Here is a 140,741-nt window from a genome sequence, read left to right on the forward strand (position 1 = left end):
TGATGTAGAGTGTTGTAGTGTGTTTTGGTGAGGTTAGAAGCCCAGGCAGTGCTTGCATAATTCATCACTGAACGTATGTATTGTTTGTATACTGTGGTGGTGGTTTCTTTGTTGTGTCCGAATGTTGTATGGGCAAGTGACCGCAAAGCATTGAGTCTTGGTGTTATTTTATTTTTAATGTTTGTGATGTGTTGTTTAAGTGACATTGAAGTACTGTAGGTTACACCAAGGATTTTGTGTGTGTGTATGTGTGTGTGGTAGGGGGGTGTTGTTTATGGTGAGGTGTGGGATGTGACTGTGTTCTGCTGTCCAGTTTGTGAGAAGAGTCACGGTAGATTTGGCTGGGGCTATTTTGAGCCTGTTTGTGGTGAGCCATTCGTGTAGTGTGTTGAGGTAAGGTTGAATGATGTGTGCAGCTGTGTTTGCATTTTGGTGCGTACATGTATGTGTTATATCATCTGCATAGGAAGCTATGTGTATTTGTGGTGTGTGGGGTGTGGGTACGTCGTGCATGTATAGGTTAAAGAGTGTAGGGGACAAAACAGATCCTTGGGGGACGCCGTTTGTGAACTTTCTGATGTTAGAAGACTGACCGGCAAATGTTACGTGTGCACATCTGCCTGCTAAGTAGTTTGCCAGCCATCTTTTTGTGTTATTGTGCATGCTTGTGTTGAGTATTTTGTTTGTGAGGTTGTGGCGGGGGATGGCATCAAAAACTTTGCTAATGTCTAGTGTGACTAGGAGCGTTCTGTGTGGTGGCCTAGCTGAATTCATGCCAGCAAAAACTCTCTGTGTAAGGTCTGTAAGAAGGGTGTTTGTGGAGTGTAGTGGCCTATAGCCATGTTGTGACTGGGCTAGGGGAATGTGAGGTGTGACTAGTTGTAGTACACAGAGATGTGACCAGGTAAAGGAGTAATCCGGCACTATCACTTTCCCTTATCTATCCACATGTGGCAGAGATATGGCCAGATTAGCAAGTGATTTAGCACTGACACATCCCTTCGCCCATGCCTATGTGGTAGAGATGTGGCCAGGCTAGTTGTAGCTCTGGCTGTGAAACATCTTCTCAAGCCACGCATATGTAGTTATGTAGAGATGTGGCCAGGCTAGCGTTCGCTTTGGCACTGACACATCTCCTCAACCCACGCATATGTGGTAGAGACTTGGCCAGGATAGCGTTCGCACTGGCAGTGACACATCCCCTTCACCCACGCATATGTTGTAGAGATGCGGACAAGGTAGCATTTGCTCTGACAATGACACATCCCCCCACTCACAGATGTATGGTAGGCTACGGATGAAAAATTATTGATGTGAATGTTATTTTGGGCAGACATCCTCAGCTCCTGAGCTTCAAGCTTTGGGATCTCAGATCACGACGAAGATTGCAACCTCCGAACTGAAATCTAATCTCTCCACAATTATCGGACATTGAATTTACAGTACATAGTGATGAAAAGCGTAAGCTATGAAATTCGGAAACTGAGATGATAAAGGGAGTATTTGCATTAGAATGCAAGAATGTAAGAATTCTTCTTGTACTGCATGATCATTAGGGAGGTAATAATGAAATGCTAATATGTCGTGTAAGATATTCAGATGATGCATTATCTACGACTTAATGCGCATTATGAAAGTGTTCAACATTACAGTAGATTACTTACTGCTGTCAAAGGATTTGTCGTTTGCACTATGATGCGATTATTTAATATGCAATGCAATATTATTAAGGGCAATTTCGCACACGGCAGAGCTACATTAGTTCATAAGGAAGTGAAACTAAATTCGAACTGGGGTTCACTCAGACATAGTATCTTAAAGCCCAACTGGAATCACCCGAAATTTTAAAGGTTACAGTGTTACCACACGAAGCTCTTGGGGATTGGCTAGTGATGTACACTTCTTTTACGAATGACTACACAAAAAGGAACTCATGCTTCGCAGGGCATGCTGTTTTGTTACACAGATATACTGGAGTTTACAATACAGATTTAATAGCATCCATCAAAGTATTATGTACAGAGGAACTCGCGTCTCGTAGGGCACGCTGTTTTGTTATATAGATGTATAGGAGTTTGCAATATAGGAGTTACCATCCACCAAGTGAGGATATCGCACTACAGCAATATCTAAATGATTGTATGTGAGTAGATAATGACATAAATCAGTCAGGGACTGTTTCCGAGGCAGTAGGTCCCTGACTGAGAGACACTCAAGGCAGTAATACTGAAGGTTGTTTGCGTTAGGACGTTTACTTAGTTTGCAGGAAAAGTGAGGTACAGTTGGAGAAACTTCCGCGCGGGACAATATGTAGATGGCAGCAGCAGCGACAGACAGAAATGATCTGGTAACAGTGCTGGGGATGAAGCAGGGGGTGGGAGTTCCGGGGAAGGTAGGTGATCGGGGAGAGGAGTGGTGGTGGTGGTGGGGGTAGGTGAGTGTTAGGGAGAGGTAAAGTAGCCATTAATTGTCAACAAATGCTGCGTAGATAACCATTCCAATACGATTTTTCTATTAATAATAAAAGGTAGCTGCAACAAGCTGCTAATGATGGTTCAGTATTTGATGGAATAAGTTCAGTACCTAAGCAAACAGGTATCGCCAATACGTAACCTTATCCTTCGCCTCCGTCATTCCGTCCCCTCATCGGAAAGATATCTATTGCTGACCGAGAATAAATAAATATTTAGAACTGATTTCAGCTGCTTCTCATGCAAGCTGCTTAACAAAGATACTGTATCTTTCATTGCAACTTGTATCGAATACCGAATCTAACATCCTGTAATAGTCCGTTATATATTTGTATAAGTCAACTACTGTAAAGACCGAACGCTGGCATAATAAGGAAAATAGCCTACGTCCTTTAGACTGACGGTGTAATTTGTTATCCTTTCATAGTCGTGTAGGCACTTACCCGGCTTACGGGTGGATGAACCTGGCCTTTATACCAGACTATAAATTTAAGCATTCTCCGGTCAACACTTTCTTACGGCCAATCCATCATATCTTATTGGGCCTATAGAACTTTATACTTATGTGCATACGTGCGTGATTATACGAGTATTAAACGTGCATAATCTCTCTCTCTCTCTCTCTCTCTCTAACACACGGATTGTTTACCTTACATACAGTCACACTGGGAAGCTTTCGGTTGGCAGGAATAAGGTACAATCAGTCTATTTTTCAGTTGCCATCTCAAGTGAATACGGACAAAATATCGCTATTAAAGACGCTGATATATAAAATACACACGACACTCATACAAAATTACCAGCACTATGTAAGGCTTGCATTGCTACAAACTGTGCATGCATCTAACGTTTTACGAAATTTTCGTAATGTAATATCTACAAATGTGCTAGCAGTAGCTGTCGCCCCGTCCACATATTGTTCTAACCAGCCTCCAAACACACACACACACACACAACTGGCGTAGTGGTAATGCTTTCGCCTGCCATCTAGAAAGATGGGGGTTCGCGCCGGATCGGGTGTGAAAAGTTTCATGAACTAAGTGGGAGTTTACTGTTCCTCTTCAGGGAGGGAATGGTTGTGTGCGTGTGTGAAGGTCACAGCCTTGCCCTAGATCGGATTACATGAGCTCTCAGCTCTCTTCCTGGAGGGTAATGAGCTGACGATCACGCCAGTCATGTTATCCTGACCGACCCGGTGAGTTGCACACACTCACCCAAACGCGTTTAATTTTGGCAGGCAGTTCCCCTCTCCGTCCACTCCTTCCACACACACTAAGAGATAATATCACACACTTATTGTCTCATACAACTCACAGTTGAGGAGAATATAGCTGAATAGTAATTCTTTCTGGGAATTAGGTCGAAGGAACGACTTATTTGTCCTATTACATTTAAACAAGAAGAGTTTCTCAACTCAACTATTCTATTCTACTGAGTTTCTGATAAACTTTGTGCATCAGTCTAGTACTACGCGTTCTAACATTTGTCTGGATAAACAATTATTATTTGAAATGCGTGGCTTTAACGGACACACATACGGTACCCCGGAATATTCCGGAGAATACCATAGTATGCCCGACAACGAGGCGAACCAGAAACAACGGAGTTCGCCCACGAGAATGCCGACACCCCCACTCGGACCCCACGGGGTAGCCACCACCAGCCACCACCATTCCGGGCAACAACGACGTATGTCAGCCCGGGCCGTGCGCCCCTGTGACATTCAACCACCACGCCGCCGCCACCGTAGGCGAAAGACACTACCTTCGCGTGGCGGAATCACCGAGATAGCTAGGGGTGGAGTCAGAAACAATACTCCAGGCAGCGCCCCTCAGGTAGAGACGATCTATGGTCGCTCCCACAGTGAACAGGTAGAGACGATCTATGGTCGCTCCCATAAAACCCCAGTAGAGACGATCTATGGTTGCTCCCATAAAACCCCGGTAGAGACGATCTATGGTCGCTCCCATAAAACCCCGGTAGAGACGATCTATGGTCGCTCCCATAAAACCCAGGTAGAGACGATCAATGGTCGCTCCCTTGGCCCTCCGGTAGAGACGATCAACGGTCGCTCCCACAGTGCTCGGGTAGAGACGATCAATGGTCGCTTCCCCAAAATCCGGGTAGAGACGATCAATGGTCGCTCCCCCAAAATCCAGGTAGAGACGATCAATGGTGGCTCCCCTAAAATCCAGGTAGAGACGATCAATGGTCGCTCCCCCAAAATCCAGGTAGAGACGATCAATGGTCGCTCTCCCAAAGCTCAGGTAGAGACGATCAACGGTCACTCCCTCAGCACTCCGGTAGAGACGATCAATGGTCGCTCCCCCAATGTCCAGGTGGAGACGATCGATGGTCGCTCCCAGGGTGTAGTGAGGAGAGGGACGTCTCCACAACCGGAGGTTGAACTCCAGGGGTCTCGCTCCAGAATATCTCAGAGAGACCTCCCTGTTTCCCCCGGCCTCTGTTCCCTACACGTGGCCTTCGAACAGACACACCTGTCGGGCCCCCGTGACAGCTGCTGCCGCAGTCCTCCCCTGACAGCGCCCCTGGTCATGAGAGACCGCAGTCTGTCGCCTCTTCCGGCCTGCCGTAGGACACCCGGGCGAGACCTCACCACGCCCCCGCGACGCCGGGACCTGACCCAGAGGTTCCTAGACCTCTTCGGCCCCAGTCCTACGGGCCTTACGCCGGAGCCCAGTCCGGAAACCCCCGGACGCGAGAGGACGCCCTCGCGAGTCGCCCCGTGCCCTCTCGGCTCGCCCCGCCCTGATGACGCCCTCAGTCCGACCGGATCGCCGATGACGTGCCCTTGTTTCTCTCAATGAGGAAATACGAGTGACCCTGTAACAATCGTGAAGTAGGTTAAGTGTGACTCCCTTTCTCTTAGAATAAGTATTGTGCAGTAACTTTATGTAATCTCCATTGGGGTAAATCAGAACACAATATCCAGTTGAAGGCCGAGAATGTGGGTTGAGACCTAAAGTGAAAATACGTACGAGTGTCACCCCGAATCTTTCTAAAGATATATCTCTAGAACCCGAAGAAAGACTAAAATATAATTGGAGTTCTATTGGCTAGTCCCTAAGTAATATGGTGGAATAGTATTTACGAGTATTCCGACCTTGTTAAGCGTTGTGAAGCGAGAGTGTACATATCATACCTAGGAGATGTGTAATGAATAAGTTTGTGCCTACAGAAACCTATTTCCACCAAAATATCAAGGAAGGCGAGTATTAACGATATTCCCCTCCTCCGCTTGCTATTCTTAAAAACTCTCTCCATTCCTCGCTCCTGCTCTTAAAGCCAAAGTAAGAATCAGAGTTATTTGTCAAAGAATCTTCGCTAACAGAAAACACCTAAACTCCCTTGCTAATATCGGGCATCCTTCAATATTACCATAACTGTCTCCTCGCCATTTTAAGTCACTCTCCGTGTCTCCCCTACCTCCTCCTGGTGGATCACAAACCCCCCCCTCCCTCCTCATGCGCTCCGCGCGCACCTGTATTTACTGCACTCCTAGTACTAAGATTTGTTGTATTGTCATTAGTATCTAGAAAGCTAGTATCCTGTGAGATACACAATATTTTAGATAAGGTTTTTGTATTGCTCTATATTGTGATGTAATGTCTGTTGAAGTGTCCTGTGTCTGACTGTAGTAATATACGTGTATGGTGTTGCTGAAGGTTTTTATGTCCTACCTCTCTTTATTGCACTAGCTCCGGTCTCGAAAGAGGACCCCGCTCCACGTTGGGTGAAATAGGTACGAGAAGCCGAGCCTAATTCAACCCAGCATTACACTGGTGGCCAGCGGTGGTTCTAGATCCGAGCGTAGAAGAGAGGTAAACAGGAAATATTTGGAAAAATGGCAGCTAAACCGCACGTTCAGTTACCCAAGTTTGACCCTGACCAGTATGATATACACACATATCTTGCAATAGTTAAACCCTAACTAGATATTGGCTTCGATAATGACCAACAAAAAAATTGCAGTCACACTACCACTACCGGGTAAAGCCACAGCGAATATTGCGCCAAAAATCGTCCCAGAACTCACCTGGCAGAACTTTACCAAGTTCGCGGTCCAAGCCATCACCCCATCACTAGGGAAAGTGGTGGCTCTATCCAAATTGGATAGCTTTACTTATGACGGGGATTTAGATAATACCCTGTTACAGGCAAGACGCCTTATTACTGCTGCCTACCCGGAGGCAGATGAAGAAACCCGGGATCAACACACATTTAATACTCTGCTCAGAGTACTCCCAAGTGTTGTAAGACAGCACTTCACTATCCATGATCCAACAGGAGACATGGATAGAGATATCAGTTTAATGAGGCGCCTGTTAGCCGTCCATGCCACCCCTCAACGCATCGGCGAAATAAATCAATTCCCCGTTGACCTCATCACCATCAACCCGTGGGACTTTTCTCCGTGCTACCACGGATGTCCGATCCACGACATCCGTGAGCAGCTAGAAGCTGCCCAGTGCAGCCAAATGACATGAGGGCGCTTACAAACCTCCCCACCTTACGCAAATTCTCCTAAGCCCCAGGGGAAGAAAAAACAAAAAGGGAAAAACAAAAAGCGCCCCCCTGCCCCCGCATCCCACCGTAATGGCGGGGGCCACCTCACCTCTCCCCAAGTCTATGACAGGGGAGAACGTTATCTTTCCTTTTCCCCCCCCTCTCACTATCTCTTCTGTTCTACCTTCCCCTAACCTATTTCCTAAAACCACCTCCCCCCGTCTACTGCCTTCCACCTCCCACCCCGCGCCACCCACCGCCATCACTTCACCACCGTTCGCTTTCCCCGCCCACAAAGTTAACTCATTCACCTTCCCTATCACACCCTCCTCCTCATCCCCGAGCATTCAAACAACCCCGCGAGACCGCACCTCCCCACCACCACCGTCTCTCTCTCCCCCTACACTTCACCTCACCTTTCCTCGGCTCCGACGGCACACCCCACCTGCCACATCCCACTCCACAGCCCCTGCCAGGCCACCACGGGTTCAGCACCGCACACCGTCCGCCATCGCCCCCACACCCGCACCATCCCCTAGCTTCGTACCCACCGCCCACCCCACACCACTAACACAGAGCCCTGCTACCGCCCAGACCACTCCACCATCAAACACCGGGATGGCACCACAAGATCGCACTCCCTCCTCGCCACCTACCCTCCAAGCCAACTCTTCTGCCGCCTCACCACCACTACCGACCTCACAACACCAACCCCCCCCTGCTCCCGCACCGCCTGTCACTTCCACATACGAGTGCGCTGGTTCCTCCTCGCCATTCCCCTCCACCTCCCCTACCACCTCAGCCTCCACCGCCTCCACCACCCCCTGCACCACACCTGACATCTCACCCGCCACGCCTCGCTCACCCTCACCCCTTCCCTCCGCCGCCTCACCCTTTCCACCCAAGCCCACGTGCCCCGCCCACCCCGCCACCCCCGCAGGACAACCCACTACCACCGCCCTCTCCCCTCCACACCTACGCACGCCCACTCCGACGTTCTCACCTTCTTCCGCGTCTCCAACGTGCACGACGGCCCGCGCTAACCGACCCCGCCCACCCCGCACGCCTGCTTCCCCACCCACACCCACACTCAGAACCACCACCACCACCCCCTCCGGCCGACTCTTATGCCCACCCACCCGATACACACACACACACCGTCAAGCTACATCAGGCCCAAATCCCTCATACCTGTACTCCCCAGAGACTCAACGCCGCATTACCGCGACACAAAACCCAGCCTTCACCCACTCTATCCAGCATTCAACCTCCAACCACACCGACAGCCACACCAAGCAACATGAGAATTATGCGGGCCGTATGGGCCCCTACCTTTACCAAGAACCACCGACTCCGCGGGCCATACCACCTGTTAAATATCCTCCAGCACACCACCACCCCCTCTGCCCTCTTCCTCACCTATGACCAAGCACAGGAGGAAAATTCTTACACTGTCGCCTGGCAGAACACACTCCAACACCTCCAGCCAGTTTACACCACCTCCAACACTCTGGCGTTCCACCTCCAGCCACAGGGACGTGACTTTTTTCAAGAACACAGTGGTGAAATGCGTGGCTTTAACGGACACACATACGGTACTCCGGAATATTCCGGAGAATACCATAGTATCCCCGACAATGAGGCGAACCAGAAACAACGGAGTTCGCCCACGAGAATGCCGACACCCCCACTCAGACCCCACGGGGTAGCCGCCACCAGCCACCACCATTTCGGGCAACAACGACGTATGTCAGCCCGGGCCGTGCGCCCCTGTGACATTCAACCACCACGCCGCCGCCACCGTAGGCGAAAGACACTACCTTCGTGTGGCGGAATCACCGAGTTAGCTAGGGGTGGAGTCAGAAACAATACTGCAGGCAGCGCCCCTCAGGTAGAGACGATCTATGGTCGCTCCCACAGTGAACAGGTAGAGACGATCTATGGTCGCTCCCACAGTGAACAGGTAGAGACGATCTATGGTCGCTCCCACAGTGAACAGGTAGAGACGATCTATGGTCGCTCCCATGAAACCCCGGTAGAGACGATCTATGGTCGCTCCCATAAAACCCCGGTAGAGACGATCTATGGTCGCTCCCATAAAACCCCAGTAGAGACGATCTATGGTCGCTCCCATAAAACCCCGGTAGAGACGATCAATGGTCACTCCCATAACACCCAAATAGAGACGATCAATGGTCCCTCCCTTGGCCCTCCGGTAGAGACGATCAACGGTCGCTCCCACAGTGCTCGGGTGGAGATGACCAATGGTCGCTCCCCCAAAATCCGGGTAGAGACGATCAATGGTCGCTCCCCCAAAATCCAGGTAGAGACGATCAATGGTCGCTCCCCCAAAGCTCAGGTAGAGACGATCAATGGTCGCTCCCTTAGCCCTCCGGTCGAGACGATCAATGGTCGCTCCCCCAAAACTCGGGTAGAGACGATCAACGGTCGCTCCCCCAAAGCCCAGGTAGAGACGATCAATGGTCGCTCCCTTGGCCCCCCGGTAGAGACGATCAATGGTCGCTCCCCTAAAATCCAGGTAGAGACGATCAATGGTCGCTCCCCCAAAATCCAGGTAGAGACGATCAATGGTCGCTCTCCCAAAGCTCAGGTAGAGATGATCAACGGTCGCTCCCTCAGCACTCCGGTAGAGACGATCAATGGTCGCTCCCCCAATGTCAAGGTGGAGACGATCGATGGTCGCTCCCAGGGTGTAGTGAGGAGAGGGACGTCTCCACAACCGGAGGTTGAACTCCAGGGGTCTCGCTCCAGAATATCTCGGAGAGACCTCCCTGTTTCCCCCGGCCTCTGTTCCCTACGCGTGGCCTTCGAACAGACACACCTGTCGGGCCCCCGTGACAGCCGCTGCCGCAGTCCTCCCCTGACGGCGCCCCTGGTCGTGGGAGACCGCAGTCTCTCGCCTCTTCCGGCCCGCCCTAGGACACCCGGGCGAGACCTCACCACGCCCCCGCGATGCCGGGACCTGACCCAGAGGTTCCTAGACCTCTTCGGCCCCAGTCCTACGGGCCTTACGCCGGAGCCCAGTCCGGAAACCCCCGGACGCGAGAGGACGCCCTCGCGAGTCGCCCCGTGCCCTCTCGGCTCGCCCCGCCCTGACGACGCCCTCAGTCCGACCGGATCGCCGATGACGTGTCCTTGTTTCTCTCCATGAGGAAATACGAGTGACCCTGTAACAATCGTGAAGTAGGTTAAGTGTGACTCCCTTTCTCTTAGAATAAGTATTGTGCAGTAACTTTATGTAATCTCCATTGGGTAAATCAGAACACAATATCCAGTTGAAGGCCGAGAATGTGGGTTGAGACCTAAAGTGATAATATGTGCGAGTGTCACCCCGAATCTTTCTAAAGACATATCTCTAGAACCCGAAGAAAGACTAAAATATTATTGGATTTCTATTAGCTAGTCCCTAAGTAATATAGTGGAATAGTATTTACGGGTATTCCGACCTTGTTACGCGTTGTGAAGCGAGAGTCTACATATCATACTTAGGAGATGTGTAATGAATAAGTTTGTGCCTACAGAAACCTATTTCCACCAAAATATCAAGGAAGGCGAGTATTAACGATATTCCCCTCCTCCGCACGCTATTCCTAAAAACTCTCTCCATTTCTCACTCCTGCTCTTAAAGCCAAAGTAAGAATCAGAGTTATTTGTCAAAGAATCTTCGCCAACAGAAAACACCTAAACTCCCTTGCTAATATCGGGCATCCTTCAATATTACCATAACTGTCTCCTCGCCATTTTAAGTCACTCTCCGTGTCTCCCCTACCTCCTCCTGGTGGATCACAAACCCCCCCCTCCCTCCTCACGCGCTGCGCGCGCACCTGTATTTACTGCACTCCTAGTACTAAGATTTGTTGTATTGTCATTAGTATCTAGAAAGCTAGTATCCTGTGAGATACACAATATTTTAGATAAGGTTTTTGTATTGCTCTATATTGTGATGTAATGTCTGTTGAAGTGTCCTGTGTCTGACTGTAGTAATATACGTGTATGGTGTTGCTGAAGGTTTTTATGTCCTACCTCTCTTTATTGCACTAGCTCCGGTCTCGAAAGAGGACCCCGCTCCACGTTGGGTGAAATAGGTACGAGAAGTCGAGCCTAATTCAACCCAGCATTACACTGGTGGCCAGCGGTGGTTCTAGATCCGAGCGTAGAAGAGAGGTAAACAGGAAATATTTGGAAAAATGGCAACTAAACCGCACGTTCAGTTACCCAAGTTTGACCCTGACCAGTATGATATACACACATATCTTGCAATAGTTAAACCCTAACTAGATATTGGCTTCGATAATGACCAACAAAAGATTGCAGTCACACTACCACTACCGGGTAAAGCCACAGCGAATATTGCACCAAAAATCGTCCCAGAACTCACCTGGCAGAACTTTACCAAGTTCGCGGTCCAAGCCATCACCCCATCACTAGGGAAAGTGGTGGCTCTATCCAAATTGGATAGCTTTACTTATGACGGGGATTTAGATAATACCCTGTTACAGGCAAGACGCCTTATTACTGCTGCCTACCCGGAGGCAGATGAAGAAACCCGGGATCAACACACATTTAATACTCTGCTCAGAGTACTCCCAAGTGTTGTAAGACAGCACTTCACTATCCATGATCCAACAGGAGACATGGATAGAGATATCAGTTTAATGAGGCGCCTGTTAGCCGTCCATGCCACCCCTCAACGCATCGGCGAAATAAATCAATTCCCCGTTGACCTCATCACCATCAACCCGTGGGACTTTTCTCCGTGCTACCACGGATGTCCGATCCACGACATCCGTGAGCAGCTAGAAGCTGCCCAGTGCAGCCAAATGACATGAGGGCGCTTACAAACCTCCCCACCTTACGCAAATTCTCCTAAGCCCCAGGGGAAGAAAAAACAAAAAGGGAAAAACAAAAAGCGCCCCCTGCCCCCGCATCCCACCGTAATGGCGGGGGCCACCTCACCTCTCCCCAAGTCTATGACAGGGGAGAACGTTATCTTTCCTTTTCCCCCCCCTCTCACTATCTCTTCTGTTCTACCTTCCCCTAACCTATTTCCTAAAACCACCTCCCCCCGTCTACTGCCTTCCACCACCCCCCCCGCGCCACCCACCGCCATCACCACACCACCGCTCGCGTACCCCGCCCACAAAGATACCTCCCTCACCTTCCCCACCACACCCTCCTCCTCATCCCCGAGCATTCAAACAACCCCGCGAGACCGCACCTCCCCACCACCACCGTCTCTCTCTCCCCCTACACTTCACCTCACCTTTCCTCGGCTCCGACGGCACACCCCACCTGCCACATCCCACTCCACAGCCCCTGCCAGGCCACCACGGGTTCAGCACCGCACACCGTCCGCCATCGCCCCCACACCCGCACCATCCCCTAGCTTCGTACCCACCGCCCACCCCACACCACTAACACAGAGCCCTGCTACCGCCCAGACCACTCCACCATCAAACACCGGGATGGCACCACAAGATCGCACTCCCTCCTCGCCACCTACCCTCCAAGCCAACTCTTCTGCCGCCTCACCACCACTACCGACCTCACAACACCAACCCCCCCCTGCTCCCGCACCGCCTGTCACTTCCACATACAAGTGCGCTGGTTCCTCCTCGCCATTCCCCTCCACCTCCCCTACCACCTCAGCCTCCACCGCCTCCACCACCCCCTGCACCACACCTGACATCTCACCCGCCACGCCTCGCTCACCCTCACCCCTTCCCTCCGCCGCCTCACCCTTTCCACCCAAGCCCACGTGCCCCGCCCACCCCGCCACCCCCGCAGGACAACCCACTACCACCGCCCTCTCCCCTCCACACCTACGCACGCCCACTCCGACGTTCTCACCTTCTTCCGCGTCTCCAACGTGCACGACGGCCCGCGCTAACCGACCCCGCCCACCCCGCACGCCTGCTTCCCCACCCACACCCACACTCAGAACCACCACCACCACCCCCTCCGGCCGACTCTTATGCCCACCCACCCGATACACACACACACCGTCAAGCTACATCAGGCCCAAATCCCTCATACCTGTACTCCCCAGAGACTCAACGCCGCATTACCGCGACACAAAACCCAGCCTTCACCCACTCTATCCAGCATTCAACCTCCAACCACACCGACAGCCACACCAAGCAACATGAGAATTAAGCGGGCCGTATGGGCTCCTACCCTTACCAAGAACCACCGACTCCGCGGGCCATACCACCTGTTAAATATCCTCCAGCACACCACCACCCCCTCCGCCCTCTTCCTCACCTATGACCAAGCACAGGAGGAAAATTCTTACACTGTCGCCTGGCAGAACACACTCCAACACCTCCAGCCAGTTTACACCACCTCCAACACTCTGGCGTTCCACCTCCAGCCACAGGGACGTGACTTTTTTCAAGAACACAGTGGTGAAATGCGTGGCTTTAACGGACACACATACGGTACTCCGGAATATTCCGGAGAATACCATAGTATCCCCGACAACGAGGCGAACCAGAAACAACGAAGTTCGCCCACGAGAATGCCGACACCCCCACTCAGACCCCACGGGGTAGCCGCCACCAGCCACCACCATTTCGGGCAACAACGACGTATGTCAGCCCGGGCCGTGCGCCCCTGTGACATTCAACCACCACGCCGCCGCCACCGTAGGCGAAAGACACTACCTTCGTGTGGCGGAATCACCGAGTTAGCTAGGGGTGGAGTCAGAAACAATACTGCAGGCAGCGCCCCTCAGGTAGAGACCATCTATGGTCGCTCCCACAGTGAACAGGTAGAGACGATCTATGGTCGCTCCCATGAAACCCCGGTAGAGACGATCTATGGTCGCTCCCATAAAACCCCAGTAGAGACGATCTATGATCGCTCCCATAAAACCCCGGTAGAGACGATCAATGGTCGCTCCCATAACACCCAGGTAGAGACGATCAATGGTCGCTCCCTTGGCCCTCCGGTAGAGACGATCAACGGTCGCTCCCACAGTGCTCGGGTAGAGATGATCAATGGTCGCTCCCCCAAAATCCGGGTAGAGACGATCAATGGTCGCTCCCCCAAAATCCAGGTAGAGACGATCAATGGTCGCTCCCCCAAAGCTCAGGTAGAGACGATCAATGGTCGCTCCCTTAGCCCTCCGGTCGAGACGATCAATGGTCGCTCCCCCAAAACTCGAGTAGAGATGATCAACGGTCGCTCCCCCAAAGCCCAGGTAGAGACGATCAATGGTCGCTCCCTTGGCCCCCCGGTAGAGACGATCAATGGTCGCTCCCCTAAAATCCAGGTAGAGACGATCAATGGTCGCTCCCCCAAAATCCAGGTAGAGACGATCAATGGTCGCTCTCCCAAAGCTCAGGTAGAGATGATCAACGGTCGCTCCCTCAGCACTCCGGTATAGACGATCAATGGTCGCTCCCCCAATGTCAAGGTGGAGACGATCGATGGTCGCTCCCAGGGTGTAGTGAGGAGAGGGACGTCTCCACAACCGGAGGTTGAACTCCAGGGGTCTCACTCCAGAATATCTCGGAGAGACCTCCCTGTTTCCCCCGGCCTCTGTTCCCTACGCGTGGCCTTCGAACAGACACACCTGTCGGGCCCCCGTGACAGCCGCTGCCGCAGTCCTCCCCTGACAGCGCCCCTGGTCATGGGAGACCGCAGTCTCTCGCCTCTTCCGGCCCGCCCTAGGACACCCGGGCGAGACCTCACCACGCCCCCGCGATGCCGGGACCTGACCCAGAGGTTCCTAGACCTCTTCGGCCCCAGTCCTACGGGCCTTACACCGGAGCCCAGTCCGGAAACCCCCGGACGCGAGAGGACGCCCTCGCGAGTCGCCCCGTGCCCTCTCGGCTCGCCCCGCGCTGACGACGCCCTCAGTCCGACCGGATCGCCGATGACGTGTCCTTGTTTCTCTCCATGAGGAAATACGAGTGACCCTGTAACAATCGTGAAGTAGGTTAAGTGTGACTCCCTTTCTCTTAGAATAAGTATTGTGCAGTAACTTTATGTAATCTCCATTGGGGTAAATCAGAACACAATATCCAGTTGAAGGCCGAGAATGTGGGTTGAGACCTAAAGTGATAATATGTGCGAGTGTCACCCCGAATCTTTCTAAAGACATATCTCTAGAACCCGAAGAAAGACTAAAATATTATTGGAGTTCTATTGGCTAGTCCCTAAGTAATATGGTGGAATAGTATTTACGAGTATTCCGACCTTGTTACGCGTTGTGAAGCGAGAGTCTACATATCATGCTTAGGAGATGTGTAATGAATAAGTTTGTGCCTACAGAAACCTATTTCCACCAAAATATCAAGGAAGGCGAGTATTAATGATATTCCCCTCCTCCGCACGCTATTCCTAAAAACTCTCTCCATTCCTCGCTCCCGCTCTTAAAGCCAAAGTAAGAATCAGAGTTATTTGTCATAGAATCTTCGCCAACAGAAAACACCTAAACTCCCTTGCTAATATCGGGCATCCTTCAGTATTACCATAACTGTCTCCTCGCCGTTTTAAGTCACTCTCCGTGTCTCCCCTACCTCCTCCTGGTGGATCACAAACCCCCCCCTCCCTCCTCACACGCTCCGCGCGCACCTGTATTTACTGCACTCCTAGTATTAAGATTTGTTGTATTGTCATTAGTGTCTAGAAAGCTAGTATCCTGCGAGATACACAATATTTTAGATAAGGTTTTTGTATTGCTCTATATTGTGATGTAATGTCTGTTGAAGTGTCCTGTGTCTGACTGTAGTAATATACGTGTATGGTGTTGCTGAAGGTTTTTATGTCCTACCTCTCTTTATTGCACTAGCTCCGGTCTCGAAAGAGGACCCCGCTCCACGTTGGGTGAAATAGGTACGAGAAGTCGAGCCTAATTCAACCCAGCATTACATTATTAACCGAACCAAAAGCAAAAAACGTCACTGATAGAATGTGTCAGTACCAATGACTATGTTGGGTTAGCACTCGGTTGGCAATGTTCTTGTAAACCAGTGCTTCTCAAACTGGGGAATGCGCTCCCCTTTGGGGTGTGTGAGGTAGATGGAGGAATGACCTGAAGCCATCTTCCAAAAGTTGCTATTATATTGCTGTATGGCGCAGAAGCCTGGGCGTCGAGGAAGAATGAAGAGAAACAGCTGAAGAGGACAGAGAAGAGGATACTGCAATGGCTGATGGGAGTGACACAGAGTAAGGAGGAGGAATGATGACATCAGAGCAGAGGCAGGAGTTGTGTCAATTGTGGAGAAGCCAAGAGAGGCAGGTTTTAGGTGGTATGGGGATGTGACCAGGATGGAGGAAGTTGATCCTGTGAAGGTGACACGGATTAGTCAGGTGGAAGGGAGAAGAACGAGGGGAAGACAAAGGATTAGGTGGAGAGATGGAATTGAGAAAGAAACGAGGCAGTTAGGCCTAAAGGAAGAGGACGCAGCGGACAGAAGTTACTGACGACAAGATATATTTGCGGCCGACCCCACCAGGGACTAAGGCAACGATTTTACACACACACACACACACACACACACACACACACACACATATATATATATATATATATATATATATATATATATATATATATATATATATATATATATATATATATATATATATATATATATATTTGTCACAGGCCATGCATGCGTCTCAGACTCTGGTGTGGCAAGTGGTGATACAGGAATCCATCTCATTCAGCTGCTGTCTACTGACCATCAAGTCACGGCTTTCCCAACCACACCCAATTATGCAGTATGTAATTCACTATGATCTGATGGATATTATGACTTTAAATATTACTACAGGTTGAAGTTATAATACCCAGGAAATTTCAAAGAATATGCGGTATAAATAAAAACAAATAGAAATATGTACTTGCGCTCATAAATAGCTAGAATATGCATTTGCATATGCACATATTCAAATGCATGAGTATCCTAAGCCTACTTATGAGTCTCTGTGAGATAAACTGAGAGAGTTAGGCAGCGAGAGACCCAGTATTATACACTGCCAACACTCACACACGCAGACGCTATTGATTGACCTGAAAAGGTCTAGATCTGGTTTATGTTTAAATTAGTTTGTGACAAGCAACCAGCATGTGCTTACGATTTAGGAAATATATCAAATTCACATTGACAGCTAACAAAAATGTATTTGTCTTAAAATCTGACATACTTTAATGCCTTTTGGGGTAAAAAATTACTAATGCTTGACTGAAACAACGAAGAAATGGAATAATATCTACTCTTTATTTTCCATACACTACATATCTATGTTACAATTAAGAATGTATGAGCAACTTTTCTGAGACGTATCTGAGGTAAACGTCTGATATTAGTATGGTGACATGTGGAGGCAAAGATATCTGCTTTCCCACGTGGGTCATTTGTAATGTCGCCATCTGAAGATTTTAGTGGGGGAATGGAAGATGACTTGTTAAAGTTATTATTGAAAGAATTAAGAGTTCATCAGAATATTCTATTGTCATTAGGGTTGTTAAGTAGTTTTGATGCTTTTGAAGAAAGTTTGATTTAGATAGATTTAATATAGTTTTAGCATGATTTCTAGCAATTTTAAATTGGGAGAGTGATTCAGATGTTTTTGATTTTAAGTAACAGTTATATGCTAATGAATTTTGGGCTGTTGCTCTGGCACAGTTGCCATCAAACCATTTTGGAGAGTTCGATCATTTAGTGAACTGTTGACTTGGTATGAATAAATCCATACCAGCTAGTATTAAGTCGCAAGTGTGGGACTGGGTAGAATTGGGATCACTAGAGAAGAAAGACTGCCATGGAACATCAGCAAGGTAATTTCTAAATCCATCCCAGTCTGCCCTATCAAAGTGCCATCGGGTCACCCTGACAGGTTCAGAACAGGGAGATGTGGGAGGGTTAACTAATGAGGCTTTGATGAGATTGTGGTCAGAGGATCCAAGTGGTGACAGTACCTCTATCCTGTATTGATCTGGATTATTTGTCAAGAATAAATCCAAGAGATGGGCATTATGGTCAGGATTATCAGGTATTCGGGTTGGTTGCTTTACCAACTGGGTGAGAATAAACGATTCAGCAAACAGCTCGCACTCTAGACCAGCGTCGTCAGTCCGTGCAGAATGCAATAACCATTCAACATTGTTTATGTTAAAATCAATGCAATTGATGGCCAAATATTGCCAAATTGAAGGCTGAAGACTTACTCTGTCCTCATAACTAAAGCTTCTCGAATATTTTGCAGTAAAAAAAATTTTGTTTTAGTTTTAGAAGTGACAGTTTCGTCAGATGATAACAAACTGACCAAAGGATGGTAAGACAGATCTGAGTGAGTGCGTATGAAAGTTGAAGGTGAAAAAAATGGTGTGAGTCAACAGGGTCATAATGAAGGAATGGATATATCTTTTGTGGTTAAAAAAAAAAAAAAAAAAAGTAAATTAGTAAATCTGAAGGTAGGAAGATGCATGTAAGTCAGAGAAGACAATGACGTGAAGTGGTATGATCATATGAAGGAAACTGATGCCTGGTATGTGTAGGGTTTGGTAGGCAATTTTTAAGGTGCAAGGGCTAGAAGACAAAGGAGAAGATGGTTTGAAATGATCTGGTCGCTTATGGAAAGTTAAAACCCGATAATGTCTTAGATGGTGAAGAGGATAATAAGAGTGAGTTTTAAGGCAAGAGACCCTGAAGACTAAAAAGATCGTTTGCCATGGCATGGTTATACAGAATCATGGGAATTTCTAGGGTGGTGGAAAGTGTACAGGTATATGTAAGCATAAAGGCATGGAGACATTAAAGACAAATAGATGGTATGAAATGGTAAGAGAAAACGTGAGAACATGAGACTGCAAGAAGTATTGCCAAGTTCCTTCAAACCATTATCATTGTTAGCCATTCTTTTGTTGATTTAGGTATAGTACCGTTTTTCCCTCCACGATTTGGCAGACGACCTAATGACCTAAGACATGTTTTTTTTAGCAAATGACGTCTAAAACTTGCTACTTCTGAGAGCTACAGTGTAAGGATACTAATAATGAGGTTGTTTCAATACTGTACTTGTATTCCATCATTTTGTCAGTTTACACTTGTGTCATGGTTATTATGTAGATATCCCCTTGATTCCTGTGAGTTTTTTATTCTTGCCAGTAATAAAGGCATTCATACCCTAACCCCTACACACAGGTTGACTTGTTATAACGTCATGATTTGGGACGCAGAGCACCGCCGGTTGACGGGATTAGCCACAAGCATCTTCCCATCACCCTTTGAAACTGCGACCATTTTCAGTGACAACCATAGGGTAGGTAGGTACCCAAGGTACTCCACTGATGCACGGCTCAGTCTATACATGGCACTGGTAGAGTGTTGAGTGATGTCTTCCTTATCCTCCACGTCTGATTCCGTCCCTCCATGGGCGGGGCCGATTGTATCATCAACCCCCGCGAAAGTTCTGCCCTTACTGCCGGGGAAAGGGCTCAGTGACTGAGCAGGTGTGTGGGAAATAGTAAATAATAAACAGGTATGCACAAGTGTATTTTTTTATACATAAGTGAAATGTAAGATATTATAAGTTATATCTAGTAAGTGTCATGAAATAAGTGTTGTATAATAAGTTTTACGAGTGCATTGCAATAAGTGTTACTGTTTGTGGTTATCTGTGAAACAATGATTGGAAATACCTTGAGTAACCCTATCTAGTACAATGAAAGAAAACCAAAAGTGCATGGGCAAGAAAATGACCTGGTTGGCTGTAACTAAATTTTTTCCCTCATTACTCAGTAAATAATGGTGAATATGTGAGCATTAGTGTATTTCTGATGTGAAGAAGAAAAAATGTAGGTTATGTATAACATTAATAATATTTTCACGATGCCCTTGATTAGTACAAATTATTCACAATTTCTCTATACAAGTAATTACCTCATACTCAACCAATATGCATGAAACAGCCAGAGCATTTACTTCTCAAAGGACAATTAGGCCCACCCGTAATTGTGATTTCAAGTGCAAATATAAGTGCCATAGTAGTGGGAAAGTATTATAATTGATGCAAGAAGTGAGTACAGAAAATAAAGAGTTATTCTTTTCCCACACACCTACGGGGCATAGTGGCGCTATTGAAGCAGGTGGAAAACCCTATGGGGAGCCACGTGGAGAGGGTGATGGCTATCACCCCTTGCCATTCACAGTCTGTTCGCTTACACTTTCACAAACTACCCCTATCAGATGGAACACAGGTTCTCTTCAGATTACTTTCCAATTATTATCACCATAGATATACACACTGGAGCAGAGTGATCACACATTAGTTACAAAAACCTACATGGAAGTCGACAGGACAGTAAGCATCACACACCTCACCAAGGTGTAGTCAAAGGTTTTTCGTCTCATTAACTCTCCTCCTCTTGCTCATTGGCGTATCCAGGATTTTTGCCGAGGGAGGCAAACACTTGGAATATTTCCCAAACATATCTGCCACTACACTGACGTGAGTGTCTCGAACACACACACTTTCCCACATTCGTGATACTATCGCTTTTTTTTTTTTTTTTCCTTTGCGGTTTTGTATTTCTCTCTCTCTCTCTCTCTCTCTCTCTCTCTCTCTCTCTCTCTCTCTCCACTTAGCACATATGTGTAAATTAAAATTCGCTGCCGCACCCACCCCAGCCTGGTATTCTGTTTTGCAGTACTGCTGCGGTGGTAACCAATAGATATTCTGTTTTCCACTACTTATTCTCTTAGTTTGATTCTCATTGACTGGCATCAGGGGTGGTGCATACGTCAAGACTGACCTAAGTTAATACACCTGGTGGGATTAACCTCTCCTAATCCTTGACTCAGGTGACCACTCGACCTGTAACCGCTCAGCAGGGAATGCTTGTCTTATCACCTTAACCGTACTGCACTGTATAGAAAGGATTTTATGAATGCCTTTATTACTGGCAAGAATTAAAAAAATCACAGGAGTCAAGGGGATATCTACATAATAACCATGACACAAGTGTAAACTGACAAAATGATGGAATACAAATGTAAAGCTATTCATCCTGATAATTTTCACCTAGAAAAGTGGGGGTAGGGGACAAAAGATACTTTTTCTCCCAGGCTCCAAAAAGTGGGGGGGGGGGGGACACGTCCCCTGCCCTCCACCCAAACGAGAGCCCCTGGCACACATATTTATATCTGCTTACCTTCTAAAATGTTGTCTGAGGTGATCACAATTGCGTCATGTAGTCTTCAAAAATTCTGGTTGTTTCAGTTGTTTGTGACAATAATTGTGCAGTGTCTGTTTGCAACTGGCTACAGGGTGAGAGGATATGGCTGCAGGGTGAGAGGATGTGGCTGAGGGGACAGGAAGGCCATTTTTACACATCATCAGGAGCCAAGTGCAAAACATCATTAAAGCTCTAATAATAACCACATAATCTAAAGTGATAGGGGAAATTGTTAAGTTATGACTGGTCATTTTTTCTCAAGGGTTTTATAATATTTAGTCTAGCTTTCAATTTCAAAGGAAATTATTGCTCTCAAATACTTTTGGTAATAGATAATATTGTTTAATATACAAGTAGTAAAATTAGGAAAACTGTACTGCGATACAAGAACTATGCCAAAAATCTCTTTTACCATTTCCCCAAAATTTTCTCAGGCGGGGCAAACTGCCCCCCCTGCCCCCCCCCCCAGTGGCTACGTGTATGCTCTTGCTGGCTTCCTTCAACCTCTGTCTCTGCACTGTTGCATCTTTATCTCTCTGCCATTGCTACTTCAATGGTCACTGGCCCTGCCAAACTGTCTGTTTGCACCCTCCACCACTACGGCAGGCACGTAGCACCCTTTTAGCAATAAATTCTCATCCACTTTCTGTCCAACTCTCTGATGCAAAAGATAATCAGGTACTCCCAGTCTTTCTTATATGCAACAGGTCAGCTCTGTAACCGTCGTCCTCTTGCTGTATTTCCTATTGTCTATGACCTCCAGTCTTTCAAAAGCAGTGTATACAGGCATCTCGAAAAGAACAGATTTTGAATTTTACTCGTTTTTACCTTGTTTTTGTTTTTTCTTCTTGGAGGGAACAATCTTATGGGTTACTGACATTTGGTTCCTTCTTCCATGCATTAAAAATATGTATAGTACATTAACCCGCCCCGTCCCGGCCACTTTTCGACCACTGGTACCCCCCAATCCCGGGCATTTTTCGACCCTTTTTTTTTTTGCTTAAACTTTCGCTTTTGGTGAGAAACAATGGCCGGTGGCAAAGAAAGTGGTCCCCGGGGTCCCTAATTAGCTTAACCAGGTATGCCTTGGTCCCACCTGGCCCCGTGTTCTCCCTAGGCGGTGTGAGCCTCAAACGTTTTCTATGGTATTATAAGTTTGGGAAACCAATGAAAGTAAGTAGAAATGAATTTATTACAAACATAAAAACATGTGATAAAAGAGTATATTGGATTTTATACAAAATTAGAGCAGAAATAAGCATTGTACCATCGTGCGAAACGAGCAAAATCGGCCAACTTGGTCACGATGAATCGCTAACATTCTAAAATCATGATACATATAATTTTTTTTACTTACATAATACTTCTGCAATAACATTATACCATTTTACATTTTATTGAACTGTTTTTACGTATTCACAGGCCTTTTGATAACATTTAGCGTAATGTTAGCGCTTATTTACGTAGTGAGTGAACTCGCTGTGACTGTTGTTTCAACTCGTATTGTGCTTTTTCTACTTACATAATACTTTTCTAATATTATTATACACTTTTCAACTTTATAGAACTGTTTTGAGATTATTTCAGGCCTTACGTAAATATATAGCGTAATAATAGCGCATAATAACACACACGGTGAAGTCGCTATGACAACTAATTCAACTTACAACCTATTTTTGTACTTATATAATAATTCTACACTAACATTGCACATGTAAACACTTGATATAATTGATATCACATCATTTCTGAACGTACGATGGAACTTAGCATCATATTTGCGCGTACTTACACAGGGAGTGTTATCGCGATATCATTTGTTTCATCTTACACTAGTAATCAACTTATAAAATACCTTACTACTAACATTACATCTTCCACTGTATATAATTCCTATCACATACTTACTGACCAGAATGTGGGTGTAATCGTGACATCAATTATGACAACTTACAGTAATGTTCAACTTATACATTTTATTCATGCTAACATTACACCCGTTTCCACTTTATTTCCTTGCTATCACATATTTACTGACCAGATTTACACAGTGGGTGTAGTTTTGATAACAATTCTTTCCACTTACACTAATTCTCATCTTATACATTACTTTTCTGAAAAAATAACACCCGTTTCAACTTTATATTTGACTTAGCACCTACTGACTGGCCTTACCATTATCATGAGCGTCATTTCGCCTTCCCACACAGTTTCAGTAGTGTAGGAAATTATGATATTCCTTGAAACAAGGCTGAAGGCACAACGCAACATTGCACTCGACACACTCGTATCTTGTGTCTTTTCTCTGCGTGGATGGTCTGACTGTCGAGTGCCTACATACATGGCAGCAACGCTGGGGTTTACGACGGTTTGGTTCGGAAGGGATTGCGCTGGGGTAGTGGTGGCCTGCAAGACGTAGGGGAGTCTGAGCAGCACGGGGGGCGCGGGGGCGGTGTGGGGGTCTGTCCTGGGCATGCTGGGGGATTATTTCACGTGCAAGCTCCCTCACAAACCCCTCAAAGGTCTCGGATACTCCGGTGGTCATTGCGTGCAGGTAGTGGGCGTTCAGGACCGTGATGTCAAGCAAGTGGAAAAAGAGTTTCTTGTACCACTTCATCGTGGTCCTGGCACAGTCAACACTTGAAATCATCGAGTCTGACTGATCAACTTGCCTCATGTTCAGATTATAGGCAAGTACAGACTCTGGTTTCCATACGTTGCGCCTCCTCTCGCTACGGTGATCCACGGAGTCTGTGCGGTGCATCAGGGGGTTGTGAACAGTTGATAGGAGGCAAACTTCCCTGTTGTGGTTCCACAGGGTTGCAAGGATGTTATTGGCCTGGAAGAAAACCACCTCATTCTTGTCAAGTTTCCTCCCTATCTTGACCATATGGCGACGGTTTCTCCTGACTGTACCACAGACTCCGGTGTCGTGTTGGTGGAGGAACCTAGCAAGAAGAGGGCTAGTGTACCAGTTGTCCAGGTACAACACATGACCACGATGAAGGTACTCTTCTATCATTGTCTTCACCACGGCCCCAGAGAGTCCTATACTCCGATCTTCTATTATATCTGTCTGTGCGCCCGTGTACAAGACTATGTCTTGCACATAACCAGTCTTACAGTCACACATAACAAAGATCTTGAACCCGAAACGGTGTCTCTTGCTGGGTATGTACTGCCTAAAGGAAATATTGCCTCTCCACAACACAAGACTCTCGTCTATGACGAGGTCTCTGTAGGGATAAAATGAGGAGCGGAACATTTCCCGTAAATGATCAAATACCAGCCTAATTCTCCTCATTTTATCAGTGTTATCTGCATTGGCTGGATCATCTGCATCAAAAAAGTGGAGGCGGCCGAGAATAAACTGAAATCTGTTACGACCCATCACCTTTCCAAAGAAAGGTGTGAGGATGATTGGCTCCGTTGTCCAGTAGGCAGGAATTTGATTTTTCCTCACCACACCCATCAAGATTACCAGGGCAAAAAATAGGAACATCTCTGAAATAGTCACGGGATAGTCATACTGTTCTGCATGCTTGCTTGTGGTTCCTAAGCGTTCACTTTCAAGGCGCTGGGATTGTGAAAAAATATTTGTCTGTTCTACTATGCGCCCAACAAACGCCTCACCAAAAAACAAGTTGAAAAAATCTAACCGTGACGACCCAGCATTTACACCTGGAGCCGTGCAACCTGACCGCCATTCCTCAGTGAAAGGGTGAATGATGGGAGTAAAATTACTCCCATCCTCCCAGTTCCACGTGACACCACCGTCTCCAGCCACGTCACCATCGTCCCCTTCGTCAGGGTGGGGATGTGAGGGTGGTGGGGGAGGTTGGGGAGGTGGAGAGCGGCGCCTCTCATCACTCGCACTTCTCTTCCCTCTCCCTTTTCCTTTACCCTTTCCCTTCCCTTTCTTTCCTTTCCCCACATCCTGGGGCTGTGGAGAGGAAGTTTGTGAATATTCAGGGGCAAAAGAAGTGCTGGGGAGTGACTCAACCTCCTCTCCCCTAGGCCTATGACCACCACGTGCTCGTGCTGCCTCCCTCACACCACTGGCCCCTTCACCCCGCACTACCCCCACACCACTCTCACTTTCACCCCACGCTGCTGCCACAACACTTTCCTTTTCTCCCAGCAATCCCACCACACCACTTGCCACTTCCCCAGACAAAGTACTTTGACCATACCTTAGGTGTCGTCTCGCCCCACCTTCTGATCCACGTGGTGAAATTTTCTACTTTCCCAACCACGCGGCGATATCACGTCCTAGGCCTCCGTCATCCTCATCGTCCTCATCCTCGTCCTGATCAGAATCGTGATGGAGAGATAGCTGTGCACGTGGTTGGGGAGCAGGCTGGCCTTCCCTTGCCTTACGGTATGTCACATACCGCGTTTTTCGGGGCGAAGGGACCTCCTCATCACTGCTACTTATTTCTTCCTCTGGCTGGACGTAATCGCGATCCACCACATTATCATCGAGTGGAGAATCACTGTCTCCAGTGAAGGCTTCCAGGACGGATGCAATTTCCTCCTCTGAGAGACCTTTCCGCGCCATGTCTGACCTGGGTCACTGCTGGCAGGTGAGTGACCGAGACAAGGGCGAGCGCGGGTCACGCGGGGTCTAGGATGCTGCCCGCCTGGCGGCAGGTAGGGGAGGCTTGGGTACCCGGGCGAAACGAAAATCTCCCGCGAATTTTGAAAATTGTGGAAATTATGAACCTTGCAATTGCAGGACGTTGAAGTACGTCCCCGGGATTAGCTGTGACAAAACGTGAGGACGTGGAAGTACGTCCCCTGGACGGCGCGGGTTAAAATGGAGAGTTTTGGTGATCGACCGGCGACGTTCAGTCGTCAGACGGTCCTCAGTGCCATTTATCCTTACTAAGAAGCAATCTGGATTATCAGTTTTGGCGATTTTCGGTTCAGGCATTCGAATGCTCCAATAATTCTCACTAGACTGAGTGAAAATATGGCAGAGAGTGTTGCAAACGCGTAAATTTTTAGTGTTTCTTCTGTTTAGTAACCAATTCTAAGCTATTTTTTTTAAGTAGAATATGTGTCTGTATACTTTAGAATGGGTTAAAACTGACGGAGGAACACAAAAAGGATGCAGTTAAGAATATACAGTACAGTAGGCCTATAGGGGAGCGCAGTGATAGTTCGGCCAGGAGGATGATTCGGCCACTGGCCTTCCTGAATAATGTAGGGGACCTAGATCATTGAGATTTCACATGAAGTTGCGTGATCTTGCCGACAAATGGCACATGTGTTTTTGTTTTGGTTGGCCGGGAAACAGCAACGTCAGGATAGATTTTATGATTTTTCATGACCCCTATGTACTTTTTCGGTGATCCAACGTAAGCAGTAGCTCCATTAATACTTCAGGGTTGTTATCCATATATAGTGCAAATATCATTTATTGTCTATAGGCGACGTGAGAGTAGATAACACTCGAACAGCTTATGAACTCTGGGTTTCGGGGCGCCATGTGTACATCTTTATACATGGGGGATGATTCGGCCACTTGAAGTGAGGGATGGTTCGGCAGGGTTACCAGGTGGCCGAACCATCCCTCATAATTATCTAATGATTTATTTTATTTAACGATTTTTTCTATCCATCTATCTATATACCTAGGCTGCTTCCCCCAAGGAAAGGGAGGTAACCGAGACAGGACGACACACTCCCCATTTACTCATCCATTCAAACACATTCATTTACATCTTAGCCCCAAAGGGGAGAACGGACAGATCCTCACCGCACCACACCGCACAAGGGTCAACTGCGCAATGCAATCAGTGACATCCGCAGCAGGGCCCGACAGCAGAGCTGGTTTACCCCTGCCACATCATAACAGACTCATCCCCTTACCTTTTTTCTATAAAATTACATATTCTCTCTCTCTCTCTCTCTCTCTCTCTCTCTCTCTCTCTCTCTCTACTTTCCCTCAGAAATTGATGAAGCTTCTGTTTCAAGAAACACTATAATTGGAGTATTACCTGAACCAGTTTCACAAAGCACTAAGCGAAGGCAAAGGTATTACAACTTTGGATTATTGTTTCACTGGATTTAAAATGCGTTAAGAGTAAACAGCATGTAAGAGAAGTAGCTTTCATTTGACTTCGATATTTTCTTTCACAAAATTATAGTTTAATTTTATCTGAGATAGGCAAGAGTAGAGCCATTTAATTTCATTATAAGGAGATTGTTTGTTCCTTGTTTCATTAAAAGGAGATTGTTTAGGTAAAAATAAATCTAATAAATCATGTCAGCACAGATGAAAGTTTGATTCTTAATTTTCCTACTGTATTTAATTCTTTAATTGAGCCCCAGAGGCAAGTGGCCAAATCATCCCACATGGTGGCCGAACCATCCAACGCCAGTGGCCGAATCATCCACACCAAGAGGGATGGTTCGGCCATTTTGGAGACCTTAAGAGTTTGGATTACTGCCAAGAAATGACGTAAGTTTAAGAACTGACAATAGCACACAAACGAGCCAAAAGATGTGGCTTCCTCTTGGAATAAGCAGATTTTAAGAATCTATTAAACTTTTTTTATTATGATTTTTTTTCGAAAAAGTGGCCGAATCATCACCGCTCTCCCCTACCATAGAGGCCTATTTAAGTGAAATAGTATTAGTTATTGTTGAAGATATCCTGATCGATTTTATACAAGTGATTTTATCATTCCAGACTTTTACAAATTCACACAGAATGTTTCCAGTCAGCTCACCTATTAGGAATTACACAGTAGTAGCCAGCAACCTGATTATGTGTACATCTACTTATGTAACAGTACATCCCTATGTTCTTATGTTTATGTTGCAGGATGTACGTAGAAATATATTACAAACTTGTTTTCAGCAGGTAGGCTGGTTGGATTTTATATGAAGTTTTTGGAATGGTGACACTTGCAGCACGAGCACATGAGGGATGCAGTGACATTCCTACAATATTTCCAGCGACAATTCTCCAATATTTTCAGCAATTTCTTACCACAGCTTGTTTTTAACCATGACCAGTAGACCATGGTGAAAAATCTAAGTAATCAGAAGTTTGCACTATTGCATTGTTCGTTCAGTTCATGTATATATATATCCATATATATCTGTATCCATCTTTCCATCTATCAATCTATTTGTCTGTCTATCTGTATCTGATAATAGCTTCATTCCATATACAGCTGCCACCTACACTTGCTCAGTTATTAACTGTAAATTTTCAGGTTAATAGGTTTGTTCTTCTGGTACCTACATTCCTGCTTAGTATACTCCATCAATCAGTGTGCAGTGATTCCATAAACTTCTTGGTACAGCATTGCTTTACTTCCCTGTCTTCTGAATAACTTTTGCCTCTTTCCCACAAATCATTCCATCTCCATAGCACTTTCACTCACTCATGCAATCTTCAGTCTACTTACTGTACTGCATTCTTAACCTTCTTCTTAACTGTTCGTATGGTTGCTGTTGGTCACCTTTTCTCAGTAGTACATTAAACTTTTATCTCCTTAGGATTTTTCTGTTTGTCACAGTTTCTGCTTGGCTGTTCCTTCTACATTTTTTATAACCCACCCATACCATTATTCCATTACTTTCCCTTCCTCACAGGCTCTTTCACTACAGGAACTCTAATTTCCACGTTACCATTTTTTTTTTTTTTCCTCTTGATCTGTAAATATTTATGGGTTTGAAAATTTCTTTCTTTACTGTGAAACTCATGAAAATATATACATTGTTTAGCAGACAGTTTTTAACTACACCTTTTTTTTTTATTATTATTATTATTTAAACCAGCCAATTTATGTTCTCATAAGTTCTCATAACTTTGCTTAACGCTTACCTAACCCAGCTTATTAATATATTTTGATGCCAAAATGAGCTACGTGTTTCAGTTAAGCACTTACTTTATGCGAATGCATATTATTCTCGGTATTTTTAAAAAATCGATGAGGTTACATATTTTTACCCAGTACTGAAAGTTATAGTGCGGAATCCTAAACTTTCCTTACCGTTTATTACGACATTTGTAATTCCTGCCATATAATGAAGTATTATATAAATGTACTGTTCACCTGCGTTATATAATTGCTTAGCATCACATATGGTGGGGAAACTAGTGCCATACCTAACAAAGTAGTGGCTGACTGTCAGAGGGGTTATGTTAGTAGCCAATGCAGCATGAATTGCTTATGTATACAACTGTAATTCAGGTGGTGAACTTCAAGAGGCAGATCGTTTTCAGAAATGTCAAATTTATTTCATGCTTTTCAGCGCAATCTTGTCACACTAGGGCATTTTGGATTGGAGGTAGGAACCTGTTAGTCTGCCCTCGAATAGGATAAGTACAGGACTACGTTGGCATTCACGTAAATTGTGAGCTTCTTTCTGTTCCAGAATCCGTTTCATATTACCCAATTAGTCTGAAATTAAATTAGAATTATACTTTAACATCTGTAACGCAAATACGTTGCGTCCCATTACCATCTCACCAATGCGAAAGTGTTTTGTTTACTCGTATGCTGTGGCGGAAACGTCTAGTCATGTAAAGCTTTCAAAGCAATCCTTTATTTCTCATATATTTTAGGCTGTTAAGGAAATTTTTATTTCTGAATTATTACTGCATATAAATGGAAAGCACAGCTCTCCTAACTATGAATACGAAACTCCGTTACAGGAAAGTGGAGGGATGGGGGAGCTCTGGTGGCGTTTATCCACCTGTCACATTCCGCTAGTATTTTAGACGCTCACTTGAAGATAATGGGTAACGGAAAAAATCCCTACTCTGCAAATACTCGTAGTATATCAGATCAGATATGACATTTGCCTCCTCGGCATGGTCCACCATCCTAACACCCACAACAACACCATGCAAAGCACAGAGCACATCTTTCTGCGCGTCATCACTGGCTGCACCAATATAACTTGCACCTCTCTCTTACACTTTGGAAATGAAGCACTCCCTGTCAGAGAATATCTTTATATGAGATATATAAGGTTTTACACGGCAGCCTGTGCTCTCACACAACACTGCTGTCGTCATATGACTGAAAGACGCAGTAAAAATACACACAAATGTAATCGCCAAACAAACTTATCCTAACCCTCTTCAACATTACACCTCCAGGCATTCCAACACTACCAATGAAGATTCACAAATACACTAATTTCACGCTGAAGGCAGTACAACACCTTGATCAAAACACTATAGTACCATTCCCCTTCCCGACATCCACCCATTAGAGGTACATTTATAATTTTCAGCTGTTCGAATTTACTTACTTACACTTAAATTTAGGCACCAGCCATCCCTGCTCAGCTACTAGCTTAATCTGGGTTGAGTGAAATCACAGGCGACGCGTACCCTGCATGTAGAATAGGCCCACACAACATAATGCACATGGTGGGGCACTGCACAGCATATGCCACAATAAGACGCAAATTCAACATTAACGGTGCAGGCAACGCATGGGACGAACCCATACAGGCAGGTGCATACCTGCGGTCGACAGATTTGCTGGGTCATGTATACAGGGCCTCAACAACAACAACAGTTTTGAGAAGTAATTCTTAATGTGATGGCTACTTCCAGTATTCACCCCAAGCCGAAAAATCTCCCCTAACATGAATAAAATCATCTGTGGGAGGTGTGACTTAATAAAGCTTATGATACTGAAGGACTAAACTCTTGACCCCTTCACTAAGATGACGCTCAATTTCCATTTATTCTTGTTACCCTTAGGTGATTCCACTCAGGCCAGGAGAGGTCAATGTAATGAACTAGATAATGAAAGTTGTATCGTAATTTCCATTTCACAGAAACTGGCGAATGTACAGTATTTGTTTGGATCTCTCTCTCTCTCCCTCTCTCTCTCTCTCTCTCTCTCTCCTCACTGGCCGTCATAGAGATCTTAATTAACAATTTTCCAGTCTTAATTATGCATTTATTCTGGTATAATGTGCTTGAGAGATTTCATTTGTCAAGATTTTTAAACTTTGTTAAGCAGAAAGAACTGAAGAACACATGTTCAACAAAGTTATCTCCCGCAGTAAAAGGATCTGTGTGTGTGTGTGTGTGTGTGTGTGTGTGTGTGTGTGTATCTCAGAACTCCAAAGGAGAACAAGTTAGCGCACACAGAGAGCACAAACCTCCTACAACGCCGATAACATACAACTCAGATGACCGCCAAAATTTCTATCTATCTATCTATCTATCTATTGCCAGACGCCTTAATCCCTTATACGGGGTGGCCACAAACAAATCGCCTCCACGTCACCCTGTCCCCGGCCATTTCACTCCCCTGCTCCCAATTCACACCCCTCTTTCTCATATACCTCTCCACTCCATCCCTCCATCTCATCCTTGGCCAAAATGTAATCAGCTCTTTTTCGGCGTATGACCCAAATATCCACAAAATTTCATTGAAATGTATCAGTCACTTCAGATATTTTGAGGAAAAAAAAAAAGCTGGCTCGGGACTCCAACCTAAATCTCCACCATAATTTAATCAAGTCTTTCTGGATCCATGACTCACATATCCATAAATTTTAACTGAAATCCTTCAATAATTTTTTTTACTTATCTTCTGGACAGTCAAAACAGACAAACAAGGTGAAAACGCAAGCTCCTCGAACCCCGTTGGGTAATGAGTTACAAGCCTGGCGCTTTATAATACATAGTACCATTCATGAGTTTGCTCCTTCCATAAAAATAAATGTAACAGAACAGAACAACCTACAGGCGAAACACACACACACACACACACACACACACACACACACACACACACACACGAAAAAAAAAATGCCTTAACCCAGACGGAAGAAAATGTTCGTATACTGATATCCAGGTTGTCGGCTCACTTTGTCTATCTATCCATCTATTTGTCTATGTATATGTCTGTCTATCTGTACGTCTGTCTACCTATTTATTTGTCTATATCCATCTATCTATCTGCTTGTTGCCTGACGCCGCATTCTGTAAGCGACTGCCACGACTAGTAGACCTTCAGGTGTTTCTGTCCTTATTCACTAGCAATCCATGTCGACTACAATGACATTCCTAATGGACTGAACAACGCTGTGATGACGCTTTTCTGTGTGTGTGTGTGTGTGTGTGTGTGTGTGTGTGTGTGTGTGTGTGTGTGTGTGTGTGTTGCATGACGCTGTATCATGAGACGGGCGGCCTTGACAAAAGGACGTCAAGGCATTTTGTATCTCTCTTCAACACCGACCCTTTTTCCTATTGTACACGATGCAGTTAAATCATCATTATTATAATCCTCTTTGTAATCATCATCATCATCAACATAACTTTGTGTCCTTTTTAGACTGAGGTAAGCAAATATATACCGAAGCTGCAATAAAAGTTGCCCAGACAGAAGCGTAGGCAACACTTTAAGGTGAAACCCGGACGATGGCTGGACCCTGTAAATATTCCAGTGATACTGAAGTATTGAGCAATATGTTTCAATTATTCCCAATTCCCTCCTCCCCACCCTACTCCACCCACCCACCCACCCCCCAAAAGCAAAAACATATCGTCTGCCACGCCCTAACCAGCTAGGGGTGCGTGATACTGTCTCTGCTGTGGGGAGGCCTGTGCTTGTCGATTCTATGCAAGTGTAAAACGAGAAATTTTCATTGGAAAAAGAAAGAAGCTTAAAATTTAGGCAAATGAATAGACCAATAATACATTAAGTCCCTCATGGTTGGGAAAAATCAAATCACAATACTCCAGTAAAACCAGTTTTATTCATCAAAGAGAGGGTCATGGGAGCCTAAGCATAAACACTGGCATAATTAAAGCTGGATTGTTGATTAAGAAAGAAATCTCTAATTCAGTTCTTAAGAGTGATACGAATAATATTATTCATCGATTCTGCACGGTGACGATGATTTAGCAAATTCTGGCTTCCTCCAAAATATTTTGCGGAACTCTGAGTTGCCTTCATTAAAACAAGAATATTTGCTAGTTAAAAACAGACGAGTAAATTCCGGATATAAAACGGGTATGAATTATTACTTCGCCTGGACGGAGTCCGACGAGGTACTGTTTTTGGTCGAGTTTGTTTGTTAGTTTCTTTGGTTGTTAGCAACATTACGGAAAAACGGCTCCATGAAATTGCATGAAACTTTCAGGATATGTGGGCACTGGTCCCCAACGAAATTGATTAAATTTTGGAGGTAATCGAGTGAACTTCAATGGTCAAAATCAAGGTCACTGATTTTCAGAGAGCTACAACTTGAAAACGGTAGAAAACAGAGATATTTACTATTAGGAACATACTAGAATTCGTAATATTGGCTTTCATTTGGAACCAAGACCTTTGACCTGAATGACCCTGAAAGGACAAACTCAAGGTCACGGATATTCAGGGGGCTATAACTTGAAACTGGTTGAAGACAGAGAGATATTTACTATTATCAACACATAGGAAATCCCATATGGGTTTTTAAGTGGTACCTTAACCTTTGACTGTAAGTGACCCTGAAAGATCAAACTCAAGGTCATGGGTATTCAGGGGGCTATAACTCAAAACTCACTGAAGATAGAAATTTACTAACAGCAAGATACAGGATGTCTCATTTGGGCTTTCATTTAGCAGCATGACCTTTGACCTTGAGTGGACTTGAAGGGTCAAACGAGAGATCACGGATTTTCAGAGGGCATAACTTGAAAACATTTGCACTTTGACCTTAGACTTTAATTATACACTGGCACTAAATGGTAGAAACGAGTCAGTATTTAACAGCAATAAAATAACTGCTGTCAGGCGTAGTTTGTTGTGCCTGGCACCACTTGTATTTATTTTAAAATGCTTGAAGGTGTGCTGTGCTTAGAGCTGTACCCTTTTACAAGTAAAATTTTAGAAGGCCATATAATAAAAAACAATACAGTAAAACTGACATTTGGTAGTTGAAGTTTACATTCAGTAGTAGTAGTAGTAGTATAGTAATAATAATAATAATAATAATAATAATAATAAATAATAAAAAATAATAATAATAATAATAACAACTACAACTAGAAGGCTGTAATAGTCAGACACAGTTACTGACCTCCACGTGTGAGAATACGGCTAAGAGGCACTACTTACATTATGTGCAGTAATACAAAAACCACTGGTCAAATTGCCACGAAAAAGTACACATACCTAGTCCAGGACCAGAGAAAACTTTCTGGGCCTTGAAATGTAGGTCAAGGTCACCGCAACTGGGTCAGTGTAGTACTGCTGTACATCCAAGGTAAGATGAAAATCTGAGGCGAAAAGTGATGGAATAATAATAACAAAAAAAATCGATAATCATCATCATCATCATCATCATCATCATCGTCATCATCATCATTATCATCGTCATCATCATCAACGTCATCAACATCATCAGGACCTCCTTCCCCACCCTAGGGCAGGGTGAGGAGCAGCAACGTATAGACAGCCCTAGTTTGCGAAGTTCACTGGGCCACGCTTCCATTCACTCATCATTCAAGCCCCCAGAATCATGGCTCTATCTGATACGCCAAAAAACTTTCACCACATTCTATAGCTTCACATAAACGTATCCGATAGAGTCAATCCGGACTCTGTCATGTTAAAAAAGAATGCCAAATCCCTGATTATGCACTTCTCACAACATTTATCGAGCCCGCTCGATCTCTTGTCAATCCCCTAGCCTCACCGACTTCCATACCTCTCTTCCTCACACACTCATCCACCATATCGCTCCACCTTCTCCTTGGTCTACCTCGCCTCCTCCCTCCTTCAGATTTGTTCAGATATTCCATTTTCACCACTCTATTGTTATCCATTCTCTCCACATGACCATACCACCTCAGTACACTGTCTTCAGTTCTGGTGTTCACAGACTTCCTCACTCTGCATCTTTCACGAATCACATTATTTCGTATCCTATCCACTCTCTGTACTCCACAGACATTCCTCAGCTGTCCCATCTCCATTGCCTTCACTCTCGACTTTTCATTTTCATGCCACACTATAGTCTCACATCCATGTGTTAAAGTTGCCACTAACACCCTTTCATGTAAGCCTCGTGAAGCTGCAGCACTCAAGCCTCTGTTTCTTATATAGGCCTTCTTGGCACCAGCTACATTCCTTCCTTGTGTCACTCTACTTTCCACTTCTTTTGCACATTTTCCTCTTTTCTATCACCGTACCCAAGTATCTGAACTCACTCACCATTTCTAGTTTCTCTCCAGTCACTGTCACAGCACTCTGGGAGTCACCTTCTCTCTCGATTACAGTCACTTTACTCTTTTCTACATTTGCTCTCAAAGCACGACGCTCACAGACATAGTCAAACCTCTGCACTAGTCTACCAAGTTCTTGTCCGGTATTTGTAGGCAGTAAAGCATCATCAGCATACAACAAATTTGAGATATTCACTATTCATTACCAACGTCATCCCTCTCTCCAATACTCGAGCTTTTACTTCTCTCATCACCCCATCCACATAAATATAAACAATCATGGTGACATCACACAACCTTCTCGGACGCCCACAATGATCGTTAACCATTCACTTAGATGCCCATTTACCCTAAAGCATGTCGCACTGCCATTACAAAAACTCTTGACGGCACCTAGCAGCTTACCATCTACAGCATACAGGCGCAAAACCTTCCATAATCCTTCTCAGTCTATTTTGTCGCATTCTTTTTCCAGATCCATAAATGCCATAAACACCTTTTGAGCCTTCCCACAAGCCTTCTCCACTGTCTGTCTCACTGCAAATATTTTATCCACATATCCTCTGCCACTCCTACAGCCACATTGTTCATCACTCACTAGGACTTCTGATATCTCTTTTACTTTATAATAATTCTTCCATATACCTTCTCCACCACACTCAATAAACTTATGCCACGATAATTCTTGCACTCACTTCGGTCACCTTTATTTTTGTTCAGGGGTACAAGCACAGCCTTTTTCCAACCTGCTGGCATAGTTTCACTCATCCATGCCTTCTTATATAATCTCAAACAAGCACTTCATGCCTCTCTCTCCATTACATTCAATCATCTCTGCATACACCTCATCAACCCCAGCAGCTTTACCATTTCACAACCGTTTCACAGTTTTCTTCACCTGTGCGAGTGTCACGTTTCCTGGCACTGTTTTCTTTCTCTGCACCTCCCCCCCACAAAACCAATCATGTTAACAGTCACCTTGCTTCTTCCATCTCCATTCATCAGACTTTCAAAATATTCTTTCCATCTTCTCCTTACTTCATCCCCATGGGTTAATAATCGGCCACTTACATCCTTCACACTGTCATGTTTCTTTCCGCTGTCAGTCTAAATTTCCGCACCTCTTTCCAGAATAACTTCCTATTTTCAGAGTAATTGTATTCATTTTCCTTCCTAGATCATCATTTACCTCCTTTTTTTTTTTCCCCCTCTTCGATAGTCTCTTTACGTGCTTCTTGCTCTCAGTATATTCAGTTCTTGTTTCAATTGAACCCCTGTCCTATAACCACTCTAACTACTTCTTCCTCATTCCCTCCTCAGCTCTCTTAACCTCTTCATCCCACCAGGCCGTACCTTTCTTCTTTGTTGTTACTCCTGCCACACCAGTGACACCACACTCCGCTTTATTAATCCGAACTAAGCAATCCCTATATGCATTCCACAGGCTGTCCAGATCCATTTAATTCCAATTCACTGATTCTCAACTTTGGTACTGTATTCATCTGCCATTTCTTTGATCCTCAGTTTCTAGACTTTCAGTGTTTGTCGCTGACTGTTCCTCTCTCTCCCGATCCACATCACTTCTCTCAGCTTGATCTTTCATTCTACAATCACATGATCTGACAGACCTCCACATCGTCCTCTCATGGCTCTCGTATCAGCAACCATTCCCAGCATCGACTTTCCTACTAGCGCATAATCAATCAGGCTCCTTTCAACACGATCCACTTCACTCTATACCATATATATTTATGTGCATCTTTGTGTTTGAAATAAGAGTTACAAATGCACAACCTCCTATCCTAAAGCATATCCTTCAGTCGCTTCCCATTATCATTTTCTCCTGGTACTCCATTACAACCCATTATGTCATCCTCTGGATCAGTGTCTACTCCTCCATTCTTATCGTCCATTACCATCACTTTATAGCTCCTGGGCTTTTCTCCCACTGCCTCATCCAGCTCATCTCAAAACCTGTCTTTCTCTCCCTCACGCCTTTCATCACACGGTGCATACACTACAATCACTACCACTTTCACTTTCTCAAACTTGAACTTGACATACATACATATCGAGCTGACGTAAATGTAGTCTCTCATTCTACTCTGCCACATCTCATTCATCAACAAAGTAACTTCTTCCTTGCAGCTTCCTCGCCCATTCATTCCCGATCTTACACATTTCACATCCTCCCTCTCCTCTGCTTCACACCCTTTCATCTTTGTTTCACACAGTGCCATCACGGCATATCTCGCACTCTTGAACGCATTCGCCACTTCTACCCTCTTGCTCCCCTCAGTCACACCTCTCACATTCCACGTGGCCAAGCGAATCTGCCCATTTGATTGGGGCCCTGGGCAGGTATTGGGCCCTCTGAGGCTCTCCGAACCGTTTACCATGAATAAGTGAGTTTAGATAGGGGAATTTGGGGGACACTTAACACGGCCAAAAACCCCGGTTATATGGTTACCACCCAACGTAATGAATGGTTTTCTGGGCTCAGGAAACCACTTGGCTTGTCAGTCAGTGTAGAGACCATAAGGCATCCCTACATCGAGTTTGGATGATGGACGCTCTCCCCTACCATAATAATAATAATAATAATAATAATAATAATAATAATAATAATAATAGTAGTAGTAGTAGTAGTAGTAGTAGTAATAGTAGTAATAGTAGTAGTAGTAGTAGTAGTAGTAATAGTAGTAGTAGTAGTTGTAGTAGTACTAGTAGTAGTAGTAGTAGTAGTAGTAATAATAATAATAATAATAATAATAATAATAATTAGAAGTCAGCGAGCGCAGCAAGTGAAGCAATATTTACTCTATCTTCAGCTGAAAAATAACCTGCCCGACAAGGCTCCACAGTGATGGCTTTCAGAGGCTAATAATTTTTCTACTGTTTGAGATAAAGAAGGGAGTCTATCAACAGGTAGTAGATAACATTCAGTAAATTTTGTTCTTAACAATATTTTTACTCGTGAGACCAAAGAAAACTCCTTGGAATCCCAGCTTTCCAGGGGAATGTACCGAGGGCTTCAATTGGCATGCTTCACTATGAAATCGAATTTAAGATGATTTCAATTAGCGACGCTGTGCTTTCTTGCATGATTTCTAACAATCAGATAACAGATATCACGCTCATAATTTTACATGAAAGTTTTTTCTGTTCTTAAGGGGTGAAATCAGCAAGGATAATCGCCCTATTTCTGGGCTTTTATCTTTCGATCAATAGCCAAGCATTTACCGACTCAGTTCTTTGACACGACAAGTCAAGAGAAGAGAACCGAACACTGCACGTGTGATAAATGCTACAGCGCCTTGCTGTATGAACATCCAGTGAGAAAAAGTGAGATAGGGAAATCGTGAGAAGGTAAATATTTTAGTTCAGTTACTCTTCTGTTATTGTTCAACTACCTTACCAGAAATGTTTAAAGTTTACATCAAGATGAAATTATCATGATAACCATATGCACAATCACTCGCTCCCTTGCCACGCGCTCATAAAGAGCACTTCACTAACAATAATGATGATGATGATGGATACAAAGAACTTCACCTATGGTAGTAGGTGATCAGTAATAATTAGAGGCCCTGCAAGGAGGAAATCACACCAGCCGCGAGCCGATACATATCTAGCGCTGCTAGGAATACGACCTTGACCTTGCTCTAATTTCACCAATTTCAAATTAGTAGGAGATTTTCATCCCTACTACACACCTGTAAAATTTTGTGATGATATCTTGAGTGGTTGAGAAGTTATCGTGGTAACAGACAGACACACAGAAGCAGACACACACATACAAATTGAAAACAATACCAGCTTCACTGTCGCGGTTGGTAACTAGACGACTGTAACTGTCAGAAACAGTTACTAATCTCCACCTACGAGAATAGTCTCTCTCTCTCTCTCTCTCTCTCTCTCTCTCTCTCTCTCTCTCTCTCTCTCTATATATATATATATATATATATATATATATATATATATATATATATATATATATAAATATATATATATCTATCTATATCTATGTCTATATATTTATATCTATATATATCTATACATACATATATATATATATATATATATATATATATATATATATATATATATATATATATATATATATATATATATATATATATATAATAATCCGGTGGTCAAACTGCCATAAAAAAGTATACAGACCTGGTCCAGGACCAGACAAAACTTGTATGGCCAATAAATGCATCATTTATGTTTTCGCTTTTCCTGTATTGAAGAACAATTAAAAACTGTTGAAACTGGGGAGTCTGAAATACCGTAATGTCCCACATAAATATCCTTCAGTTTATTTTTCACACAAATGTTTGGAAAACAGTTTTATCACGGGATCTTCCATGTCCATATATCTTTAAAAGTTTTGCAGTAAACTGTGATTGAAATTCATGATTTTTAGACATTTTAACGTCTGTGACTTTGAAAAGTTGGTAAAGGACACTGAAACTGGCTCAGTTTAATAGGGTCATGGTGCTGTACATCTTCAATAAATATGATGATAATCGGAGTTGAAAAGTGGCGTATAAAGAATAATAGCAATAGGAATAATAATAATAATAATAATAATAATAATAATAATAATTATTATTATTATTATTATTATTAAAACAACAATAATAATAATAATAATGATAATAATAATAATAACAATAATTATAACAACAACAATAATAATAATAATAATAACAATAATAATAATAATAATAATAATTATTATTATTATTATTATAATGATCACAGTAATAATACTGTAAAAATAAAGAAGTTTGAAGGGGAGTGAAAAATAAAAATGGTAGATTGATAGTGGAGAAGGGAGGAAAAATGAGACGATGGAGAGAACATTTTAAGGAACTGTTAAACACAGAGAATGAAAGTAATGTGAGTATAATCGTTTGGGGAATGGCTGGGAGGAGAGAGGTGAAAGGGAGGAAGAGATCAGTAGGATGGAAAGTAGTAGAAGAAATGAAGAAAGTCAGAATGCGGAAAGGACCAGGAATTGATGGAGTGTGTGGTGAAATGATGAAGCATAAAGAGAGATAGTAGCAGAAAGGTAATGGACGATGTGCTGATTGGCCTAGGAGGAAGGTAGAGCCCCGGAGGATTGAAAGTGAGGCATAATTTTTTCCACTGTTCAAGGGAAAAGGGGTAAAAGAAATGTGTGGTAATCATAGGGGCATATTTTGTCTTCTTAGTGTAATTGGAAAAGTATATTGAACCACACTTATGCTACTGAGTTATGGAAATAACACAGGATTTAGTTGAAGACGATCAGGGATGTTTGAGGAAGGTAAGAGGTTGTGTAGATCTGATATTCATCCTTAGGTCTGTAGTGGAAAAGTTTCTTGAGAAGGGAAAGAAGTTGTACATGACCTTCAAGGATTTGGGGAAAGCATAATAGAGTGGACAAATTAGGAATGTAGAAAATACTAAAAATATATGGAGTAAATGGGAAGTTGCTGAATGCTGTGAAGAGTGTATATGACGGTTCTAAGGATGCTAAGCCTGTGGATAATGAACTTGGCATTTTTTTTTTTTTTTTAATGTTGGATTGAAACAGGAATGTGTCATGTCTCCATGGTTGGTCAATCTGTATGTGGACTGGGTTGCAAAAAGAGATACAAAGTAGAGCAGTGGATGTTGGAGCGGCCCTAATGAGAGAGGGCAGAGTTTGGAAACTTCCGGTACTGTTGTTTCCAGATGATATTGTATTGTTAAGCGAAGACGGAGGGGAACTGCAAGGCTTAGTGAATGAGTTTGGGAGAGTGTGTATGAAACGGAATCTAAAGGCGATTGTTAGGAAGAGTAAAGTTATGGACTTCGAAAGAAATGAAGTCACTGAATGTGCAGTGACGTTGGAGGATGAGGAAATGGGAAATGTGATTGCATTTAAGTACTTGGATAGTGTGATGAGTAACGATGGAAGTTTGAAGAATGAAGTGCTTGAAAGGGTACAACAAGAAAGAAAGGATGCTTGTTCTTTGATAGCAGTGATGAAAAATAGGGAAGTGAGCGTGAAGGTAGAAGTCTTTGCATGATAATATTGTGATACCAACTGTAAAGTATGGAGTTGAAGGATGGACTTTGTTGGGAGGACACAAATCAAGAGTTTGAGCAGTGGAAATGAGTTACTTGAGAGGAAAATGTGGAGGTACATGGAGAGACAGACTGGCAAATGAGGTAGTGAAAGCTGTAGTGTTGATGTGGATGCGATAGAAAGCGTTAGGAGTAATACATTGTGGTGGTTTGGCCATGTGGAGAGGATGGAGAGCAACAGACTAACGAGGAGAGAGTATGAGAGTGAGGTGGTGAGGGGAAAGGGAAAAGGGAGGCCCAGGATGAGATGTAGGGATGGAGTGGAGAGGAATATGAGAGAGAGGGGGTGTGAGCTGGGTGGAGGACAGTGAAATAGCGAGGGACAGGGCGACATGGAGGCGATTTGTTTATGGCCACACCTTTCGGAATTAAGGTGTCTGGCAATAAATAGATTGAAAAATAAAAATAATAATGACGGATACAACAGATCTCCATCTGTGGTAAGCGGTGAAGATTAAGAAAAGCAATGGTGGCAAGAAAGATCTCCATCTATGGCAGGGGTTCCCAAACCAGGGGTCGGGACCCCAAGTGGGGTCGGAATGCTCATTATGTGGGGTCACAAGCAGGTCATGGGGTCGGTGGGGTCGCTGAGGTACCCACAAGGCCTGGGGGTACGAAACAGAATCAAAGCCATAAGCTTCATGCCATGAATAGTTGAAATTATTACCGTATGATTACCATTACAGGTACCGTATTATACTTAAGGTATTTATTTTACATTATTATCTGTTTTCTAACTAAAAACAATTATGCAATTAAATAGTCATAATTGATACCAGTACCCAGCTTCTACCTGCAGGTTTGTGGTTCGGTGGTGTCGCTTTGTGTGTGTGTGTGTGTGTGTGTGTGTGTGTGTGTGTGTGTGTGTGGCGAACTGTCCTGTCCTGAGCGGGCCAAGTGGGCGACGTGGTGCGTGTGTGTGTGTGTGTGTGTGTGTGCACATGGCGTCAGCTGACTGCGTGTCACCTGATTGTTTGGCGCGGCAGCCGACTGGGGCTAAGCGGGTTGTCGCTGGTGTGGCGTGGTGAGACGTGTAGGTCTGGCGTTGCTTGTGCTGTGTATGGCTCGTTTTTTATATCTAACTACATGGGTGAGGCTTAACGTGTTTCATATGTCATCAGTTATACACGTATAATACGTGTTCAGTTATATGACTGGCGCGGTTGCAGTGTAGCTTCGCTGATCGCCCAGCCCCAGACTCTCAGTTGTATTCTGGGCTTTGGAGTGACAGGTTCGTGTTGCTAGTGAAGTGTGTTTTTTTATGGTATATTGTACTGGTTCTTAACTGCGGGTACAAGACATGGTGTTAAATAAACGAAATAATATTAATAATATTCAAAAAAAAATTTAATCATTGAAATTACTTAGTATTTTCGAGGTGTTATTAATATTCTTAAAACTTAGCCTTTTTCTAACTCAAAACTATGATGCAACTATATTTTTATGAGTGTACTGTTAAGTACTGTTAGTTGGAAGTTGGTCATTGACCAGTTGTGCTCTGAGCTTGAGAGGAATACATTAGTACTGTTGCAATCTGGGGCTTGTGTGGAACGTATATATATATATATATACTGCAGACAATTGGTGATTTAATGTGGTATTTTAGTGTGGTAAGATGGTGCAATGCTATGATATTGTGCAGCAAAGGAGGTATTATAATGGAAAGAGAAGTGATGATGTTGTGTCACTGTTTTGAAGATACTTTATTTGCATTGCTAATTAATAACATTAAGCAAAATATTTTTAGTAATACGTGCAATTTTCTTCCAGGCATTATGGAGAGGTTTTTAAAGATACCATCTGAAACATCAGCCAAGAAAAGGAAACGCTCTATTAATCCATCATTCCTTGACAAGTATGGAATTGCTGATGTCAGTGGTAAAGGTATATGTGTAATGTGTTCTAAAGAACTTGCTGAGGAATCACTGAAGCCTAATAAACTACAGAGACACATGGAAACGCACGCAAATATTGCTGTTCCCTCAGAAGAGGCCCGCAAGAGAATTTTTCATCATCGTTATGAAAATCTAACCAAGTCTCAGGCAATTTTATGCAGAGCACTATCTCAGAAGGAAAAGATGGAAATGTTTTCGTATAAGACAGCTTTCCTCATTGCTCAGCAAAAGCGACCTTTCACAGAGGGTGAGACTATCATAAAGCCTGCTTTAAAAAACTTTTGTGAAGTATTTGAGGGTGAACCATTTGCTAAAAAGATCCTTGAAGCTGTTGATGAGGCTTCTCTCAGCAATAATACCATAACAAGACGCATCCAGGGTATTGCAGCAGACCTGAAAGAGCAAAGTTTGGAAGACTTCAGAAATTTCCCATGGACAGCCCTGGCACTGGACGAGTCAAATGATATTACAGCACAACCGCAACTTCTAATCTTCGGAAGATTTCTAAAGGAAAGCTCTGTCACTGAGGAACTGCTTGCTTGCATTTCACTCGAAAGTACAACAAGAGGTGAGGATATATTTAATGCTATAGATAAGTTCTTCACTGAAAATAACCTGGACTGGAGTAAAGTAATTGAATGTAGCATGGATGGTGCTCCATCAATGATGGGCAAGAATATTGGAGTGCTTGGAATTCTATCAAGAAAACATCCTCACATTAAAATAAACCACTGTATTATCCATCGTCAAGAGTTTGGCTTCAAAAGACATGTCTCCGAACTTCTCTGATGTGATGCAGGTAGTCATTTCCACTGTCAATTATGTGAAGACTAGGGACCTGAATTCTCGCATGTTCAAACAGTTGTACATCACTGAAAATTCTAATCATAACACACTGCTAATGCATACTGCTGTCAGGTGGCTGTCAAGAGGAAAAACCTTGAAAAGAGTTTTCCTTCTTCGCCGTGAACTGGCCACATTCTTGCAAGATCATGGGCACAAGAATGCTTGTTATTTTTGTGATCCACACTTTCTTGCTCGCCTTGCACTTCTGACTGACGTTTTTGAGCACGTCAATAAGCTCAACACAGAACTTCAAGGGAAAGGGAAATTTGTGTTCGACCTTCAGGGTGCAATAAAGGCTTTTGTCAGCAAGCTGCAGATACTACGAGAAGAAGCTGAAGCTGATAAGTACTCTCATTTCCATCACTACTTGGAATTTACAGCTACAAAGGATATTGATTTTAATGAAGCACTAGATCTCGCAGAAGAGAAACAGGATTTACTGGATTATTTGCAGAATCTGACGGGGAATATGAATGCTAGATTCCCAGAGTTGCTAACCGAGTCTTTTGATTTTGTGCAGTTTCCATTCAAAACTGATGCAAAGCAGTGTGGTTCTATTGCACTTGAAATGGCAGAATTACAAGCTGACAATGAAGCAAGAGTGGACTTTGATGTGTATAAGGACATAGCAAAGTTTTGGATTAATTTAGCAAATAAGCATTCAACAGTAAGAAATCGAGCCTTGGAACCACCTATGTTTGTGAGGCAGCATTCTCATCAATGGTGTTCATTAAAAATGACTATCGTAGCCGTATGACAAACATCAACTTGGAAAATTGTATGATGTGTTGCCTGACATCATACACCCCCAGATACAGAAAATTGATCAAATAGTCCAAAACCCAAATAGTAGGCTACTCATAATATCAGAAAGCCATGAGGTGCAGTATGATACTTGCAATAGAGGTAATTACTGAGTAGCATGTTACGTGGTGTTAAAATGGGATTACCACTTTGTAATTGCCAATTTTGAGAATTTCATTTATGATTACCTTTTGTTTTGTAAATAGAATTTATTATGTTTACTGTGTTTCTCCTTTATATAAATACTTTACATATATACCATCATATGACCAAAAATTCACAATAGTGCTGTTAATGTAGAAGTAAACATAGACACGGGATATATATATATATATATATATATATATATATATATATATATATATATATATATATATATATTAACTTGGGGTCGCACTGAACAGTTGAAAGTGCTGAATGGGGTCGTGCTAGGAAAAACTTGGGAACCCCTGATCTATGGTAATAAGTGAAGGTTAAGAATAATCCTCGGAAAAATTATAAATGATTAGACAGAAATGTGTATATTCTAAACATTTAATGCTGCCAAGTCATAGACGCCTTTCTTGAGCGGTTGAGAGAGAGAGAGAGAGAGAGAGAGAGAGAGAGAGAGAGAGAGAGAGAGATTACTAACACATTTGTCATTTCCACACCAAATATGTATATAATTCTTTCATCCAGGTAAGGTCTAATCCTGGCTTTGAGTATATATTTTAAACCCGTCAGCCATCTTTCTAACCGTACCGTAACCATTTCATTACACTTATAAAAGAACTGAGAATGTAGGATGCGAGATACAGGACTGAATGATGTATTTGTATGGGCGAATGTACTCTGTATATATATATATATATATATATATATATATATATATATATATAATTTGAATAATGCAGGAAAGTACGTTACCTTACCTCCTTGTTCTCACTGTCGCCTTCGAAGTAGTCCTCGTGGTTATGTATACAGTGGTCCCAGCGTTTTTTCCACGAGTCCATGCATCCCTGGAAGGCTTCAGGCCTGATGGTCTTGAGCACCTCCTGCGATTCTGTCTGGATCTCCTCAATCGAGTCAGATGAACGCCCTTTCAGTCGTAATTTCAGCTTCGGAAAAAGGAAAAAGTCACAGGGGACAAGGTCAGGCGAATCGGGTGGGTGGGAAATGACTACCGTGTTAGTGGATGCCAGGAATTGCCAGACAACAATTAATGTGTGGGCGGGGGCGTTGTCATGATACAGGGCCCAGTCCTTGTTCTTCCACTGTTCTGGACGTTTGCAGCGGATGTTCTCCCTCAGACGCTGCAAAACTTCACAGTAAAACTTTCCGCTGACAGATTGACCAGTTGGGACAAATTCCTTGTGAACAATCCCTTGGATATCGAAGAAAACGATCAACATCGACTTGACATTGCCGCGAACTCGACACACTTTTTTCGGCCGCGGTAAATTGGGAGACATCTATTGTGATGACCGCTGCTTTGTCTCCGGGTCATAACCATAAACCCATGATTCATCACTAGTTATGATCTTAGAGATGAAGGTGGCATCATCTCTGACCCGATTCTTGAGCTCCATGCAAATTGCAATGCTATGTGCTTCCTACTCATTTTGCCACAAATTTTGCAATTATGCGTCTCATGCTCAACTCGTCCGACAAAATGCGTTGCATGCTCCCGTGCGACAGTCCAACGATATCATAAACATCATGGATAGTTCGTCTACGATCTGCAAGGATAGCCTGAAGAACATATCCAACGTTTTCTGGTGTTGTTGGCATTGACAGTCATCCAGAACGGTCATCGTCTTCGACGGACAGTCGTCCTTCCTGGAACCACATGTACCAAAAAATGTTCTGCTTTGGGACATGGCATCGTCACCAAAGGCTTGCTGAAGCAACCAGTGAGTTTCTGCAGCTGTCTTATTGATCTTGAAGCAGAACTTGATGTAGGTTCTTTGTTCCATAAGGTCCGCCATTGCAAAACTGCCATACCACCTACACAGCACATTACAATAGTAAGTTTAGCTCAACAACATGTTCGCTCACAGACACGGCCGACGCCCCACTGATGCACAAGGGGTGCTGCTGACTCCTCCTAGTGGCAAAAGGCAAAACTGCAAACGGTTGGATCCCTCTGTTCAAATTACTGGAACTTTTGAGTTGCACCTCGAGTGTGTATATATATTGTTACATAGCCTATGATTTCATCATCCTTTGTGTAATTTTAACGCACAGTATGCTGCATGTTTGAGCACGAGCGTGTTCTGCCTCAGTCCCCCCCTTCTACCGTTATAGTAGAGTAAGTCGTCCTTTCTGTTGTTCAGAGCAGGATTTTCAGCTCTTTGTCCCCTAGGCTTCATTTGCGCGTCCTTCTTACAAGTTGTATCAAGCTCTGCCGGCCCCTATATAATGAGCTCAGTCTCTGCATCATTGCCACTTAGATCTACTCCTCATTTTGTTCACATCTCTGTCCTCCCCTGTACAGTTATTGTTGTGAGTGCTCCGGAAGTCTCCAACCATCTAGCAGCTGTGTAATTTGAGTATAACTGTTATTGCATTTTTTCCTTATACTGTATAGCATAAATTGTTGATTTGTAGGCCTAGTGAGTTTTTTTTGTAATTTGTTTAGGATTCATTTTGTCAGCCAGTTTTAATACTAATTTGTATCTGTAATAATTTATCTTGCATTAACTGAGCATTACCCAGTGTATTTTCATTTTATCAGGGCTGACTTAGGTAAATTTACTCTTGCTAATTTCATGTTAATAGAGGCTATTGCAGTTAACCATATATTTAACCTGTTTTTTGCCATTACATTATCCTTATGAGTCCTGAATGTTTTGTTGTTAGTTTGAGCATTAAACTTTAACTTGTAATTTTACCTAACTCTTTTGTTTTGAACCTGGAACTTTACGGGACAGTAGTGACTCTTAGTATTCTCACTTAAAGTGTACATTATCTTTCTCTGTTCCGTAACATAAATTTGGCGACCTCTCATCAGGATATTCAGGATATTATCATAAGGATATTGCTCGATATTTTGTGACTTTTACTTATTCATGATGTCTACTATTACTACACTTGATGAAGCCAAGATTTTTTGTCAAATGTGCAAACAGTGTCTGATGCAGAAAACAGAACAAAGAATGAACTTAAGCTTGTTGCTCAACAATTGGGAATTGCTGTTCGCTCTCATCATTCTAAAGATCAAATTGTTGACATGATTAATGAAAGCTTGTTTAATGTAACTCCTCCAAATGAGCAAACGCAGATTGAAATAGCTAAGTTACAGCTAGCCCTGCAGGAGGCTCGTGTGAAGGAAGCTGAATTTCAAGCACGTGCTAAGGAGGCTGAGTCTCAGGCTAAGGAGGCATGTGTTAAGGAGGCTGAATTTCAGGCAAATGCTCGTATTCAAGAGGCACAGGTACAGGCTCAGGCACAAGTTGAACTTGCTAGGATTCAGGCAGACCATGAGTATCGCATGAAACAAGGTGGAACTGGATCATCTAGCTCTGATGATTTTGATGAGGCTAAAAATGTTAAACTTGTCCCTCCTTTTAATGAATCTGATTTAACAAAGTATTTTCAGTTGTTTGAGAGGGTAGCTACAGGTTTTAATTGGCCCAAAAAGTATTGGCCAGTACTCCTTCAAACTGTTCTCACCGGTAAAGCTCAAGTAACTTATGCATCTTTGCCTCAGGATCAATCTGATAATTATGATGTAGTTAAGAGCTTGATTCTTAAGGCCTATGAGCTTGTTCCTGAAGCTTATAGAGTAAAATTTAGGACAACTTACAAGCAAGATAAGCAATCCCATGTTGAGTATGCAAAAATCAAAGAAGATCTGTTAGAGCAGTGGTTAAATTCTAAGAATGTGGATTCTGATTTTGGTAAATTTAAGCAGATGATTTTGCTGGAGGACTTCAAGAGGTGTATTTATAAAGATGTAAGCTTATATCTTGATGAGAAAAGAATAGATAATTTGTCTGATGATGCACTTTTAGCTGATGAATATGTTCTCACTCACAAGAGATATTCTAGAGGAAAAAGGAAAGCTGAGTGTAAGTACGTTGCCTCTACTCAGAGTACAGGTAACAGGAAAGAGAATAAAGATGATGTTTCTCAGGAAGTAAATACCAGCTCCACCTCTAGATTTCAGAAAAGTAAATGTACTTATTGTAGTAAGCTTGGTCATACTACGGAGAGATGTTTCAGGAGACAGCGTGATGTGAACAAAAAGGAGTCTTTAAATATTCAGTTAATTGGTCTAGTGTCCACTCTTGAGAGGTCCCAGAATTCTTTAACTGAGTTAACTGAACCTGCTTTGAGGGGTAACTTAAATTCTCATGATGGAGCTCCTCTTTTGAGCAGTAACGTGGGTGACACTCTCAAGAGTTCATGTGCTAATTTCCTGTCTGATGGTTTTGTCAGTCCTCTGGACAGTAATGACAGGAAATCCGTTCAAATATATCGTGATACAGGTGCTTGCCAATCCCTTATGCTGACCAGTGTTCTAGGCTCTAATGTTAATTCCTCTGATGAAACTGTAATCTTACAAGGTGTAGGGAATAATTACTTCTCTGTCCCTCTGTGCAGAGTGAATTTAGAGTCTGGTTTTGTTAATGGTTCCGTTATGGTTGGGTTGGTTGAGACACTCCCAATGTCAGGTGTAACTTTCTTACTTGGAAATGATATTGGTGGAAGTCAAGTGTGTCCAGCTCCTCAGTTGTCTAGTGAGCCAGTGGCTGCGTCCCAGGATTGTGATGTCCCTGATGTGTTCCCTGCATGTGCTGTCACTAGGGCTAAGTCTAAAGTTACTGGTGATTTAGAGGATAATGATGATGATGATGTTATCCTAGCTGACACTTTTCTTGCTAATTTGGACCACTCACCAGATGAGGCAGTACCCCGTAGTGTTGATAATTTGTCTCGTCAAGAGTTGGTTGAGTTGCAGGTTGCTGACCCTGAGTTGAAAGGTCTAGCTAACTCTGCTTGCAGTGAGGAAGAGTCAGCTGGTGCTTCTACTTGTTATTATATAAAGTCAGGAGTACTTATGAGGAAGTGGAGACCCCCAACAGCATCAGCCGACTGTGAATGGGAGGTTGTACATCAAGTTGTCATCCCTCGTGTTTGTAGGCAGGATATCATTAGAGTGGCTCATGATTCCAGTTTGGCAGGACACCTTGGAGTGAGGAAGACTGTGGCACGCATTTTGAAATACTTCTACTGGCCAGGTATCTTCAGGGATGTTTCCTGGTATTGTAAGTCTTGTCACACCTGTCAAGTTGTGGGGAAGTGTAATCAGACCGAAAAGGTTGCACCTCTAGTTCCCATTCCTCCTTTTGAGGCGCCTTTCACCCGTGTGTTGTGGATATTGTGGGCCCTCTTCCTAAGACTTCTTCAGGATTTTCTTATGTGTTGACCCTGATTGATATGGCTACTCGTTATCCTGAAGCCATTCCACTTAGAAATATCTCAGCAAAGAACGTGGTTAAGGAAATGCTAGGGTTCTTCACAAAGTTTGGTCTGCCCAAGGAGGTACAGTCAGACCGGGGAAGTAATTTCATGTCAAATGTTTTCAAGCAATCTCTGAAAGAGTTGGGCATCACCCAGATCACGTCTTCAGCCTACCATCCCCAGACCCAAGGAGCGTTGGAGAGATATCATCAAACACTCAAATCAATGCTCAAGAAATACTGTTTGGAACATCAGAAAGACTGGGATAAAGGTCTTCCATTCGTTGTATTTGCTGCAAGAGAATCTCCAAATGAATCACTGGGCTTCTCACCTTTTGAACTACTGTTTGGCCATGAAGTAAGAGGACCCCTTAAGCTACTCAAGGAATGCTGGCTGTCGGAGGAAGATGACGTCAACCTGCTGGAGTATGTGATGAAGTTCAAAGAACAGCTGTCCACTGCTTTACAGCTGGCGAGAGAGAATTTAGGAGCTGCTCAGGAGAAGATGAAGATTTGGTATGATAAGAAGTCCAGGTTACGCCACTTTCAGCCAGGAGATCAGGTTTTGATTCTGCTACCAGTTCATGGGCAACCTCTTCAAGCCAAGTTTAGTGGTCCTTATTTCGTGGAGAAGAAACTCAGTGATGTCAACTATGTCATCGCCACACCAGATCGTAGAAAGAACAAGCAACTATGTCACATCAACATGCTAAAGTTATATCACAGGCGGGACGAAAATAATCCAGTCTGCACTGTAGCTGTTCCACCCGAGTCTGCAAGTGAAGCTCTCCCCTGCAGTATGTGCCTGAGTGATAGTTTGGGGAAGAATCCTGATATCATGAATGATCTCCAGACTAAGCTTTCTCATCTACCTCCCGAGGAAAGGCAGGAGTTTTCGGCATTACTGCAGGAGTACCCGCAAGTGTTCCGTGCCACTCCAGGAAGAACCATTGTGTTGATGCATGATGTCGATGTTGGAGACGCAAAGCCAATTAAATTGCCTCCTTACCGTGTGAACCCAGTGAAAGTTCCTCTCATCCAGAAGGAGCTTGGCTACCTGTTGGACCACAAGATAATTGAGCCCTGTCAGAGCGAGTGGAGTTCTCCCGTCACTCTAGTCCCTAAGCCAGGTGGGTCACAGCGGCTTTGCATCGACTACAGACGTGTTAATCAGATAACCAAAACAGACACTTACCCTCTCCCTCGCGTGGAAGATTGCATAGACAAGATCGGAAAGGCTAGGTACATAAGTAAGTTTGATTTGTTAAAGGGATACTGGCAAGTACCTATGACTGAACGTGCTAGGGAGATCTCATGTTTTGTAACACTAGGAAAGAAAATGTTATTGCAGATTGCTTATCTAGACTTTAGACAGATTGTTTTAGATTTAGAGTAATAAGAAATTTCCTTTGTAAATTTCTTTTTCTTTGTGGGGAGGTGTTACATAGCCTATGATTTCATCATCCTTTGTGTAATTTTAACGCACATTATGCTGCATGTTTGAGCACGAGCGTGTTCTGCCTCAGTCCCCCCCTTCTACCGTTATAGTAGAGTAGGTTGTCCTTTCTGTTGTTCAGAGCAGGATTGTCAGCTCTTTGTCCCCTAGGCTTCATTTGCGCGTCCTTCTTACAAGTTGTATCAAGCTCTGCCGGCCCCTATATAATGAGCTCAGTCTCTGCATCATTGCCACTTAGATCTACTCCTCATTTTGTTCACATCTCTGTCCTCCCCTGTACAGTTATTGTTGAGAGTGCTCCGGAAGTCTCCAACCATCTAGCAGCTGTGTAATTTGAGTATAACTGTTATTGCATTTTTTCCTTGTACTGTATAGCATAAATTGTTGATTTATAGGCCTAGTGAGTTTTTTTTGTAATTTGTTTAGGATTCATTTTGTCAGCCAGTTTTAATACTAATTTGTATCTGTAATAATTTATCTTGCATTAACTGAGCATTACCCAGTGTATTTTCATTTTATCAGGGCTGATTTAGGTAAATTTACTCTTGCTAATTTCATGTTAATAGAGGCTATTGCAGTTAACCATATATTTAACCTGTTTTTTGCCATTACATTATCCTTATGAGTCCTGAATGTTTTGTTGTTAGTTTGAGCATTAAACTTTAACTTGTAATTTTACCTAACTCTTTTGTTTTGAACCTGGAACTTTACGGGACAGTAGTGACTCTTAGTATTCTCACTTAAAGTGTACATTATATTTCTCTGTTCCGTAACAATATATATCTATCTATATCTATCTATCTATATATATATATATATATATATATATATAGATAGATAGATATATATATATATATAGACAGTTTATATATATATATATATATATATATATATATATATATATATATATATCATCAGTCGTTGAGGTCCACTGCAGGACCGGCCTATCCCTACCGAAGCAGAGACGATACAGCCAATATATCTCTACCCAGTGGCTTAGGCTGTCTGGGAGAGACTGTATGTAGGGTGAGAAGTGCTTATACTGTAAGTGTAATTGTAGTGTTGTAGTGGCTTTGGATGTGTGTGTAGTCTGTGAACCAAGTGTAGTCGGCCCGCCTTAAGCCGACTGGGTGCAAGCATATTAGTATGCGACACTGGTTCAACCACAGCACCCCTTGTGTCAGCCAAAGTGGTCAGTGGCTTGATGAACGCTTCCCAAAGTTTTTACAACCCTGACGGGAGGCGAACCCGCGCCCACCAGCATGTGATATATATATATATATATATATATATATATTTGTGTGTGTGTGTGTTTGTTTTTTTACGCCAGGTATCCCTGAAGGGCTAAGGCGTTGCCTCTGGGTAGAGGACTTTGGATTGGAGCGTGTAGCATTTTATGACCGGATGCCCTTCCTGATGTCTACCAATGACCCTTGGGTAGATTCGATCCTCCGACCCTTCGGTCAGAGCGGAGCGCTCTAACCCACTGAGCCACGGCTGATATATATATATATATATATATATATATATATATATATATATATATATATATATATATATATTAGATAGATAGATAGATAGATACTGTATATATATAGTATTACACACCCTAGTGGGAGGCGGTGGCTCAATCGATAGACAGGTGGCCTGCAGTCCTACCGGACCCAGGTTCAAATCCCCGCTGAGGCAGGGAACAGTTTAAGAATTTGAATTTCACTAAATTAGACTTTAGTGATCTACCATAAGACCTGCCGACATGTCGTAAAAATACCCTCGCTAATACCACTACACCAGTCCTGTATGAGACATCCCAAGCATGTTTTCAATATGGACGGTGGGTGTTAGCGCCGAAATGGTGACATGTAGGGGTGAATGGCATGAAGGAGGACTACTGGGCCTTGCTAGCAGGCTGTGAAGCCTATGCCCAGAGTAGGAAACAAAAAAAAGTACAACACGAGTTTTACGGCACCCTTGGTTCCAGGGTTTTCCCGGATGAACCGTTTAACTGGACTAACTGACTCCACATATTTTACATATAATTATTCATCAGGGACCAATGGAGGTCACGGATAATAATTCGACAATGCATCCCTGACGAACTATCCTTTAGCATTATCAAACTAATGTTCTAATTTAAGTTCTTTATGGACCAACTGAGCTTTGTTCATCATCAAGCTATCTGATTGGTCCACTTCATCCGATGCTGTCGGAACCATTACATGATCACTGAATCATTCTAAATATTCTTACCATCTTTCATAATTTTTCTAATGTTCATTGGCTTCTTCGAACCATTGTCTGCATGGAATATCATTTTTTTTCTTTTAACTTTACTTCTTTGTATCAAAGGCAGTTCACGAACCAATACCGTATGTCACACAGCTTCCTCACGGGAACACCACTGTATTTTTTTTTTTTTCCAGTGGTTCTACCTTATCTTCCTTTATTATTTATGTTTTCAACAATAACAACATCTTACTGCATGAAATCCCCAAAATATCCACTAAATACACCATTCTGACTAAACGTGCGTTAATATGTACGTGAACATATGAGCTGCCAGTGCGATAGTTCACTGGGTAGCTATGTATCATTTACTATGGTGACGGAGTCTATACACTAACAACCCCGAATCATAATAATGCCTTATCACTCCACCCCCAGTTATAAGTGTCTCGGTAAATACAAGTGATAGAAATAAGCATTTTTATTTGACTGTGGCAGTAATTAGAAATAAACTAAAGTGGTGGTATACCGTAGTATTTAAGGATAACTAAGTGTACGATAAATTTGTTAAGAGGTATCGTATTCACAAGACCAGAAATTCATGGTTTGGAATGGTTCATTATGACAATTTCGTGTTCAGAGACAAAAAACAGTGATATTCAAAGAAAAGCATTCTGGAGTCGAATGCTAATCGCCCGCCAGAATATGCTGTTGGCCAAGTAACAAGCTACTTACAAACCAAATATTAAGAAAATTCGTAAAATTCTAAGGAAATTAGCCACTTTGTTTCACAAAAAGCCAATCAATATTAATAGTAGTTGACCCTTGACAGCCATTTTGGTGACCTTGGCCTTGACCCCTAATGTCCATTTTCGAGCTTGTCCGAGATTTTGGCCATATCTTGATACCCTGATGGATTCATGTTGATAGCTCAAGCCGTTCACGAGATAGAATGATGCTAAAAGTAGCCGATAAAACTAGTTAACCTTTGGCAGCCATTTTGGTACCTTGACCTTGACCAAGGATGCCCTTTTTCGAACTCGTCCAAGATTTTGGCCATATCTTGATACCCTGAAAGTATCATATTGATCGCTCAAGCCGTTCACGAGATATAATGGGAACAGATGCACAATCATAACACACACACACACACACACACACACACACACACACACACACACACAAACACACACACGCACGCATGTAACTTGCAATACTTTGATGATAGAAACTCCGAGTACAAACAGCTAGATAAGGAGTTTATTACAAGCTCACAGTAAAACAGTCTGCCCAGCTAGGATGTCTGCTATCAACTCATGCAATAACGCCGTCTTCAGGCGTGGGAGAGCATGCTGACCTAGCAAATTTAGTGGGGGCATGTATGCATTGGGGGGGAACATATATACATCGGGGGTAGACATAATGTGGAGGGGGTACACTACTCCCCCGGGTAGCTGAGATGGTGTCTCCTGACACCAGGAGTTAAATGGCGGGTGATTATAGTAGTAAGGCAGGACCGGGGAGGTTTGTACAAGGGATAAGTATGATACAGGGGCAGTAGGGGAGACATGGCCATGTTGAGGGGAGGGAATTAGAAGGATATATACATATAAGATATACAAGGAATAATAGGTACAAATCCAGTAAGGGCCGAAGGGACATATAAACATAATGGGAAGTACACAATAATAGTTTGATACATGATAAACAAGGAGCAGATATGAGAGTTCTAGTGTTGTTCTTCCTTCATTTTTTTTTTTTTTTTTTGTGGATTTTCTGTAGGATACTGAGTAATGCATGAAAGAAATACCATCATTTTCTAGTAGGCAGAGTGCTGTTCACAGTTTGGGTAATGGTTAGATGGCAAAGGTAGTCACGGAATGCGAGGGCACTAAGTACGGGGAGTTTCTACGTCGTGGGTAGGGCGTACTATGCCTGTAGCGACTCTGATTTCATGGAGTCGACGTTCCATTTTTCTGACACAACAATGCACTGCGCAGATGATGAGTAGAAAACCTATGAAAGCGATAACCACAGGGGGAAACACAACTGTCGGATGAACCCATGAACGGCTGAAGGCCAGAGAAAATTGATCCATAATGAAATCACTGTCATTGAGGAAGGTGAGCATGCGCAAGTGAGAGGAGGTGATGGTAATGTTGGCAGATGGTAGGGTTGAAGGCATGTCGATTGGTTGAAAGATGTCATAGGAGTGTTTACGAACAGCTTGGTGATAGCGAGTGGCGTAAGTGATGACGGACTCTGATTTGACGGTACAATAGTCAGGGGCTTTGTAGAGACCACTAGCGGGGACGGAGCGAATGGAAGAACCAGGACACATGATTGTGACAGAGATGGGAACAGCAAAGAAGAAATACTGGACATGGTTGAGGTGAGCATGGTGGACCGGGAGGTCAGGAGCTGGGACAAAAGAACAGGCCGAGTAGATGGAATGGTTGCGAACTAAAGCAGACTCACAGGGTGTAGCACTGCTAGGGAAGATAGCGAAAAGGTGGGCAGCACAGAGACGAGAGGTCGGAGTAAGGGAGGAACATTGCTGGAGGTCTGTGGAAGAAAGGAAGGCAACGGAGAGATGATCATGGGAGAGGAGGAAATATTCTGAAGGAACAGATACCTGTAACAAGGAGTTGTTGAGGCGGAAAGGGAAGGGAATGATGTGGAAAAGGTTAAAGGTTATGGCAGAACGGAGAGGAATATGGACGACGACGTATGTAGTGAGAAGAGTGGCTTCGAGAACAGAATAATAATATTCAAGGGAGGAGTAAGGGAGGACTGGGGAGAGACCGAAGGTGGAGTGAGCCCATTCCAGGACAGAACGGAGAGCTGAGACAGGTACTAAGTCGGCAGTGACATGTCCATTGATAGCATCGACCAGGATACGAATCAAGGAAGAGACTTGAGACAGGAGAGAGTCAAAGGCCAGTTGGAGATAATCCATGTTCATTTTGAGGTAGAAGAACTGAGAGATAACATTGAGATCGGAAAGGTGGCGTTGTAAGATATCGGTGAAATGGTGTAGAGTGGACGTGATGTCATTGAGTTGGGTTTCAGTGAATCTGTGATGTATGTATTGCAATTGCCAGGAGAGTGGGAGGAAAAGGTTATAGAGATACTCATTCGGGTTGTGTGTCCCCATGAGGGCCGTGAGATGGTTTCTGATTCCGTGGAGCTGGTGCGCGTAGGCAGGTAGGGCAATGGCTACGTCGGCCAGGGGCGCAAGATCGTAGCGCAAGGAGACCTCGCCTCCTGAGCCGACCAAGGCCCCGGGATGTACTCCACCATCGTCCTGACCTGACCCAGACCCCAGGAGGGTCAGCACTGCCAGCAGGGAGATCGCTAACATCGTACCTAGAAAATCAGGGTAGAGTTAATGGGGGAGGTCGTGAAGAGGTAGATGGGCAGAGCGCAGTTTGGACCGATATTGATTGATTGATGAATAAGCAAGTGGAGATGGAGAGGAAGGAGACTGAGGGATAGGTGGAGACAAAGTAGACTGAGGGATGGGAGGAGGGGAAGAGGGGGCAGGAGGTTGTGGAAGTGACTCATCCAACACGAGGCCACGGGGTGCTTGCTTTAAGTCATCGACGTGTACCCATCTGGTGTCCCTAGTGGACAGGTCCTGGAGGTGAAATTTGTTGCCTTGTTGAGTGAGGACGCGGTAGGGCCCTGTAAATTTGTCATCCAACTTAGGGGAACGCATATGGGAATGAGCAAAGACAAGATCGCCTACATTGATAGTGATAGGAAAGGCGGACTTATGTTGGCGCTGCAGCATGTCCTCCTGAGAGGAAGCCAAAGTGGATTGGACATACTGGTGGATTTTCTGGAAGCTGGCCAATTTTAGTTTAACATAATCATCCATGTTGTAGATGGGTTCTGGCTTTGAGGATAAGAGAGAGTATGGGAGGTCCTTGTCAAAACCAAAGAGGACGAAGAAGGGAGATTCAGCAATGGATGCATTGATGGAACTATTGATGGAGGATGCCACTTGGGGAATCCAGTCATCCCAGGACGAACTATGGGAGCCTAGATGTCTGAGGCACTCTAAGATTTTTCGGTTGTGGCGTTCTACAAGGCCATTGGAAGCCGGATGGTTAGGCACGACATTGCACTTACTGATATGAAAGTGGCGACAGATCTCATCTAGAAGGCTATTGTTGAATTCTGTACCGTTGTCAGTAAGAATGGTATGAGGGGTACTGAATGGGCAAATTACGTGATCTACAAGGGCACGTGCAACGCTCTTCGCGGTCTTGTCGGAGAGGGGTACGAGGACACAGTAGCGGGAGAAGTGGTCGACCGCTACGAACAAGTACTCAGCGCCAGATTCTGTGAGAGGAAGTTTTAAGAGATCGAGTGAGACAGTTTCCCATGGTCGTGATGGGATTGGGTATTGTAAGAGAGGTGCTGGTAAGCCGGTTGATCCTTTGTGGCGGCGGCAGGAGAGGCAAGAGTCACAGTGGGCATTGATATCGCGGCGCATGGTTGGCCAATAGTATTTGAGACGTGCTTGGCGCAAGCATCGGTCTTTACCTGGATGGGAAGCTTGAGGAGTATTATGAACAATATGAAGAACCTTTGGTATCAGGGCAGTGGGGACAACAAGTTGGCGTACTTCGCGATTGGGCATATCTTTGCCTGTTAGCAGTGTTTTCCTGTACAAGAGATCATCATCTAGCATGAACTCATCTAGTGATACTGGCAGAGTAGGTAAGGTCAAGGCATCGCCAGATTCTAAGAAATAAATGACTTTGGGCCACATGGGGTCTTGGCGTTGAAAGTTTCGAACGTCTGACGTTAGTGTAGTGTTTTCAGTTACTTCAGGCTGCAGTGATGTTATAGCTGCTGCTACGTGACGGGAGAGTGCGTCTGCGACTACATTCAACTTGCCTGGTACATATTGAAAAGTGGGATTAAAGTCCTGGATGATGACAGACCATCTAGCTAACCTACCTGTTAGGTTGCGATTTTTGAACAAATCACATAGTGGAAGGTGGTCTGTTTGGATATGCACTGGATAACCATAGACTATATCTCTGAAATGTTTCAAGGACCAGATTACCGCTAGTGCTTCGAGATCTGTGACACGGTAGTTACGTTCAGCGGTTGTAAGGGTGCGACTAGCATACGCTATTACGCGCTTCCTTGATGCTTCATCGAGTTGCATCAAAATGGCACCAAGTCCAGTGCCTGAGGCGTCTGTGCAGAGAAGGAATGGTGTGGCATAATCAGGGAACGCTAGAATAGGGGCATTTACAAGAGCTGTCTTTAGCTTTTGGAAAGCCTGTGACTAGTCGTTAGTCCAAACAAAGGGCACATTCTGCTTGAGTAAGTGGGTCAGAGGAGCGGCGATCTTCGCGAAATCGCGGATAAAGCGACGATAATAGCCACTGAGGCCCAGGAAACTTCGTACAGCGTCGGTTGTGGTAGGTTCTGGGAAGTTAATGATCGCCTTAGTTTTATCCTCATTAGTTTGAATGCCTTGTGCATCTATGACATGGCCTAGGAATTTGATTTTCTTTCGCAGGAAGTCACATTTACTGAGATTGATTTTTAGGCCTGTGAGCTGGAGGCGTTCAAAGACTTGCTGGAGTTTGGTAAAATGATCAGGGATGGATTTACTCACAACAATGATATCATCTAGGTAAGCAAAAAGAGAGTGTCCCATCATACCGCTGAAGACTGAATGGATAAGTCGCATGAACACGGAGGGAGCATTTCTCAGACCAAAAGGGAGTCTCTTAAACTGAAAATGTCCGGAAGGGGTGCTAAAGGCTGTGACTGGGAGAGAGGACTCTTCCATTTCGACCTGCCAGTACCCGCTGAGGAGGTCTAAAGATGAAAAGACTACGTTATTGTCGCCAAGGGATTCTAGCAAATCAATGAGGACAGGTAGCGGGAAACGGTCTGGAACGGTGACAGAATTGACCTTACGATAGTCGACTACTGGTCTAAGGTTGCCGTCCTTCTTTGGTACTAAGAAAAGTGGGCTATTCCATGGACTGACGGAGGGTTCAATAATGTCCTGGTCTAACATGTTCTGTACCATTTGATCTGTTTGCTTTCTCTGGCTGTGAGGCAATCGATACGCTGGTATGTAAATCGGCTGAGTTCCTGGTAGTAGTTCAATCGTATGTTTGACAAGGTCTGTTCTACCCATCGGTTCACCGGGTAAGGCAACCACGTTTCTGTATGAGGTCAGAAGGTCGAGGAGTTGAGGCGTATTTTCTGGGAAATCTGTGCAAGTGAGATGTGAGAGCATATCGGGTGAATGGGTCGGCGCAGATCCCATAGAGTTAATAGTACATACACCGATTGGCGTATCATCAGTCTGAATAGTAGGAATTGAGGAATCCTGGCACACCTTTACGGCCGCTGGGTATACTAGGAAGTCTCCAATCTTTACACCACTTTTAAGTTTTAGTGGAGCATTTGTGACATTGATCAAGTACAGGTAGCATAAACTGTCCTCTAAGACTGTACACCACGCTGACTCATAAGTCAAGCCATTCACACAACACGTCTCAGGTAGGGTTAGTACATCCACTCCTTCTTTCGCACCGGCAACACAAACAGAGACTTTGGTGAACTCATGCGGTAACAAAATTGTGCACGTATTCGTTACTGCACGTTTCGTTTCTGCGTGTTGGAGAAGATCATTCAGACTGTGTGAGGTAGGTAACTGAGACATGTCTGAGTCAGCGATAGTGTTGTCGGGAGAGGATGTAAGAGCCATGTTTGAGGGCTGAGATGATGTATCAGGGGACATTGAGGAATTTATGTCCTTGCTCGCAGTCAGTAAAGGAATGATCTCTGTATTCTCAGATGATGATAGTGGTGGTTTGGGCTGGGTTGGACTCTTTGGTAGTGATAGGGACAGAGGTAATTGAAGGACTGATTTGATCGTAAGAACAGGACGGGGACATTCCATAGTGTAAACCGGGAATCCAGAAATGTCTATACTACCACAAGCAGGTAATAATGCAATGGAATGTTGTGCCATGGTGGAGAAACCAATAAGGGCATCTGCGGGATACTGCAAGTCATTAGTGACATGAAATTCAATGAGGATAGGGGGCAAAGCTCTGTGGAGTTTGACTTCAAGGGTGACTCTTCCCTTAACCTTAAACTCTGAGCCGTTAACACCACATAGGCGAATGTCTGGTGGTTCTAGGAAACTGACGTGGTTGTGATGGCGATGAATAATTTGTAAGGAATTTTCGGAGATGAGATTTACTATAGATCCTGTGTTCAAAAAGAATGACGTTGGTATGTCATGACTGCTGCCGAGAATGACTAAACCCAAGGATGTTATGGGACCTACATGGCGGATGGGGAGTTGGGTTTCTGGTTCTACGTGATATTGGTCCGATACGGGCGCGGCGCTTCCCCCGACTGTGGGCGGTTGAGGTAACGACATTCCTCAGTGGTGTGAGTCGTGCTTGATTTGTGGTATTTGCAGTGTGGACGACGTGAGCGGGAAAGCGTACGCTGTCTGGTTTGGGAGTGAGGACGTCTGTATGTACGGTCGCAACTGGATGCTCGATGTCCAGGATGACCACAGTACCAGCAAAGAATTGAAGATTGTCTGTTTCGTAGGGCGCTAGATTGATCACGACCTGCGGTAGGAGAGCGATGTGTGGCAGGTCTGCCGCGTGTGGTGGGACGGGAGCGAGATTGGTCTGGGGTAGTGGAGATGTGACAGACTGAGGAGGCCAAGGGTTGGGTGGTGCCCTGACGCGTGTAGTTCGAACCTGTTCTTTCATGAATGGCTTTAGTGACCTGAATAATTTTATCTCCTGGATTGAAACCGATTTCCAAGGCTAGCTCTCGCTGTTTAGGAGTAAGCCAGTGAAGGAATCTCAGGTAACCAATTAAGTCAGCAAAGTTGGTGAGTGAAAGCATTGGAACGCCATTCTTGTCTTCTAACCATTTCGTGCCTACCAGTAATTGGAGCATCTCGCTACTAGTTGCTTTCATGGCGGCGGCAGCTTCGCGGAGCTTGGCATATTGCGCTGGGACGCGCAAGTCCTCATCTAGTTGGTTTAGGAGATTAATGAATCCCATGAGAGACGCGGAATGTGAATGCTGGCAACAAAGGCTGATGAGTTCCGTACGAAAATCAGCAAAGGTACGAATGCTATCGAAATGTCCTGCACGGATCGCGGATCCGATGTCTGATTTACCGTGATGCAAGCGACTGAGGAGGTAAGCTACTTTGAGCGATTCCTAGGTAATTTGTCTATTATTTATTTCGGTTTTGACTTCTCTGAGGAAATCATAGACAGACCAAGTTGGGTCCTGGCCGGTAAATTTGGGACGATTGGCATCGTCGAGATAGATAGACTGTGGAGGGTTGGCCATGGCTGGAAGTGCAGAAGTGGCGGGAGGAGAGGTGTGGGAGAGAGAGAAGGCAGTGGCAGTTAAGGGCGAGGAAGACGGGGTATGAAGGGAGGCAGGAGAAGTAACGACAATGGAAGGAGTAGAGGAAGAAGAAGGGAGAGTAGAGCCAGGAGTAGAGGAGGAAGTATCTGGATTTACGAGGGTAGGACGGGTAGTAAGTGATTCTGCGGGAACTGAAACGGGAGTCTCAGGTACAGGGCGGTGGTACTCTTTGCCACTTCGTAAATGAGTGATGGTGTTAGAGTCGGCAGATGGGGTATGATCAGGTGATGTTTCCGGGTTGAGAGGGCTGGTGGTAAGCGGTTGACGGGGAAAGTATGACATTTAATGCAGCAATGGAAGATGAAAGGATGAAGATGGATACATAGGTGGAAATGTATAAATAACAATGAGAGAATGGAATACACTAGGTGTGAAAATGAATGAAGGTGCGGGCATGGATGGTTTAAATAAAATGCGAAGGATGAGATGGATAATAAATAACGTAGGTGAAGATGAAAACGGGGTAATGGAAATGAGATGGAATATTTACAATAACCAATCTGTAGAGAAAATCGAGGATAATCTCTAGAGAAAGGAAAGATATACTATAGTTACACAGTAGAAACGGGAGTGTCGAGATGTATGACGTGCAGGGTGGCTGGGCGTAGCTGGGCTGGGGCGGGGCGGGGCGACGGGGCGGGGCTGGGCGGGGCTGGGCTGCGGGGTAGAGACAGCTGGGCGGAGAGGAGAGGAGATGCCGCGATGAATCACCGGCAGGGAGTGGCGGTCTTAGGAGGCTCCGTAATGCAGACTAGATGCGGGCGACGGCGGAGGCCGGCGGTGGGTGGTGAGGCAGATGTCGGTGCAAGGCAGGTGTAGAGCTGGTGAATTGCAAATGCAGAGAATGATGGTGGGCAGACAGCGGGCAGACAGTGATAAGTGGCACGGTGGGGGCAGAAGCTATGATGAGTCCGGAACAGGTGCTGGGAACAGGTGCAACAGGTGTGTAGGTCGGCGACGGGGACACTTGCGGTCAGGAACAAGGCGTATGGGTGCGGTGGTTTGAGAGGTGAGCACTGGCGAGAAAAATGGTACACACGAAAAGCACAGCCAAGGTATAGAGGCACGGAGGAAGGGGTGAGGCTGGCAGATGCGAGACATCGTGTATCTTGTTATATCACTAAAAATCCAAGGAGGCGGTCAGAATGTGATGGTTTGAAACACCGCTGCTACCAAATGTAGCTTGCAATACTTTGGTGATAGAAACTCCGTGTACAAACAGCTAGATAAGGAGTTTATTACAAGCTCACAGTAAAACAGTCTGCCCGGCTAGGATGTCTGCTATCAACTCATGCAATAACGCCGTCTTCAGGCGTGGGAGAGCATGCTGACCTAGCAAATTTAGTGGGGGCATGTATGCATTGGGGGGGAACATATATACATCAGGGGTAGACATATTGTGGAGGGGGTACACGCACGCACGCGCGCAGGCGCGCACTAATAATAATAATAATAATAATAATAATAATTAACAGTAATAATAATAATAACAATAATAATAATAATAAATGATAATAATAATAATAATAATAACTACAATTTTGAAAGTGCTGCAGCAATATTCAAAGAACTCCACATACCAGATTAAAATACTTTCATCATTGTAGACCTAATGTTATGAGAGTTTTGGTATGACTCAAAATATTTTACGGATTTTGACCTGTGACATTGAAATCAAGGTCAAGGTCATTCATACTATGCAAATCATGTTCACTCATGACTCATTATATCTCCACCGAGTTTGGACAAAATCTGCAAAATACTTTCCGATTTAGCACTTTCAGCCATAAGGTGGAAAATTTTGATTTTTCTCAATATAACAAAAAGTATCTGTTGGATCTAAGTATCAATATCTCAGTGTCAAGTTGAAGACAACGTACCGCAACATTTGTAAAGCATTCTATCCAGTAGTTTTTGCTGCGCAGGAGTGCAACAATTAAAAAATAACACAGAGGGAGTTAATGCGGCGCCTGTGCTAGGAAAAAAATAATTTGTACTTAAACAAGGCTTTATTTATTTTTTACTTTTTTTATGTGCTCGACTCTGGGCATAGGCTTCACAGCTTGGTCCCAGGGCCCAGTAGTCCCCCTACATACCATACACCTCTACATGTCACCATGTGACATATGGAGGTGTCATCATTACTGTAAATTTGAAGTCTCTATCTTTAATGGTCTTCGAATGCCAGTTTCCTAGATCTATCCCTCCAATATATATATCTATCTATCTATCTACCTATCTATCTATCTATCTATCTATCTATCTATATATATATATATATATATATATATATATATATATATATATATATATATATATATATATATATATATATATATATATATATATCCAATATCAATAGGAAACTCCAGAGAATTTGGAGTTCTTAATAATAATAATAATAATAATAATAATAATCTATCTGTCTATTGCCAGACGCCTCAATCCCGTTTGAGGTGGCCACAAACAAAAGCCTCCACATCGCCCTGTTCCCCGCCATTTCACTGCCCTGCTCCCAACTCACACCCCCCTCTCTCATATACCTCTCCACCCCATCCCTCCATCTCATCCTCGGCCTCCCCCTCCCTCTTCCCCCCTCCACCTCATTCATATACACTCTCCTCGTCAGTCTTTCACCCTCCATCCTCTCCACATGGCCAAACCACCTCAGTGTGTTCCTCATAACGCTTCCTATCACATCCACATCCACACCACAACGCTCCTTTATATCCTCATTCGTCAGCCTGTCTCTCCATGTGACTCCACAGGCTCCTCTTAAATAACTCATTTCCACTGCTCTCACTCTAGACTTGTGTCTTTCCAACAACGTCCAAGCTTCACTTCCGTAAGTTAGAGTTGGTATCACAATACTGTCATGTAGTAACTTTTTCACTTCCATGCTCACTTCCCTGTTTCTTATCACTGCTTTCAAAGAACCAACAACCTTTCTTCCCTGCTGTTCCCTTTCAAGCACTTCACCCTCCAAACCTCCATCCTTACTCATCACACTACCCAAGTACTTATGCGTACTCACATTTCCCAATTCCTCACCATCCAACCTCGCTGTACATTCACTGACTTCACCTTTCTCAAAGACCATCATTTTACCCTTCCCTACATTCACCTTTAGATTCCGTTTCTTACACACTCTCCTAAACTCATCCACCAAGCTTGCAGCTCCCCATTGTCTTCACTCAACAACACAGTATCATCTGCAAACAACAGTACAGGGAGTTTCCAAACACTATCCTCTCTCACCAGGGCCACTCCAACATCCACTACTCTACCTTGTACCTCTTTTATTACCCCATCCATGTACAGATTGAACAACCATGGAGACATGACACATCCCTGTTTCAATCCAACCTTCAAAGAGAAAAATACACTTAGTTCACCATCCACATGCACTGCAGCCTTAGCACCATCATACATACTCTTCACAGCATTCAACAACTTCCCATCTACTCCATATATTCATAATACTTTCCACAATCATTGTCTATCCACCCTGTCATATGCTTTCTCCCAATCCATGAAAGCCGCATACAACTTCTTTCCGTTCTCTAGAAACTTTTCCACTAAAGATCTAAGAATGAATATCTGATCTACACAACCTCTTCCCTTCCTAAAGCCTCCCTGTTCTTCTGCAACTAATTCCTCTATTCTTTCTCTAACTCTGTCAATAAGTATCCTACCATACACTTTTCCTATTATACTAAGAAGACAAATGCCCCTATGATTACCACACACTTCTTTTTCCCCTTTTCCTTTGTACAAGGGAATAATTATACCTGACTTCCAATCCTCCGGGACTCTACCTTCATCCCAGGCCAATCTACACATCTCCCACATCCATTCTACTACAATCTCTCCCCCATGCTTCAGCATTTCACCACACACTCCATCAATTCCTGGGGCTTTCCCCAATTTAACTTTCTTCATTGCTTCCACAACTTCTATCCTACTGATTTCTTCCTGTCTTCTCACCTCCCTCCTTCTCCCAGCCATTCCCCAGCCACTTATACTCGCATTACTTCCATCCTGTATGTTCAACAATTCCTTAAAGTGTTCTATCCATCTGCTCACTTTTTCTCCCTTCTCCACTAGTAATCTACCATTTTCATCTCTCACTCCCATGCTAACCTCACTTTCATCCTGTCTTACTTTCTTCACCTCTTTCCAGAACATTTTCTTACAGTCCCTCCACTTTACACTCAAGTTCCTTCCAAACTCCTCATCCACTCTCTTCTTACTCTCTCTTACTAATCTTTTTCACCTCTCTCTTTCTTTCTACATATAACTCTCTCTTCTGCCTCTGAACTTCTTCCACGCCCCTATTTCTCATCCATTCATTGCATGCTTTCTTCTTTTGTGCCACCTCTTCAGTCCACCACGCTGTTCCTTGCACCCCCCTCTGTCTTCTCTTCCTCCCACACACCACATCACATGCTGCACATATTTCTTCTGTAAATACCCTGCACACAGCTTCCACATCCCCCATCTGCTCAAATTCATATTTGCCCAATCGTTCCTCCACTTCTCACTTATACTCTGCCTTTTTCTCATCCTCTTGTAACCTTTCCACTCTCCTTGCAACTACTTCCTCTCGCCTTTCCCTTCTTCTATTTCTCCATCTTACTTGTATCCTAATTCTGGCCACCACCAAGTAGTGGTCAGAAAGTCCACTCCCCCAACCTCTGTAAGCTCATGCATCCATTATACATCTTCGCATCCTTTCATCCACACACACATAATCAATCATTGTCTTCCTTTCATTCAGTTCATCACCCACCCTTCTCATCACTCGCCATGTATACCTGTGGATCATTTTATGCCTGAAGAGGGTATTGGCTATCACCAACCCCCTCCCAGCACAAATGTTCACTCACGCACTGCCATTCTCATCTATCTCAGCAGGCACACCCCACTCACCAACTATTTCATCCCTCTTCACATTCCCTACTTTACCATTCATATCACCGATCAAAAACACTCTCTCATTGCTTCCAAACTTTTCCATGCACACTTCCACATTTGTCCAGAACTCTTCTCTCACTCTGCTAGCACGGTCTTGCATTGGCCATACACACACACAATCGCCTACATTTGTATTCCAACATTCAACCTTACCCCACAATCCTTGACCCAAGTGATCCATACTGTCTTATGCTCTTCTTCCATCTTTTACTCACAACTATACATACTCCTTCCTTTGCCCTCTCATTCTCACCTACTCCTGCACATGTACCCCATTCATACTTCCATTCTCTCACACTTTCTCCTCTCCATTTTGTTTCAGTTATACCACATACATCCACTTTTGCACCCTCAAGCACCTGGACAATCTCTCTCTCTTTCACCTCATCATTCGCTCTTCTTACATTCCATGTAGCCATTACCAAGTCCTTTGTCCGGTCCTGGGTCGTCATCGTTTGGTCAGTCCTTGTCCGAGGCTTCTTATTTGTCTTTTTAGTTAGTTGTTTTCCGGGGAGGGGCACTAACCCTCCGCCAACCCTTTTAGTCGCCTCTTACGACAAGCAGGGATACTGGGGGAGTATTCTTGAAAAACCCCTCTACCCCCAGGGGGTTAGGTCAATATGCTGAAAAATTTTACATATTTTTTTTGGGGGGGCAGTGAAAACTTATAGGCACTCAATAAAATGTAGTATTTAGTAAAAAAAAACTCTCTCTCTCTCTCTCTCTCTCTCTCTCTCTCATTGTGGTTTCAATTCTTCCTGGAGGTGATCCAAGCCTGGGGGTCCCACAGGTAGGACGATGGGCGGATAAGTGTGATGGGTAGGCTGGTGGGTTGGTGGATGGGTGAACAAGTGGGTGGATGAAGCTGAGTGGGTTGAGTCGGATGGTGTAGCAGGGTGGGTGGAGTCGCCGTATGGATGGGTGAATGAACAGGCAGGGTGAGGTGGGTGGGCATGTAAGATGGGATGGCGGGGTGAGATGGATGGGCATGTAGGAAGGGATGGAGGAGCGGAGTGAATGGGTACGTAGGAAGGGAATGTGGGGCGAGGTGGATGGGCATGTAGTAAGGGGTGGCGAAGTGGGATGGGTTGGCAGGTAAGAAGGGATAGCGAGGTGGAGTAGGTAGACAGGTATGAAGAGGTGACATAGTGGGTGGATAGGCAGGAAGGTAATGGTGGAAGGATTGAACGGAGAGAATGGGAGGGTGAGTGGGAGGTGGGAGCATGATGAGTGAGGTAGGTGGGTTGGCTTTGTAAATGGGTGAATGGGATGAGTTGATGAGTGGGCTGTGTGAGTGGGAGGATGGAGAGAATGGGTGTGTGAATGGGCTTTGTGAGTGGATGGGTGAATGTGCAGCTTCACGAAGACGAGTTGGGCATACTAAGAGGGTGAGTGGATGAGTGGGTGGGTGGATGATGGGATGTAGGTCCACTGGGGAATAGGTCGATGTAGGAACTAGATCCATGGCTGGAATAGGTCCATGTGAGAAAATAAGTTCATGGTAACAGGCGTTTTTAGGGGAAGTGGGGACAAGTGGAAACTGAATCCACAGGCTAATATAGGTCCATGAAGGAAAGACAGCAGATCTCTGGGTAATAATAGGTCGAAGTAGGAGTTCAGTGTGACCCTACGTGGAGAAGACAGGTGCAAGGGGAAAAGTGGTCAATGGAGAAAATTGATCCAATGAGGGGAAATACTTCTATGAAAAAAAAAGTAGATCCATGGAGAACATTGTGATATGAAGGGCTAATGGATTCATGTGGAAAAAGGTCAAACAGGAAAATAAGTCCATGGGGATAATAGATCCCTTAAGAAAATAAGTTTTGGGGAAAATATGATCAGTAAGAAAAATTCTCCCTCGGATACAATATTATTGGTCCATATGGGAAAATTGGCCCAAGGGTAAAACAAGTCCATGGGGAAAGTTAGTTTTTTTTTTTTAGGAAAATTGGTCCTTGCAGGGAAATCGATACATCTGATGAAAAAAGGTCCACTAGGCGACAGTAGGCTAGTGAAGTCAGATCTATGGTGGAAATTGGTCCAAGGGAGAACATAACTCTAGGACAAATTGCGCCCATGTGGATCTAAGTTAAAGTAAATATACTATTGAATTATTTGTGTACGGTATATACAAATGTAGCCAAAGAAAGACAAAAGTATGATTCTTTTATTTTAAGGAGCAAATTTGCTTATTGTTAAACCTTTCGAATCTATCCACCCATAATCCACTCTCATCTTGCCCCGACAGGAGTGGAGACCTACATTTATGGGAAGGGTGCACAGTCTTGCTTTCCCTGAGTGGCAATATGTGAACAATAAACTTCAACCTTCTCACAGATGCAGTTCTTTACAAGATCAACAACCGTTTGGGGCGCCATAACACACTAAACTACTAGGCGTCACTGGTTATGTGGTTACCATCCAACGTAATGAATGGTTTTCTGCAACACAAAAAGCCATATGACATGTTACTCAGTGTACAGCAGCCTTTTGCTTGCACTATACCGAGTGTATGGATGGTGATCGCCTCACCTACCACACCATAATTTTGTTTTCAAGAAATGTATAGACTTGTTTGCAAGGAAACAATTAGTCAGCGGAAAAATTACCTAATAAGAAAGAGAAAGGCACGGTCTTTCATTGTTTAAATGTGTTGTAGGCCATTTCCCAAGCCTACATATATACCAAAACTTATGAAATGTTTCTTACTGAATGCTAAAAGGAGTGAAGGACTGTGTTCAATAGAGGGATCCAAACAGGGGGACAAGGGCAAGAGGAAGAACTTGGAACTCTGTGGTGAAAATCAATTTTCTTAAGTTATGCAAAAAATAAATAAATAAAAACTATCGAATTTATAAGAATCTAGGACATACGACATAAAAGAAATTAATCATTCATTCATTAAACCATTTATTCATTATCCTGACATTCTGACACATAAGGACAGTGTGAAGTATGATCTGAAACAAAGAAAATAAAGTACAAAATTGGTAAATATACCATTACTTCGAAAGAAATGGGACACACAATTATCCACACATCATTCAAGCCCATGGTAGGCTTTCCTATTAAATACCAACCATTTGAAGTCTTCTTCAGATCACCCCTCCTCTCTCTCTCTCTCTCTCTCTCTCTCTCTCTCTCTCTCTCTCTCTCTCTCTCATACATACTGTACATTCAGTACATGCACATACATGTATACATGCATGCAAATATACGTACATACATATATTCACACATGTTGTATTTATCAATTACACAGGGCAAAGCAAAAATACATAATGACTTTCTGCTCCGTTATGATAAAAGACAGTGTTACCTTTAAGAAGCACACACACACACACACACACACACACACACACACACACACACACACACACACACACACACACACACACACACACACACACACACACACACACACTGCGGTGCTTTTGCAATTTGAACATAACTGCCAGGACAGAACAAGAACAAAATAGGACAAGACAAAGCTCAGCATCGACATCGGGGACAACCCCAGCTATTATGCCAAGGGAAAAAAAATCCTTTATGGAGGAGGGACGACCCCCCAAGAATTTAACCTTGGATTAAACCTAATCTGAGTGGAGGACTACCATTGGAAAAATTTTATGTTCCCAGGTACACAATCACGGTATTTTCGGGCCGCAGGCTATCCTCCATGGGGGACGGAGGACGGGGGGAGTCCCATTGAGACAAAAGCCAGATCCAGGAAGTTTCACAGTGTTCAGAGTTTTGTGTTCCTGCGTAAAAAAATGAAAAATACTACGGCCGTTCATAAACTCTATAGCCGACACCCTTGAAGGGTGCATAGAGTGAGGCTCTTGGGCATCCCACCCTGCCTAAAAGCTGGCCCCGAGTGAAATCTTATTCTCATTAAAACCTCTGTGTTCTTACATAAAAAAGGAAGAAAGCCGTGTATAACAGCTTAACCCGGGACCACTCCAAGCATTGGGTTGGCCCTCCGGAGTCCCATAGTATCTCTAACCTGTCCTGGATAGGGGTATACACAAAGGCAAAATTTCCGATTATCCTAACACGCTCCACACGGCCTGGATCCGACCCTTCAGAAAAGGTACAGAAACTCTGTGACCGAGTGAGTGTTTGAGTGAATGGCACCAATAGGGATAAGCACTGACACACACACACACACACACACACACACACACACACACACACACATATATATATATATATATATATATATATATATATATATATATATATATATATATATATATATATATATATATATATATTTATATAGATAGATAGATAGATAGATAGATATAATCTCCCCGATGGGGCTGGCGAACACTACGTCATCGGACTGAAGAATCTTAAATAACATTCCTTCTTGCTCATACATTCTCATACATTCAGCTTGCCACACACACACACACACACACACACACACACACACACACACACACATACCTCGTTCCACATATGTCTTAAAACATCGCACCCTCACGCTTCCACCTTTTGAAAAAGAAAAACCTTCAGTATTTTCCAAGAGGTGGGGAAAGAATTGGGATCCGATAATTGAGAAAGGTCGATTGTCAGGAGTGATTAATATGATCGACACGGGAGAGCATCTGTGAATTATGGTTGTGGAGAGGAACGAAAAAGAAAAAACAAAGAAGATAAGTAATCAGCAACGGACTGACAAACAATTACAAGAAAAAGAGAGTGAAGTGTTAATAAATTAAGGAGTCATAAAAGGAGGAATGGACATGAAATATGGAGGATAAAATACTCCATTGATAATGACGAACACTGGCATTTTATTTTTCAAGGGAAAGTTGAGGAATATACGGAAAATTAGAATCGGTATTTCTATCTATCTGTCTATTGCCAGATGCCTTAATCCCGTAAGGGGTGGCCACAAAAAAAATCGCCTCCATGTCGCTATGTCCCTGGCCAATTCACTGCCTTCTACCCAGCTCACACCCCCATCTCTAATATACCTCTCCACTCCATCCCTTCATCTCATCCTTGGCCTCCCCCTTCCTCTCCGCCCCTTCACCTCATCCACATACACTCTCCTCGTTAGTCTCTCACTCTCCACCCTCTCCATATGACCAAGCCACCTCAATGGGTTTCTTCTAACGCTTCCTATCACATCCACATCCACACCAAAACGCTCCTTCATTTCCTCATTTGTCAGCCTGTCTCTCCGTGTGACTTTGCATGCTCCTCTCAAATAACTCAGTATTTGAAAGACAAAAATATAAACGAAAAGGAGCACTGAGACATAGCCATAACAGTGCGCTCCAACTGTTGTAATGGCCGAATTTTTTATGTTTCCCTTGACCTTCACCTTCGACAGATTACTTTCGAGATGATGTTACTTCATTCTAAAGTAACCCTTAACCTTTGCAACACTGGTTCAGAGCAGATTAAACATGTTTGACTTGGCTTTTTCCAGTGAAATTTTTTACCTTTCCCAGTAACCTTGACCTTTGACTAATTGTTCTCACAATCGAATATCTGTACATTCGTTTTAACCTGAACCACTCCACAACGTTTCGCTTACATCAGATAGAGATAGTGAAAGCTGGCCGTGTCATTTAATGTTGACTTTTAACCCATGGTTATAGAAAATAATAGGTCAGACTCTTGGGTGGCCCTTACCTTTGTATCAAATTTGATCCAAGTTTGATCAAATACTCTTTTAGTTACTTTGCTCGTACACACGGGTCAGTCCTTGACTTGCCCTTTGACTGACCGTTTTCAAAACTAAATGAATTTGTTCTTGTCTTACCCTTAACAATTCCACAAAGTTTCATTGAAATCATATCAGAATTGTTTGAGTTAGCCTTCCCCTGTGTTTGCAGTATTTGGCCTTTCCCTATGACCTTAACCTTAGACTGACTGTTCTAGAAAACAAATGATTTTATTCTTTCCTTACACTCAAACTTTCAACAAAGGTCGGTCAAAATCGAATAAAAATATTATGTTAAATTAACCATGACCTTTTATTACCACCTTTGATCGGTTGTTCTACAAACAATGGATTACTCATTAGCTGACCATCAACCCCTAGCCTGGCTATGTCGAATAAAAACTGTTCGCGCTATTTTGTTAACAATCGCTCAAATGGATCGAATTCTGCTCTTGCCTTGTGACTGATCCTTGACTGACTGTTCTCAAAACACTTCAATCTTGTCTTACCCTCAATCCTCCCCTAAAGTTTGGTGTATAGCGGATAAAACCTCTAATTTGATTTTACTACATCGGCGTGTGTCCCAGCCAAGTGGGCTGGACCTTTAAGATATCATCAGAAAAACAAATAAACAAGCCAACAAAAAAGATTTACTTATTGGCACTGTCTCAGCCCAAGTACCAAAGTAATGTAAAATAAGACAGACTCTCATATTTTCTTTATTTACACACACACACACACACACACACACACACACACACACACACACACACACACACACACACACACACACACACACACACATACACACATAACCACACGCACACACACAACAATACACACTCACACAACAACACACACACACACACACACACACACACACACACACACACACACACACACACACACACACACCACATTAAACATCACACCAGCTCTTACTACGCGAAAAAGGAATGTAAAAATGGAGAACAAAAATGAATAATTGAGTTATATTAAGAAATACTGAAAAAAATTAATGTAAGACTGCTATCAGAAAATGGGTGAAGTAAAGAAGTGTTTGAAAGATGTGAAAATGAAAAATGTACAATGTTAAAATGCGACGAGGAGAGGGACATAAAGTGACGCAATCATGAGAGAGAGAGAGAGAGAGAGAGAGAGAGAGAGAGAGAGAGAGGCTACTTTAAATACAAAAACTTAGATTATGTATACTTGCTAGAAGGGACCAATAAACATATGACGAGTTTAATAAAGAGAAAAAAGAGAGTTGTAATTAATTGTCACGTGAGAAAAATAGATGTAACTTATTCTGAAAACAACGAAATATTTTGTGGAACGGTGCCAAAATGTAAAAATTAGATTTTAAAAAACACAATTGTAAGGGATCACTAGTTATGACCTTAGAGATGAAGCTGGCATCATCTCTGACTCGCTTCTTGAGCTCCCTGCAAATTCCAATGCTATGTGCTTTCTGCTCATCTTGCCACAAATTTTGCAGCATTGCGTCTCATGCTCAACTCATCTGACAAAATGCGTTGCATGCTCCCGTGCGACAGTCCAACAACATCACAAACATCATGGATAGGTCGTCTACGATCTACAAGGATAGCCTGATGAACATTTCCAACGTTTTCTGGTGTTGTTGCCATTGACAGTCGTCCAGAACGGTCATCGTCATCAACGGACGTTCGTCCTTCCTGGAACCAAAAAATGGTCTGCTTTGGGACATGGCATTGTCACCAAAGGCTTGCTGAAGCTACCAGTGAGTTTCTGCAGCTGTCTTGTTGATCTTGATGCATAACTTGATGTAGGTTCTTTGTTCAGTGAGGTCTGCCATTGCAAAACCGCCATACCACCCACACAGCACATAACAATAGTAAGCGTAGCTCAACAAAGCGTTCACTCACAGACACGGCCGAGGCCCCACTGATGCACAAGGGGTGCTGCTGACTCCTCCTAGTGCCAAAAGGCAAAACTGCAAACGGTTGGATCCCTCTGTTCAAATTACTGTAAAATTTGGGTTGCATCTCGGGTGTATATATATATATATATATATATATATATATATATATATATATATATATATATATATATATATATATATATATATATTGTTACATAGCCTATGATTTCATCATCCTTTGTGTAAATATGTATATATATATATATATATATATATATATATATATATATATATATATATATATATATATATATATATATATATTGTTACATAGCCTATGATTTCATCATCCTTTGTGTAATTCTAACGTACAGAATGTGGCACGTTTGATCACGAGCGTGTTCTACCTCACTCCCCTCTTCTACCCTTATAGTAGAGTAAGTCGTTCTTTCTGTTGTTCAGAGCAGGATTGTCAACTCTTTGTCCCCTATGGCTTCATTTGCGCGTCCTTCTTACAAGTTGTATCAAGCTCTGCCAGCCCCTATATAATGAGCTCAGTCTCTACATTAATTGCCACTTAGATCTACTCCTCATTTGGCTCACATCTCTGTCCTCCCCTGTACAGTTGTTATTATTGTGAGTGCTCAGGAAGTCTCCAGCCATCTAGCAGCTGTGTAATTTGAGTATAAGTGTTATTACATTTTTTTTCCTTGTACTGTATAGCATAAGGTGTTGATTCGTAGGCCTAGTGAGGTTTTTGTGATTCATGTGTTTTTATGTCAGTCATTTTTGATAATATTTTGTATCTGTAATAATATATCTTGCATTCACTGAGTATTATCCGGTTTTCTCATTTTATCAGGCCTGACTTAAATAAATTTACTCTTGCTAATTTCGTGTTAATAGAGGCTATTGCAGTTAACCATATATTTAACCTGTTTTTTGCCATTACATTATCCTTATGAGTCCTGAATGTTTTGTTGTTAGTTTGAGCATTAAACTTTAACTTGTAATTTTACCTAACTCTTTTGTTTTGAACCTGGAACTTTGCGGGACAGTAGTGATTTTTAGTATTCTCACTTAAAGTGTACATTATCTTTCTCTGTTCCGTAACATAAATTTGGCGACCTCTTATCAGGATATTCAGGATATTCTCATAAGGATATTGCTTGATATTTTGTGACTGTGATTTATTCATGCTGTCTACTATTACTACACTTGATGAAGCCAAAGATTTTTTGTCAAATGTGCAAACAGTGTGTGATGTAGAAAACAGAACAAAGAATGAACTTAAGCTTGTTGCTCAACAATTGGGAATTGCAGTTCACTCTCATCATTCTAAAGATCAAATTGTTGGCATGATTAATAAAAGCTTGTTTAATGTAACTCCTCCAAATGAGCAAACGCAGATTGAAATAACTAAGTTACAGCTAGCTCTGCAGGAGGCTCGTGTTAAGGAGGCTGAGTTTCAGGCACGTGCTAAGAAGGCTGAGTCTGAGGCTAAGGAGGCTGAGTGTCAGGCTCGTATTCAGGAGGCACAGGCACAGGCTCAGGCACAAATTGAACTAGCTAGGATTCAGGCAGACCATGAGTATCGCATGAAACAAGGTGGAACTGGATCATCTAGCTCTGATGATTTTGATGTGGCTAAAAATGTTAAACTTGTCTCTCCTTTTAATGAATATGATTTAACAAAGTATTTTCAGTTGTTTCAGAGGGTAGCAACAGGTTTTAATTGGCCAGTACTCCTTCAAACTGTTCTCACCGGTAAAGCTGAAGTAACTTATGCATCTTTGTCTCAGGATCAATCTGATAATTATGATGTAGTTAAGAGCTTGATTCTTAAGGCCTATGAGCTTGTTCCTGAAGCCTATAGAGTAAAATTTAGGACAACTTATAAGCAAGATAAGCAATCCCATGTTGAGTATGCAAAAATCAAAGAAGATCTGTTAGAGCAGTGGTTAAATTCTAAGAATGTGGATTCTGATTTTGACAAATTTAAGCAGATGATTTTGCTGGAGGACTTCAAAAGGTGTATTAATAATGATGTAAGCCTATATCTTGATGAGAAAAGAATAGATAATTTGTCTGATGCTGCAGTTTTAGCTGATGAATATGTTCTCACTCACAAGAGATATTCTAAAGAAAAAAGGAAACCTGAGAGTAAGTACGTTGCCTCTACTCAGAGTACAGGTAACAGGAAAGAGAATAAAGATAATGTTTCTCAGGAAGTAAATACCAGCTTCACCTCTAGATTTCAGAAAAGTAAATGTACTTATTGTAGTAAGCTTGGTCATACTACGGAGAAATGTTTCAGGAGACAGCGTGATGTGAACAAAAAGGAGTCTTTAAATATTCAGTCAATTGGTCTAGTGTCCACCCTTCAGAGTTCCCAGAATTCTTTAACCGAGTTAACTGAACCTGCTTTGAGGGGTAAATTAAATTCTCATGATGAAGCTCCTCTTTTGAGCAGTAACGTGGGTGACACTCTCAAGAGTTCATGTGCTAATTTCCTGTCTGATGGTTTTGTCAGTCCTCTGGACAGTAATGACAGGAAATCAGTTAAAATATATCGTGATACAGGTGCTTGCCAATCCCTTATGCTGACCAGTGTTCTAGGCTCTAATGTTAATTCCTCTGATGAAACTGTAATCTTACAAGGTGTAGGGAATAATTACTTCTCTGTCCCTCTGTGCAGAGTGAATTTAGAGTCTGGTTTTGTTAATGGTTCCGTTATGGTTGGGTTGGTTGAGACACTCCCAATGTCAAGTGTAACTTTCTTACTTGGAAATGATATTGGTGGAAGTCAAGTGTGTCCAGCTCCTCAGTTGTCTAGTGAGCCAGTGGCTGCGGCCCAGGATTGTGATGTCCCTGATGTGTTCTCTGCATGTGCTGTCATTAGGGCTAAGTCTAAAGTTACTGGTGACTTAGAGGATAATGATGATGATGATGTTATCCTAGCTGACACTTTTCTTGCTAATTTGGATCACTCACCAGATGAGGCAGTACCCCGTAGTGTTGGTAATTTGTCTCTTCAAGAGTTGGTTGAGTTGCAGGTTGCTGACCCTGAGTTGAAAGGTCTAGCTAACTCTGCTTGCAGTGAGGAAGAGTCAGCTGGTGCTTCTGCTTGTTATTATATAAAGTCAGGAGTACTTATGAGGAAGTGGAGACCCCCAACAGCATCAGCCGACTGTGAATGGGAGGTTGTACATCAAGTTGTCATCCCTCATGTTTGTAGGCAGGATATCATTAGAGTGGCTCATGATTCCAGTTTGGCAGGACACCTTGGAGTGAGGAAGACTGTGGCACGCATTTTGAAACACTTCTACTGGCCAGGTATCTTCAGGGATGTTTCCTGGTATTGTAAGTCTTGTCACACCTGTCAAGTTGTGGGGAAGTGTAATCAGACCGAAAAGGTTGCACCTCTAGTTCCCATTCCTCCTTTTGAGGCGCCTTTCACCCGTGTGTTGTGGATATTGTGGGCCCTCTTCCTAAGACTTCTTCAGGATTTTCTTATGTGTTGACCCTGATTGATATGGCTACTCGTTATCCTGAAGCCATTCCACTTAGAAATATCTCAGCAAAGAACGTGGTTAAGGAAATGCTAGGGTTCTTCACAAAGTTTGGTCTGCCCAAGGAGGTACAGTCAGACCGGGGAAGTAATTTCATGTCAAATGTTTTCAAGCAGTCTCTGAAAGAGTTGGGCATCACCCAGATCACGTCTTCAGCTTACCATCCCCAGACCCAAGGAGCATTGGAGAGATATCATCAAACACTCAAATCGATGCTCAAGAAATACTGTTTGGAACATCAGAAAGACAGGGATAAAGGTCTTCCATTCGTTGTATTTGCCACAAGAGAATCTCCAAATGAATCACTGGGCTTCTCACCCTTTGAACTACTGTTTGGCCATGAAGTAAGAGGACCCCTTAAGCTACTCAAGGAATGCTGACTGTCGGAGGAAGATGACGTCAACCTGCTGGAGTATGTGATGAAGTTCAAAAAACGGCTGTCCACTGCTTTACAGCTGGCGAGAGAGAATTTAGGAGCTGCTCAGGAGAAGATGAAGACTTGGTATAATAAGAAGTCCAGGTTACGCCACTTTCAGCCAGGAGATCAGGTTTTGATTCTGCTACCGGTGCATGGACAACCTCTTCAAGCCAAGTTTAGTTGTCCTTATTTCGTGGAGAAGAAACTCAGTGATGTCAACTATGTCATCGCCATACCAGATCGTAGAAAGAACAAGCAACTTTGTCACATCAACATGCTAAAGTTATATCATAGGCGGGACGAAAATAACCCAGTCTGCACTGTAGCTGTTCCACCCGAGTCTGCAAGTGAAGTTCTCCCATGCAGCATGAGCCTGAGTGATAGTTTGGGGAAGAATCCTGATATCATGAATGATCTCCAGACTAAGCTTTCTCATCTAGCTCCCGAGGAAAGGCAGGAGTTTTCGGCATTACTGCAGGAGTACCCGCAAGTGTTCCGTGCCACTCCAGGAAGAACCACTGTGTTCATGCATGATGTCGATGTTGGAGACGCAAAGCCAATTAAACTGCCTCCTTACTGTGTGAGCCCAGTGAAAGTTCCTCTCATCCAGAAGGAGCTTGGCTACCTGTTGGACCACAAGATGATTGAGCCCTGTCAGAGCGAGTGGAGTTCTCCTGTCACTCTAGTCTCTAAGCCAGGTGGGTCACAGTGGCTTTGCATCGACTACAGACGTGTTAATCAGATAACCAAAACAGACACTTACCCTCTCCTTCGTGTGGAAGATTGCATAGACAAGATCGGAAAGGCTAGGTACATAAGTAAGTTTGATTTGTTAAAGGGATACTGGCAAGTACCTATGACTGAACGTGCTAGGGAGATCTCATGTTTTGTAACACTAGGAAAGACTTCTGCATGTTCTGTAATGCCATATGGTATGAAGAATGCACCAGCCACATTTCAGAAGCTCATGAATGTTGTAACAGAGGGTTTGGCAGGGTGTGTTGTTTATATTGATGATGTATTAATCTTCAGTGACAACTGGAAAGATCACCTGTGCCATGTCAGTAAATTTCTTGAGCGATTGGTTCAGGCTAATCTTGTAGCTAATTTATCAAAGTGTGAGTTTGGTCAAGCTAAAGTTCAGTACCTTGGGTATGTAATTGGTGATGGACATGTTGCACCACCAGCAGCTGAGGTTCAGGTTATAAGTGATCTTCCCTGACCTAAAAGTAGGAAAGAGCTACAAAGATTTTTGGGAATGGTAGGTTATTACAGGAGATTTATTCTTAACTTTTCAACTCTTGTATCACCACTTACAGACCTACTGAAAAAGGGAGTTAAATTTGTCTGGACCGATAACTGTGAATCCTCTTTCAGTAAACTTAAAGCTATCCTATTAAGTCAGCCAGTGCTCGCTACTCCAAATTTTGCTAAGCCTTTTAAGATGGCTGTTGACGCAAGTGATACAGGAGCTCGGGCTGTTTTGCTGCAAGAGGATGATCAGGGTATTGAACACCCTGTATCTTATTACAGTAAGAAGTTCACTCCACCTGAAAAGAACTACTCAACTATTGAGAAAGAGCTTTTGGCCTTGATTTTGGGTTTACAATATTTTTCATTTTATTTTTGTTCTGGTTTTGACCCCATAATCATTTATACCGATCATAACCCACTGAAATTCCTTACTAAGTTTAAAGATAAAAATTAGAGATTGACAAGATGGAGTCTGCTTCTTCAAAATTATTCATTAAACATACAGCATGTCCAGGGGAAAGAAAATGTTATTGCAGATTGCTTATCTAGACTTTAGACAGATTATTTTAGAGTAATAAGAAATTTCCTTTGTAAATTTCTTTTTCTTTGTGGGGAGGTGTTACATAGCCTATGATTTCATCATCCTTTGTGTAATTCTAACGTACAGTATGCTGCATGTTTGATCACGAGCGTGTTCTACCTCACTCCCCCCTTCTACCCTTATAGTAGAGAAAGTCGTTCTTTCTGTTTTTCAGAGCAGGATTGTCAACTCTTTGTCCCCTATGGCTTCATTTGCGCGTCCTTCTTACAAGTTGTATCAAGCTCTGCCAGCCCCTATATAATGAGCTCAGTCTCTACATTAATTGCCACTTAGATCTACTCCTCATTTGGCTCACATCTCTGTCCTCCCCTGTACAGTTGTTATTATTGTGAGTGCTCAGGAAGTCTCCAGCCATCTAGCAGCTGTGAAATTTGAGTATAAGTGTTATTACATTTTTTTTCTTGTACTATATAGCATAAGGTGTTGATTCGTAGGCCTAGTGAGGTTTTTGTGATTCATGTGTTTTTATGTCAGTCATTTTTGATAATATTTTGTATCTGTAATAATATATATTGCATTCACTGAGTATTATCCGGTTTTCTCATTTTATCAGGGCTGACTTAGATAAATTTACTCTTGCTAATTTCGTGTTAATAGAGGCTATTGCAGTTAACCATATATTTAACCTGTTTTTTGCCATTACATTATCCTTATGAGTCCTGAATGTTTTGTTGTTAGTTTGAGCATTAAACTTTAACTTGTAATTTTACCTAACTCTTTTGTTTTGAACCTGGAACTTTGCGGGACAGTAGTGATTTTTAGTATTCTCATTTAAAGTGTACATTATTTTTCTCTGTTCCGTAATAATAAATATATATATATATATATATATATATATATATATATATATATATATATATATATATATATATATATATATATATATATAATCATCATCATTATCATCAGCCGTTACCGAAGCAGGGAAGATACAGCCAATGTATCTCTACCCAGTGGCTTAGGCTGTCTGGTAGAGACTGTATGTAGGGTGAGAAGTGCTTTTAAGTGTAATTGTAATGTTGTAGTGGCTTTGGATGTGTGTGTAGTCTGTGAACCAAGTGTAATCGGCCCACCTTAAGCCGACTGGGTGCAAGCATATTAGTATGCGACACTGGTTCAACCACAGCACCACTTGTGTTCGCCACAGTGGTCAGTGCCTTGGTGAACGCTTCCAAAAGTTTTTACAACCCTGGCGGAGGCGAACCCCCGCCCCACCAGCGTGCGAATATATATATATATATATATATATATATATATATATATATATATATATATATATATATATATATATATATATATATATAGAGAGAGAGAGAGAGAGAGAGAGAGAGAGAGAGAGAGAGAGAGTATTACACACTCTAGTGAGAGGCGGTGGCTCAATCGGTAGACAGGTGGCTTGCAGTCCTACCGGACCCAGGTTCAAATCCCCGCTGAGGCAGGGAACCGTTTAAGGATTTGAATTTCACTAAATCAGTCTTTACTGATCTACCATAAGACCCGCCGACATGTCGTAAAAGTACCCCCGCTTATACCACTACACCAGTCCTGTATGAGACATCCCTAGCATGTATTCAGTTTGGACGGTGGGTGTTAGCGCCGAAGTGGTGACATGTAGAGGTGAATGGCATGAAGGAGGACTACTGGGCCTTGTTAGCAGGCTGTGAAGCCTAAGCCCAGAGTAGGAAACATTAAAAAAAAAAAAAAAGAACAGCAAGAGTTTTACGAGTTCTACGGCACCCTTGGTTCCAGGGTTTTCCCGGATGAACCGTTTAACTGGACTAACTGACTCCACATATTTTACATATAATGATTCATCAGGGACCAACGGAGGTCACGGATAATAATTCGACAATGCACCCCTGACGAACTATCCTTTAGCGTTATCAAACTAATGATCTAAGTTCTTTATGGACCAACTGAACTTTGTTCATCATCAAGCTATCTGATTAGTCCACTCCATCCGATGCTGTCGGAACCATTACATGATCACTGAATCATTCTACATACTCTTACCATCTTTCATTACTTTTCTAATGTTCATTGGCTTCTTCGAACCACTATCTGCATGGAATGTCATTTTTTTTTTCTTTTAACTTTAGTTCTTTGTATCATAGGCAGTTCACGAACCAATACCATATGTCACATAGCTTCCTCACGGGAACACCACTGTACTTTTTTTTGTTCAGTAGTTCTACCTTATCTTCCTTTATTATTTCTGTTTTTAACAATAACAATTATCTTGCTGCATGAAATCCCCAAAATATCCACTAAATACACCATTCTGACTAAACATGTGAGTTAGTATGTACGTGAACATATGAGCTGCCAGTGCGGTAGTTCACTGGGTAGCTACGTATCATTTACTATGGTAACGACGTCTATACAGTAACAACCACGAATCATAATAACGCCTTATGCACTCCACACGCATGGTAAATACAAGTGATAGAAATAAACTTTTTAATTGACTGTGGGAGTAATTAGGAATAAACTAAAGTGGTGGTATACCGTAGTATTTAAGGATAAACTAAGTGTACAATAAATTTAAGAAGTATCGTATTCACAAGTCCAGAAATTCATGATTTGGAATGGTTCATTGCAACAATTTCGTGGTCAAAGACAAAAAACAGTGATAAACAAAGAAAAGCATTCGGGACTCGAATGCTAATCGCCCGCCAGAATATGCTGTTGGCCAAGTAACAAGCTACTTACAAATCAAATAAGAAAATTCATAAAAATCTATGGAAATTAATCACTTTGTTTCACGAAAAAACAATCAATATTAAGAGAAGTTGACCTTTGACAGCCATTTTGGTGACCTTGGCCTTGATCCCTAATGTCCATTTTCGAGCTCGTCCGAGATTTTGGCCATATTTTGATACCCTGATGGATTCATGTTAATAGCTCAGGCCGTTCATGAGATAGAATGGTGCTAAAAGTAGCCGATAAAACTAGTTAACCTTTGGCAGCCATTTTGGTACCTTGACCTTGACCAAGAGTGCCCTTTTTAGAACTCGTCCAAGATTTTGGCCATATCTTGATACCCTGAAGGTTTCATATTGATCGCTCAAGCTGTTCACGAGATATAATGGGAACAGATTCATAGACAATGTACACACACACACACACACACACACACACACACACACACACACACACACACACACACACACACACACACACACACTAATAATAATAAAAATCATCATCATCTATCTATCTATCTATCTATATACCTAGGCTGAAAGTGCTGCAGCAATATTCAAAGAACTCCACATACCAGAGTAAAATACTTTCATCATTGTAAACCTAATGTTATGGGATTTTTGGTATGACTCAAAATATTTTAAGGATTTTGACCTATGACATTGAGATCAAGGTCAAGGTCATTCATACTATGCAGATCATGTTCACTAATGACTCACTATATTTCCACAGAGTACTCATGACTCACTATATTTCCACAGAGTTTGGACAAAATCTGCAAAATACTTTCGGATTTAGCACTTTCAGGCATGAGGTGCCCATTTTGATTTTTTTCAATATAGCAAAAAGTATTTGTTGGATCTCAGTATCAACATCTCAGTGACAAGTTGAAGGCAATATACCGCAACATATGTAAAGCATTCGATCCAGTAGTTTTAGCTGTGCTGGAGAGCAGTCATTAAAAAATAACATAAAGGGAGTTAATTCGGGGCCTGTGCTAGGAAAAAATAATTTGTACCAAAAGAAGGCTTTAACTTTTTTTTTTTTATGTGCTCAACTGTGGGCATAGGCTTCACAGCCTGGTCCCAGGGCACAGTTGTCCTCCTACATACCATACACCTCTACAGTACATGTCACCATGTGACATGTACAGTAGAGGTGTCATTATTCCTGTAAATCTGAAGTCTCTATCTTTAACGGTCTTCGAATGCCAGCTTTCTAGATCTATCCCCCCGACATATATATATCTTTATCTATCTATCTATCTATCTATCTATACATACATACATACATACAGAGAGAGAGAGAGAGAGAGAGAGAGACAATATCAATAGGAAACTCCACAGAATTTGGGGTTAATAATGATAATAATAATAATAATAATAATAATAATAATAATAATAATAATAATAATAATGTACTCTCCAATGATAAATGTCCATGAAGTTATGACTGTGCCGAAAATCAGTTTCCAGATCAATATGCTGAAAATTTTTACATAAATATTTTTGGCAGTGAAAACTTATAGGCACTCAATAAAATGTAGTATTTAGTCGAAAAAAAGCATCTCTCTCTCTCTCTCTCTCTCTCTCTCTCTCTCTCTCTTATTGTGGTTTCAATTCTTCCTTGAGGTGATCCAAGCCTGGGGGTCCCACGGGTAGGACGATGGGCGGATAAGTGTGACTGGTGGGTTGGTGGATGGGTGGACAAGCGGGTGGACCATGCAGAGTGGGTTGAGTCGGGTGGGGTAGCAGGGTGGGTAGAGTCGCTGTATGGATGGTTCGGGGTGAGGTGGGTGGGCATGTAAGAAGGGATGGCGGGGTGAGATGGATGGGCATGTAGGAAGGGATGGAGGAGCGGAGTGAATGGGTGCGTAGGAAGGGAATGTGGGGCGAGGTGGATGGGCATGTATTAAGGGGTGGCGAAGTGGGATGGGTTGGCAGGTAAGAAGGGATTGCGAGGTGGAGTGGGTAGACAGGTATGAAGGCGTGACATAATGGGTGGATAGGCAGGAAGGTAATGGTGGAAGGATTGAACGGAGAGAATGGGTGGGTGGGTGGGAGGTGTGGGCATGATGGGTGAGGTAGGTGAGTTGGCTTTGTAAATGGGTGAATGGGATGAGTTGATGAGTGGGCTGTGTGAGTGGGAGGATGGAGAGAATGGGTGTGTGAATGGGCTTTGTGAGTGGTTGGGTGAATATGCAGCTTCACGAAGACGAGTTGGGCATACTAAGTGGGTCAGTGGATGAGTGGGTGCGTGGATGATGGGAAGTAGGCCGATATAGGAACTAGATCCATGGCTGGAATAGGTCCATGTGAGAAAATAAGTTCATGGTAACAGGCGTTTTTAGGGGAAGTGGGGACAAGTGGAAACTGAGTCCACACGCTAATATAGGTCCACGAAGGAAAGACAGCAGATCTCTGGGTAATAATAGGTCGAAGTAGGAGTTCAGTGTGACCCTACGTGGAGAAGACAGGTGCAAGGGGAAAAGTGGTCAATGGAGAAAATTGATCCATTGAGGGGAAATACTTCTGTGAAGAAAAATAGATCCATGGAGAACATTGCGATATGAAGGGCAAATGGATTCATGTGGAAAAAGGTCAAACAGGAAAATAAGTCCATGGGGATAATAGATCCCTTAAGAAAATAAGTTTTGGGGAAAATATGATCATTAGGAAAATTCTCCCTGGGATACAATATTATTGGTCCATATGGGAAAATTGGCCCAAGGGTAAAACAAGTCCATGGGGAAAGTTAGTTTTTTTAGAAAAATTGGTCCTTGCAGGGAAATCGATACATCTGATGAAAACAGGTCCACTGGGCGACAGTAGGCTAGTGAAGTGAAGGCAGATCTATGGTGGAAATTGGTCCAAGGAAGAACATAACTCTAGGACAAATTGCGCCCATGTGGATCTGAGTTAAAGAAAATATACTATAGAATTATTTCTGTACGGTATATACAAATGTAGCCAACGAAAGACAAAAGTATGATTCTTTTTAAGCAAATTTGCTTATTGTTAAACCTTTCGAATCTATCCACCCATAATCCACTCTCATCTTGCCCCGCCAGGAGTGGAGACCTACATTTATGGGAAGGGTGCACAGTCTTGCTTTCCCTGAGTGGCAATATGTGAACAACAAACTTCAACCTTCTCACAGATGCAGTTCTTTACAAGATCAACAACCGTTTGGGGCGCCATAACACACTAAACTACTAGGCGTCACTGGTTATGTGGTTACCATCCAACGTAATGAATGGTTTTCTGCAACACAAAAAGCCATATGACATGTTACTCAGTGTACAGCAGCCTTTTGCTTGCACTATACCGAGTGTATGGATGGTGATCGCCTCACCTACCACACCATAATTTTGTTTTCAAGAAATGTATAGACTTGTTTGCAAGGAAACAATTAGTCAGCGGAAAAATTACCTAATAAGAAAGAGAAAGGCACGGTCTTTCATTGTTTAAATGTGTTGTAGGCCATTTCCCAAGCCTACATATATACCAAAACTTATGAAATGTTTCTTACTGAATGCTAAAAGGAGTGAAGGACTGTGTTCAATAGAGGGATCCAAACAGGGGGACAAGGGCAAGAGGAAGAACTTGGAACTCTGTGGTGAAAATCAATTTTCTTAAGTTATGCAAAAAAATAAAATAAATAAAAACTATCGAATTTATAAGAATCTAGGACATACGACATAAAAGAAATTATTCATTCATTCATTAAACCATTTATTCATTATCCTGACATTCTGACACATAAGGACAGTGTGAAGTATGATCTGAAACAAAGAAAATAAAGTACAAAATTGGTAAAAATACCATTATTCCAAAAGAAATGGGACACACAATTATCCACACATCATTCAAGCCCATGGTAGGCTTTCCTATTAAAGACCAACCATTTGAAGTCTTCTTCAGATCACCCCTCCTCTCTCTCTCTCTCTCTCTCTCTCTCTCATACATACTGTACATTCAGTACATGCACATACATGTATATATTTGCATGTTTGACTTGGCTTTTTCCAGTGAAATTTTTTACCTTTCCCAGTAACCTTGACCTTTGACTAATTGTTCTCACAATCGAATATCTGTACATTCGTTTTAACCTGAACCACTCCACAACGTTTCGCTTACATCAGATAGAGATAGTGAAAGCTGGCAGTGTCATTTAATGTTGACTTTTAACCCATGGTTATAGAAAATAATAGGTCAGACTCTTGGGTGGCCCTTACCTTTGTACCAAATTTGATCCAAGTTTGATCAAATACTCTTTTAGTTACTTTGCTCGTACACACGGGTCAAACCTTGACTTGCCCTTTGATTGACCGTTTTCAAAACTAAATGAATTTGTTCTTGTCTTACCCTTAACAATTCCACAAAGTTTCATTGAAATCATATCAGAATTGTTTGAGTTAGCCTTCCCCTGCGTTTGCAGTATTTGGCCTTTCCCTATGACCTTAACCTTAGACTGACTGTTCTAGAAAACAAATGATTTTATTCTTTCCTTACACTCAAACTTTCAACAAAGGTCGGTCAAAATCGAATAAAGATATTATGTTAAAATGACCATGACCTTTTATTACCACCTTTTGATCGGTTGTTCTACAAACAATGGATTACTCATTAGCTGACCATCAACCCCTAGCCTGGCTATGTCGAATAAAAACTGTTCGCGCTATTTTGTTAACAATCGCTCAAACGGGTCGAACTCTGACCTTGCCTTGTGACTGAACCTTGACTGACTGTTCTCAAAACACTTCACTCTTGTCTTACCCTCAATCCTCTCCTAAATTTTGGTCTATACCGGATAAAACCTCTAAGCTGATTTTACTACATCGGCGTGTGTCCCAGCCAAGTGGGCTGGACCTTTAAGATATCATAAAAAAAACAAATAAACAAGCCAACAAAAAAGATTTACTTATTGGCACTGTCTCAGCCCAAGTACCAAAGTAATGTAAAATAAGACAGACTCTCATATTTTCTTTATTTACACACACACACACACACACACACACACACACACACACACACACACACACACACAACACCACACACACACACACACACACACACACACACACACACACACACACACACACACACACACACACACACACACACAAACAACACACGCACACACACGCGCACGCACGCGCGCGCACACACACACACACACACACACACACACACACACACACACACACACACATAACCACACGCACACACACAACAATACACACACACACAACAACATACACACACACACACACACACACACACACACACACACACACACCACATTAAACATCACACCAGCTCTTACTACGCGAAAAAGGAATGTAAAAATGGAGAACAAAAATGAATAATTGAGTTATATTAAGAAATACTGAAAAAAATTAATGTAAGACTGCTATCAGAAAATGGGTGAAGTAAAGAAGTGTTTGAAAGATGTGAAAATGAAAAATGTACAATGTTAAAATGCGACGAGGAGAGGGACATAAAGTGACGCAATCATGAGAGAGAGAGAGAGAGAGAGAGAGAGAGAGAGAGAGAGAGAGAGAGAGAGAGAGAGAGAGAGAGAGAGAGAGAGAGGCTACTTTAAATACAAAAACTTAGATTATGTATACTTGCTAGAAGGGACCAATAAACATATGACGAGTTTAATAAAGAGAAAAAAGAGAGTTGTAATTAATTGTCACGTGAGAAAAATAGATGTAACTTATTCTGAAAACAACGAAATATTTTGTGGAACGGTGCCAAAATGTAAAAATTAGATTTTAAAAAACACAATTGTAAGGGATAAAAGCGAAAGAATAGTAACAAACAGAAGTGAATTAAGACGCTCTGGGAGCGAATATTTTTAGAAGATACTGAATAGGAATGATGAGAGCAGGGCAATAGTAATCAGGGCTGGCTTTGGTGGTGTGCAGAGAAGGAACGTGGTGGTAGAAAATGTGATAATGGCAAAGTAAATAATGCTGTGAAACGTTTGAAAAATGGGAAGGCATTAGGTGTTGACGAGATATGTACAGCGATGCTTAGGAGTTGTGGAGAGATTATAATGAAGTGTTTCCTGGAATTATGAAAAAAAAAAAAAAAGAATGAATGGAACTGTATCAGTAGAAGAAAGCTGTGAGTGTGCCCTTATTCAAAGATAAAAGTGATCGAAGTGAGTATAGCAGAAAAGGTATATGGATGAAATAACACAGAGAAAGTTAAGAAATATATTTGACGGCTTGGTGAGTGAAGAAGAGGGTTCGTACGGAGTGGTAGGAGATGTGTGGATGAGATATTTGCAATGAGACAGATTGTGCCAAAAGCTTCTAATGAAAAAAGTCTGTTAGGTATTTCTGGTATTTATGTATCTTTTACGCATGCAACAAAATGAAGAGAGATGGTTAATGGTAGGTTTTGAATATATATGGTGTTGAAAGGAAGCTGACGAGGGCCCTGAAGAGTTTTTATGATGGCAGTGAAGCTTGTATAACGGAAGGCGGCTGTCTAAGTGAGAGGCTTAACTTCAGTGTCAAACCAAGACGAGAATGTGCGATATCCCCATGATTGTTCAGTATATATATGTATGGAGTTATGAGGTTGGTAAAAGTGGGTGATGGAGAGAGGAACGGGAACAGTAATGAATGATGTAAGGTATAATTTTTCAGATCTGATGAATGCAGATGTTGCTGTGCTGCTGGCTGATAGTGAACAGAAACCATGTAGATTGGTTTGGAGATTTGTTGATGACTGTGAGCATCGCGCCTAGGAAGTATAAATGTAGATAAGAGTAAAGTGATGGTTGTTGAAAGGGAAGGTAACTCCTGTAATGTTCTGGTGAACGGAGATTGAGCTGACATACTGTAGTTTAAGCTTTTGGTGTGCAGAGAGACAAGAAAAAAAAAAAAGATACTGTAAATGTGCAAAGGAAACTAAAAGTAGAGTGGCACAAGAAAAGAAAGTGGGTGATGCTGTTTCGGCCCTTTACTAAATAATAGATCTAAGCTTCGTAGCTATAAGAGGACTGCATGATGGAGTTTTAGTACCCACAATAACGCATGGGTGTGAAACTCGGTAAAACGATAATTCAGGGCGATGGAGATGGGATTCTTGATAAACGTGAGTGGAGTGCGGAGAGTGGATGAGTTAAGAAGTATTGAGATTCACGGAGGATGTGGAGTAAGGAAGTCCATGGACAGTAGAATTGAAGACAATGTTCTTGGGAAGAATGGCTGTGTTGCTAGGTTGGATACAGATTCACGTAACATAGTGAAATGGGTGTATGTGAATAAGTCTGAATGTGGGAGCAGGCGCAGCAGGCCAAGAAGTTGGATAATCTGTTAAAGGAGTGAATGAGAAAGGGAGGTATTGTAGCTGACGAGGCTAAGGAACTAACATAATAGATCGAGTGGTCTGGATGAATTTTATCTGGAGGCGTGTATGACAAGAGTTTGACACCCTTTTTTAATTTAAGCCTGGTCAGATTAACTGTTTGATAGATGAATATGAAACTAGCAGTGGACAGGTGTACTGATCAGGTGGAATCAGAATTCTAAAGCTTGAATAGTGACTGAATGGTGATCAAATGAAATGGGCCACACTTCAATGGGCATGCTGTTGATTAATTCTCCCACTGTCGTGATCATTCCTTTTCCTGGCTTTCTGTCCCACCCTACCTGCCGGTAATAAAAATGAATGAGGCAGGAATATGATGATGATGATGATGATGATGATCATGATGATGATGTTGAATAAATAAATAAATGAAGTGGTTGAGAGATGCGTGAGTTTATTTTGATTTTTTTTTAATGCTGATTTGTTGTTGTTTTATTAGTTTTTTGCTGCGCTTACTGTATCTGTTGTTGTTGTTGTCGTTGTCGCCGTCATTGTTGTGGTTGTTGTTGTCATTACCATTCGAGTTGTGAAGTGAGCAGAGTGGTAATGTTTTCAGTTGTGAGGCTGGCTGGCTGGCTTTGTTTCTGTGTGGGTAAAAAAGATATCACATGAACAGCTTGACCTATCAACATGAAGCTTTCCGGGTATTAAGATATGGCCAGAATTTTGGACGAGGACGAAAATGGGCACTCAGGGTTAAAGTCAAGGTCACCAAAATGGCTGCCAAAAGTCAACTAGTTGAGCTTTGATGACATTGACCTTGATCCCTAGTGCCCATATTTAAACTCGTCCAAGATCTTGGCCATATCTTGATGTCCTGAAAGTTTTATGTTGATAGCTCAAGCCGTTCATAAGATATCTTGTTAACCCACTCACAAACAAAGCCAACCAGCCTGTCACGGGGTTTTTATAATATCACTGTGTTTTTTAAAAATAAATGCTTTAAATATTATTTAAATTGACAATAATATTCAATAATATTGAAGAGCAAGGACAATGATTGTCTTGCTACATCAAGCAATGATTACTTTACGCTGACTTGCTACGATTCTCTAAGAACGAGAATTTATAAACTTTCTCAACAGTACACAGCAGAGACTAATTACTCACAAATGCTGAATTAGTACTGTTAGCCTCTGGAGAAAGTTACTTCACCCCTGACAATAAATAACTAATACTAACATCAGGTTCTTGCCGATGCTTAACTCCTATGGCACAACGGATTTTAAGTTATTACAACAAGACTGGTCTAAGTACCAGTTATGAATAGTAAAACGTTTATGCAAGCTAGGAGCTATATGGAAAATAAGCTTAATTTGGAGAAATGAAACAAGATTTTACTTTACATTGAGCTCAAGAAAAAGAACTGTTAAATTTATTGATTACAAAAAATAAATTTAATGTTACAATTCAAATCAAATTAATGAGACGCACTCACTCACTCACACAAAAGCTAAATACTTACGCCTAGGAAAAAAACACCTTAACTAACTCTTAAGAATACAAAATACAAAAGGAAATACTATAGTCGATGAATGCTTTGTATCACCAAGGTGGGAGTTTGAAGAAACCGTACTCTGTGGAGCTTGGGCGCTAGCGACCACTTCTCTCGCACTTCTGGAACACAGGACCTCTCTCCGTCAAAGCAACAACTAGACTGAATTCAAATAATGTATAGGCAGGACGCACAAGCCACCGGAAGAAGGCGTGGCTAACGGTTGAGGGAAGCAGAGGCAAACAATAAAGAACAATAGTATCGCTCAGTACAGCACTTAGTGAAGTGCATTAAATCGGTCACTTTTGAAAACAGTGACGAATGCTTTGGAAAGTATACCCCGAAATGGAGGGAGAAACGGTTAGCTGAGCGATACACAGTGAGTTTTCCACTAATAGTTCATGGCTTCTCACAAAAGGGAAATGTCGCGAATTGATTCGTGACATTATGCCCTTACAAAGTTAAATTTTTTCCTTATGGGAAAAAATTTGTGGATATATATATATATATGTACACATCCTAAGTCATTCACACAAGATTCACACTGTGGTGTGTGTGCTATCCTGCTACAGGAGAAAGTCGCATTCGCCAGTGAGCGAAAAAAACCTCGTATTTACGTTAATAGAAGCAAGCTTGAGGGAAAAAACTCCGTGACGAAGGTGAAAATCATGTACTCAGGTCAAACTGAGCGAAAAGTCGCTACATTTACACTGACAACTAATTGGTGTGTAGTGTGATGTATGTAATACACGGTGTAGGTGTGACAGTTGTAGTGTGACTGTACCTATCTGTAAAATGACACAATAATAATAATATGACGACGACGAAGGCAGAGGAGAAGAGGCGGCAGCGTGCGGCAGACGATCAGCTGGTCTGCACAGCAAAACTGCTACACCCATTGCTGAACCTGCAAAACCAATTAAGGTGGAGCATCAAAAGTGTCAGTGAGACAAAATTCTTATTAAGTTACAATTACTCTCTCTGCCTAGCAATCAGTACATGCTACGAAAAGTACACTCGAGGTCGCCATTAATTTTAGCACACGATTAGTGTCGGCAAGTTGAGAATCCTTGTGCAAACTCGGGTCTTCCATAGCCTCGAACTGCACACGGGTCCTCAACCTGTGCCTTAACCTACAGTTCTTATATTAATATCGGGGAGCTGAGAATCCTTGTGCAAACTTGGGTCTTCCATAGCCTCAAGTCGCCTCTGCGGATTTCTCACCTCCCCCTTAACCTACAGTACTTATATTAGTATTGGGGAGCTGAGAATCCTTGTGCAAACTCGGGTCTTCCATAGCCTCAAGTCACCTCTGCGGAGTTCTCTCTCGAACTTCCCCCTTAACCTACAGTACTTATATTAGTATCGGGGAGCTGAGAATCCTTGTGCAAACTTGGGTCTTCCATAGCCTCAAGTCGCCTCTGCGGAGTTCTCTCTCGAACTTCTCCTTTAACCTACAGTACTTATATTAGTATCGGGAAGCTGAGAATCCTTGTGCAAACTTGGGTCTTCCATAGCCTCAAGTCGCCTCTGCAGAGTTCTCTCTCGAACTTCCCCCTTAACCTACAGTACTTATATTAGTATCGGGGAGCTGAGAATCCTTGTGCAAACTTGGGTCTTCCATAGCCTCAAGTCGCCTCTGCGGAGTTCTCTCTCGAACTTCCCCCTTAACCTACAGTACTTATATTAGTATCGGGGAGCTGAGAATCCTTGTGCAAACTTGGGTCTTCCATAGCCTCAAGTCGCCTCTGTGGAGTTCTCTCTCGAACTTCCCCCTTAACCTACAGTACACGTGTATGTACAGGCCCTGGACATACTGTGTCCTGTGGGGCCAACAAGTGAGACGTCAGGTCTACACTTTTGACTGGGAACCAGGCTGGTCCTTGGATTACTCAAATCTCTGAGGATGCCTATCACGGAACCCAGCATACAACTGCCCATGTTAGTCAGCAGTTAGTAGGCAAGACATCAGGTCTGCACCTACGTTATCACTTTCCTTGATGTATCTCACAACAAGGTTAAACTGCTGTAAATACAGTGTCCAGCGTGTCAATCTTGCATTAGCCGTCTTGGTCGTGCTAAGACTAGTGAGTGGCATATGGTCAGTTTCCAGAACAAATGATGCCCCAGATAAATAATAGTAATACTTTTTATCACCATCAACCACAGCCAAGAGTTCCTTCTCAACAGTACTATAATTCCTCTAGGCGGGTTTTAGCCTACGGCTGTGGTATGCCACTGGGAAGATTCCACCTTCCGATTCCTGCATCAATACGGCACCTACTCCATCTTGTGAAGCATCAGTGCGCAGTACGAAAGGTTTGCTGGAATCAGGCAACTGCAAGATAGGCTCCTTGCACAACATATTCTTGAGGGTGGCAAAAGATCTCTCTTGCGCTTCTCCCCATTCAATGGTGTTTGGAGCATATTTCCGTAGCACTTCGTACAACGGTTGGGCAATGAGAGCAAAGTTGGGGATAAAACTCCTATAATATCCCACTAGGCCAAGAAATGCCCTAACCTGTTTCTTGGTCACGGGTCTCGGGGCTTCTTTAACCTTCCTGATCTTGTCACCCTGACACCTGCAGTGGTTGTTGCCAACAATATGACCGAGGAACTCCACCTCACTGTGAGCAATCTTGCATTTGCTAGGCTTCACAGTCATGTTGAAACTCTGGAGTCTACTGAAGACAATTTCCAAGAGTCTGAGGTGCTCCTCCAATGTGGCGGAATGAACGAGGACATCGTCAACGAACATCTCTACTCCTACAATACCATGGAGCACTTGTCTCATGGCACGATTGAATACTGCTGGGGAATTGGTAAGTCCAAATGGGAGGACTTTATACTGGTACAACCCCTAGGAGTAGCAAAGGCAGTGAACTGACGACTCTCAGGATGAAGGGGAATCTGGAAGAATCCCTTCGCTAGGTCGAGCTTCGTGAAATATCGTGACCCTGCCAGCTTGGAGAAGATGGCAATATGGTCACCCATTGGCTCAGCATCCACTTTGGTGATTGCATTGAGCCTTCTATAGTCGCCACAAATCCTGACTCCACCATCTTTCTTGCGGACTACTACCATCGGACTACAGTAAGGAGATGAGGACTTTTCGATAATGCCTGCAGTCTCCATGTCAGCAATTTCCTTATCTACTGCACCCTGTAGTCGCATGGGAATCGGATATGGCTTAACCTTTATAGGAGCATTGCTGGTCAACTCAATTTTATGACACGCAACCTTTGCAAGTCTAGGTTGGTCTGAGAAGACATCAGCATACTGACAGAGCAGTGACCATAAGGCATTTTGGTCCCCTACTGCTAAGTCAGGGTTAAGTAAAACATCTCTGACAGTCTCTTCCTGATGGGACTGAGCGGTTAAGGGCTCGTCATCATGGTCATCAGCTGGGATCACCGCAGCTGCCCCGGTTTCTTCCAGTGGCTGGTCACTATCATCAGCTACTCGTAAGCCAGTCTCCTCGGGGTCTGACTCATGATAAGCCTTCAACATGTTAATGTGGAACCTTTTACGAAGATTCCCCATCTGTATTATGTAGTTGAGGTCTGAAATGTGCTCTACTACATCGAATGGACCCTTCCACTGCGCCAATAACTTGTTCTGGGCAGTGGGGAGTAATACCAAGCATTTATCGCCTGGACTAAACTTCCGAAGCTTTGCCTTCTTATCGTAATAAGCCTTTTGAACTTCACGCGCCTTGATCAGTTCTTCCTTAGCTAACTCGCACGTCGACTGGAGGCGGTCAGCCAAATCAAGGACTTAGGTGTAGGTGGTCTTGACTTCAGGGTCGGGTTCTTCATCATCCCATAACTCACGAAGGACTTGAAGTGGGCCTCGGACCGACCTCCCATACACCAGTTCAAAGGGTGAGAATTTCAATGAATGCTGTGGGGCTTTCAATGAATGCTGTGGGAGCAAATAGAAGAGAAGCAATGAACCGCGGCCATTCCTTTGGCTGTTCGGTGGTCATGCGCCTCAACATCTTCTTGAGAGTTCCATTGAACCTCTCACACAACCCGTTACACATGGGATGATACGGCGTAGTTCGTAAGCCTCGGATGGACAGCAACCTGAACGTTTCGTTCATCATTGCCGAAGTGAACTGCGAACCCCGGTCGCTTAAGACCTCCTTAGGGATACCTACACGACAGAACACTTCAATTAATGCCTCAGCAACAGTGACGGCCTCTATATTCTTAAGGGCCACGGCTTCAGGCCACCGTGTGCTGAAATCAACTATAGTGAGGATATACTTTGATCCATCACTAGCCCTAGGAGAGATTGGCCCAACTATGTCAACTGCTACTCTCTCGAACGGTTCAGAGATTATGGGCATTGGCTTCAATGGCGCAGGACGGACACGTCCCCGGTCAGTGGTACGCTGACACACATCACAGGAACGTACGAGCCTCGTTATTTCCCGTCCCATTCCTGGCCAGAAAAAGTCAGCATGGATGCGGTCAGAGGTCTTCTTTTGACCCATGTGACCTCCCATCGCTGAACAGTGACCTAATTCAAACACTGCTCGGCGATACTTTGCAGGAACGACAAACTGCAGTCGAACCTCACCCTGGGGTGTCTGTGACTCACGGTACAGCCGTCCTCGCTACGAAGGAACCTGGCTTGTCCTCCCGTGAATACTTGATCACTTTACCCTCCAGCTTCTTGCGCACTGAGGCAAGTGTCGAGTCAGTCTGTTGCTCTTGGACAACATCTTGACTACGAATCAGATCTTGCGGCGTTGCGACGGTCAATGGAGTGACGCGATTTGGAGCCTTGGCCATGGCTCGTGTTATCGCAGCAGCCGAAGTCTGAGTAGCAACATCTACGGCACAACTATTTTTGATGCCAGGTATGTTGCCTAAGATGAGGTCAAATAAAGGTTCTGGCATGACAACTGCAGCTGTCAAGCCAGTGAAAAATGGAGACGCCACCTGGATACGTGCCTCAGGGAACAATCTCACTGATCCATCAATAAGTCTAACTTGGATCTGTCGACCTGTATACTCATCAGGCCGAACTAAACTCTGCTTAACAGAGCAACCTGAGGAACCATTGTCCCTCAGGACATTTACAGAAACACCTCCCACAGACCCTGGCTGAACAAGAAAGGCAGTGTTGCTGGTGGAAGGGTCTGAGGAGGTAGCAGCCAGTCATTCATGAGGAACAACCGATGCAGCAAACGTGGCGCCCTGGGAACTAGGTGTCTGAGGAGAGTTCATGGTCGGAGGGGGACTCGTGAATTGTTGGGAAGTACCTGTACTGGTAGAGATGGCACCACTGGGTACTTGTGGAATGAAGGCTGCATTTGCCTCCTGCCTCCGATAAACTAATTGACCTGACTGAGGGTTACGTGGCTTGTCCTTGTATTGCAGCTGCTGCTGCTTGGGAAACTGCTGCTGGTTGGGGTGCTTGTTGTACCGCTTCCACTCAGGTTTCTGAGTGTTTTGCCCCTGGTCCTTCTGTGGTTTGCTTGGACCTTGACCATTACTCTGAGAACGGCCTTGGTGCTGGGATTCAGTCTGAGACGGCTTCCCAGACTTGGCAGTATCTTTTCTGCTCCAGGTGTTTTGCTTACGAGTTTGATACCCGTATGCAGTAAAGAATGCGTCAGCCTTCTCTGCCATTTGGCTGGCATCTTTCACCTGGCAGATCTTAAGCTGTGCTATGAGCTCAGCAGGCCACGACCTCTCTAGCTGTGTACGCAGCATAAGGTCAATTATCCCCTCACATGTGGAAGGAGTTTCATCTTTCTCCATCCACTCATTTAAGTAAGCTGTGAGACGATCAAGGAACTGAACAGCTGTCTCCTTGTCTTGGAGACGAGCTCGCATGAACTGAACTTTGGCGTCGTCTACTGTAAGACCATACGCCTTAATGAGTGCAGCTTTCATCATCTCATATGTGAGATTGTCTCCACGAATTCTGTGGAGAATATCGAGGGCAGGGCCCTCAAATAGGCTAAGAAACTGAAGCCGCTTAGCTGCCTCATCCAGTTGATACATGTCTGCCATGTCCTCAAAACGAGCTATGTACGGCTCGATTCGCTCGTTTTCCTTGTATGAAGGAAGCTTGATGCGTGGGGTCGCCAGGACATGTGCAGGAAGAACGCTCGTGGAGCTTGGACCAACTGCACCAGACGTGTCTGAAGCCAAGGAATCTCGCTTGAGCTTCATCATTTCAAGTTCATGTTTTTTGCGTGCTTCTCGCTCGGCACGTTCGTGTTCTCGTTCTCTCTCTCGTTCCTCATGCTGTTCTCGCTCATGTTCGAAGTCGAGTTCGCGCTGTTTTTGCTCGTGTTCGCGCTGTTGTCGCTCTTTTTCTAACTCAAGCTCGCGTTGTTTCTGCTCGTATTCGCGCTGTTCTCGCTCGTACTCGCGCTCCTTTTCGCGTTCCTCACGCTGTTCTCGCTCGTATTCGCGCTGAATCTTACGCTCTTCACGGGCATCATTCTCGCGCTGCTGCTCCTGATTATGCCGTGAGAGTATATACTCTTTAATTTCGGTTGGGTCTGTAAGACCCATATCTTTGGCTTCCTGTAAAAATACAGTGGTAGCCATGGCGCTAATTTACTAAGCAAACCGAAAATGAGTATTGACTGCTTCGCAAACGAATACTAATAAACACAAATAAAGAATACAGACACAAGCTAGTGGTGACCAGTCTTATCTAGTTAACTGGCAAAGATTAAAGCAAAAATGCGAATAACTAAGAACTCTCAATAATTAACACAATGGGTACGGCGGCTACCCAGGAGCGAATAAAATCGTCTGGCGTTACCAAGAATAAACTAAGAGTTAAGTACTCTATTGATTAATAAAGCAAAAATTCAATTGCTAAATCAACGGTAACCACCAGTAAACTTGTGCCTATAAACTTTAATTATAATTACCTAAATATGAATGAGTGAGCACTATCTTGTGAATAGCTTTATAGCTAGGAGTTAATATCCTGGAATGAGGTCGCCAATTGTCACGGGGTTTTTATAATATCACTGTGTTTTTTAAAAATGAATGCTTTAAATATTATTTAAATTGACAATAATATTCAATAATATTGAAGAGCAAGGACAATGATTGTCTTGCTACATCAAGCAATGATTACTTTACGCTGACTTGCTACGATTCTCTAAGAACGAGAATTTATAAACTTTCTCAACAGTACACAGCAGAGACTAATTACTCACAAATGCTGAATTAGTACTGTTAGCCTCTGGAGAAAGTTACTTCACCCCTGACAATAAATAACTAATACTAACATCAGGTTCTTGCCGATGCTTAACTCCTATGGCACAACGGATTTTAAGTTATTACAACAAGACTGGTCTAAGTACCAGTTATGAATAGTAAAACGTTTATGCAAGCTAGGAGCTATATGGAAAATAAGCTTAATTTGGAGAAATGAAACAAGATTTTACTTTACATTGAGCTCGAGAAAAGAACTGTTAAATTTATTGATTACAAAAAATAAATTTAACGTTACAATTCAAATCAAATTAATGAGACGCACTCACTCACTCACACAAAAGCTAAATACTTACGCCTAGGAAAAAAACACCTTAACTAACTCTTAAGAATACAAAATACAAAAGGAAATACTATAGTCGATGAATGCTTTGTATCACCAAGGTGGGAGTTTGAAGAAACCGTACTCTGTGGAGCTTGGGCGCTAGCAACCACTTCTCTCGCACTTCTGGAACACAGGACCTCTCTCCGTCAAAGCAACAACTAGACTGAATTCAAATAATGTATAGGCAGGACGCACAAGCCACCGGAAGAAGGCGTGGCTAACGGTTGAGGGAAGCAGAGGCGAACAATAAAGAACAATAGTATCGCTCAGTACAGCACTTAGTGAAGTGCATTAAATCGGTCACTTTTGAAAACAGTGACGAATGTTTTGGAAAGTATACCCCGAAATGGAGGGAGAAACGGTTAGCTGAGCGATACACAGTGAGTTTTCCACTAATAGTTCGTGGCTTCTCACAAAAGGGAAATGTCGCGAATTGATTCGTGACACAGCCAACCTCACAACTGAAATGAACACATTACCACTTCGCTCGCTTTCCACCCGCGTTGCGAAGCGAGGGAGTGGTAGTGTTTACAGTTGTGAGGTTGCCTGGCTGGCTTTGTCTGTGTGTTTCACATCCTGAATTTGCATCAAATCAGAAATGGAGGTGCAAAATTATGTGCCGAGGACAAGTTTTCCGACTTCGCGGGTGGCGAGATCCCATCGTGAGATGACTTCTAGTTGTTGTTGTTGTTGTTGTTGTTGGTCTTCTTCTTCTTCTTCTTCTTCTTCTTCTTTTTCTTCTTCTTCTTCTTCTTCTTTTTCTTCTTCTTCTTCTTCTTTTTCTTCATCATCTTCTTGTCAGTGAACTTTACCATCATCGTCATCAACATAAACTTTTCACTGCTTCCTCCCTGCCTAACTCTTCTGTCTACCTACCTCCCTACTTACCTCCCTACCTATTCCCATCACCTTAACAGGTAGTGACAGAGACGTATTTAAAGTTTCCGGTGATTTGCCAATTTGAAATGGGTGGTATAAAAATTATATTTACCGGCAGCTCTTGATTCGCTGTACTTTGAATGCCCATCCCAGTGAGAACCGTGTTACGGCTATTTTCCTTTAAATAAAAAAGTTTGTGATATGATGTATACATATTTTTGGTCATTGCCAGTTTGTTATTGACCTGAGCATAATGGCCACATAGACGAGGGAAAACAGTCAGCCTGACGGATTATTCCGATTCTGGCTCAGCTGTCCCAAGACCCTCCACCTCGTCTTTGTGAATAATAATCCTGTTGTTGACTCCGAGAAAGCTCAAACCGTTAGTTTCACCACAGTTCATTGTGAGTTCTACGTCATTTTTCCCAGATCCAGGGAAAAGAAATCAAGATTTTTTTTTTTTTTTTTTTTTTTTTTTTTGTAATCTCTTGCCCACGTATAATGTTGAAGCCTTTCGTTGTCTACCTTGACATTTTTCCCTTTGCGTACCCATAGTTTTTCCGTCCTTTTATATATGCGTCTGTCAGATTCATTTTCTTTGTTTAGATTTTTTTTTTTTTTACTTTTCTCTATCTCCCATTTTTCTTTGTTAACTCTGCTTTCTCTGTTCATGTTTTTTATCTACCTGTCCACCTTTCTGCTTCCGTATTATCCTTTTATTATATCATATTACACTTCTACCTATGGATATTCTGTTTCTTTCAGTCTCTACCTAGTTCCCTATTTCCACCTTTCACACACACACACACAATATATACTGTATATATATATATATATATATATATATATATATATATATATATATATATATATATATATATATATATATATATATATTGTGAAAGACCAAATTCATGTCATTAGAGCTGGTAAAACTTATGTTGAAAGGTTCAAGTTTTGGTGCGCTATACTTTGTGGCACACGGACGGTTGGTAGCACTGACATAAGATACCATTTGCACCTGGTGATGAGCCTGTCGACGCGAGCTTCTATTACCTCGCCCGGACGGAGTCCGCGATTTATTGTTTCTGGTCGAGTTTGTTTTTTTGTTAGCAACATGACGGGAAAACGGCTGAATGAAATTACAGAAACTCTCACGATATGTTGGCACTGGTCCCCAAAGAAAGCAATAAAATTTTGGATGTAATCGAGTGAACTTCAAAAGTCAAAATCAAGGTCATGGATTTTCAGAGGGCTGTAACTTGAAAACGGTTGAAGATAGAGATGTTTACTTTGATGAACATACAGGGACTCGTACTATTAGCTTTCATTTGGCAGCATGACCTTTGATTTTGAGTGACCTTGAAAGGTCAAACGCAAGATCACGGATTTTCAGGGGGCGTAACTTAAAAAGATTTGGGCCATTACCCTAGCCTTTAATTGGGCACTGACAATAAATGGCAAAAATGAGCCAGTATTTAAACAGCAATATAATAACTACTGTCGGGCGAGGTTTGATGTGCTTGGCACCATTTGCTCTTTTTTTTTTTTTTTTTTTTTTTTTTTGAACTACAGCAATAAACCTATATGTTGTCTTTCTCACTGTTGCTTTAATTGGAAATATATATGAAACATTTACACTTTTTTTCCTTTTACTGCCATGTGAGCAACACTATATTTGATTAGCTAAAGATATCCCTGGAAACCATTTCTCCATCTGTCCTCCAAATTAGTTTGTTTTATCGATAAGTGTGAGATTTGATTGTCATTATTTGTCAGTGTTATCAAACAAAACTGTCCAAACTATTCTATCTAATTATGGAGATAGAGCTCTTATACAATGATGATTGAATGTTTTGTTAGAGTGGCGAAATGAATCCCACAGGCTGGAGTTCGAACATTTAGCCCAGAAGACTCCAGTCTTCAAACAACTATTCGTGTACTTCATTCTGGGTGTAGCACGTCTAAGCACTGTTTCCAGGTGCTGCCTTCAATCGTTGTGATTATTTCCTAGACCTTTCGGGGTGTGGTAATACAAGGACTACCTGAACCATGATTGTTCTATTTTGTGATTTCTTCCTGAAATTGCCTAATCTACTCGTACCTGCCTACTGTTCTCCTTACACAGAATGTTAACACTGTCTATTCGAAATATTCTCCTCCAAAATAAAGGAAGATCATACCATCTTTCATTTCCCTAGTAGCTGGATGCATGTTGCTTGCCTTCTCCATACCAAGTTATATACTAGGTCTGCTTGACGTTTTGTAGTAAGGTGTACGATGAACCAGCCAAGGGATCATCGGCTGACCAAATACGGTCCGTATTTCGTCTCTCGGATAAAATATTCTCGCGAATCGATGTTAAAGCCTCGGAATATGTTGGGTTCATCTGTGCTAGTCATCTCATCAGTAGCAAATACGAAGCCAGAGGGTTCAGGCTACACAGTCAAAAACAAGTAACTGTGGTAGAGCTTGCACAATGTTTCACGTGTTTCACTTAAAACGAACAAAATCGCGACAAAACTTTTGTCTTCCACTCTGCATACAATTATTATAATTCTCCATTTATACACATGCCCGTTTTTGTAACCTGCTCCTCTTCAACGTCATCATATGTGTGCGTTTTCTACCTAATTCCTATCGTTGCTGTTGATTTATGGTTTTTTATCTTACGTCATTTTCCTTTGCTTTTAATTTACTTGTCTCTTGGTTCTCAATTTTCTGCCCCCCCCCTCCCATTTTTTCTTAAGTCTCTACCATCTACCCTTCTTCTTTTTATCTTTTGCTGTCTCTTTCCTATCCTACTCCCTCTCTACCTATCTACCTGTTTCCTTATTAATCTCCTCACTCTCAGTCACTACTACCTCTCTTCTTTTCTAATAAGGCCTACCTATCTATCTTACAACCTCTGCACTTGTCTGCATCTACCACTTCTTAACATCTCAACTGCATCTATTCCTCTTTAACATTTCTGTTTGTCTCAGTATTTGCCTGATGTTTGTTTATTTTTTTCTACCTTCTGTTCAATTTTGTATCTTCTCTCTCTCTCTCTCTCTCTCTCTCTCTCTCTCTCTCTCTCGCTTAAGCCAGAGCCTTCCCTCTACGTTTCTTTCCCGTGCCAATCACCTATTCTTCACTACCTCTCCGTCGCATTCTCGGCTCAGTCATCTCCCCAATGGAATATTTTTACCCATCACACTTGTCACCCTCCTAACTCCATCTTCACATATATTTTCATCCAGTGTCACGCCTCCTCTACCTAATCCAATCTTTCCTGTGCTCTCCCCCGAACTGTTTGTGGTAAGGGATGTGATCTACTCTATCAGAATGTTTCAGTATCCGTTCATACATCAGTTTCTTTTCTAATTTCTCTCCCTTTCTTAATCCGGTCTTACGTTCTCGTCCCCGTGCTCTGTTATTCAATTACATGAGGTCTGCAGTCTTCTAAAATATCATCAATTCTTTCCATTACTTTCCAACTCTTTACTTACCTAACTGTGTTTCCATAAATCTGTTTTCCATAATTTCTTTTATTTTTTTCCATAATTCTTAATGTATTTTTCTCATCCTGTATGACTCCGCCTTTTGGTGATCCAGACATTTTTCCTCGTTTCGTTTCACTCCTATTGGTTTCTTTTTTTTCGTCTTCATATAGTTATTATCAACAGAAATTAAGGGTCTCTCCTGAATTATTTCAACTTACTATTTCTTTATTTCACTCCTTCTTTGTCTGTTTATCTGTTTATGTGTCTCTGTCTCTTTACCTATCTATCTTGCTAGCCAACTACTTATCTGTCTGTCTGTCTATCTATTTATCCACTTTATTTTAGGTTTGCTTGCTAACTGGCTGGCTTTATCTAACTATTTGTATAGCTTTCTTTTTGTCTGTCTATCTGTATGTCAATTAATCAGTCAAATATTCATTCAGTCTATCTATCTATTTACCTATCAATCTATCAATCAGTCTGTCTATCTGTCTGTTGCCCGACTGCGCATTCTGTGAGGATAGGCGTCAATCAAGGAACCTATAGGCTTGTCTATTCCCACACTGTATTTTTCTTCTGTCAGTCTTTCCCTGAAGTTATATCACCTCTTCCTTAGTTATTTATTTTGCATATTGTACCGAAACCACTTCAGTATGATATTTATATCATAATAATATCCACACAGCGTGCTTCGGCAATATGCACAAAGGTAATGTGGTTTAATGTTTTTAATAAACTACAGGTACCGGTACTAAGTAAAGTGGGCTCTTAAAGGGTAACATATCCGCCGTTTACATTTGGTCTAAGGACCGAACATTTGACTTTGCTCTGTGACCTTGAGCTTTGACCGATTTCTCTCAAAATCAATTGACAATTTTGCCTGACCCTTAATCCCTCCTCCAAGATCGGGCCAAACTGGATCAAAATTTCTTGGGTATACCTCGCCCTTGTCATTTGACTGATTGTTTTGTGAACAGAATCTTTTTCTACCTGCCTTACCCTGAATTCTTCCACAAGGTTTGGTGTAAATCGGACAAACCCTTTAAGCTAACCTTGCTATGTGATATTGGCCTTTGATTTATCGTTGTCAAAAACAACTGCTTAACCCCGTGGTTGATACCGATCCATCCGCTAAGTTTGGCCCAAATAAAATCAAAATTGTTTTAGAGATTTTGATAACAGAAAGACATCTTGACCAAAATTTGTCCCTACTTTATGGTCTTCATCTCTGACTATTTTCAAAACTGAATCCTTTCCTTCTCGCCGTTTCCTCATCCCTTCCCAAAAGATTGGTGTAAATTGGATAAAATATGTTAAAGATGACTTTCTTCAGTGAAACTCAGACATAGCCCTGTGACCTTGACCTGTTCTCAAAAGCAATAGGTCGACCCTTTGGCTGATTATTGATCCTAATCCTTTTATTATTTTCCTTTTTACAGGTGAACAGAGGAAGGAAAAACAAATTAAATAATGAATATGTTTCCATTCACTAAACTAAAGGTGTCCTCCATTCATAACAAATCTTTAACAGCTGGACTTGAAGTGTCGTGGGTTGAAGTTTGGGGAAACTAGTTTGAGGAAATGAATGCCAAAGAGAAGCTATTTTGACAGGGAGAAGCTCTGAAATATGGTGGTGTGACAGTCAAGTCAGAAGCGCTGTCAGATGCCCATACAGCTTGGGGAACGGCGCGGAGAGGTGGCATAACTGAGGCAACTTCGTCAGAGCATTTGCCTTAAAAGAATCTGATATAATCCAAGGGAGCAATATTCAAACATACTCGTTGGGAAGATACTTCATTATTTTGAGATTGCTGGGATATTAGCTATTCATATAGCTTTTATATTTTTGTCCTTTTGTTTTAATGGAACCTCCCTGTATCTACTATAAAAAGGTTAACAAAGTTAGAGCTTAAACCACACATGACTTGTAAAATATGGCTAAGAAGTTTTAGGCTCTGTATAATAATCTAAGTAATACCGAGGGGGTTTTAGCAAGCGATCTGAAGTGAGAGGGCCAACTGAGGGTACTGTTAAGCGAGGCACAAAGAATATCAATACTGTTAGAAACGGAAAAATTGTTTGCATTAAAGGTATCGCAGGATTCAGAGTTACATATATATATATATATATATATATATATATATATATATATATATATATATATATATATATATATATATATTGTAGGTGGGGGAGCTCACTATCCACTCACTCAATGTAGTGCTGCTGTCGGGTGTCTGTTCTTTCCTCTCCTCCACCTTTCTTTCCTTCCATCCTCTGTTGTCTTCCTCCTTCACTCTTTCCTTGTCGTGCTTTCGGGTGACTTTACACTCCCTCTTCTGTCTTTCTTTCCTTCATTCTTTTGTCTTCCTTCTGCCTGTGGGTGACTACACTGAGTGACAAGCCAAATGGTTTCCCGTACACAAGCAAAGCATGTACTACGCTGGGTGGTAAACATATAACCAAATTTTGGCGCCTGGTGGTTTAGTGGGTAATTATTGCGCTCCAATCGAATTGAGCCGGTGAAGGTTTATATCCAAGGGGTGATTGGGGTTGATTGCTCATGTAATGCCACTCAGGGATGAGTGAGGCTGGTCACTCTCATCTTAAATGTCGGGACCAATTGCCTAGCCCCGGGCTCCTCCACTCCTCATGGGGCAATGTAGGATTGGATGATGGATATATATATATATATATATATATATATATATATATATATATATATATATATATATATATATATATATATATATATATATATATGTAATGGAGGTGCAAGGTAAGGCAGCGGATGTTGGGGTGGCTCTAATCATTGAGGGTGAGATGTGGAAGATTCCGGTGTTGTTGTCTGCTGATGATACAGTATTGTTGAGTGAAAATGAATGGGAGTTGCAAGGTTTGGTGAATGAATTTGAGACAGTGTGTTGGAAGAGGAATCTGAAAGTTAATGTAAACAAGAGTAAAGTTATGGTGTTTGAGAGTAATTTACTCAAAGAATGCTCAGGGAGGTTGGATGGTGAGGATATGGAAAATGTGATTGCATTCAGATACTTGGGTAGTGTGATAAGTATGGATGGAACTTTAGGGGTTAAGTGCTTGAAACGGTACAACAGGGAAGGAAGGTTGTTGGTTCACTGAAAGCGGTCATGACAAATAGGGAGGTGAGTATGGAAGTTAAGAAGTCAATGCATGATAGTATTGTGATCTCTACCCTGACGTATTGAAGCGAGGCGTGGACCTTGCTAGGGGGGAACAAGTCAAGAGTGAGAGCAGTGGAAATGAGTTACTTGAGAGGAGCATGTGGAGTGACACGGAGGGAGAGGTTGACGAACGAAGAAGTGAAGGAACGTTGTAGGGTGGATGTGGATGTGGTTAAGAAAATTAGAAGAAACACACTGAGGTGGTTTGGACATGTGGAAAGAATGGAGAATGAAAGACTGACTAATAGGGTGTATGTAGGTGAAGTGGAGGGATGGAACTGAGAGGTATACGAGGGAGGGGGGAGTGAGTTGGGGGGAGGGCACTCAAATGGTTGATGACAGAGCGACTTGGAGGCGTTTTGTCTGCAGCCATCCTTTGCGGGATTATATATATATATATATATATATATATATATATATATATATATATATATATATATATATATATATATATATATATATATAACACAAAGTTAAAGAAGTAGACTGCGTGTCATCATCATTATCATCATCATCATCATCATCCGGACCTTTCCCACCCTAGGGCAAGGTGAGGAGGAGAAACGTCCAGACAACGCAAGTTTGCCCAGTTCACATGAGCCACGCCTCCATTTACTCATGATTCAAGCCCCCGGAATCCCAACTCTATCTACAGTAATATGCCAAAAACATTCACCACATTCTGTAGCATCACACTACGTATCTGATAAAGTCAATCCGGAAGCTGTCACGTTATAAAAGGTGTCAAATCCCTGATCATGCACTTCCTCTCATAACATTCATCATTAATCTCTTGTTAGTCCCCTACCCTCACCTATTTCCATTCCTTTCTTCCTCACACACTCATCCGCCATATCCCTCCACATTCTCCTTGACCTACCTCTCCTCCTCCCTCCTTCAGTTTTGCTCAGATATATATACCTTTTTCACCAGTCTATTGTTGTTCATTCTTTCCATATGATCATACCATCTCAGAACTCTCACTTCGATTCTGGTGTCCACAGACTTCCTCTCTCCACATCTTTTATGAATCACATTATTTCCTATCCTATCTAATCTCTGTACTCCACATACATTCCTCAGCAATCCCAGCTCCACTGCTTTCACTCTCGACTTTTATTTATCATGCCACAACATATTCTCACATCCATATGTTAAAGTTGGCACTAACACCCCTTTATGTAAGCCTTGTGCAGCTGCGACACTCAAGCGTCTGTTTCTTATCAAGGCCTTAATGGCACCAGCTACTTTCCTTCCTTGTGTCACTCTACTTTCCACTTCTTCTGCACATTTTCCTCTCTGTTCTATTGCTGTACCCAGGTATTTCAGCTCTCTCACCAATTCCAGTATCTCACTCTCTGTGTACCTCAGTTAAAATTTTACAGATGCTGAAAGCAGTACGAAAGAAAAGATGAAAATGAAGAGATTAAGATTTGTAAATAAAAATCAAGGCAGTCATCACCATTCTTAAAATGTTTTTATAAACTCTCGATCTATATCTGCGAAATCGTTGCACAAACTTAGCCTTTTATTTGCATGTTTTTTTTTTTTTTAACATAGTCTGCTTTTCAGAGGCGGATTTCTTTTCGCTATGGGACAATTTTAAGTTTAGAAGGATATTCGAAACTTATATTTATCCCATACAGTACGAGAAATCTCTCTTAGACTGAGTTGTTCCTTTTAGAAATAACAAGAGCTTAAGAAAGAAGAAAATCATCGCAGTGAAAGGGTGGGACGATGTAAAACCTACTAAGATATAAGACAACAAGGAAATAGTTGGAATTTTAGTGGTCTTGAAGCCAACAGATACAACAGATATTCGTCCTCAGATCTAAGGTCCAATTAAGTCTAACTTAAGCTTCCATATCATTTAGGTGTAAGTAAACATGGCACCCCATATCTTCGTAATAGTCCTTTTAAATTTCACGTATAAAAGTATAAGAAAACATGGACCACATACATCCTGACCTTGACCTTAAACCTTATTTGTTGTGGTAATGGATGTAAGCAAAAGTAACACCTCACACCTGCCTGATATTTCCACGTGATTTAAAAATGTCGATGCATCATTAGACCTTGTGATTCTGACGCCCTCTTGTTACCGTTACCCTCTACATCAATGGCGTCTTTTCGTATTTTTCTTTCGGCCTCCACTCGAATATATTCAAAATGAGGTAGAGACAATGAGGACAGAAAGGAGTGTATCGAGGCAGCAAGAATATACTGAAATGATAGGTGGTCGTACCAGAGAGGTCTGAACTTCCGATTTAAGGTCGTATTCTGTGACATTCGAGATTTCGTAACACATCTTGCTCGGCGATTTACTTTGCCTATTGCACGTTACTATCCTTTTGTGTGTTACTAATGCAAACTGTGTCAGTGTTAAAGCAATATCTGTATAACATATGTAACAGTATTCAGACATAACAGCCACAATAATTCGCTAAGGAAGGGGTGCGACAAAACCTCTGATGCCATCTGGATATAAAACAACCAGACAGCTGATGGAAAGCAGGCATTAAACACGCGCCAGAACTTCAAATACATATTATGACGTCCCGAAATGCTTTAAAATAATATGCAATTCAGTATATTCATCTGAGAATCTTCGCCCACACTCCCATCTGCCAAGTCATACATACAGTACAGGTACGTGTAAGCAGACCTTCGTGACGACCAACTTCTTATCATGTGCTTGAGCTGCCAGAGTTATGTAAATTGCCTCCACTTCCAGATAACAGCTCCAAAAGTCTGCTCGTTCGCTATGCAGTACGTGTGTGTGTGTGTGTGTGTGTGTGTGAAGAGAGAGAGAGAGAGAGAGAGAGAGAGAGAGAGAGAGAGTGATTCTATAAACGCACAGTACTTCGGTCCTATTAGTAACTGCACAGTTTGCGGTGAATTATTTTATAGAAGTTCCCATAAAAACAGCATGAAATATACTTAGTAAAGACTGACTGGCCCAGTCATCTTAATCATCATCATCACAACCCAAAATCCCTCCACCGCTCTGTTGGGGTTAGGTGGAATCAGCTAACTAGTCAATCGGTTATTCACTCAATCAATCAATCAGTTACTCAATTATCCAAATAATGAATAAATAAATAAATAAAGGTAGGAAAACTATCATCATCATCATCATCATCAAAGTTATCCTAATCTTATATCTCACTTAGGAGACGGAATGAGGTAGGATCGAGAAACAAAGAAACAGCAAGAACTATCATCATCACCATCTCATTCCTCATTCCTACGCACCAGATGGGATGAGGTAAGATCCAGAAACAATGAAACGCCGGGAACTCGGGTTCTCAGCTGTCGACACAAAGCATCGCTCGGTATGACTCCGCCAAACCCAGCACACGGACTCGCCACACAAATTCTATGACCTTCCTGACCTAATCAGTGAATCGTCCCTTCATACTGCATCACTGCCAAAGTTTGGACAAAATCTGTAGAAGGATTCAGGAGATTTCGGATCCACAAGGATAAAATATGTCAACCCTTTATGATCTTGACCTTTGACCCCATTAACCTTGCTGACCGAGTCAGTTCATCCTCTAAGACTGCATCACTGACATTTTTTTTTTTTTTTTACGCAAGATAGAAGGAACCATAGTTCAGGAGCCCGGAAACCGTTCCTTCCAAGAAAAAAACAAAAAATACAAATTAGAGCCAAATTCAAGATCCATTCATTTCGAGATGCCTGGACACACTGCGTTTGAAAGACTGGTGGGAATCCATTGCTAGGGTCAGGAGACAGTGCGGCCACCAGAGTGTTATGGACCGAGGGACGCACACACCCACACACGCAAGGGCGGACAGACCAATCTCTTAACCCCTTAACCGCGGGGCGTCACTTTCGTGACGCTTCGGAGCAAGGGATCATACCGCGGGGCGTCGCTTTTGTGATTCTGTGTTATTTTGAATTCACCCAAGCTTCCAAGTGGGGGCTTGTATCATCTATCAGTACTGCCAATGTCCAACACTAGTCAGCACTCCTAATCATAACTGTACTCCCATCCATTGTTGACAATTTAGCCATTTCTCCCCGTTCTTGACTCCCCTCCCTACTCCCCCTCCATTACCCTATCCTCTCACCTGCCCAGCCGTGCTATGCTAAGTAAATCTTCCCTGGAATTTTTCACTGATTTCATCCATTGAAATAAGCCCTATGTCCTATTCTTATACCAAATAATATATACAAGAAAGAAATAAGGTAAGTGAGAGTGCCATACACCTGGAATTGGCTAATTATCACCTGACAACACCTCACGTGCACTCGTTCGCTAATTTTCACTGTTTTTTTCCCCTTGAAATATGCCGTATAATCTATTTTCTTATTAAATATACATGTAAGGAGGGAAGGGAGAAGCCTAAGTGATATTTACATTCTCCTGGAACTACCTAATTTATAATGTATTGTCTAGATTTCCTGCCAATCCTTTCAGTGCCAGACATAGCTGTTTCAAGAGCTAACATTGGTAGCACTGAATATCCCCTAAGTAGGCCTCTACCCCGGCCCTCCGTTATCAGTTTACTCTCATCTTCCGAAGGGGGGGTACGTATGTTTCTTGCTGACTTCAGGGACTTTTTCACCCCCATGCAAAGGGCCCTGTGACCTTTATCCCCTACTAAACCTCGTGTGGAAAGAGGTAAAGGGCTGACACTTGATAAAAGAGTGACTACGATCTTTCTATTGAGTAAAACAGTGCAAGTGGAATTGTAAATAATGTGTAAATAATGTGTAAACAGCAAGTGAAAGTAATGAATGTAAATATACGTGAACAACGGAAAATAATTTTATAAGTTACTTCAAGTGACAGTGCATAACACAGTGTAAATAAAATAGAAATGTCAATCAATCAATCAATCATTTCCTGTGGCACCCTCGGGGATGCATAGGGCCTCGATGAACTCACACCACCACATCCTATCTTGTGCTAACTCCTCAAGATCTCCCCAACACTCATCTCCAGCTTCCCGTCTCATTGTCCTCACCCACGTCTCTTTTGGCCTTCCTCTACCTCTTCTACCAAGTGCCACCCACCCTGGTGTACCTCGTACTATTCCCTGTCTCCTATACACATGTCCTAGCCACTTCCATCGTGAGAATCTAACATATTCATCGATCGGCTGCACTCCCGTTATTTCTCTAATTCTACTATTTGGTATCCTTTCCCACCACTTAACTCCTAATATTCTTCTGAGTGCTTTATTTTCAAACACCAAGAACTTATTTTCCATAGTCACAGTGCTGTACCAAGACTCGTGTCCATAAATTAAGATACTCCTAACCATTACCTTATAAAGTTTGATTTTTGTATGCACAGAGAAATTGTTATTATTCCAAATATTTTTAAGCATTCCCATTGCCTGATTAGCCTTCTTTAACCTTTCCTCGAATTCAAAGTTCAAAGAACCATCCTTGGCTAAATAAGTACCTAAATATTTAAACCTATCAACTTGCTTTACAACCATACCTCCAATTACACATTCCTGCGCATTTTCCATATTCATATTGATTATTTCAGTTTTTCCACAATTAATAACCAAACCCACCTTGCGACCTTCACTCACCAAACAGTCCAACACTCTCTGCATCTCTTCTGGCCCATCACAAATCAAAACTATATCATCTGCATAATCTAAATCCAAAAGTTTCCTGTTCTCTCCCCAAAGTATACCTGCACCGGTTTCTGTTCCAACGCGTTTCATAATGTAATCAATGACCAATATAAATAGTAAAGGCGATAGAACACCACCTTGAATGACTCCGGACTTGACTTCAAACGAATCACTCAGACAACCATCAACCATCACTTTACACAATGTGTCCTCATGCATGTTCATAATGACCCTCACAAACTCCTCTGGAATTCCATAATGTCTCATGATCTTCCCCATAGTCTCTCTCGAAACACTATCAAAAGCCTTTTCAAAATCAACAAAACAAAGACTTAACGGTACTCTCATTTCATTAACTTGCTGCATCAAATGCCTAACTATAAAGATCTGATCATTGCAACCACGTCCCTTTCTAAAACCAGCCTGTTCATCCCTCAGAATACCCTCAACCACCGGCTCCAACCTATTTAACAACACTCTACTGAAAACTTTCAAAGCTATCGGTGACAAAGAGATTCCCCTCCAATTACCACATTCACTCAGGTCTCCCTTCTTCGGAACTTTAACAATTACACCATTCTTCCAAACTGATGGTAGTAACCCCGTCACCCATATCTTATTGAATAGCTTGGTCAACATCATTATTAATCTAGAAATGTAAATAACGTAAATAAAATAGAGAACGTAAATAGAAATGTAAATGAGTAGTATTATAAGAATACGAGTATATACCCTAGGAGTAATGAAAGTGAAAGTTTCACTCTAGCATGTCTGAATGCTATGAGTTATGAGAGTGAAGATGAAAGTGACTTTCACTCTCAATGCTAGTATACAGGACGAGAAAGTGAATGCTACGTATTTTACTGAAAGAAATTGAATCCCTACAGCGACAATAAACTAATACTACTGAAGGAAACTTATGGATAAAGACTGTATATATATATATAAGTGTTATATAGTAATAGAAATATAAAGTGTGAGGGGTTTTATGAATAATAAATGACAGAGTACCAAGAGCGAACTAGTGCCAGTGCGACGGTCAGACGCGCTCGTAATTTTCATTGCTTTCACAGTGGGTTTTTTTTTTTGGAGTATGGATCCCAAACTACTTGAAAATCATAGAGTAGTGTTTATAGTGTTAATATCTGGCTGTGGTAATCATATTACGGTTTGTCGGGACGTGTAAAGTGGAGACTTCGTTACCCAACTTCAGAGGTCTCCACAAGTCCTACGGTAACTGACGAAGGCTCAACAAACATTTCAGGAGAAAGCTGAAGGTATGTGCCATAAGCATATTTAATTTTAATATTCTAGGACTAATAACTGATTTTTGGCAAATATTTTTTGAGAGTCTGTCGGAGCCCAAATAACCCCGCGGCACACGCAAAACATCCGTAAACATGCCCGCGGTGTAGGGGTTAATGCATCCTCCACCATAGGTGCGCGGAGGCATAAAAACAGCCCTATTAAAGTAGAAAGATTATCGTCGTCGTCGTCATCATCATCATCAAGGTCATCATCATCATCAGAATTATTATCGTTGACTATATCATCATCATCACTATCATCACCATCATTATCATCGTTGACCTTATCACCATCATCAACATCATAAGCACCATCACTCTCATCAGTATCATCATTATCATTTATCATCCTCACCATTATCTTTGCCCTAGTTCCCAACCGAAAGACGAATTAAGGTAGGATATAGAAAAGATATGAAACACCGAGAACTAGGGCCCAGAGCTGTCAACGCAAAACGTCGCTCAGTCTACCTCCTCCAAGCCTTGTGCACGGACTCGCCATACAACATCCATGATAGGGTTCAATGTGAGTTGAAATGAGACGAAAGATAAACTAAGTTGACCCCATATGATCTTGACCCTTGACCCCTCTTGCTGATGTAATTAGTTCATCCTCCTTTCATACTGTATCACTGACAAAAGTATGGATGAAATCCATTAAAAGATTCAGGAGATATCGCACCCACACCGATATGACCTTGACATACCCCTTGACCTTGTTGGTCTAATCAGTTCATCATCCCTTCATATTGGATCACTGACAAATGTTTGGTCGAAATCCGTCGTGGGGTTCAGGAGATATCATGCCCACAACCAAATGGCCTTGACCTTTGACCCCTTGATCTCGCTGAGCTAATCAGTTCATCGTCCCTTCATACTTTACCACTTAACAAAAGTTCGGTTGGAATTCGTGGAAAATTTTAGGAGATATCGTGCCCAAACTCATATACATGCCTTTGACCTTTGACCTTTTGACCTTGGTAACCTAATCAGTTCATCGTTCCTTCACACTGTATCACTAACAAAAGTTTGGTCAAAATCCATCAACGGGTTAAGGAGATAGAACGCTGACAACCATGACATTGACTTTTAACCCCTAGACCTTGGTGGCCAAATCAGTCCATTGTCCCTTCATACTGTATCACTGACAAAACTTTGGCTGAAGTATCTGTGACCCCATGACTTTGCTGACCTAATTAGTTCATCGTCCCATCATACTGTATCACTGACAAAAGTTTGGTCGAAATGGCCACGGGGTTCAGGAGATACAGCACCCAAACCAATATGACCTTGACCTTTAACCCCTTGACCTTGGTGACCTAATAAAATAATCTTCCCTTCATAATTTATCACCTATAAAAGTTTGTTCAAAGTCAATCATTAAGTTCAGGAGATACTGCGTCCACAAACTAAGTCGTCCACATGCAGCCTTGACCTTTGATCCCTTGACCTTGCTGACCCAATCAGTTCATCGTCCTTTCATACGGTATCACTGACAATGGTTTAGTCGAAATCCATAGAGGGGTTCAGAAGACATCATGCCCACAGGGACGAACTACGCCTATCTTTTATGACCCTCATCATTCACCCTTTAACCTAGCCGTTCTAATCAGTTCATAATCTTATTTATGGAACACTGACAAAAGTTTGGTTGAAATCAGTCCATGGATTCAGGAGATATCGTGCCCAGAAAAGTGCTACAGCCGCATGCACGCACTCACGCATCCACAGACAAACAGTCACTTAATGCCTCCTCCACCATAGGTGCACAAAGACATAAAGATATAGCACAAAAATATAATGATCAAAAAGCGTGCCCAAAGACACAGGCTCTCGGGCAGTCAGTAGGCATTAATTTAACCCTTTCTCCTCCCTTAATATTCTCACTCGCAGGAAGTTTATTTAATCTCTCTCTCTCTCTCTCTCTCATGCACAAAATGAAAGGTCAGCCCTGTTTTTCCGTTCAGGGATGAAAATATATGAATTGGTCTTTCCTGGAAAAACTGATATCTCCAAAATATTAAAACTCCTTTAAAAACTTGTGAATCTTTTATGCTTGTGTGTGTAACTATTAAGGGCATGTATTTCAGCCGTGGTCTTAAATAAACACATGATATATCAAATATATATTACAAAGCATGATTTAAAGTAAATGGTTAGGATGATGGAATGCTACTAGAACCGTTTATGTTCTACGTTACCCTTTCTGTGAAATTTTAATAATCCTTTCTGCATGATTTTTTTTTCTGCAATACAAAGCAATCAATTGACGCCTTTGTTTAACGAAGGAGGACCTCTAGCTGTAAAAGGGTGACTGAAGACTTTATCATACCCACTAATACGAAAAAAGTCTTTCTTATGGTAGAGAAACATTTCTGGACACTAAAATGCCTAATACACGATACAATACCTCATCACAGTAAAAGACATAAGCAGGTGCTATATTACTGCAACATACACGATTTTCATTCATGATTTAAATAGTTGGGCTGGCTGTTTGAATTATATTATTTACTAATTGTACTGGTGCCCGGTGTTCCAAAATTTACGAATTTTCGGAGCAATTTATACATTGTGATAGATGTATTTACCTGAAAAGTGTCTGAAACTTATTTTTAAAACTTTTTCCATTATGATGACCCCACAGCCAGGGGAAAAATATATTGCGTTAAGTATGAAGAATTAAGAAATTAAGCGGTCATTCATCGAGTATAAAATGATTATTGGATGAATACAGTTAACCAACTAAAACTATTCAGAACTCCACTGATGGAAAAACAATTCATTTCCACAGTGTCTCTTTCAATTTTTCTTAATACAAGAAAGAATGAACCAAAGGCTACAAACCTGCAATATTGTACCTCCTTGAAAAATGAAATAAGAAGCAAATTCAAGATTTGCTTGTTTGGGGATGCCTGGACACACTGTATTTAAATGACTGGAGGGGACAAGCAAACAGAAAAGCAGACAAAGGAAGCAGGATCTATAGGTGACCTGCTTCGTACATAGAGGACAGGAAGTATTGGTTAACTCTTGCACTGGTGAGCTGGAGAGAAACTGAATGAGAGTTTGCTGGTAGATGGGTACAACGTGCCCTATATAATGCAGGGTGGAAGGAAGCACAAAGTTCAGAGGAGCAGCAACCACTGAAGCAGCGATAGAAAAGAGATAAAGATGCAACAGTGCGGTGAAGAGACAGATTTTAATGAGAAACGGTGGGAGGAGGAGAGATAATGAGACGAAAAACATTTACTCCACTTTGTTGCGAAGAGTAATATTATAGAAGCCCTCCCACATATGAGTTGTATCTACACATAAAATAAAACCCTTGTATAGAGTCAACAGCTCCGCGGAAGTAAAGAAGGCAGAGGGATATTCGCATTTGCAGTAAATTATTTTAAAAACTACTCATGACGTAAGCAAGGAGTTGCATTTAAGTCTGGTCAGTAAAACAGATATAATTATTGTCATCATTCTAGGGCCTCAGAGTTGCGATTCACCCTGTACAAAATATACATTTTTACACCCGTGCGGACGGAATGAAATCGGGCGATTTGATTTGTACGGATTTGTAGGGTGTGTGTGTGTGTGTGTGTGTGTGTGTGTGTGTGTGTGTGTGTGTGTGTGGTCAGAATAACCCAGTCTTTATCCTGTTATAGCCAAACTGATAACCCTGAGGAAACCATCTGTGTCTGAGAAATATAGGTCAAAAGACAAGGTCACTGAACTAAGTCAAACGATGACCCTGCAAAACCAGCTGAAACAGTCTGTATCCATTTTTGACCAGATATATGATAAAGCTCCACGGCGATTCTTCATTGACAGCTATCAGTATAAGATCAAGGTCTCTGGGTAAGCTCGAGGTCTAACTTACGTTTGTTAATTAAAAAAAAAAAAAATCATACGATTTTAGCCAAATGTGGTCAAAAGTTTGAGGGTCAGGTAAGAAGGAAAGCTCTTGCTTTTTAGAACAATAAGTCAAGGTGATCTTACACAGTTTTATCTGGTTTACAAAAAATGGGAAATAAACAGACAAAAGTTGGTGGAAGTACTGATAATAAGGAGGAAGAGAAGGAGTCAATTTTGTGAACAATCAGTCGAAGGTCAACCTCACAGGAAAGGTGAAAGACCAAGGCTGTAGGGCAAGTTCATCTAAAGCAGATTTGATGTGATGTAAACCAAACTTGCAGCAGGGAGTAAGTGTCAGACAAGTCTGCACTGACCAATTATGAGATTAATTGGTCTATCGGCAAGGTCAGGGGACAAGTTAACTCCGAAAGCCCAGCTGATGGCACTGGCCATTGGCGACCAGGTGTTTGGGAAACCCAGATTGAGGGATATAGACAATTTGGTTCTCCCGCCACTGTTTGAAGTGACCACCATTTTCAATTGTCACCACTGTTTCATGCAGGCATAAAGAAGGTGAGCAGATGGCCTTGGCAGTCTGCTAGGTGACCCGGGAGAGCTACGAGTGATCAGTTTTGATTCTGGATACTCTGATTTGCTTGTCACCATTTGCCGCTGCCCATCCCTTGGCCAATTCCATCCCTGCCAAGCCGTCAGTTCATGCAAAAGTGGAACTAAGAGAAAGTGCGATCGGGATGGATCTAAATGTGACTGCGTCATCATTTTTGAGTGGAGAGATGACCCCCTGTGGATGGAAGTTACCATGCGGAGAATGATGAATACTAAAGTGAAAGAGAAAAAAAAAAAAAAAGCCACCTTAGACAAAGTGTTATTATGAAAATAAGGACTGACATTCATTTCGTGGTGCAAGATTTTAGAATAATATGTGGAATGTATGTAAGTTATTAGAAGATACGGAAAACTACACTAGCGAAAGTAAATGTTATGACCATAATAACTGTTCACAAAAGAATTCCATTCTTATAGTGAAATAAAAAAATATATAAAAATAAGTCCTTTATACATAAGAATGTTCAGTGGGGAAGTCTAGTGGGGCGTGGGGGTGTGACTGCGGGGCAGTCCCGTTCTGCTTGGGCTAGCGTAGTCTGTACAGAGTCAGTCCTAGCCACAGACTCACGCACCCATTAAGAAGCAGCCTTGCCACAACCAAAAAATGTACACAGGTATATATCTTTTCTTCACCTCTGCACTCCACAACACGTCCAGCCACACACCTGAGGACACCTACAGTGGAGAAACGAGGGCTTAGTTTTTTTGAATGCTCTAATTGATGTAGTTACCGAAACATGATGGCTTTTTTTGAGATCCCCAGGTTCACTAAAATTAAATCTGGCCTTTAAGGATATAACTTTGTTCCATATGACAATGTCTGAACAAAATACCTAAAACAGCTTTGATGTAATTTGAGTCAAGCTTGGTGGATGAGTTGAGTGTCACCAAATGGTTTGATTTATTGTTTTTGCTACGCTCCTCATGGGGCAACGTAGGACTGGATGATGGATGGAGAACAGTATGTCAAATGTGAAGGTCACAAGAAAAAGCTACTTAAAAATGTTTCTTTGATAAAGAAGTAGACAAAACCTTGTGGAAGGGTACAGGTTAAAACAAGGAAAAAGAGAATCGATTTTGAAAATAACTGGCCAAGAGTCAAAGTCACTGGGAAAGGTGAAATGCTAGGGTCACAGATCAAAGTCAACTCAGATATTTATGTCTGATCTAAACCATAGTTGATGAAAAGGTCTAGGGCTTGCCAAGAATAAAATAATTCGATTTTGAGGGCAATGATTTGAAGGTGAAGGTCACGTGATGAAGTCCAATATTCGGCCGTGCACTACTTGTTGGGTGCGGGAGTTGCACTTTCTGATGCTCCTTCTTATTAAGAATATATTTAAGCAGCTGAGTATACTGTTAGAATGTCAGTATATTGTTACTTGGTCAAATAATATACTTAGTGCAATTTCATCAATTATGAAAGAAGAATTATGGCAATAATTTTGACTGGATGACTCACGAGGAAATATTCAACTCCCACGACACGAGGCAAGAGCAGGTGTTCTGCATAAGCCGGAGTGTGTGTGTGTGTGTGTGTGTGTGTGTGTGTGTGTGTGTGTGTGTGTGTGTGTGTGTGTAATTAAAGCAGCCTTTATCTGATTTTAACCAAATTTGGTAAAAGGGTTAGCATATATAACCAACAGCACACCAACTGTGTCTGAAAATAATAGGTTAAACGTCAGGGTCACAGTATTAGGTCAAATTTTGACCTAACAAAAGCAGCTGAATCAGATCCAATACAATTTGTACTAAACATGTGGGAAGATTTAATAGTAAGTCAGGAATGAAGTGATTCTGCTTTGAGAACAAACAGTAGTGGTAAAGGTCCTTGGATAAAGTCAAAGTCCAACCCGTGTTAAAAAAATAACTCAGTTTTCGTCTGATTTTAGGCATACGTGGTCGAAGGTTTGAGGGTCATGTAGGAAGGAAACCTCTTGTTTTTTTGGAATAATACGTCAATGTCAACTTATGCAACATTTATCTGATGTCGAAAAATGGCAGAGAAAACCAGACGAAAGTTTGAGGAAATGTTGAGCATAAGGGGGAATAGGAGTCGATTTTGTGAACAGTCAGCCAACTTCACAGGGAAAGGTGTAAGGGCAAGATTACAGGGCAAGTTAATCTTAAGCAGTTCTGATCTGAAGTAAACCAAACTTCACGGAAGGGCTAAAGGTCGGAGAAGACCGAACTGACCAATTGTGAGACTAATTGGTCTGTCTTCAAGGACAATAGGCAAAGTTAATCCCGAAAGCTCGGCTGTTGGCACTGGCCGTCAGAGATCAGGTGTTTGGGAAACTTGGAAGAAGTGTTGATGGTCAGCCAAGGACTAAGCCACATTATTTTTTTTCAAGACTGAGTGGAACTTTGATCTGAGAGAATCAGTGTAAACAATTTTTATCCACTTTAAACCAAAGTTGCCAGAAAGACTGCCACCAAGACAAGAATGCGGTGATTCAGTTTTTGGAACAGTCAGTCAAAGGTCAGATGTAGATGTCTGTCTTTGTTAATAGAAAACAGTTTGGTCGATTATGCTCAAACTTTAAGTAAGTGTTGAGGGTCAGCCAAGGGCTAAACTATTTTTTAAAATAATCATAGGTCCAAGGTCAGCATCAAATGCATGGTCAACTTTAATAGATTTCATTCGGGTTAAATAAAAAATCTTTGGAACATTTCATGATACAGCAAGAATAAATAGGAACTGTTATTGAAAATAATCCATCAAAGACCAAGGTCACAGGGAAAGGTCAAACTCTAAGGTTGCAGGCTAAAGTAATCTCAAACAGTTCTGATCTTATTTGAACCAAACTTGATGAAGTGTTAAGGGTCAGGTAAGAAAGGAAAGTTTAAGTTTTGACAACAATCAGTCAAAGGTGAAGGTCGTAAGGTAAGGCCAAAATCCGAATCGTGTGTTTGAGTGGAAAAAAAAAAAAAAACTAAACCACTGTTGATGTAATTTGAATCAAATTGAGTGGATGAGTTGAGGATCACTCAAAAAGGTTGAATTTTGTCAAGATCATATGACAAGACCAACTTAAGTTTTTTATCCGGTGCAGACTAAGCTCTGTCAATGAGTGTAAATTATATCCAAGATAAACAGATGCGATTCCGAGAAATATCTATCAAAGGTCAAGGTCACACGTTAAAGTCAAACCTCCACACCACTAGACAAATTCAGCTTAGGCAGTTTTTATTTGCTTTGAGCAAATATTTATGGACAGGTTAAGGGTTAGATGAGAAAGAAGTAATTCTACCATTAGAGTACTCCGTCAAAGGTCTAGGTCTCAAATACTCAGCTCTTAGACTAGCTGGTGGTCGAGTTTTTTTTTTTTTTTTCCCCCAGTCACTGTGTTCCTTCTTGTCTTCTGTTTTATCGTCATTATCTCAAATGATTTCACTTAGCTGTAGAGAGAGCTTCTGAATGTGCGGGATTTGATTATTACCATCATAATAAACTTTGCTGTAAGATGCCTTTCCTAATTTTCATAAAATCATCTGTTGGTAACTAGAATAACATAAAAAGGTAAGTGATGGGAATGAATGCCTTAATAAAATAAAAAAAACTTAGCAATTTCTGCCGCTTTTAATGTGTAACAAAAAACATCATTAGGTGGTAGCAAGGATATAAAACAAAGAACATGATTAAATCTTATTCATTTTGTAGTGAGAATAAAATATACAAAATGTTACCATGTTGAAGAGACTAAATAAGAATTAAGTGTATCCCTGGGTAGAGACTCTCTTAATCACTCCATTACGATCACGAACTTCTTGTTTGACTCATGCTGCCTCCACACACTTTCATTCATGCTAACATGTCAGTTATTATGTCAGCTGATGCACAGTTTCGCCGCAGGCATTCAAAAATAGTCTCTAGTTTTTATTTCAATATGGCACACATTTTTTTTTTTTTTTTTTTTTTTTTTATGTGTCCGACTCTGGGCATAGGCTTCACAGCCTGCTATCAAGGCCCAGCAGTCCACCTACATACCATACACCTCTATATGTCACCACTTCGGCGCTAACACCCACCATCCATATTGAATACATGCTAGGGCTGTCTCATACAGGACTGGTGTATTGGTATTAGCGGGGGTATTTTTACGACATGTCGGCGGGTCTTCTGGTAGATCAGTAAAGCCTGATTTAATGAAATTCAAATCCTTAAACTGTTCCCTGCCCCAGCCGGGATTCGAACCTGGGTCCGTAAGGACTACAAGCCACCTCCCTACCGATTGAGCCCAGTTCTTTGAATTTCCCCCCAGCTCTCTTCAAATCATCTCCACTTCTTTTAACCCACCGCGTGCCAGTGCCATTTTAAAACGGTCTGACATAATTCCGCGGCCAGTGCCAGTGCTGTTTTAAAATGGTTTAAAATAAAAAACTTCATTGTGACCGCATTTTTCAAGATTCGCGGTAAAAATTGGCAGGCATTTAAGGTAACTGTTCCTCTACCATCTCTCAGGCTGTCAAGGCCATACACTCACTTGCTCCTCCCCTCAAGTGTGCCTCACCCAGTGCTGTACATAGTGAAGGCATTTTGTAAATATTTTCATGTAAGTGTAAGTTGTGAATATTTTCTTGTAAGTGTAAGGACTATATAGTGAAGTCAAGTTGTAAATACCTTCTTGTAAGTGCCAGGACTACATAATGAAGTCAGGTTGTACCTATCTCCAAGTAAGTGTAAGATAATGCATTCACAATGAGAAAGACATGCAAATTGTGATAGATGCTGAAGTAATAAGTAATCAGAAAAGTGTACTGAACATTGCTATACCTTCCCAGCATAAATACCTGATATACCTTACATAGAAAACGGCTTTCTCTTACGTACGTGGTGAGCGTGAGAGAGCAGCTACACCTGTACATGAGTATGTAGGATTCAATAAAATTCATTTCCTGCCTCGGTGAGCATTTAAATGGCGAAATTCGTTGTTTCCACATCAAAATCTATCAATTTAGCCAAAAAAAATAAGGTCGAAAAATGGCCAGCACTGGGGTGATTCACAGGGCTAAAAATAGCCAGCACGCTGCGGGTTAATGTGTATGTGTCCAATTTTGCAAAAGAATGTTAACCAGAATTAGAGCATATTTATGTACAACATTTTTTGACAGTCCAACCAGTTCAGCATAATATTCCATGTGACTTTGTTACCTAGGTACATCCGAGAAATAAATTCATGACCACGTGCCTAGGGGATTGTATCAACTGAGCTGGTAACACTGTGTGGGGGAGGAGTCAAGAGTACATGGAACATAGTATAGACATGAAGTGCTAAATACACTATTGGGTGCTTGTGAAGCACCCAACACCTCGACGTTTCACCCAGTTATCTTGGGGCTTCGCAAGAGTCACGGACTACTGAAAACCTACAGTCCTGAGGATGAGATTTTAAAAAAAAAGTCTATTCAAAATGTTCATGCACATAGTTCTCGTCTTTGTTTTGCGTAATTGATAATGATGAGGCATGTAAAAGACAACCGTGAAGGGCAATGAACATAATATCACGTGGTGTTATTACCAAGAACCGATGTTGTCGTACCCCATCTGTCAGTAATCACGTAATAATTATGGTAGATGACACTTTAATAACAAGTAGCGATTGTGAACCCCTATCGGCAGGATGCTGCTGAACATTGGTAAGGACAAATACAAAAGTATGATATAATATATGACACTTTACTGGAAAATGGCTATTGTGATCAGGATTCTGCTCAACATTGTTAATTACAAATACGTAATACCTATGCAGGATGACACTTTATTTCATTATCTTTTGTGAGACACAGATGTCAGAATGATATCAATAATGTGTCCATCCACAGCCATTGGCAATAACATCCTGTGGTCTAGATGGTAATGAAGCAACGATGTTGTAGATATCACCTTGTCGTCTCCGAAGTCGCCCCCACTCATGCATACTGTGCTGCACAAGTGCGTGGGGTGTCCTTTCTTGTCTCGGTTGCCAGGTATTGATGATCATCCCACAACAGCTCTCTATTGGATTTAAATCCGCAGCTTTAGCTGGCCACGGCAACAGATCTATGTCTGGCTGGTCCCTGAACCATTGGCTCACGATTCTTGCTGTATGAACAGGGTAGTTGTCCTAAGAATGAAAGAAACAAATAAACATCAATAATGATGGCCTGTTATAGAAAATGTGGCGTTACCATACGCAAGACCTATTTAATAATTTATAGATGTGTTGACAATGTGCGTTGTAGCTTATACCACATGATAGGTTCAAATATCAGTTGACTATATCACATGCATATTGAAATGGAGTTGACAGTCTTTAATATAACAACCTGCATGAATAAAATCCGTTCGGGATATGGTGTAGCCATAGCACAAATGGTAGGGACCATGACTTCCTCAATATATGTCACTGCAGTCAGTCACCGGTCGATATCAACCAATTCACCCACATCATATAAATGGACCCAGCCCCACACGTTGCACGTCACATGGTCACTACGTGCTACTTCATAGGTGTTTTCGCAGCTGTATCTGGCTCCATTGTGTCGCCAACAATGAGGGCGTCCATGTGTAGTAGAGGAGAATGATTTCTCATCGGAGAATATTACTCGCCCTTAGAAATCAAGGTCCTTGTTCATGTGCTGTTGTGTGAACAAAAGGCTGCTGTTCCAGTGTCTCTCAGTTAACACATCTTTTTCAGCAGGAATCCTGTGATGAACACCATCTTTATGAGGTCGTTTGCAAATCGTCTGCCCTGACACTTGTAACTGAAGTTGCTCCCTGACCTGCACAGCATTGCTGATAGGTGCCCTTGTTGTCTGCTCAATGATTCTGCGGTCGTCATCATGTGTTGTTTTTCTCGGTCTCCCACTCCTTGGATGGTTGCATAGATCGCCTTCTGCTTGCCACTTCCTCCACCATTTTTTTACTGTTGTTTGAGACAAGCCTTCGTCTTCTGCTATGGCAGCAACAGACACTCCTGCTTGTTTCTTGCAGACATTTCTAGCATGGAGGCTTATCTTTCGCGGGTCTTGAGCCATGTTTGCTGGTGGTCTGAATTCAAGCGTCTTTTATTTTTTTTATTTTTTAATGGCCATCACCCTGAAGGGGCATTAGGCCAGCAAGAATCGATAATCATGAAAGCCAAAATAATGATACGAAATATTTGCATCTATTTCATACCAATATTAAGTTATTATTCATGATTATGAAACAAAATAAGTAATAAAGAATACATCAGTATATATGGATAGTACCAGGACAAATACTTCCATCTATACATCACATGTAGACTCATTACTATGCTACAACAAAATAATCAAATACTTATCAATTTTATTTTTTTTAAAAAATAAAAAAAAATAAAAGGAATAATTACAAATTTACAGGTCCTGAACAAAAGAAAAAAAAATACACATTTATATAAATGTAACCTCCTCCTGCGTTTTGCAAATATATAAAAGGGTATTGACGTATTTACATATGTACAAATACCATATCCCTATATACAAAAAAAAAAAATAGAGATATATAATAAATAAGGAAACCATAATCAAGTTCATAAAATAAATCACAACTCTCTGAGTAATCTGGTCTCTTTCAGGAAAGTCATCAGTTTATTAGTCACACCCACGTCCCCATCACCCAAGACAGAATCAAGTGTGAAAGGGAGCGTATTTGTCCTACAGTAGGCAGCCAGAGAGGTACGTTCCCCAGCATACCTACTGCAGTACAAAAGGATGTGGCTAATAGATAACACCGCGTCACAGGTGGTACAACGCGGTGGAAATTGTCTGTTAATATATGGTAACACATGTGTTATTAGGGTGGAATTCATGTGGAGGCGGGCTAAAGCGACATCCTCCCGTCTGTTTCCTCGGAAGGAACTGGACCAGTCACATATGGTCCTTTTGACTGATGGAATTGCCAGGTTGGTCCACTGACTTTGCCACAGAAGATTAATTGATTTCTTTCCGAAAGAGAGACTAGACTGTAGCTCACGAGGAACGTCCCAAGTCTCCTCGAGTTCTACAGCCGATTTAGCTAGTACGTCAGCCTGCTCATTGCCATAAATACTGCAATGACCAGGCACCCAGATCAGAGAGAAGGATTTACCACATGTGTGCAGCTTATTGATAATGCGGCCCAGGACCTCATGTGAATCAGTCCTACATGAATGAATTGCCAGAAGGGCTGACTTAGAGTCCGAAAAAATGACAAAACTGTCGTCATCTGAATGCAAAGCAAAGTCTATAGCTTGATCTATGGCAATTAATTCGGCAGTAAATACAGACGTATTGGGGGGCAAGCGAAAATGGATGCGGCACTCCGTAGACTACACACTCGCACCCACACATTCATCCATCTTAGAGCCATCATTGTACAAGTGGAATGATGCTAGGTGTCTAATGAGCATCATCCAGAACAACTGTCGTACCTCTACCTCTGGCGCCTTATACTTTGCGACGGGGAGCCAGTCAGTATTAAATATGGTAGCAAGAGACTCCCAGGGCGCTATTTTTTATGTTAAAACCTGATCCCCATTAGAAAGGTTGTACCCTAATACCTGACAGAGGAAGTGAAGCCTCACAGCCACCGGCTTGAGGGCCACATACAGCAGGTATTCCCACTGTAGGAGAATCCGACAAATTGGAAGGCCAAGTGAGCATTTACAGTGGGTGGTGATACCGTAAGAAAATAGCAGGTGGTCACGTCGTAAATGGAGGGGAGGCACATTAGCCTCCACTTCCAACCGTTCCACACGAGTACATCGAAGGGCTCCAAGACATATATGCAAGCACACGTTCTGAAGCACATCAAGTCTACGGAGTCCAGCATCCAATGCGGACCCATACACTTGTGAGCCATAGTCAAGCTTAGAACGGATAAGGGACTTATATACCATCAATAAAGACATTCTGTCTGCTCCCTACGATTTACCAGAAAGAAACTTGAGGACATTTACTTTTTTACTACAAGAAACAAGCAAATGATTATTATGTGTTCTCCAACTGAGCCTACTGTCAAAATGCAGACCCAGGAATCTTACTGAATTTTGAAAAGGTATTGGCTGATTGTCTAAAGTCAAATGTAAAGGAGGTACGTTAAGTTTATGAGTAAAAACAACACCGACACACTTAGGGATGGAAAATTTAAATCCCCACTCCAGGGCCCAACGATGAACAGATTCAAGTGCCAGTTGAATCTGCTCTGCCGAGGACTGTGCATTGCGGGAAGAGTGCCACACTGCAGTCATCAGCATAGAGTGAGTATCTAATCGTCCTGGGGATGGAAGCAGACGACAGAATGTCATTAATGGGAACGCTGAACAAAGTAGGGTTAAACACACTTCCTTGTGGTACTCCGTTCTCTTGGACAAATATGTCCGAAGTTACATTACAGGGTAACCTGACAGATAATATTCTGTCAGTAAGGAAGTTCTGAAGGAAAACGGGCAAATTACCTCTTAAACCATAAGCGTAGAGTTTACTTAGTATTCCGTTTCGCCAGGTCATATCATAAGCCTAATGAATAATCAGAAAAATTCCTATCATGAATTCGCGATTGGCAAAAGCCTCTGCTATGCAATGCTCCAGGTGCACTAAATGATCCAACTTGGATCTGTATGTATGGAATCCACTCAGTTGATCATTTAACACACCCTCCGACTCTAAAACAAAAAGTAACCTTTTATTAACCATACGTTCAAAGACCTTACATAGACAGTCAGTCAGCACAATAGGTCGAAACAAACTGGGACTCATAAGGCGACCATCCCGGCGAAGTATCGGTATGACGTGAGCGTAGTGCCATGAGTTTGGGAACATCCGAGATGCCCAAATCTCATTGTACGCCGCTAACAGCTTACTCAGGTTGGCCTGAGTAAGATGCTGAATCATACCATACGTAATGGTGGATGGACTGGGACTGGAGCCTTTACAGGATTTTAGGGCAAGGAGAAGTTCATCTAATGTAAATTCGGAATTGTAGCTGGTATCTCCGTCTTCAGTGGCAAAGTCAAAATTTTGCAGCTCAGCCGTATGCTTATGGTGGAGAAAGCGAGGATCATTGTTGGTTGAGCTGCTTACTTGGGCAAAATGGTCGGCAATAGTATTGGCAATGTCCACGGGATCGTCAATGACATTCCTGGCCACCTCAAGTGTGGTGATCAGTGACTGGGTGTACTTGTTGTTTAGTACATTTATGGTGGACCAGACCTGACTTAGTGGGGTGGAGCAATTCACCGTGGACACAAAACTACGCCAGTTTTGCCACTTTAATTGTCCTCCTTGCCTCAGCCTTAGCTGCTTTGTAGGCAATAAAGTTTGATTCAGTTGGCTGTTTCTCAAAAATCCTGTATCTCCTATTGCACTTTGTGAATGCTTGTCGGAAATCTGGTGTCCACCACGAAACTCTACGCTTGTTTGGAATTGTAGATGTCTTGGGAATAGCAGCCTCAGCTGCGTGTATAATGGAAGTCTGAAGGTGTGCAACTTTCTCATCAATGTTATCTCCCGGTATATCTAGACTGGTGACCCTTGAGTAGTACCCCCAATCTGCTTCCTTAAAATTAAATTTAGGTGGTGGAGGAGGCCGAGAATCGTCGTGTGTATATGAATGAAAATTGGAAAATGATTGCTACCCATCGAGTCATCATACGGGTCCCAAGAGATGTTAGTGTGTATATCAGGAGATGACAAGGACAGATCTATACATGACATGTTGCCAGTGCGGTCATCTACACGAGTCGCTCTACCATTGTTTAGAAGACAGAGGTTTGACTGTAATATTAGGTCAGCTACTTGCTCCCCCCTGCCATCACTCCTCAAGCTTCCCCACTGACAGTGATGGGCGTTAAAATCCCCTAAAATTAATTTTTGACCGGGAAGTTGATGGGTTAGGGAAGTGAAAGCATCACCATCAATGGGACCACGGGGAGGACAGTAGATAGAACAAATAGACAGATACATGTTATTAAATTTCACTCTGCATGCGACAGCTTCCAAAGTAGAATTTAGATCCACTTCTGTTTGTGGGTGTGAGTTGTGTATGTATATGGCAACTCCATGACCATCATATCTTCTATACGAATGGTAGTGTTTGAACTGTGGAGGATCAGGGTGATCCACCTGTAAACAAACAACATCTGGCCTGTGTATAGATAGCAAAATTGCTATATTGTAGACTTTATTCCCAAGAGTCCTACAATTCCATTGTAACACGGTGAATGTGGAGGTTTAAGATTTACGAGAGGGGCCAGTGTGCTTAGCTTTTTTATGCCACCCACTGCCAGGCGAGTGGCTACCGGGGGACCTATCCCGGTGCTTACTAACGGAAACCTCCATATGTTGCTCATCAATAACTAGGCTTCCAGAGCCCCCCGAGGAAGAGCTAACTCTTCTCTCCCTCGCTGGACCAGGAGCAGGAAGGACATGAGGACGTGGCTGTTTCGTAAGGGTGGTCATATTACTCTTACTAGAGTTATCAGACTTCTGTTTAGGCTTTACTGACTGAGAGGCAGCAGCAGCCTGAGAGTAGCAAGGTGCAACAGGGGTGTCAGTTTGAGAGGTGAATTGGATAGGAGGCTCAGATGGAGAGGCAGAGTGTGTGTTGTTACATAGCCTATGATTTCATCATCCTTTGTGTAATTTTAACGCACAGTATGCTGCATGTTTGATCACGAGCGTGTTCTGCCTCAGTTCCCCCCTTCTACCGTTATAGTAGAGTAAGTCGACATCTCTGTTATACTTTGCGGGATTGTCATCTCTTTGTCCCCATGGCTTCATTTGCGCGTCCTCATTACAAGTTGTATCAAGCTCTCCTGGCCCCTATATAATGAGCTCAGTCTCTGCATCATTGCCACTTAGATCTGCTCCTCATTTTGTTCACATCTCTGTCCTCCCCTGTACAATTATTATTATTGTGAGTGCTCAAGAAATCTCCAACCATCTAGCAGCTGTGTGTAATTTGAGTATAACTGTTGTTGCATTTTGTTCTTGTACTGTGTAGCATAAGTTTGATTTGTAGGCCTAGTGAAATTGTAATTTATGTGGGGTTCTTTGTCAGTCATTTTTGATAATAGTTTGTATCTGTAATAATTTATCTGGCATTCACTGAGTATTATCTGGTATCTCATTTTATCAGGGCTGACTTAGATAAATTTACTCTTGCTAACTTCGTGTTAATAGAGGCTATTGCAGTTAACCATATATTTAACCTGTTTATTTGCCATTACATTATCCTTATGAGTCCTGAATGTTTTATTGTTAGTTTGTGCATTAAACTTTAACTTGTAATTTTACCTAACTCTTTTGTTTTGAACCTGGAACTTTACGGGACAGTAGTGACTCTTCGTATTCTCACTTAAAGTGTACATTATCTTTCTCTGTTCCGTAACAGTGTCAAGAGGAACAGGTTCAGGGTCAGTCTGTGTTTCAACAGAACACATCATGGGACGGGACATTACTGCCGAAGCATAGGAACTATTCGGCATGGGAGTTGCATGCAACTCCTTCACCTTTTTCCTAGCTTCGTAGTAGGAAATGCCCTCAGTTGCTTTCACTACACAGACCTCCTTCTCCTCCTTCCACTTGGGACAGTCCCTAGAGGAAGTGGAGTGTGCGCCCTTGCAGTGAAAACAACGTACTGTCTCTGATGCACAGTGTTCAGCATCATGTCTCTGTGTTCCACATTTGCCACACACTGACTGGGAAGCCCGACAAGTCTTATCACCGTGCCCGTACAATTGACACCTTAGACAACGAAGTGGATTAGGGATATAAGGCCTTACGTTAACAATTTCGTATCCAACTTTGACATGGTCTGGGAGTGAAACTTTTCCAAAAGTCAAGGCAATAGTGGCAGTCTTCATCCTCATGCCTACAGAAAATCTGGTTATAAATTGGGCATTGATTACGTCCTGTTGAGCAAGTACCCGTATGATCTCGTCCTCTTCCATAACCATAAGATCCCTGCAGGTGATGACACCTTTGCAGGAATTCATGGCGTGTGGGATCTTTGGCTCGACATCATATTCATGGAACTTACGTAGTGTCGTCAAATCTTTTACCTGGGAGGAGTTGAAGGTTTTGATGAGGAGGTCTCCATTTGCAAGTTTTTTCACGTGTTCCACCTCCCCAGCACGGTAATCAATCACTTTCTTGATGATGAAAGGATTGATACTGCTCAAGGATGTGAAACCGAGAGCATGGAGCGTTACAAACTGTGCATTATTCACACTAATGTCCAGATCGGTACGAGTCTGTGGCCATTCAGTCAGGGGGCGGTTAGTCCATGGTACAGTCCTAGGTTCGTCAGGACCACCTTCCCCCCTGAAGGGAGGGGAGGCAGCAGGGGCGTCCGACATAGTAACCCCCCCCCCCCTAACGGGGGAAGTGGGAAGAAGGAAGAAAACGAGCAAGGGACAAAACACACCGAGACCAAACACCTAAGGCTGAAATTGCCCTCTCAAACCACTCCAGGGAGGCCCGACCGTGTTAATTCACGCCCCAGAGCGATCAGTGGGGGGGACCCTCCGTGGGCAGCAAGCAAAGGTAATCTCAGGACACAGGAACAGACACCTACTGTTCCAAACTAACAGGGAGGGGAGGAAAGTGAGAAACTAGCTAGCCTAACGCACACCAGAAGGGTGAAAAAAAAAAAGCTAATTGCCGGTGAGGCAGCCCTAGGTAGCTAGAGGAGAGATCAGCAGCACACAACCTCACTCTCCATGACCATGCATAGAAGCACCCAAACAGAAATGTCAAGCATCTGACATGTGGCCGTAGGTGCCATTAACACGATATCTCGCATGAACCAGTGACACATGTATCATTTTCCGAACCAATTACCGCTCCATACAAGCCGTAGTATTAACCCGCCCCGTCCCGTCGACATATGGGTACGTTGCAACATTTTGCATTTGCAAGTCCCGATGACGTACTGGTATGTCATGCAATTGCAGGGTCCCTAATTTGCACAATTTTCAATTTTCGAGTGTGATTTTTCGTACATATACACGGGACACCTTACTCTATTCCTCTACAAGATGCCAAGCAGGGACAATGCCTTACACCGCATAACCTCCCCCCTCCCCCCCCTCACGCCATTGTCTCTGCAATTCACCTGTTGCCAATGACCTGGCCAGTAAAGACATTCAGGGCCAGAGTGATTCCCCAATCGATGACAATGTGGAGGACAAAGTTTACATAGCATTAGAGGAAGAAACAGTCAGAAATTATGATCAGGTAATGTGGCAAAAGAAGGTCAGGTATGGTGATGAGATAGTGAGTGAAACAATGCTTATAATGCCTATGTTACTGTTTGAAAACCAATATACTCTCGTACTACATATAAATTCATACCAAGTAAATAAATAAATACCGTTTATGAGTGGTGTGAAATAGTTACCCTCCCATAGAACTCGTTTTCTTGGTGCCAGCCTGTTAGAAAACCCAGTCAAGTAAGGAGGTACTGGTACCTGGATCGAGTATTTTAAACCTCAGGTGAGCGATTTCTCTATGAATTTTCGATGTTTCTCAGCAAAAGCGGAGGTTTTAGCCAAAAAAAAAAAAAAATCGAAAATACCTCAGGATTGGGGTGTGTCAGAGGTGAGAAATAGCTCAGGACATGGCGGGTTAAAAGCTCAATGCTGCAACTAATAATACGCATGTCTCAATTCCCTTTCGCTGTTATAGCTGATAGGTATATCTAGGATCAATGACCCCAAGTCGGTAACGTTCATTTTTACCGATGAATCTTACAAAACCAAAGAGGGGGACGGGGGATATGTTCCACGTACTCTGACTCCTCCCTCATCCAGTGTTACCAGCACAGGTGACACAAACACCTAGGTACAGCTGCCAGCACTCCCGCGTGTTACAGGGGCATGAGGGCTTGAAGAGATGTGGCACCACTGTGATTATTTACTTCGAAACAGTCCACGTGAGTGAAGCAGAGTAACTTCGATATAGTTTCGTTAGGGAAAGATGTTTGTTGTATGTAAGATCCATTTTGCAAGGTTGACATTTCAGCCCAAATTATTGGCATAATTTACATTTTTCTATATAAAGATAATAATCGCCCTTATATGACGTATTATAATTGTCCACAGTTTTGAAGTGAACTGACGTGTAAAGAAGGGTGGGAGGGGAGGGAGGGTGTCCCCCAACCCCACCTGAGGTAAGAGGGAAGATCCTCCACATGGAGTCAGAGAGAGAGAGAGAGAGAGAGAGAGAGAGAGAGAGAGAGAGGGAGGAGAGGGGGTGCTGCAAGCTTCGCACGTGACACGGTGAGACGAGATCACATCTGCTTCTTTACCCTCAACACAAAAATTCAGCAGTACTGAACAATCGTAAAATAATGAGTAACTTCATGAACTATGTTTATGTGAGGAAAAAATCATGATAAAAAGAGAAAACTATACGTTTCAGTTTATATATTAAGGAAATATTGCGCTGTATAATCATAAACTGTGGGTGAAACCATGCCCATGACTTGGGAAGACACTAATCCAGACTGAGACTTGTGAATGGCAGCCGTCAAAGATCAAGGTCAACCCATTCTAGTAGTGTTAATCTTATCTTTATAATGATTATAACATCTTAGACTAAAAGACTAAATGACCTGGTGATCCTAGCATTAACACCTACACTGAGACAAAAATTGATAATGGAATTAGATTGCTTAATAACTAATGAAGGATTTTGATACACCAAATGAATCTGGTCATATATATATATATATATATATATATATATATATATATATATATATATATATAACGTGAGAGAGAGAGAGAGAGAGAGAGAGATTCACTCACTGCCTATATCCTTATTAGCCAAAAACTGTAAGTGTAACTCAACTTGTCAAGATTATTTAGGCTAAATTTTCGAACCATGTTCCCACCATCATCACCAACAACACCTCTCATTCCATGACAAGCTTAGTTTCTGGCAGACTACAATGCTAGAGTGGATTAGCTTCCTCACCGGCGAGGTGAAGAAACCTGGGTTAAATCATGATTGGCTGCCCTAGCTTCTTCTTAACCCTTTCAGGTCTCCTGGCCACTATAGTGGCTTTCTCGGTAGGGGTCTCCTAGCCACTCCCGTGGCAGCATATTTAGGCATGAATGAAAACTGTTGGGTGAGGCTGGTGAATGAAATGAGGATACAAGCTGCTCCCCAGACCCCTCTGCTTCCACCAGGCATGCGCAGATAACAATATTTTAGTTTAAACAGCCTGAGAAGAGCTAATCATGGTGGGGGTCGGGCTGCATGTACTGGTTTTATTATACTGTTGATCTGGCAATATTTTTTACTATTTTGTTATGAGACAGTTCATTTAGCAAAAGAATATTGTTTGCAATATATTTTTACTGCTCTGGAGGATACATAGCTCTCACCTCCCTCCTCCTTTTCATATCCCCCCTTCCTCCAGCCCCCTACCTCCCACCGATTCCCCACCCCTCTACTTCCCACCCTTCCACCCTCCACTTTCTCTCCAATCCTCCACCCCCTACTTCCTCAACCCTCCTACCTCCCACAGATTCCGCACCATAGAGGTAGGATTAGGGTTGAGTCGGCGTGAGAAGGCACCGGTGAAGCCAGAGAACTGTCAAACGGCCATATTGGTCAAGTCAAGAGGTCACGGCAACACCTACTTGACGAAGAAGATTGCTGTGCACTCCTACCTCTATGGCTGTGCCCATAGAGGTAAGAGTCCTAATCCTACCTCCGTGGGTGTGGCCATGAGATTATTAAGCCTTTAATACCTCCAGCTGTGTGTCCACCTGGTATTCTTTAGGGAGAATGCCAGAAATAAAGTGGACTTCATTCTACCTCTGGTTTTAGTTGTAGTTCAGCTGTGGGTGTGAGACATTCTGTCCTAAGTTGTAACTCACCATCAAATAACCTAAGACTACAAAAATGCCCACCACCTGTGCCACATTTGGGTGTAAAGAAAGAGGAGATAAGAAATCTGACCCATCCATTACATTTCACCGGTGAGTATCTTTAGAGTGAATTATAATTTGTAAGTGTACATTATGTATATGACTGGAGTTAGTAAAGTCAAGCTGAATATTATATAGAATAATAGATATAAACTTTTTTCATAATGTGCTGAAGTATATTATTTTAAATCATCTATCTGTCTTCCATCCTTCATTTTACCATATGTTCTTAAATGCTTCCTTTTTTTTCATTCATTAACTACTTTCTTTTCTCCTTCTATTCATAACCTACTTTCTTCCTCATTTTTTCTGTTTGCAACTAAGAAAACACTCGCGCCTGGTCAGCGGAACCAAGTCAGACAGCTGTCAACAGGGTTGTCGCCATGTTGGTCGAGTCAGGTCTGTCGGCCTCACTCTGACCTACCCGTGGTTAATCCCTTATGCCGCCTCTACCTACTCCTACCTCTGTGTTCCGCACGGTGCACCCCTCTACCTCCCACCCTCCATCCTCCACTCTCCCTCCAATCCCCCATTCCCTGCCTTTACATAGCTGCCGCGTACAGGCAAGCAAGAAATTTCCGCGTTGTATGTTTCAATATTTATTCATTTCCTGGGTGTTAGAGTGTCTGATTCAGGGAAAATAATTACAGATTTATGATTTTAGGTTTCTAAGGTTGTTTCTATAGCCTCTTATACATGTACCATGGATTTATTTGTTACCAGGCGGACATACACGTGCAACAAGTGTTGCCATTTTCATTGACAAATGATTGTTAGTGTATCTCCCTACTTTTTTCTGACTTATATTTCATGAGTTTCTCACATTTCCTGGTTATACTTATAACACCGTCAATTATGAGAAATAATAAATATTTGATCAGTCTCTACTGCTGCCTGTAAGTACACAGGATGATATAGTTAGCAACAATAAACTAAACATACATACAAATGGCAAGCTCGTAGGCTTACCCCTATGTCCTCACCCCCACAGCCTTGGACAGTACTAAGCAAAATAAGAGCAAAGTAAAATAAATTAGTCAGTAATAACTAGTAAGTGATAGTTTTATATGGATCTTGTAACTGAATAGTTTGTTTACTGTAAAGAAAACATCTCAAGAATCATTCACAAATCACGGAAAAACATGGAAACAAACAATGAAATCATGTCGCCTATGCACCAAGAAATCACCTACCCACCGAGACGGCCAATACTCATACACTACCACACACCACTTGCTACGCAACTTCCCATCATTTTTGCAGCATTTGTATAGTGAGTAGAGCTCTAAAGTTTTATAGGCACATGTGTATTACTTCCTTGTGCATGAATATGATATTTTTTCTTTCTTTGCAAACACTGACTTTAAAAAAAAATGCTTCTCTCAAACGTGACCGTGGGATCTATTTGAGACCTGAAAGGGTTGTGACTGGGTGCAGAACTAAGAAGACAAAAATGATTGGATGGATTCTATACCCAGCTACTGTGCGGTGAGGAATAGGTAGCATATATTAGAGCGCTGTAAAAAAAATCGATTTTATTCCTTTCTTCCTGTCAAAGTTAAAGTGGATTTCATTTAATAAACAAATCAATTTGAGAGAAGAAACAAATCGGACTAATATAGCGTCCGAAACACTGGTATAGCCATGACCTTCAGCCACATCCTGACACCTTTTACTATGTAAAATTGGAAGCATTGTACTCAGTGTTATTTATAAACAATTAATATCGTGTCACTTTAATGCATAGTCCAATATGGACGTTATAGACTACCAGAAACTAAGCTTGTCGTGGAATGAGAGGTGGTGGTGGGAACATGGTTCGAAAACTTAGTCTAAACAATCTTAACAAGTTGAATCACACAATTAGTTTTGGACTAATAACGATATGGGCAAAGGAATGATTCCCTCCCTCCCCTTCTTCCCTCTCTCTCTCTCTCTCTCATACACACATTATATATATATATATATATATATATATATATATATATATATACTGCTTTTCCTTCCTTTACAGGTGGCTTTACATTGAGTGACAAACCAAATGGTTTCCTGTAAGCCAAGAAACCATTTACAACGCTGGGTGGTAACCATATAACCAAACCATACGTGCTCCCTACGTGTCAGCAAGTGGGTTGGTGGAGGGTTAGTGCCCCTCCCCGTAAAACAAATAACTCAAAGTCAAATGTCCACCCCTTCCGGGATTATAGCGTCTGGCAATAGATAGATAGATAGAATAGATATATATATATATATATATATATATATATATATATATATATATATATATATATAATGGTACAGTGGTAGAGTGTGCGTTTTGCACGCTGGTGAGTGCGGGTTCGCCTACCGCCAGAGTTGTAAAACTTTGGAAAGCGTTCATCAAGCCACTTGCTACTTTGGCGGACACAAGGGGTGCTTTGGTTGAACCAGTGTCGGATACTAGTATGCTTGCACCCAGTCGGCTGAAGGCGGGCCGATTACACTTGGTTCACAGACTAAACACACATCCAAAGCCACTACAACACTACAGTCACACTCACAAGCACTTCTCACCCTACATACAGTCTCTACCAGACAGCCTAAGCCACTGGGTAGAGATACATTGGCTGTATCGTCCCTGCTTCGGTAGGGATTGGCCGGTCCTGCAGTGGACCTCAACGGCTGCTGCTGATATATATATATATATATATATATATATATATATATATATATATATACAGGTGAAGGGGCTCACCATCCACTCACTCGATGTAGTGCTGCTTTGGGTGTCTGCCCTTTTCTCTATTCCATCCTTCCTTATCTGTCTTTCCTTCACTCTTTCCCTTTTCTTCTGTCTATGGATGTCTTTAAACTCCCTCTTCTGTCTTTCTTTCCTTCATTCTTTCCTCTTCCTTCTGCCTATGGGTAATTCTACACTGAATGACATGCCAAATGATTTTCTGTACACCAGGAAACCATTTATTACGCTGGGTGGTAACCATATAACCAGTTTATGGGGCCTGGGGGTTTAGTGGGTAATTAAGGTGCTCCAATCAGATTGAGCCTGTGTAGGTTTTCATCCAAGGGATGGTTGGGGTTTATTCACGTAATGCCACTCAGGGATGAGTAAAGGCCGGTTCACAGGAGCAAAATCGCGGTCGTTTTTTGCCGGAATTTGCTTCCCGGTAGAAATTCCGGCCGCTTTTTTCGCCGGTATGGAGAGACCGACATGTCGGTCTTTTTTTGCTGGAATCGGGAGAAAGAGGCCGGGCCGATTTAAATGGAAGCACCGAACAAGGCAAAGCTCTGGGAACGAAGACGAATACGACATCTTGTTTACTACCACAACTAATCTCACTTTAACGTTCATTCCAGTTTGGGTGTATCTGATATGAGCATGAGTATAAAAGTATGATTATTTAAGTATGAGTTAAAAGTAAAGGAATCTTGTACATGATTTATGCTTCAGAAAATTTATGCATACGGCCACTGAAGCCCCGGATAGCTGAGTGGTAGTAAAGGCCTATTCACAGGAGCTAAATCGCGGCCGTGAGGGCTCATCTTGAAGTAGGAAAACTGCAAGTGCAAGAGCTGCACACCTAGTACGAGTACGGTGCTCCATCTTTGTTTGTAAACACTGTTGCCGCGTTCCTGCCTCTGCAGTCCCCGTACGTGTGAACACCTTTCTGGGAAAAATGCCGAAAATCGGCTTTTTCCCCCCGCAAATCGGCGAAAAAAACGGCCGCGATTCAGCTCGTGTGAACCGGCCTTAAGGCTGATCACTCTCATCTTAAATGTCAAGAACAACTTGCCTAGCCCGGGGTTCCTACGCTCCTCATGGGGCGACACATGTTTGGATATATATATATATATATATATATATATATATATATATAGATAGATAGATAGATAGATAGATAAGTATATATATATATATATATATATATATATATATATATATATATATATATATATATATATATATATATATATATATATATATATATACATATATATATATATATATATACTTAACCACACTAGTTTCGTGTATCAAAATCCTTCATTAGTTATTAAGCAATCTAATTCCATTATCAATTTTTGTCTCAGTGTAGGTGTTAATGCTAGGATCACCAGGTCATTTAGTCTTTTAGTCTAAGATGTTATAATCGTTATAAAGATAAGATTAACACTACTAGAATGGGTTGACCTTGATCTCTGAAGGCTGCCATCCACAAGTCTTAGTCTGGATCAGTGTCTTCTCAAGTCATGGGCATGGTTTCACCCACAGTTTATGATTATATAGTGTAATATTTCCTTAATGCATAATCTGAAACATATAGTTTTCTCTTATTATCATGATTTATTCCTCACATAAACATAGTTCATGAAGTTACTCATTATTTTACGATTGTTCAGTACTGCCGCGTTTTCGTTTTGAGGTAATGAAGCAGATGTGGTCTCGTCTCACCGTGCTTAATGTGCGAAGCTTACAGCACCCCCGCCCTCTCTCTCTCTCTCTCTCTCTGACTCCATGTGGGGATCCTCTCTCTTACCTCAGGTGGGGTTGGG

At 42.4% G+C, this 140,741-nt stretch overlaps 1 protein-coding gene across 1 annotated transcript; it reads left to right on the forward strand.

Annotated features, from left to right (window-relative positions):
* Positions 1–43,329: 43,329 nt before the first annotated feature.
* On the forward strand, positions 43,330–119,200 carry LOC145400775 (zinc finger BED domain-containing protein 5-like). Its single transcript, XM_080273212.1, has 4 exons — positions 43,330–44,079; positions 44,249–44,962; positions 118,571–118,635; positions 119,038–119,200. Exons 1-4 carry the CDS (start codon positions 43,330–43,332, stop codon positions 119,198–119,200), a joined length of 1,692 nt encoding a protein of 563 aa, XP_080129338.1.
* The last annotated feature ends 21,541 nt before the right edge of the window (positions 119,201–140,741 follow it).

Source organism: Coenobita brevimanus, chromosome 53 (genome assembly GCF_032717465.1).
Source record: "Coenobita brevimanus isolate Jiangsu-jjx chromosome 53, ASM3271746v2, whole genome shotgun sequence".
In the NCBI taxonomy this organism is placed as follows: Eukaryota; Metazoa; Arthropoda; class Malacostraca; order Decapoda; family Coenobitidae; genus Coenobita; species Coenobita brevimanus.

Excerpts from the sequence above, each read along its gene's own strand:
- LOC145400775 (XM_080273212.1), top strand. The coding sequence starts at position 43,330 with ATGGAGAGGTTTTTAAAGATACCATCTGAAACATCAGCCAAGAAAAGG. Across the intron at positions 44,080-44,248 it reads ATAACCTGGACTGGAGTAAA|GTAGTCATTTCCACTGTCAA; the intron begins GTAATTGAATGT and ends GATGTGATGCAG. Across the intron at positions 44,963-118,570 it reads TAGCAAATAAGCATTCAACA|ATATATGATAAAGCTCCACG; the intron begins GTAAGAAATCGA and ends ATTTTTGACCAG.